Below are 129,261 nucleotides of genomic sequence, written 5' to 3' on the forward strand. Positions count from 1 at the left end.
GCAGATCCCTGGCATTATCGTTTTTTCACAAAACGGTCCAATCAACGTACTTGTAATATGGCAGTCAGACCACTGGTGCAGCGGTCCCTGATTGCCACCACAGCACTGTGCCTCTTACCCGAGGCCTTCGAGCCCGAAGACTGGTGACGACTCCCGGAGCTATGATGACTCCGACCCCGCTACCAGTCCGATGGCCTGCCAAACTCTTAATCAGGGCCTTCGTTATCAGGTGGTCTTAGTAATGTTGCCTGTTTCTAAGCTATAAACATACATGCCTAGGATCGCACCATTTGATCAAGTGGCCTGCAAGCATTGGATTGCATGTGTCTCCGTTACGAAGCAGGTAGTTCCATTGCTATACCACACCCCCAGTTGGCGGGGCTGGGCCTTCTACCCTGTGTTTAGTCCAGTGGAATGCGTGATGTGAGGGAGTTGCTTTCACAGACCTGCCAACTCACACAGTGACACACTATATCAATTGGGGGGAGGGAAAACCAGCATTGGCATAGCCAATCGGTCTCACTTTTGGGACCTTATAGGTGTCTAGCCACGCAGCCCATTTTCCTGGGTGTTGTGCCGCAAGGGATTAAATTGCTATACAATGTTGTTGCAAACCAGTCTGGAGCGAAGCGAAGATGGCTCGAGCAACTGAATGGTCATGAATACCAAACAATGAGCTAATGTGTCTTTGATGAAAAAGAAGCTACAACTGGTGCCCCGGAAAAAACAGACATGAAATAGTTGATTTTTAGGTAAATAAAAAGTAATTTAGCCTGGCAGGTATGTAATTTATTATTGTGAAATCAACCACGAATCCCAATGGCAAATAACTATTTCTAAAGTTTCGTTTTTTTTTTTTTTTTTAAATGCTATGAACCCGCGAGCACTTGTGCAGTGTCACAGAGCTTTCTGTTTTTAAATTTATTTAAAGTGGGATGAGGTGGGCGAGACAGGCAAGCAAGGACAGAGGAGGTGGGTGTATGCAGAGATAGTGATAGAATGCAGGGGAGAAAGAGAGACACCACAGGCAGTGAAGTGAGACATGAGAGGCTGAGACAGAGACAACAGATATATTATTTATTTATTTATTTGAAAGTTTTATATAGCGCGAACAAGATCTTTGCAGATATCGGAGCGCTTTACAATGCAGGGGATACCAACAAGAGAATGAATAACAGGTCATTAAGGAGTAAAGTAGCAGCGATACAACAATAAAGCAAATATTACAGATAAATGTGTGCACAGATAGTCAGGTAAGCCAATAGTACAGGTAAAACACATAGTCATAGGAATCGAACAGAATAATAAAAATCGGTACAGAATCTTTACAGCTCAACATTAATAGGTCAAGTGTATTTGGCCATGAGGATAGCTTTTACTTCTTTCTTAAAAAGTGTGAAGGAAGAGATGAGCCTGGTTTCAGGAGGGAGTGGAGTCCTCTGAGAGGGATAGGTACAGAAAGGCAGGGTAGAGCTGCAGAGATGAGTGAGGGAGATATCTGGCAAGTTGAGTTAAGAGAGAAAGGCACTTCAAGGAAGAGAGGGGGTAGGAGACCAAACCAGTGTGGCACTGCAAGAGTGAGCCATGCGCGGGGCTGGTGCTTGGCAAACTTAGACTGGAGAGAAAGATACGTCCAGGAAGATATTGAGAGGTTATGGAGACAGAAAAAATGCAGGGGGACAAGTGAAGCAGCAGGCTGAGACAGGAGAGAGCGTGGAACTGAGACAGTGCGGGGAAGAAAGCGAGAGAGGCTGCAGACCGTTGGCAGGTTGAGACGGTAAAGAAAGACCTTGAACAGGAGAGGGTGGGATATAGAGACCGTCAACGGGGGGAAGAGCGAGAGATGGGATACCTGACAAAGAAGAGAAAGGTACCTCATGGAAGAGAGAGCAGGGTGCAGAGCCAGTCTTCAGGGGAAGAAGGTGAGAGAGATGTGCTACCTGCCAAGAGAAAAACGCCATACGTAGGAGTGGGTGGGCTCCAGAGATAGGGGAGAAGGCAAGAGAGAGATGGATATCTGGCAGACTAAGACAGAAGAGACTAACACCTCACCAAAAAGATGGTGGGATATAGAGACCGCAGCGGAGAGAACAAGCAAGATATCACAAGCAGGGATGGGCAATATAGCAGGTTGAGGTAGAAGAGTTGGCTAAAGAGGCATTCCAGGGAAGAGTAGGGAAGGACAAAAATGGTGTGGGAAAACAAGAGAAAATATAGATAACGAGAGATGGGGAAGAAGCGAAACGTCCTGAGTGGGCTTGCACCCCTTAGGTCTGAAGTAAAAATTGACTATTTTATTTTTTCACTTTCACAGGGGCCCATACGTTCATTAGGAAATGCTGCACCTCTAACTCTTACGGTGGAATGTAAATATCGGTTTCCTCACTTTTTATAAGAGTATGGCGTGCATACCGGAGTGTGTTTCCTTCTATGAGACCAAATAAAACGAGAAGGTTCCCTTGATTATATTCACTGTGAATTTATCATACAACTGCCTTTTCTACAGTTCTCCTAATATTCTCATAAGTTCTCAATTAGAAATTGTCGTCACTCAAAATCTCATTTACTCAGAACCCACCCTCATAAGTGAAACCACAAAAGCACTACAATCTAAAAATGTATATTACGTTGCCAAGGCGTATGTGTGTCATCAAGATTTTTATTTTTATTTTAAAAAAGATATTAAAAACATTTGCAAATACCCATCAGGTGTGCATATACTTCTTGTAAAGGTATGTTATACAAATTCATATATCATGAAACAGATTACTAAAACAAATTATTAAAAACAAATTATTAAAAACAATCAAGTTAATCCAAGTCGACGCGTTTCGGTGGATCCTGCTGTGCGCACCATCTTCCTCAGGACAATTACAACACAAAATTCTTAGCATCCACCACCATTCACCCTGGTTTTTACTGTGGAGGTACTAGCGGTCAGCTTTTCATCTTTATCTCTAAAATCAGGGTACGTCAAATAGAATAACTCTGAAAGAAACAGGTTAGTATTAGATTCCTTACCTTAGAATATCCCCAGGCGTCAGACTGGATCCGGAAACTTTTGCGTAGCAGTACCCATGCGCATCGGTAGATGTCGTCTGCGGCTCCGCGTCAGTCGTCGACGTCGTTGGTGCTGGGATGACGTCTCTGGAGTACTTAAATGCCGCCCTCGCGCGTGACCTCAGTTCTTCTTTTTTCCGCGCCAGCAAGCGCAGATCTGGAAAAAGTGGTTCCCTTAGTCAATTTTTGACTAACTTTTTCGATCCTTTTTGATCATTTTTCGAAGTCTCTCGACTCTGACGGGGCCGGTAGGGATGCCCGGGTTCAAACCCTGCGTAGACTGCAACCGACTGATGTCAGTTACTGACCCCCATCGCCGGTGCCTTCACAGTCTGGGCCCTGACCACGACGACAAGTCCTGCTCCGACTGCCGGGTCCTGACGTCCAAAGCTAGACGGGAGCGGTCCCGCAAGCAACTCGAGCTCTGGCAGTCGGCGCTGTGCCGCTCGAGGTCCCGGTTCGTGAGGAGATTGAGGGACCGGTCACGGGGTCGGAGTCATCATAGCTCCGGGAGTCATCACCAGCCTTCGGGCTCGAAGTCCTCAGGTAAGAGGCACAAGAAGTCGAAGAGGCGTCATCGCTCTTCCGACTCCCCCGCGACACTCGCGCGACGTGGCCGGGGGTTCGGGCGATACTGCCCCCGCGGCTCTAATGGTGCCGCAGGCATCGCAGCCTGCACCATACCCGCCGATCCCTGGGCAGAACGCGATGCAGGAGGAGATCGAGGCGTTCCTCTTGGCCATGAGGTCACTCACTCCTCTGTCTGGTTCCGCGACGCCTTCGGGCCAAGCAGCCCCGACTGGTCCCCACGCAGGCCGGGTGCTTCGGCTACGGCGCCGCCGGGTGCTTCGGCCCCGGCGCCTGTCGGGTGCTTCGGCCCGACGCCGTCGGCGACTTCGGTCCCGATGCCGCAGAGCCCTGCCGGATCCAGCTCTGGATCTGGGTCGTCGCTGGTCGACCTCACGACCTCGCCGGCGCCAGCCCCCACGGTGTTGCCTCCGGCGCCGTCCCAGGACGACGTTGTCCCTGGTCCTACCCTCGATTCGGGTCTGTCGTCGGAGTGGCGCCGCTTGGTGCCGTATCAGACGCTGCTCGGCGCCGTATCCGACACCGCTCGGAGATTTCTATTTCTATGACCCGGCCCCATCCTTTGACACGGAGTATCAGGAGATGGCTGGCGAGGAGGATTGGGAGGGGTCCGAGGACCCTCTGGCATGTGAGTGTCAGTCTTCTCAGGACTGGACAGGTGAGCTAGGGGATGCCAGTGGTCTGGACACTTCGCCCGACACTGGTTTTGTCTCCCCTTCTACCATGGCTATGGAGGATGGAGCTGCCTATAGCGTGGTGCTGACGCGGGCTGCCAAGGCCTTGGGACTTGAGCTCCCCGTCACAGCAGTGAGGACTACCCTCCTCACTGAGGTCCTTACACCGCAGGCCAGCTCAGCTGAGCCTCTGCTGCCGTTTAATGAGGCCTTGTCAGACGTTCTTCTGGGCACTTGGTCCAAGCCCGCTACAAGTCCGCCAGTAGATAGGAACGTGGCCAGGCGCCACCGCCCGGCTCCGGGCGACCCTTGCTTCCTGTCCACCCACCCCACCCCGGAGAGCCTGGTCATCCAGGCCTCTAACTCCCAGACCGCATTCCCGATGGCTCCCTCCGATTGGGTATCCAAGAGGTAAGAGCAATACGGAAAGAAGGTATTCTCCTCCCTGAGTTTGGAGTTGCGGTCCATCAACACCGCGTGCCTCTTGGGCCGTTACACCCACTCTCTGTGGGACACGGTCGTGGACGTGCTGCCATAATGTCCGGAGGGGGTCCGGACTAAACTCGCCCAAGCCCTTGCGGAGGGTCGAGATGCGGCGCGGTATTCCATCCGGTGTGGGCTGGATACCACGGACTCAATGGGCAGAGCGATGGCAACTCGTCGCCACGCCTGGTTGAGGTCCGCCAACTTTTTGGCTGATGTCCGCCAACTTTTTGGCTGCTGTCCAAAATACCCTTATGGACATGTCGTTTGATGGCCGTCTCCTCTTCGGCGACAAGGCAGACCATGCGCTTGAGCGCTTTAGGGACTCCAGGCCTACCGCCAAGTCCTTGGGCCTCTCGGCCCCGCGCCAGAAAACGGCTGCCTTTTGCTACTTTCGTGGACAAGTAAGGGGCCCCCCCACACGTCCGGCCAGCCACGGGCCGCAAACTACCATCCAGCGCGGTGGGGGAAGTGGAAACTGCTGTGGCGGCGGTCTGGGACAATGGTGAGGCCAGTCCACACCTGCCCGTGCAGCATCCGCCGCAAAACCCTCCTAGTCCGTGCTTTCAGGCCAATGTGACGCCAGTGGGGGGGCAGGGTTCGCCATCACCACCTCCACTGGCGCACTGTCACATCAGACAGGTGGGTGCTGCAAATCGTCCGAAGGGGCTACTCCCTCCCCTTCGAGGTACCCCTCCAGCCATGCCACCGCAGTACCACCGCGTGTCGGGGGGGGGGAGGGATCACTTGAAACTTCTACAAGAGGAAGTTACGGCCCTCTTGGCCAAGAGGGCCATCGAGTGCGTTCCTGGGCCAGAAGTAGGGTGTGGTTGTTACTCCCACTACTTTCTGGTTCCCAAGAAGGGCAAAGGTGGCCTACGCCCTATCTTGGACCTGCGGAACGTCAACGGCTTCCTACGGAAGGAGAAGTTCAAGATGCTGACACTGGCTCAGGTCTTAGCCGCCCTGGACCAAGGAGACTGGATGGTAGTGTTGGACTTGCGGTTCACTGTAGGCCACGAGCAGTTTACCGTGCTCCCCTTCGGCCTTACCAGCGCCCCACGGGTGTTCACGAAAGTGATTGCGGTGGTCGCAGCACATCTGTGCAGGTTAGGGGTTTCAGTCTTCCCCTACCTCGATGACTGGTATTTGAAGGCAGGCTCGCCCCATACAGTCGTTAGCCACCTCCAGACTACGGCCGACCTCCTACACCTGCTGGGGTTCTCCATCAATGTGCCGAAGTCACACCTGTGTCCCTCTCAGAAGCTCCTCTTCATCGGAGCAGTTCTAGACTCAGCGCAGTTTCAGGTTTATCCTCCCGAACAGCGGGTTTGGGATTTTCAGGCTCCGATTCCGATCTTTCAGCCGTTATCCCGAGTCTCGGTCAGGTTGACGCTGCGGCTTCTAGGGCTGATGGCCTCCTGCATCCTTCTGGTGCATCACGCCAGGTGGCGGATGCGGGCTCTGCAGTGGGACCTGAAGTTTCAGTGGGCCCAGCATCAGGGCAACTTGTCCGACCATGTCTTGATCTCTGAGGGTACTGCAAGACAGTTGCAGTGGTGGCTCACGGACCGTGATTGGGTCAGCGGCAGATCCCTCTCCCTACCCCAACCGGAGCACTTGGTTGTGAAGGACGCGTCCCTCCAGGGCTGGGGGGGGCCACATGGGAGAGGGGGAGATCAGAGGCCTCTGGTGTCCGGCGGAGTCCCGGCTCCACATTAACCTTCTGGAGCTGCGGGCGATCTGGCTTGCACTGAAGGCATTCCTCCCCTCTGTCTGGGGGAGTGTAGTGCAGGTGTTCACGGACAACACCACCGCCATGTGGTACTGCAACAAACAGGGCGGGGTGGGGTCGTGGACCTTATGCCAGGAGGCTCTGCGCCTCTGGCAGTGGCTGGAACATCAGGGCGCGACCCTGGTGGTTCAACACCTGGCAGGTTCCCTGAATGCCAGGGCGGACAAACTCAGCCGTCAGTGCATGATGGATCACGAATGGCGTCTGAACTCGGACGTGGAGCAAGGCCTCTTTCAGCAGTGGGGAGAGCCTTGGTTAGATCTATTCGCCACAGAAGAGAACGCGCAATGTCATCAGTTCTGCGCGTTGGAATTTCCAATGCGGCACTCGCTCTGAGACACTTTTCGTCGCCAGTGGAGCTGCGGTCTGTTGTATGCCTTTCAGCATATACCACTTCTGCCCAGATTGCTGAAGAAGATCAGGCGCGACCGGGCCCAAATTATCCTTGTGGCTCCGGACTGGGCACGAAGATACTGGTATCCCGAGCTACTCGGCATGTCTGTCTATCCCCCGATTCGTCTGCCTCTTCAGGAGGACCTTCTGTCGCAGCAGCCGGGGACTGTCCTCCACCCGAACCTGTCCAGTCTCCACCTCCATGCTTGGAGATTGAGCGGCGACAGTTGAGGCCATTTGACTTGCATCCTGAAGTTTGTAATGTGATTCTGGCAGCCAGGCGTCCCTCCACAAAGTTGGTATACGCCTGCAGGTGGAACACATTTGTGGAATGGTGCACAGCAAAGTCTGTGGATCCACTCTCTGCCCCCCTTTCTGAGGTTATCCTCTTCCTTCTTTCTCTTGCCCAGCAGGACTCTGCTCGGGGCACTATCAAGGACTACCTTGCTGCCCTTTCTGCCTTCTTAAGGCTACCTGATAGCCTTCTTTGTTCAAGTCCCGATTGTAAATAGGTTCTTGAAGGGCATCACTCGTATGTTTCCCCCTGTTCCTTTCGTGATGCCCCAGTGGGACTTGAACCTGGTTCTGACTTACCTGATGTGCGCTCCTTTTGAGCCGCTTCATAACTGTCCTCTCCGTCTTCTTACGCTTAAGACTGCTTTCCTGGTTGCCATCACCTCTGCCAGGAGAGTGAGTGAGCTCCAGGCTCTTTCCTCTAAATCTCCTTTCCGTCCATCCGGACAAAGTTGTGTTGCGGACAAGACCCTCTTTCCTGCCCAAGTTAGTCACAGCCTTCCACATCGTGCAGTCCATAACCTTGCCCACCTTCTTTCTTCCTCTGCATCCCTTTAAAGAGGAAGAGCGGCTCCACTGTCTGGACCCAAAACGAGCGCTCTCATACTGTCTGGATTGCACACGCCAGTTCCGGGTGGATGACCAACTCTTTGTTGGTTACGTGGGCGCTAAGAAGGGATGGGCGGTGCACAAACGGACCATCTCTCAGTGGGTCGTGTTGTGCAACAAAGCATGCTACTCTTTGGCTAAGAAGGAGCCTCCTGTTGGGCTGAGGGCCCATTCCACTCGGGCCACGGCGGCTACTACTGCCCTGGGCCGGGGAGTCCCCTTGCAGGACATCTATCAGGCACCTACGTGGGCCTCGCTGCACACGTTCGCAAGACACTACTTCCTGGACAGCCAAGTCCGGAGGGATTGCTTTTTTGACCGTTCCGTCCTCCAGGACTTTCTGGTGGGATTATTGGTTCGCAGATCCACCACCGGGGTTGGCATTGCTGGGGTATCTATTCTGAGGTAAGGATTCTAATACTAACCTATTTCTTTCAGATGCACAAGTTACTTACCTTCGGTAACGATATATCTGTGAGAAACAGTAGTTAGAATTAGATTCTTTACCGCCCCACCCATCCTCCCTGTTCTGTGAGCCGATATCTAGGGTTAAGGTCATCCCCTTTCTGGGCCCTAGTTTCATGGCACCAGTGTTGGTTTTCTATCATGGCTCTGCGTTTCTGGTGCGGAAAAGCTGTGTATAAGAACTGATGTCAGCGTGTGAGGGCGGCGTCTAAGCACTCCGGCGACGTCATCCCGGTGCCATTGATGCCGACGATGGATGCGGAGCCGCAGACGATGCCTACCGATGCGCAAGGGTACTGCTACGCAAAAGTTTGCGGATACAGTCTGATGCCTGGGGATATTCTAAGGTAAGGAATCTAATACGAACTACTGTTTCTTACAGATATATCGTTACCGAAGGTAAGTAACTTGTGCTTCTTTCTTCCCACTTCTGCACACTATTTATTCTGCGTAGTAGACGTCCCTTTGTAGTTTGTTAGTATACGTCGTGGCACTGGTCTCTGTTTAGTATTAGTTCTTCATATTTGCACGTAAACACTAGAAGATCAATCTTCTTTCTTTTCTGTGTCCGGGATTTTATCAATTATCCCGGTCGAAGAGTTCTCATGTGTCCTTGTACACTGTGCCAAGACAGGACTTTTACTCCTCCTATGAGACTGCATCTGTAAAAAGCATGCAGCCTGAGAATTTCAGGGGAAAATGTAAGCAAAATCGTGTGCTATGAACTGTACACTTGACATGAACAGCAGTACTACAGGTGTCATCTTTATATCCAGAGGTGAGGTGTAACAGAAGTCGAGTGGAACTAAGATCAGCGGGGTTTGGGTGGGTCTGGGGCACATGAAAGCTCTGGGCTTGAGATGGAGCTATGGGTGGTCTGAATAATTTATATCACTTCCAGCTCACAAGAAAAGTAAGTACAATGTTATTATTAAAATAAAAACTGGTGTTTTAGCAGCGAAAAAACGGCTGCAATAAGAGCGATGTGTTTGATTTTCTAGCTCCCAACAGCAGGAACAACCTCCAGAGACCCAACACAGGCACCTCTTGGCAGGTCAGAACTCCCAGCAAGGAAATTCAGGGCAGCTGGTGCTGAAGTCTTTGTGTACTTGAGACTTCAGAACAGGAGGAAAGCTCTACTCAAGCCCTTGGAGATCTTCCTCAAGCAGGGAGACACAGCAGAGTCCTTCTCTCCTTGGCAGAAACAGCTACTACATGCCAACCCCAGACTGCACACAGCAAAGGGGCAGTACTTCTCAGTTTCTCCAGCTATTCTCCTTGGCAAAGGTTCCTCTTGAAACCAGTAGTAGTCTAAAGTTCAAGGATTCAGGTCTAATACTTATTCCCCAAAATGTCTTTGTTCTCTTTATGCAAGTGTCTCTGAGCCCAGTCCAAACCAGTTCTGTCCACTCTGTGCAGCTGCCCGGCAGGAGGTGGAGACAGGATTCTGTAAGGCAGATAGACAGGCCCTATTAAGATGCAAGGGAAATCTCCTTCCACCACTCTAAATGCAGACCAGGCCTATTCAGGTGCTAGTGAGAACTCCTCCCCCTACTCTGAATGCAGCCCAGGTCTGTTCAGCCCATCCCTGACTCTTTCAGGAAAGGTAGAAAACACATCACCCCCTGCACCCCCCCCCCCCCGTGGCTGTCGGAGAGAATGCACCTGTCCAGCCCCGGTCACTCCAAAACCAGACAGTCAATACACAAACATGCATTGGCACACAGACTGGTTAAACAAGAAAATGCCTACTTTCTAAAAGTGGCATTTTCAAACACAAAATGTAAAACCAGCTTTACTAAAAGATGTGTTATTAAATTCTGAGTTCAGAGAGCCTCAACTTTATTTCTCTATCTTGTCCCAATGTGAAGTTATATTTATAAGAAGTTATAAATAAACTCCCATTCTATCATAAGGGGCAAGATAGCCTTTCAATAGTGAAAAATGAAATTGCCAGTATTTCACTATTTGGACATGTCAGACACACCAGTACATGTCCTACTTTTCACATACACTGCACCCTGCCCAGGGGGGTGCCGTAGGCCTACCATGGGGTGCCTTACATGTAAGAAAAGGGAAGGTTAGGGCCTGGAAAGTGGGTGCAAGCACAAACAATAGCAACAATAGGCTATGTCCCCGTAAAATGCCAATACTGTGTAAAACATTTTTTTTTTATTTTTTTTTACTTTTTACAAAAGTCTGTTGGTCCCTAAAAGCTGGGAAGATATTTCAGGACCATAAACCCTTTGTTGATACCATTTGCAGGGAATAAAACAGACGTTTTCTTCTGTAGCACTGCCCCCCCCCCTTTTTTACACCCAAAAAACAAACTTTTGCTGTATTTTGGCTAATTTCTGGGTCTCCTCCGGGGGAATAAACAAACCCTGGGTACCTTTAAAATCCCCATGTTGCTGGAAAAAAAGGGCGCAACTTTGGCGTGGATCCCTTATGTGGTCAAAAAGTTACAGGGGTCTAAGCACAATCTACCCCAAATAGTCAAAAAAGGCTCAGCACGGGGGAGGCCTAGCAGTGAAGGGGTTAATTGGGGTTGCAACTCTTTCTTCCAAGAAGGTAGCTTCTGTGGCGTCCTATTTCATCATTCAGATTCAAGCCAATTGATCATCACTAAGGAAAAGGGCTGGCGAAAGGGGGTAGATGAATCCTCCAATGAGGGCAAGCACAGCTCTTGTCATGTAGCCAAGGAGGATTTTGGGATGTAGGAATAGCTAAAAACAACTGACATTTTGAAACTTTATAGTTTAACTATACTATTACTTTTTATAATACATTTTTTGTCTGTAATGACAGCCATGCATAGCGATCAGATGACTGTTTACTTCTCAACATAATGTTATTACTTTTCTAATCATGAACCTTCTATAAAGAGTTGGTCTTCTTATTCCGATGTGAGGTCGAAATTGATGCGATAAATTCAAGATTTACAGGCCTGTTTACAGAAAATGGAGTGCTTCAAGAGCTGGGATCTAAAAGCAAAGAATGGTGTGAGTATAAAGATACAGTAAAATACAGGTGCTGAAGCTGAAAACGCACCTACAGTGGAACACGAACAGAAAAGAAAAAATAGTCCCCCAAACGAACAGATAAACTACCCAAGTGTAAAGATATACTTGGTCCCGGCTCCATGGGAGGAAACAAAAGACAAAAAAGGAGGGACAAAGCGGAAGGATTGACCACTAGCAAGCAAGGATTTTTAAAGGTCACTGAACAAAACCATGGGAGGAAGCAAAAGACAAAAAAGGAGGGACAAAGCAGAAGGATTGACCACTAGCAAGCAAGGATTTTTAAAGGTCACTGAACAAAACCATGGGAGGAAGCAAAAGACAAAAAAGGAGGGACAAAGCAGAAGGATTGACCACTAGCAAGCAAGGATTTTTAAAGGACACTGAAACAAACAAATGAGAAGCAGTGGGTGGGCTATAAGCCCACAAAGAAGTGTATGCGAAAGTATATACAACCGGTCTCAAAAGCTCCATCTAAAGAAGAAAATGTGAACTACCATGAAGCTAACAAATGATAAGCCTATGGGCAGACTAGGGTATAATGAAGACCTCAAGATGTGGTCCTTTAACTGATGGTGGTGCTCCCCGATATCCCTGGTACAGTGTAATGTTACAGTGAATTCTGGTTGTTCCCCGCAATCTGCGGAATCTTGTGAGGCATATACAGATCTTACAGTAAACATACCTTTGCTGCTGAAGTACACAATGCCACTTTTCTTTGAGGATAATTTAGTAGGGATATTCTCTGAGTGTAAAGTGAAGACATGAGGCCTCATTCTTAGAGATTTCAGAATCTTAGACGTATAGTTAAGGTAGTTCGATGTGTTGTGCATTTGCTGGAGAGATCTTTTTGCTACTTACATGCCACAAGTTCAACTTCTGATAGGTTTGTCTAGATTTAGCACTATTTTCCCCAGTTCATTGAATAAGCGAGGAGCAATAAGACTTTGTTCTACCGGTATTATGCGTCAAATCAAATTCCTCCAGTACACCCGATGCAAACTTCTTCTGCAATACATCCTGCCAGGAAATCCTGTTATGTCTGTCAGCGGACAAAAGCAGCAACAATGTTGTACCATTATTTGATATTAGTACTTGACACTGTTTATAGATTAAATTGCCAGCTCTGTATCAATTTTGGCCCAAGAACTCAGATCAGCTAGGTTTACACCTCACAGTTGTGGTTAGTGTGGCAAAAAAACAGTTGGGGAGAATCCCTTTTTCACCCCAGAAAAACGTGATTAAAAGCTTATCAGACAACCAGCTAGCTACCCAGTGAAAGTACAATATGCACCAGTGACTGAAACAAACACAACTGTCTTCCCCTATAGACTTTTCTGTAAACACAGGGCAAGAGGCCATTTACACACTCTCTTTCCTAAGTCTGGAAACCATTGGGGAGGGGGTGAGACTTACCTCAAGAGCAGAGCAGGATGAGTACGGGGGCACAGGCCATCCAGCTCCTGCATCAGCTGCAGGTGATCCCTCTCCTCTGCATCTCTCCTCCTCCAGCCGGGGCATCCAAGGTTTCAGCAGAGACTGAGGCTTCGGTGGCTGCCAAAGAGGTAGCGGCAGCAGCGGCAGCAGTCCGGCCGGTGCCAAGATCTGAACCTTCAAGACTTAGGGGCCGCTTCCAGGCTGCTCTCCTCCCTGATGGTTTCTCTATTCCGAACTTTACTGTGCGGCAGTGATATGATGTCGCCTTCTTTCTGTGGATTTCCTGTGTGAGGAGTTTTGCTGCTGCTGGGAAATGTCTCCTCCTTGCCACACCGCCCTGGCCCTCGACATGCATCTGCCTCAGCAACCGCTTGCGCTTCTGTAAAAGGTTTCGTGAAAACATTTGGGTGGAAGGGGCAGGCTACTGTGGTGGCTGGATACATGCACTGGGAATAGGCAGGTGGCACCGGCAGAGTGAGGGAGACGGGCAAGAGTCACACACTGCCATCTATCTTCCATAGCCCATTAAACTCTTCATGCAACATTTACTACATTGTGTAAACTATATACTGGTGTAGTGAATTCAGCGCCAACTCTTGCATGGACTGACCAGAGTGGAAACATTAGCAGCGGTCTATTGGTGCAACCACAATGCAAATAAATAAAATGGAATGATGCAATTGCAGTGGGCAGTAATAAATTGCTGTTCACATGTGATACACGAATTTGCTCTCAGCTGTAGCTTAAGCAGTGTTTGGAATATGTTGGAACATTCTTTCTCCACAGCCAAGCCTGTGACTTGAAGTAGATGTTTAGGAGGAAGGGGAGTGGTGAGTGTGCTTCAAAATCTTAGGATTTTAAAGAACATTATGTAGTTTAGTGTCTTTGCCTTTAGTGCTTGGAAATTGAGAACAAATGGCTCATTTTGAAGCGTTAACCTTTAATATGCTTTTGCAAAATATGATGGGATGTAAATACAACTTTACAAGGGGTTTGGTAAAAACTGAATCGAATCTAAATTAGGTGAGTTTCGAAGGCGACAAGCAACGCAGTGGGAGGTGCGGGAAGGATGGAGGGGGAATTGCTATAAAATGTGGCTGCCGAAGTGGAACTCGCACCCACAGTGTAAAATGAGCAGGAAAGAAATAAAAAAATAGTCTCCCCAAACAAACAGATAAACAATCTAAGCATAAAGGTCTAGTACTTGGTTCCTGCTCAGTGGGAGGAAACAAAAGACAAAAAGGAGGGACAAAGAGGAAGAAATGACCACTAGCAAGCAAGGATTTTTTAAGGACACTGAAAGAAACAAATGAAAAGCAGTGGGCGGGCTTTAGGTCCACAATGACATATATACTAAAGTATATCCAACACGTCTGGAAAGCTCAATCTAACGAGCTGAAAGCCGTTGTATATAGTGAATTTCCTGCTCTTTTTCCAAGGCTTTGAACTGCTGACATCTAGTAAGGGTGTGAAAATACCCCAGGACATTGGCACCAGCTGTACAAGCTTTTTTTTTTGGGGGGTGGGAGCGGGTTTGGGGGCAAAAGTGCCTCTTAGCACGAGGCCCTGCCCCCTCCAATGCCCGCCTCTTCCTCATGGTGAGATTTTTGTTCAAGTTGGCAGGTATACTTTCAGTTACAGGTGCGCTGGGATTTTTAGGTTATTTTCTTCCTCCCGCTCTTAAAGGCATTCGAAATAATGTTGTGATAAGTGTTCAGTGGAAAATAAGTCAAGCAGAACTTGGAGCTCAGTGACCATGCCAAGGGCGATAGCACATGCGCAGGTTTTGCCCTGCGTGGACTCCCACTTATCAAGAGATCTAGCCTGAAGGTTTGTTTGTATCCTTATTGCCCCCACTACAGCACGTCTCAATTCCACCTGGTTAGACATTGGAGGGGGTAATCCATCCGGGCCCATTGCTTTCCCGTCTTCTTCAAAGGCCTCCTCCTCGGTTCACGTGGCTCATGCCTGCCTGGTGTCAGAGACAATAAAGCAATAAGAACACATTTATATTCAAGAAAATTAAAGAGTAAGGTAGTACCCAGAAAAGGGAGGGTACACTTTACACTTGTTCAGAGAGCAGAGGCAAATAAACCAATAAAAACAATATAGCCGGGAAAGATTCAGGATAAGGGAGTCCTCAGAAAAGGGAGGGTATGACATAATGTCAGGACAGATAAGTCGAAAACAATCAAATAGCAGGCGAGCAGTCGTCTGACCAAACTAGAAGGTCATGATCAGACTCCTGACCCCATCACCATGAAAGTGTGTACGGAGACTGTACTTTTTAGTTGCCAAAGTTATGTGTAGTCCTCATGAATGAACAACAATGTGAGAAGTGATGCATGCAAAGTAGCAGGAAACAGGAGGTCTGTCTGGCCAGTTTCCAGATAGTCTCTCCCTATCTATCCTTTTCCCTTCCACCAAATGAAAACTACCTCAGGGCTTTAAGTGGAATGAAAAAACTGGGGGGGGGGGGGGGTCTCTCATAGGGGTGTGGCTACTAAAATGAAGGCATGGCTTAAAACACTTAGGTTAAAAATCTGTGCTTGGCATAGTGCGCCGCCTGACTGGTATTTTGCTGCTTCTGTCCATTCATCCAGATATATAACACAACAAGTAACATTACACCTACAACAAGCCAGGACTAGTGGCGTTGTCAATGGTTTAAGTTGGATAAGATAAATAAGTAACAACTATGACTGTTGTATATATGTTGAAAATGCTACTCACTCGTGTGGGTGAGGTTGTGGCGTAAGGCTACCGCTGCCAACTTTCAAGCTGAGAAAGCAGGTTTGAGGCCCACGTCCTGTGATTCAAAACATGAATATGTCATTGTGCAATGTAACTGGTGCTCATGTAAAGCGCTACAAGTTTGCACCTATATAAAACTGAAAAACGAGTCTCTTTGATGTTACATCAAAGGTAGTGATGGGATGTACTATTTCAGAGTTGAGGTTATATTTTTTCTTTCACCCTGAGGTTAAAAATGGAGAGCCCGATAGGGACCCGTCTCGGCACCTGCTTTTAAAAACTGCTGGTGCTGAGCACCGCAGGACCCGGCCCGCTTAAAGCCCTGCACAACCTACAAGAAACATCTCTGGACATGGCCCTTACAAAATGATGTCAACGATAGACAGGGCTCGCTCACTGAACATTTGGTTAATGTGAAATACCAAACATTGTGTTCTTGGTGCTTTTGGACTAATCTGCATTCAGTGCTTGCAAATGTAAACACGAGCGAAAAGAGCAGTTGCCAGAACGCTGCTGTTACGAATAAAGGGGCAGATTTACAAGAAACGGACGCTTCTATAAAGATGTGTCAGTTTCCCTGCGCCAGCCAGCGATACCCTTTCTCTACCATGGATGCGCCGTATTTACAATGCGGCGCACCATGGTGCAAGGATTGACAGATGCGTCAGAAATTCTGACGCATCTGTTGGTGCAAAAGTCACGCATTGCTGGGGTCGTGTCGCAAGCACAACGCAACTCCAACAATGCATGGTGAGGCCTATTCTCACTACACTGCGTCACTCCTTATGTCTGCTTCAAGCAGGCATAAGGTTTTGACGCAGTGGCGTCGTAGAAGTGGTGCAGTGAAATCTTGTAGATTTTATTGCATCCATTTTATGAGGCTTTCCTGCATGGGAACACCTACCCTGCATACATTATACCTGACGCAGCAATAATGTGATGCAGGGCTTTACAACGTCACGCATCTCCCTAGATGTATCACGTTGTAAATTGGCTGCATTCTTTATGCCGCCGCTGCGTCACAAAAGTGACACAACGGTGGCACAAAAGTGTTGCATGGGGCTTGTAAATCTGCCCCAAAGTGTTTGGATCTGCGACTAAAGTATTGACACACTTGCATCCGAGGCCAGTTTATTTGATGTGTGAGTCTGCTAGGTTTTCAGTTCGAGTTCCTCAAATGTGACTGGCAATTGCTTCAAAAAGGCCTCCAAGGTACCTCCTGGCACGAGTCTCTGCCCCCTTCAAGGCCCTTCCCCCTCCTCACACTGTGAGATTGTTGTACAAGTTGGCAGTTATGGGGGTATCATTGAATGATATAGCAATGCAGTGGCAGAGGCGAGTGTATCAAGCACCAGCAATGCCAAAACCAAACAGTCCGGGAACAAAGGCGAGACCTATTGGCTTTGCCATTGCTTGATTTTTAAAAGGATGTAGAGTTGCTCACCAGCAGTCACCTGCAGAAAGCCCTCACTCATGGCCACGCCCCCTCAGAAGCACTTTCATGGCTGGGGAGGTAATGGACACAAGGCTCCGCCCCTCCCCAGGCTCCGCCCCTCGTGGTTCCCTCCTCTCACACGTTTTGGAGGTTGGCAGGTCTGCAGTCAGTGACTGACAGCTCTGTGGGTTAGTTTTGAAAAGGGAAAACTGAAAAGACTAATGAAAGGATGTAGCTAAAGTATCTGACATTTCCAGAATGTCAGTTCACACGGATGTTTTTAAATCTTTTTTCAGCAAGGTTCTTTGAAAAGTGTTACATCCTTTTAGAATGTTTTCCCACCGAAAGAGTGAGCTATGAATCCATGTATGGGGATGGCGCTCCCTCTAGTGGCCAGTACGTGAAGTTGTTGAAGTAATACACCTTCCTTCACATCTTGTTACTGTTTGAAAGGTGCCTTTATAAGTAGACTTATTAAGTTTAGGTAGAACCACTGGAATTATGCGATTCTGTGGCTGCAATTTTTAGGTCTCGCCCTGGAATTCGCATCCGAAGGATGCGTCCAGGGCGGAGACTTATAGTCGGCTGACACGGGGGAATGAGGGACACAAAACTGTGACGAGCGTGGATTGAGCTGCGTGCACGCGCGTCAACATTCACGCATGCGCACATCACAGCCACACGCATACACAGCACTCACGCATGCGCACATACACACGCATACACAGGCACACCCCCGTCACCTACACGCATACACAGAGACCCCTCCACACACACCAGCCCCTCTCCTCTCGGCTCCACACACACGCACACGCATTTACACTTACACAGACACGCAGGCACCCAGACAGGCAACCCCCCCCCCCGTCACACACACGCATACACACAGACTCCAGGACACATACACATACACACACACATGCACGCTCACACACATACACAGTCCGCCGCCGCGCGCGCGCACACAGATGCCCCCCCCCCCCCCCCCCCCCCAACAAGGCGACGCCCCACTCACCGGCATCCTCAGTGCAGCGGCTCCCACCGGCAGCAAGACTCTTCTTCCCTTCTTCGGCACCGGGGCGCAGGGTAGGCTCCTGCCTGCTCCGGTGCGCCAAACAATCGCGGCTCTTCCGTGGGAGGCGGGGTAGGCTCCCGCCCTCCTACTTCCGGTTGTCCCGCCCGGCCTGCCTGACTTCCTGTTCGCAGGCCGGCGGAAAACGAAAGCGGGAGTCCGCCGTAATTGCTTACCTTAGGGCAAAGGAGCGTGTGTGCGCGGCGGTTTCCTTTGCCGCGCGCGTTGATTGGTGAATGCGCAGTGAGTATTTTTTATAAAACTGTAAAATACTTGAATCAAATGCGCATCACGACGTCTGCGCATGTCCGTGACTTGGTATGATACAAGGAGGCAGGAGAGGAGAGTGTGCGAGCGGCCGGTTTCCTTTGCCGTGCATGTTGTTTTGCCAAGCGTGTTGTTCGTTGAGGGTGGAATGCGCAGTGAGTTTTTTATGAGAAAATTATTAGGTACAATTGCACGGACTTGATTCCTGGAGTACACCCTGTCCACGCACAGAGGACTCCTGAGCCGTGGATGGATCTGGTTTCCCAGGCGACCGATGGCCGGGTTGTGTGCCTGGCCCTCTCCATCAAGTCTTCGTCTGATCTGTTTTGATAAGGACGGGTCGGGTGGGTTCGTTGTTATGGGTGATTGATTTTTTTTTTTTGTAAGTACATTCCTCCAAGATACAGTGAAACGTTTAGTACTTTGGTATTGCGGGTACATTTTGTCTCTTACCTCGTAGCTTCTAATCTACGGCCTTGTGCTGTTGCAGGAACATATCATTTTGCCATTTTGTTCAGACATTGACCAAGCTTAGCTCCTCTGACATAAACCAGTGCACGCAGAAGAGGTACCCGTTTTATGCCACAAAAGGAACAGTAATGATGAGTGCAGAGTGAGTGCAGAGTGACAGTGAGTGCAGAGTGCATGCAGTGAGTGCAGAGTGACAGTGAGTGCAGAGTGCATGCAGAGTGACAGTGAGTGCAGAGTGACAGTGAGTGCAGAGTGACAGTGAGTGCAGAGTGAGTGCAGAGTGACAGTGAGTGCAGAGTGCATGCAGTGAGTGCAGAGTGACAGTGAGTGCAGAGTGCATGCAGAGTGACAGTGAGTGCAGAGTGCGTGCAGAGTGACAGTGAGTGCAGAGTGAGTGCAGAGTGACAGTGAGTGCAGAGTGACAGTGAGTGCAGAGTGACAGTGAGTGCGGAGTGACAGTGAGTGCAGAGTGACAGTGAGTGCAGAGTGACAGTGAGTGCAGAGTGACAGTGAGTGCAGAGTGACAGTGAGTGCGGAGTGACAGTGAGTGCGAAGTGACAGTGAGTGCGAAGTGACAGTGAGTGCAGAATGACAGTGAGTGCAGAGTGCAGAGTGACAGTGAGTGCAGAGTGACAGTGAGTGCAGAGTGACAGTGAGTGCGGAGTGACAGTGAGTGCGGAGTGACAGTGAGTGCAGAGTGACAGTGAGTGCAGAGTGACAGTGAGTGCAGAGTGACAGTGAGTGCAGAGTGACAGTGAGTGCAGAGTGACAGTGAGTGCAGAGTGCAGAGTGACAGTGAGTGCAGAGTGACAGTGAGTGCAGAGTGACAGTGAGTGCAGAGTGACAGTGAGTGCAGAGTGCGTGCAGAGTGACAGTGAGTGCAGAGTGACAGTGAGTGCAGAGTGACAGTGAGTGCAGAGTGACAGTGAGTGCAGAGTGAGTGCAGAGTGACAGTGAGTGCAGAGTGAGTGCAGAGTGACAGTGAGTGCAGAGTGACAGTGAGTGCAGTGACAGTGAGTGCAGAGTGCGTGCAGAGTGACAGTGAGTGCAGAGTGACAGTGAGTGCAGAGTGACAGTGAGTGCAGAGTGACAGTGAGTGCAGAGTGACAGTGAGTGCAGAGTGACAGTGAGTGCAGAGTGACAGTGAGTGCAGAGTGAGTGCAGAGTGACAGTGAGTGCAGAGTGAGTGCAGAGTGACAGTGAGTGCAGAGTGACAGTGAGTGCAGAGTGACAGTGAGTGCAGAGTGACAGTGAGTGCAGAGTGACAGTGAGTGCAGAGTGACAGTGAGTGCAGAGTGCGTGCAGAGTGACAGTGCGTGCAGAGTGACAGTGCGTGCAGAGTGACAGTGCGTGCAGAGTGACAGTGCGTGCAGAGTGACAGTGCGTGCAGAGTGACAGTGCGTGCAGAGTGACAGTGAGTGCAGAGTGACAGTGAGTACAGTCACTCAGCACCACCACATTATCAGTCAGAACCACCACAGCATCACTCAGAACCACCACAGCACCACTCAGCACCACCACAGCATCACTCAGCATCACTCAGCACCACCACAGCACCACCATAGCACCACTCAGCACCACCACTGCATCACTCAGCATCACCACAGCCCCATTCAGCACCACCACAGCATCACTCAGCACCACCACAGCACAAATATGTTCTCTCAATGTTTCAAGCTTTATTACAAATGTCACAAAAAGATGTTAATATTTCACTTCTGTTCTTGGATTTTGTTACAATAAAATACACTGAACATAATCTTCACAAAAGTTATTTACAAAAGTTTAAGCTATTGCCATTATAAATTACAATCACTTTTATTAAGTATTAAAAAAAATTAAAAGCCATTGTTATTTGTAATATCAATACATCTAAGTCACGTAAATACAAATGTTGCATTACAAATGCTATAGGTGTCACATTTGCGAAAGTTATAACTATTGGCATTGTAAATGACAAAGCTATTAATTTAGCTATTTTCAAAACCAACACATAAATGAACGTTTGGTGAATTTCCATTAAAATATTTGACTTTTTTACTAAGATATTATTATACTGTTTTATGCAAACAAAATTTAGATACTGCATAAATAACTTTAATAAAACATATTTTATATGAAGCTTTTTATGTAAAAAAAAAAATATAGCATAAAGCAAAAAACAATTGCCATTTACAATGCTAATAGCTCAAACTTAAATAATGCGAGACCTATTGCATTGCAAATGCTTGTTTGCATAGTTATGGATCTGCCACAGTTGCCACATAATCCATCATCTACTGCAGAGTCTGCAGATTTAAAATGTTTGATTCTACCTCAAACGGATCAAAAGTTACTAACAAGCACTGGCGTTGCCAATAGGTCTCGCATTAGGAAAGTTTGAGCTATTGGTATTGTAAATGACAAATCTTTTATTTATGTGTTGGTTTTGAAAATAGCGAAATTAATAGCTTTGTCATTTACAATGCCAATAGCTCAAACTTTCCTAATGCGAGACCTATTGGCAACGCCAGTGCTTGTTTGTTTAGTTACATGACAAAACGTAGGTGGTTATCATGGTATTCATTTAGAATGAAATTAGTCTCGCAGTAGGAAAGTTGGAGCTATTACAATTGCAAATAACAATGCCTTTTATTTTTGTTTTCATTTTAAAAACATAAAGGGCTTTGTCATTTACAAAACCAATAGCTCCAACTTTCCTACTGCGAGACCTATTGTGCACTGCACAGTGTGGGTGAAAGTGGCACTGCGTGGGTGTGAGTGCCTTTGAGTGAGTGGCGTTGCGTGGGTGAGTGGCGTTGCATGTGTGATTGTTGTTGCGTGGGTGAGTGGCATTGCGTGGGTGAGTGGTGTTGCGTGGGTGAGTGGCGTTGCGTGTGTGAGTTGCGTTGCGTGTGTGAGTGGCATTGCATGGGTGAGTGTGGCGTTGCGTGTGTGAGAGTGGGCTTGCGTGGGTGTGAGTGGCGTTGTGTGTCTGAAAGTGGTGCTGTGTGGGTAAAAGTGGCACTGCATGGGTGTGAGTGTATTTGCGTGAGTGAGTGGCGTTGCGTGGGTGAGTGAGGTTGCGTGGGTGAGTGGCGTTGCATGTGTGAGTGGCGTTGCATGTGTGAGTGGCGTTGCATGTGTGAGTGGCGTTGCATGTGTGAGCGGCATTGCATGTGTGAGCGGTGTTGCATGTGTGAGTGGCGTTGAATGTGTGAGTGGCATTGCATGTGTGAGTGGCGTTGCATGTGTGAGTGGCGTTGCATGTGTGAGTGGCCTTGCATGTGTGAGTGGTGTTGCATGTGTGAGTGGCGTTGCATGTGCGAGTGGTGTTGCATGCGCGAGTGGCGTTGCATGTGCGAGTGGTGTTGCGTGGATGAGTGGTGTTGCGTGGATGAGTGGCGTTGTGTGTGTGAGTGGCGTTGCGTGAGTGAGGGGCGATGCATGTGTGAGTGGCGTTGCATGTGAGAGTGGCGTTGCATGTGTGAGTGGCGTTGCATGTGTGAGTGGCGTTGCATGTGTGAGTGGTGTTGCGTGGGTGAGTGGCATTGCATGTGTGAGTGGCGTTGCATGTGTGAGTGGCGTTGCATGTGTGAGTGGCATTGCATGTGTGAGTGGTGTTGCGTGGGTGAGTGGCGTTGCATGTGTGAGTGGTAATGCGTGGGTGAGTGGCGTTGCATGTGTGAGTGGCGTTGCGTGGATGAGTGGGGTTGCGTGGATGAGTTGCGTTGCGTGTGTGAGTGGCGTTGCGTGTCTGAGTGGCGTTGCGTGTTTGAGTGGCGTTGCATGTCTGAGTGGCGTTGCGTGTCTGAATGGCGTTGTGTGTCTGAGTGGCGTTGCGTGTCTGAGTGGCGTTGCGTGTGCTGCCTTTATTGAAAGGGATAATCTAACTCCTGAAATTTTCTTGATTATATAACCCAAGATCAAACAAAAACTAATTAACTATTGGAAGAAAAGCACGAGACCTTTAAAAAACACTTTCCTCCTTCACTAAAACATGAAGGTATACACCAAGTTCAATAAACTGGGTTCTAGAATATTAATTTAATGTAAATATAACTGGTGTGGCTCTGATTTTATACTTTGCTTATACTTTTTGTTAAACAACTGTGTAAACTAAGTGTTCTGGCATCTAGATGCGACGGACCACACTGTAGAAAACCTCAAATCCAAAACCGTGGCATAATGTAAAGAACAGGAATTATTACCACGATAGCCCATTTTATTGGCTTTATAGCTAAAACAAGCAACTGTTAGATCAGTAAAAGCTAAAAACACATTGGGATTTTGACGAGAACAAAACATTAAGTGCCCACATTTTGAAAATCACTGGGATTGTTCTCGCTATACTAATGTTTTAGAGGAAAAAAGGTCAATGAAACTCAACTGCGTGTACCAGAGATGAGGAAGAAGAACTGTTAAACTAAAGTGAGGTAAATAATTACAAGGGAGGACGGGTGACGAGACGCACGGAGAGCAGCAGCCTTTGATGTGCTGGCCGGCTGTGCAGTGAATAATTAGGGGAGGAGAAATGCTGGCATGAGGCCGAGCGCACGCTGGGATTTTAGGAAAAAAACAAAGGAGGTGGGCTTAGGATACGTGAAAGGAGAGACTGAGGTGGAGTGGACTGGAGGGGAAGGAGAGGCAGAGGGCAGAGAAAGGGCAAATGGAGGCAGAGCAAAGATGGAACGGCGAAAAGAGGAGGGGTGAGGTTACGTTGGGGATGGAGAACCCAGAACGGCGAAAGGCGAGGAGGAGCCTTTATGTAATATGGACTGCAGAGTGCGTTTGCTCCAATTTATATAACATAAGCAGCTAAGGGGTGCAAACAAGCATGTGCGCTATTTTTTGCACCAGTGCCAAATGTATGTGATCTGGCCCGGAAGTTGCTTAAAGAGACACGTGGCTACACTACTATAACAAGGGAGGATACCTGGAGGAAAAAAACGGCAAGCTCGAGGGACAGACAACACGGCATTTTAGGACAAGTAAAGCACTCCAATTACGTTGGTCGAGTTTGCGCTTATTATTCTTAGAATTAAGCGAAAAGAAACGATCTGCATAGCAGAATGATAGTGGGGAGGAGGGGGGGGGGGAATGCGAAACACAGCCTGGTGACCGTGAGAAGTGTGAAGTAGGGGGCGGGGGGAGTGGATGCCTAAAGTGAAGCTGCTGGCGGCACCACGCTGGGGAAACAACAGATGGCTGGCTTTGATGTGGTGATGCAATGGGGAAGCCTGTGGGGAAATGGGCTGGCTGGGCTCGTTCACGAGAGGCTTGTGGTCACGTGATTCTCCCGCTTTTCACATGCACTGTGAAGAAACTGCAGTCGAAACTGCAGTGGTTTGACTAGTGGATCGAGCACTTGAATTCTCGCCATTTTCCAATGGAAAAGGCGAGACCTAAAAACGAGACAACGTAGATTCGCTCGCAGTGTGAGGCCCTTTGCAAAGGTTAACTGGTCATTTCAATTACTTTTTTCTATAATTGGTTCACAAACGGGTACTAATGAGGTGAAATCTTTACCCATACATTATTACCATGTGAAAAAACTAATGAATACTATAAAAAAAAATGTGCAACATTGGGCCACATAATTTGCCTTTTCATGCCGCATAATTTAGTCAACCCTCCCTCTTAATTCCAGTGGCCCTGAGTATGGCTGATGATGCGACTGCTGACATAACTGCCAGTGGTTGTCCTGTGCTACTTACCGACTCTAGATGGCAAACACCACTTGGATGCGGTAATAAACAATATATATATATATCGATGCTGCGGACACAGGGACAGGTGCCGTTTGTTGCAAGGGAGAATGCCAGCGTGGATTTGATCTTTTGACACCGCCACCCACTGGGGGAGAATTATGGTTAACATTGGTGTGTTATACGACGACTCACTGAAGGAGGAGAGAAGTTGGCACTACAAGTACCAGAAGGCCCGTGCAGAGCCACACCCACTGGGGCGAGATACTATTGGGGATAAATTGGTGTCCAAAAAACTGCTGTATGACACATCCTACTTCCGCTGCCTTTGAAAAAGTTAAGAAAACGAAACGCGTCGGCAATGGCGGACTAAATCAGTGATGCATAGGACCTTTCTGACCGAATATATATATATATATATATATATATATATATATATATCATCAAAGCTCACTATCCGTCTGCTCTTCTTCACTCGCGGCCGGGTGCTTTCGATGGCGGGAGACGGTACCACGCCAGTCACTACCAGACAAAGCTCAGATGCAAGAAGCACGCAGCACTCAAGGGGGACTGTTCTAATATAGTTTATTGGACAAACACTCTCACAAGACGCGTTTCGGCCACCGCCTTTCTCAATTAGAGACCGGCGCCACCCTTAGGCAAGGTTTAAATACAGCCAATCAACAAAATAAAGAAAGGACATGTATAGTGCATTCTTACCACCATTTCTAAGTGGTGTTTTCAGTTGAACCACTGACAAAATTGCGCCCTGGATGGGCAATGAACACACAAATAATAATTATTTCGCAAATTAAACCCTGAATGGGCATTCCACAAGAATACATATATATATATATATATATATATATATATATATATATATATATATATATACATCCTTGCTCGCTGCTCCAAGGTACGGGGCACTCTAACGGCGGGTGCAAATTCCAAGCGCGTCGGAGCCTCGCGCTTCAAATGTGAAAGCTCTACCCCTCCCGGTCCCGGGTGGGAATAAGGACAGTGTGCAAGTAAAAGGTTGCTTCTAACTGAGAATTCCCGTGTGTGCTGTCCTTATTCCCACCCGGGACCGGGAGGGGTAGAGCTTTCATATATATATATATATATATATATATATATATATATATATATATAAATACAAACAACTCACAAATTTAAACATAAGAAAATCATCAACAATGCAGAAAAATCAATGTGAGACTCATAAATGGACCGCTAACTCCTCCCCAGGCCGCCCGGTTTCTTGGTCTGATTCTCAATAATATGGCGAGACTCTAGCCTGCGTAGCTGAAGCAGCCTATTTCCTCCCCTTATGTCTGCCGGTACTTGGTTCATGCAGTAGAAGCTAAGGAGTTCTCGGTTGCTTTGGTGAGACACTTCAAAGTGCCTCGCCATGGATAAGTGGGATCTTTATTTTGTATGGCCCGCAAGTGTTCTAAGATCCTGATTTTCGTTGGGTGAGTGGTACTCCCAATATAACACAGGCCACACGGACATACAAGACAGTACACCGTGTGGCTTGTGTTACAATTCACTAAGCTAGTGATCTTTTTGGGCTCCTTCATCCCTGGTATTTGGTAACTAGTCACCTTTCTGCTGTTTTTACATGCCTTGCATTTAAGGCAAGGATAAAATCCTTTCACTTTCCCAAACGGTGGAGGTTTTTCCTCTCTCTTACAGTGGCTTTGTACAATGTTTGATCCAATGACCTAGCTCTCCTGAACGTTATTAATGGGGACTTAGGTAAGTCCTTACCGATGACCGGATCAGATTTAAGTATGTGCCAATTCTTCACACACTTTTTTCTTATGTCCTGGGCATCTATAGAATAGTTCAGGATCATCCTCATACTATTCTGATTACTGTCCTGTCTCTTCGGTGACATTGAACTGTCCTTTGAGATTAAATCAGATCTCAATTTCTTATCAGCTTTCAATTTGGCCTCCTGTAGTACCTCCCTGGTGTATCCTCTGATTCTGAACCTCGACAAACTCACACTGGCCGCCTTCTCAAAATCGTCTTGTCGTGTACAGTTCCTCTTAATTCCCAAAAGTTCACCATAGGGTATACTAGATATAGTTTTCCCCGAATGGCAACTTGTTGCGTGGAGCACAGAATTGCCAGCTGTCTGTTTTCGATGCAATGCGGTACAGATTTTTCCCTCAGCTATGAACACTTTAAGGTCCAAAAAATTTACGTTTTCTGTGCTAATCTCCCCACTAAATCTGAGATTAAGGTTATTCTCATTTGGTACCTTGACATACTCCTTGGCACATTCAACAGAACCTTTAAAGACGATAAACAGATCGTCTATGTATCTGTACCAGGATACTACCCTCTCTGTCCATGCGGCGTTATTAGCTGCCCAGGCCACCTGCTCCTCCCACCAGCCGACGAAAAGATTTGCGTAGCTGGGGGCGGAGCAGGTGCCCATTGCGGTACCACAGATCTGTTTGTAGAATTGATCCTGGAACAGAAAAATATTATTACTTAGGCAGAATGATATACATTCAAGTAACATTTGGTTATGTGCCGTTAAGTTTATGGGCCGTGTCTCCTTTAACAGCCTCTGCCCCTTGGAGATGATTAATACTGGTATAGAGGCTCGAGATATCGAGTGTCATCATTACCAAATCGCTAGTCCAGTTTAAATTGTCGATTTTGCGGAGAAAGTCAGTTGTGTCCTTCAAATATGATCTTAACATTTTCACAAAATCGTAAAGAAAGTAGTCCACGAACCTCGACAAATGCTCCGTCAGGTTCCCCACAGACCGCCCACTGTGGTGATTTATTTGAACAATTTTGTGGCAAATGCATGGCTTCTCACTGAAGTAATACAAGAGCACTACGAATACCATCAGGCCACGGTTGTGGCCACACCCACTGGGCGGAGGTTCGTTATCAGGTGTGATGCTCTTAAAAATGCTGTGCTGCTGCCTCTTCAGTTTGTCTGCCTCTGAAGAAGTGGAAACATCCTCGAAACGCGTCAGGCGGGACTTTCATTTTATTTTGTGAAGGCATTGCTGGTGTTTCCTCGCTCTGAAACCTTCCAATAAAGAAATCTTGGGCAAATACAATCTTGTTGTGAGGCGCCTCCCTTGACAGGCAACTTTGTGTGCGATATATATATATATATATATATATATATATATAGATATATATATATATATATATTTGTTAGAAGGGTTTCCCCACGCAGTAAAGTCCCGGGAAACACAGAAGACTCGCACTCCAGGGTCCGTGTTCAAAAAAGCATTTATTGGCGATGCGTTTCGACCAGGCGGTCTTCTTCGTTAGCCAGCCACATAAACACACAGTCACCATTTTAAAGTGCACTAGAGGAGTAGTGGAAACTGACATAGGACCACAACCCAATTAGAACTACAATAGTCGTAAAGACTACAAATGAAGTGAAAGAAAGCCTCAGTGGTGCAAAGGCTTGCAAAACATTAGTGCTTGAAAAATAAATGTAAGTGACATTGTGATGTTTAAATAAATAAACAAGCAATTGTAAATTAAATATTTACACTAAACAAATAAATTCAATTGCGTTACCGCCAAGTGGCCAAATTCTAAGCACTAGATCAGGTGCCTACATATTTGCACCACATCGAGTCCAAATTTACAAAAACATCAAAAACATCAAACTTGGAGGCCAAGTGGCCGTTTGTTGTCTCTTGGCATGGAGAATCTATAACATATCTGACATTTGGTCAGTACATTTAATCATGAGAAAGGTGGAAAAGGAAATTGAGTTTACACAAAGGACAAATTCTAAGTCACGGCCAAGTGGCCAATCTTTCTATATAACTGTTAACAAACTGCCAAGAGAATATATCCAAATTTGTATGTCCTATGGGATGGGGCTAGGTCATAGAGAGTGAGGGGGTAGCCCGGCTTAAAAAGCCAATCCAGGGAAATGGCTAGATGTAAACAAAAGGTGCTAAAATCAATCTTTTAGCACTTTGAATCGTGCAGGAGGTGAACCCTATACTCTCTGTTGAGAGCCTAACAGGACCTACAACAAAGGTATAAATTTGGGTGTGAGTGTGCAGTTAAAACGTGGGTTAAGGTAGTGTGCAAACGAGGGAATAAGGGAAATTTTAACCAAAGTGACGTAGTGATGGGTTGCTCATCAGGTGTGAGCTACCCCGTGTGCTTGACCTTGTGGGTCGTGATGAGGTCGTCTAGTCAAAGCTCTAATGTGAAGCTCCAAACTCCACATCTATCGACAGAGAGAGCCCTCTCTGAAGGAAAGTGTGAGTTGGACGTTGCAAATACAACAACTGGAAAAAGGGGGGTAGAGATGAGGGTCAGGTGCAAGGGTTAGGTAAACTGTATATATAGAGCTTCACACGTGCGTGTAATGAAAGTCAGGGACCGGGGCAGCAGCGACCTGAAATGACATTGAATTAACTTACAGTGCACTGAATCCCTGTAAAAACGTAGGCACTATCTAAACAGAATGAGTAAGTATGCTGCTGGACATGTTTATCAGCAGTGATATATTATTAAAATGATGCCCTCTGCACTCACACCACATACAAAATGTCATACATGCATACAAAATCAAACAGAAGTAAAAATTAAAAAAAGCTGGGTTCATTATCTGACGCGTGGCTTGTAAAATACAGTAAAGGCCGGGCAAGTCACAGGAGGAGACGGCAGCGATCTGCCCACCAGAGCCAGTAGCTGTCCCCCCCAAATCCTGAACGAATGGGCGCTGTTTTATCTGTAAAAGACGACCGCTCTCGAGAAATATCACACTGCAGCGTCTAAGGAGGCTGGCGAGAGGGGGGCTGACAGGGATGACTGATGGAGTGAAGGGGAAGCGAGGCGGTAATTAATTATAGCCCCCTTCCCAGACCCCCCAGGATATAGCGGCATGGATTAGCAAATTTAGCTGCACAAAAATGTAAATTTAGCGGCACAAATATGGAAATTTTGCGGCAAATTTGCGGCATTTTATGTGGCCATTTTTCCTACAACAAACACAGATATCTTAGTTTTTTTAGTTATTTAACAACATCAAGCTATATATATTTGGTTTATTTACAATGTAGACACTTTGTTTCCCTCGAGCGTGTATAAGGTGCGGCACCGGACTTTGGGGCTCCTCAGTTGACCAACCAAGAAGACCTACAGGAATTTAAACATATACACGTCACCGATATGTCACTACCTTGTGCCAGTTAGTAAGATATTACACACAACAGTTACCTGAAGAAAGGTAACCACAAACAATATAAAAATGTGGTTAAATACCGATTGGACCATAATGTGTTTTGTATAATGGCTTTTACGGTATTGAATTGCTTGGTGCCGGTGTATCTACTTTGGAAGGATGAAGAGCTCAATTGAATCAGCCATCCGTTTTAAATGCTGACAGAAGGTTTATTGTAAATGAGCATTGTAAAGTGTGGTTCTCGAAAATGGTCTTTTTAGGAAGGATAGTAAACTACGGAAGGCAGACCCCCCAGGATATAGCGGCTTTTGCAAAAATGCCGCTCGATTTCTACAAAAGTGCCTATTTCGCAGGCACTTTTGTAAAAATCGCGGCATTTTTACAAAAGTGCCGATTTCGCGGCAAACCGCGAAATCGCGATATCCTGGAGGGTCTGATATATATATATTTTGTTTTTTTCAAAAAAACAAGGGAACCCAAAGGTATGTCACTAGGGACCTTGGGCAGTAACGTATTTCTACGTGCTTTGATACTGCGCACCGGCCCCTGGAAACAGACAATGTCTGGACCACAATACTGGCCACAAAAACTTTCAAGACAAGCATATTAACTCTTTGTCCTGAAGATGATGCCATTTATTTCTGTATAGGCATCGAAACGTCGTCGACATAATAGCGTCATATGTATAATGAAAATAGAAATTGTATACAATGATGCTTTGAAGTATACTTTTGTCTGTCCACTGAACTACTAGTACAGACTGCCCTTGCTTGCGTTAACTTTACCCCCCTGTTTTGTCTTGTCCCCTGTAGGTTACTGGATGTACCCACTCTGTAAAAAATTCCTTTTTATGTTTTCAATTCTCTTTAATTAAAAATCCTGTCCGGCTGGACAAAGGTCATACTTACTATTGAGCATATGTCTATTACTTTGCCAAAATCCCTTAACTACTAGGGACCACTGTCCTTTGAAATATATATATATTTAGAGCAAAAGCACAACAACAAAACCCAGAGGAAGACAGGGTGATGGCAACAGCACTCTAGGGGAGAGGACATGATAGTGAGAACAACAAAGAGCGAGACAACCAGACGAAAGAGCAGGACTTAAGAGCAACACTGAGTTGCGAGGTGGTGCAACCAGTGTTTGAGAACACAAGGAAGAGAGCTGGAAAACACATGCACTCAACTTTGTGGAGTGTTTAAGCAAAAGAAAGAAAGTAGAGCACCAATAAAGAGGATATGTTCCAGGTGAGGAACCAACACAAAATGGACAATTCAAGCCTTTGAATAAGTAACACGCAAGTGAGATGGATGGTAAAGTGGACCAATGGTAAGCATAGGACGGGCTGTAAGTGCTTGGTAATCTCACAATATATCTTTTTCAAGCAGACAGCTGTGCTGTCTGGCAGATTTGACCTAAAGATGCAGAAGTCTCATGTTTTTTTATGTGGCGGGGCATACAATTCACTCATTTCTTTTAATATCTATATATACTTTGCATATGCTTCTCTTCCCACAACCCTTTCTGTTCTATTTCTTTACTGCAAGCGTAATCGATTAGTCACCTTTAAATGATGTGTGGTCTCTTGTAACCAGACAAACTATTTGAAAGTATTGGAATCCCCAGTAACCATATTAACACAGTTTTTAACTTTCACTGTTATGTTCCCCCAATAATAACCCTTTCTTGACTCTCTCCTACTCTACCCCTCCTTGCTTCATCTGACACCTCTTTTACTATACTGATACGCCAAAACAAACCTTTCTAAACTCTTCCCTCTGACTCTTCCCCCCCAAAACCCTTTTTCTCATCCAAAAGCCTCCTCTTACTGCTCTGACCTAAAAAAAGAAATCCTTCACTCTTCTATTCCCCCACTATCCTTTTCAATCACAATAACTGAATAGCATGTTCACTTCTCTAATTCTATATTCCACTATACTAATTCACCACTAATCCTTTATGGGTTCCAGAGTAGCGTGCTACTCGCCAACAAAGCGTTTCAACACCTCATCAGCGTTACAAGCACTATATAAATGCAAACCTTTTCTTCCTTTTAACCTCTCCCCAAACCTTCTCAATCTAAATAACTGACTAACACACCCACCACTCAAATTACTTCATATTTCACTATACTAATTTTCAACACTAATCCTTTATGGGTTTCGGAGTAGCCTGCTACTTGCCATGAAAGTGCTTCAACACCTCATATGGGGTAACAGGCGCTATATGAATGCAAACCTTTCTTTCCCCTCTATCTCTCCGCGATCCTTCTAACTCCAAATAACTGACATATATCCACCACTTAAAATTTACTTGCATGTTTCACTATACTAATTCAACACTAATCCTCTATGGGTCCCGGAGAAGCATGCTACTCGCCAAAAAAGCGCTTCAACGTCTCATCAGGGGTAGTAAGCGCTATAGAAATGCAATTACAATACAATCTTTCAAACACCCTTTCTGTAGTTTTGAGCAATCAACAGCACGTTCTACCTATTTTAGTTGTATATTCTTTCCAGGATTGGTTTTAGCTGTACATTCACCATAATACCAAAGTGGGTTGTGGTGTCCAATCTGGTCTGGGTATATAATGCTTGAGTGCACACTCGTGTTGCAAACGTTGACATTCATTGCTGTGATAGTGCAGCAATAAAAGCTACTGATTTTATTTTGGTGAAATCTATTCATGAATATCTCACATTAAAAAAAAGAATTGTTTTGAATCTAAATTGCAGTTTTTAACGATCCCATTTAAAACCCTTGCTTTTTAGGTCGCGTAGCGAAAACAGCGCGTAAGCGCTGTGTCTCGCCAGAGATCTTTTGTCACTGACTGTGCTTCCCAGGAGACAGTACCTGGCCGCGCGCATTGCCTGTTGAAGGAGGCGTTTTCAGCTGGCCACGCGCTCGCGAACGCGCTCAGCTGCTGTCTCCTGGGAAGCTCCAAACACGCATGCGCATACACACAGACACACATCCCCACCAATACGGGAGCCGCCTGCCCCCCCCCCCCCGACAGATGCGCACCTCTTAAAAACTCTCCAGCAAACGGGCCCCTTATGCCGTTGCTACTCCGGTGATCAACCATTTTCATGTCCCTTCCGCAGCAGCCCTGCTCAGCGCTCGCTATGCCACCCCACTCTTCACCTCGCTGATGTTCCTCAATTGCCCACTATCCCGGCACTTTCGCCCCCCCCTTCGCATGCCGCCCAGTGCCTCGTCCGCTCTCTCCTCTGCCCACTATACTGCACCCACCCCAGACCCACCCCTCCCCCACCTCGCCTCACACTCTACGCCGCACCTCTTCTCCTGACAATTCCCCTGAGCGCCCATGCACGCACATACATAGACACACACCCCCGGACACACACACACACGCGCACAAACACACACACGCGCGCACACACACGTGCACCAAGGCCCCCCATCGCACACATACATACACACACAAAAGCGCACCCCCCCCTGCTGCCCCCCTACAAGTAAGGGCACTTACCGTCACTCCGGAGATCTGCAGCCTCCGCGGGGCTATCCCTCGGGCATGGGAGCACCGCGTCACCACGGCTCCTCGGGCCAGGCACTCGTGGGTGCGGGCTTCGCGCACAAGACGGAAGTCCAGCCCCCACCATAGCTTTCGTTTTCAGGAGTGCGCGCGCCGTAGCGTCCTCCTCCGTATCAGCAACTCGGGGCTTCTCCCGTCTCGTTCCGCCGTCCTCTCTGTCCAGATACAGATGCAAACTCAGAACAGCTTGTGGCCCGATCCAAGCCACACCCTTTGTTAGGCTCGGATCTCCCTGCTAAGTTGTTGGGTTGCCCACCTCTACTTTCAGGAGCACGTGCGGTAGAACTTCAGACTGTCCCTACTCTTAACTTTAACAGGATTTGGTAGGTGGCGCCAGAGAGCTTAACTGGCCGATGAGGAGCTCTGCGAGTCCAGCTGAGAGCGAACAATGGTAAGACTTTCAGTCTGAGACAGCCCATCATAGGAGGGTCACGCAGAAGGGGGCATGCTTTGTGCTTCCTCCACAGCCCCGCAGAGGAAATAAACACGGGGCAAAGTGGGACAGGAAGAGACAACCCTCCAGGAAGCCTCACGGGTCAAGTAGAATGTTTTCGTGCACAGCTCCCCCTCCCTGAGTAAACCTCGTCTGTGAGCGCTTGGACCGCAGCTGTCCCCTTGAAGGAGAGAAACTTCCTCCCGGTCCCAGATGTGCTCGTCCACCTCAGCGGGCGCCCATTGATGCTCATTCAAGGCTAAGCTCTCCAGAAGGCGAGTCCACAATGCCTCTTCGGAGGGGCCCACAGGGGCGTGCGACCCTCTACCTGCTCCTCCTGCTAGCCGCTGCCCCCCGGAGCCCTGCTCAACAGAAGGCGCCCGCAACCGAGGAGAACCCCGAGGGGGCGTCCACCCTGGCCTTCGTCTTTGACGTGACGGGCTCCATGTACGACGACCTGGTCCAGGTGATCCACGGCGCCTCCAAGATCCTGGAGACGTCGCTGAAGAGACCCAAGAAGCCGCTCTACAACTTCGCTCTGGTTCCCTTCCACGACTCAGGTAAGGGAGCGCCCAGAGGTGACTTAGCTCGTAGTGTGGCGTTAGGAGAGAACTTCTGACTCGCCCCACATGTTGTTGGCACGCGTCAGGGGGTTGTGTGCTCTCAGCAATGTGTGAAAAAGAGAGGCCGCACAGTGTGGGGGAAGATAAGAGCATCTAACTGGAGCTAGATTTGGGGGTCAGTTAATACAAAAAAATGCATTTGATGTAGAAATTAATTCTGGAGGTTGCCTTCTTTAAGTTTCTTTCCTAGCTTTCAAACGCCAGAAAGGGAAATAAGGCAGAGGGCAACAAAGTGGTTTGCCCAGGATCACACTGTTGGTTCGAATAGGGACGCTTTTATCGAGACCAGTGCAAAATGGTTATTCCACTTGGAGAATTCAACAGAATGAATAATTCTGCACATACATCATTGTCATTTTGAGCCCCTGGTGACATTTTCTGGCCAAAAGTCAGACGGGCTTAATAATAACAGCTGTAAGCCCGTGCCTGAGGTGCATCATCAGAGCTTTGTGAATAATAACTGCGTCAGCCCCGTGCGTGAGGTGCATCATTAGAGCTGTGTGAATAATAACAGATGTGAACCCGTCCATAAGGTGCATCATCAGAGCTTTGTGAATAATAACTGCGTCAGCCCCGTGCGTGAGGTGCATCATTAGAGCTGTGTTAATAATAACAGCTGTGAGCCCGTGCCTAAGGTGCATCATCAGAGCTGTGTGAATAATGACAGCTGCGAGCCCGTGCCGGAGGTGCATCATGTAACGACCTGAACGTCTCAGGATCGTAAACAGACACGAAATGAGGACGCAACCACTTGTGTACGTTTCAGTTATTTAATAAAGGTAAAATAATACAAATAAGGAAACGAAAGTTAGTTTTACTGGAATCCTCCAGTCTTTCTACTTTACCAACCCACAGCTCAGTTGTTCCTAACCGTCCTCTGCAATTACGCCGGTCCCGGCGTAAGCCAACAGAGGGCAGAGACGAATTGGCCGAAAATGCCAATCGGAATGCTGTGAGGGGTAAGCAGAGGGATGTAGTGCAGAGGAGACAGGGAAACACCCAGCCGGGGTCTCTACCTGAAGGGAGCAGCCGCTCGACCTCTTCCTCGTATGCACCGGGATCGAGAGCAGCCGCTCGATCGATCCTCTGGACTTTCTCTACCGGAACGCGGAAAACACCTCCTGGTGTGCGTTACAGGTAGTAGTCCTGGATTACTGTTCGTGCTGGGAGCAACGGCTCCAACCAACACACAGATCAAGACACCTAGACTCAGCCGAGTCAGGGCTATGCTCAATGGTATCCGGTAGAGCTTCCTGGACAAGAACAGGGTAAACCAGGCAAGACACGGCCAGGGAGCAACGACTCAACCTACCTCGGATCAAGCCTGACGGGATCACCTCTTCGGGACGCTGCTCTCCACGAAGCAGGTACGTCGGTGTAAACACAATATCCGACAGTGTTCTTCTGTTGAGTTCCTCCTTTTATAGGGCGTGTTCACTGGAAGTTATGTAACGGGACTTTTGTTTACATAACCTTTCCCGCTAAGCCCCCTGGGACTTGTAGTCCGTATCTTCCCGATGCCGGATACCTTTTCCGACGGGAATTCTTGACAGTACATCCTCCCTCTCTCAGCGGCTCCCCACGGGGCCAGCGCTGGAAGGAAACCGTCGATGAAACAAGGTGACCAGGCGTGGGGCGTGGACTCCTGCAGCTGGCTCCCACGATTGTTCCTCCGGGCCATAGCCTTTCCAAGCCACCAGGTACCATAGCTTGTCTCTGCGCCATTTGGATGCTAGAATACCCGATACTTCGTATTCTACTTCCGATTCCACACCTATCGGCCTAGGCGCCTCAGCTTGCTTGGAGGTTGCCGGTTTGATTAAGGAAACATGAAAGACCAGGTGTATCCTCAACGACTGGGGTAAACACACCTTCACATTTACTGGACCGATGCATTTGGTAATACGATACGGCCCCATGAATTTGGGATGGAACACACTGTTCTTCCGAAATCGCATGTTCCTCGTGGATATCCAGACGTAGTCCCCAGTACGGTACAGTGGCCCAGGCCTTCTCTTCTTATCAGCTGAGTCTTTGTACCTTTTCTTGGCCTCAGTTAGGACAGCTTTTGAGCGCATCAGGGCATCCTTAATGCGTGCTACCCTTTCCGCTGTGGCGGGAATCCTGCTTTCTTTGAGGGGATGGAGAAAAGGCAAGAACCTGGGATGTTGGCCATAGTTGCTGTAGAAAGGAGATGTCTGGGTGGAGCTGTGAGTGGCATTGTTGTAAGCTATCTCCGCTACCCATAGCAAGCCAACCCATTCCTCCTTACCCTGGTCCACAAAGTATCGTAGGTACTGCTTGAGCGTTTGATTCAGGCGCTCAGTCTGTCCATCCGTTTGAGGGTGGTAGCTGGTAGACAGGGCAGTTTTGACGTGGTGCAGTGCCTTGCACCAAGTTTTCCAAAACTGCACCGTAAATTGCGACCCCCGGTCTGACACTATAACCCCGGGCAATCCATGCAAACGTACCACATTCTTCAGGAGTAGTGTCGCCAATTCGCCTGCTGTAGGGACTCTCTTGCAGGGGATGAAGTGTCCCATCTTCGTTAGATAGTCCACAACCACCAGGATCGCTGTCATCCCTTGGTCCGTCGGTAGCCCCACCACGAAGTCAAGCGATATATTATCCCATGGCCTATCTGGGGTTGGAAGTGGACGGAGGAGCCCCTTGGGTCTGCCGTGATCGGACTTCATGGTAGCACACGTAGGACATGCCTGACATCCGCTCTCATGGAGGGCCATCAGAAATGCCGTCCCATGCTAGCCATCGTCTTTTCAAAACCCAAATGTCCTGCACATGGAGAGTCATGGCACCAGACGAATGCTTGTTTCCGTAACCTCGGCGTGGGTATCAGCAGGCACCTGCCTTTCAGAGGTATCCCATCCTTCACCTGCCATTCCTTGTGACTGAGGAGCCACCTTCGCCAAGCGAATGACTGGATCCCTATCTGGATTCCCCTCAGGAACGTATCAGGCTGGATAACCCCCAACACCATCTGAGGGGGGATGATGGAATGTTCGGAAACCGGCATCGGTTCTTTAACCGCGGATTGGCGCGACAGGGCGTCTGCCTTCCTGTTTTCCGTACCCGGCCGAAACGTGATGTGGAAATTGAACCCAGCAAAGAATATCATCCACCTCAACTGCTGGGGCGAAAGGTGTCTTGCCGCTGTCATGAACTGCAGGTTCCGATGGTCTGTATACACCGTCACCACATGCCTGGCCCCCATCAACCAATGTCGCCATTCGGTGAATGCATCCTTAATGGCAAGGAGTTCTTTCTCCGCTATGTGGTAATTGCGTTCGGCGTCATTGAGTTTTCGTGACATGTACGCCACTGGATGAAGCAACCCACTGTCTCGATTTCGTTGGGAAAGGATGGCCCCCAGTGCCACATCCGAAGCGTCGGCTTCCACCACGTAGGGCAGCTCCGGATCAGGGTGAGCCAAGACCGGTGCCTTACCAAAGGCGTTCTTCAGGGCCTCAAAGGCAGCATTAGCTTCTTGGGACCAGACGAAGTCCTTGGGCTTCCGCAGCAGCTGCGTGATCGGGGCCACCAACCCGGAAAAGCCATCTATAAACCGCCTGTAAAAGTTGGCGAAGCCAATGAAACTCTGGACATCCTTTACACCTTGCGGCACCGGCCACTCCTTCACCGCCTTGATCTTGCGTTCCGCCATCTCCTGGCCGTCCGGACTCAGCATGACCCCGAGGAATTCCACTGAAGTGATGTGGAAGTCACACTTGCTGAGTTTGCAAAACAGCATATTCTCCCTCAGTTTTTGGAGTACCGTAGTGACATGTTGAATGTGTTCCTCCTCGTTGGATGAATAGATGAGGATATCGTCGATATAGACTACCACATAGATATCCAGCACATCCCTAAACACCTCATTCAGAAAGTACTGAAAGGCCGCAGGGGCGTTGCAAAGGCCGAATGGCATGACGAGGTACTCAAACAGACCGAACCTGGTCTTAAAAGCGGCCTTCCACTCGTCCCCGTCTCTCATGCGCACGAGATGGTACGCCCCCTTTAGATCCAACTTGGTGTAGATGCGAGCTTTCTTGACCTGCTCCAAAAGAACGCTGATGAGTGGCAAAGGGTACCGGTTTTTAATGGTGATGGCGTTTAACGCCCTAAAGTCCACGCAGGCTCTCAGCTCACCATTGGTCTTCGGGATGAAAAAGAGGGGTGAGGCCGCCGGGGATTTCGATGGACGGATGAATCCTAGCTTGAGGAGTTTATCCAGGTACCCCCTGAGATGTACGTTTTCTGGTTCCGTCAGGGCATACAGCCTGCCACTGGGAACGCTTGCTCCGGGCACCAGGTCGATCTGGCAGTCAAACAGTCTATGCGGCGGGAGTACCTCGGCCTTGACTTCATCGAAGACATCCTCGAAACTTCGATAGTGCTGAGGGAGAGCCACGTCTTTCTCAGCAGCTGTAGCCACCGTCTGGCTCCCGGTTATTTCTACTGCCGGGGATTCGGGGCGCATTCCACAATGCAGGACGCAAAATGGGGACGTCATTTCTATGCGATGTGTCGGCCAATCCACCGAGGGGTTGTGTTTCTGTAGCCACGGTAATCCCAAGATGACACCATATTGGGGGGCTCGGATGATGTTGAAGTCTATTTGTTCCATATGGTTCTTTCCATATCTCACTGGGACACCCCCCGTGTGTTGCCCAATGGGCCCCGTCACCAATCGTCTTCCGTCTACAGCATAAACGTCTTCGGGCACATCTTTGGGAAGTAGCACCAGTCCTAGACGACTTGCTTCGTTGTAGTCCATAAAAAGGCCCGTAGCCCCTGAATCCACCATGGCCACAACGGGTATCCACTGGTCGTGCACTCCCACGTGCACCGTAATAAACAGATGTCGCTGTCCTCTCGTGACAGAGTTGGATAGGGAAGGGATGGATGCGTGACTCCGAGATGCCCCTTCGTTGGTCTGGGAGTCCTCTAGTTTTCCGCCGGTACATCTACCACGGCCGTGACAGAACGGTTGGGTCTGTAACGTGAGTTTTTAGGTTTGGCAGGGCATTCACGCACGTAGTGGCCTTTTTTGCCACAATATAGGCACAACCCTTGTTTACGGCGAGACTCTTTCTCTGTGGCAGTGAGACTAGCAGGTATCGCGCTAATATCCATGGGTTCTCCTTTGGACGTGGCAGAGGTTTTGGGGCTTCCTACAGTCACATAAGAAGGAAGGGCCTTTCCCTTTTTCCCATGATCCCCCTTTCTCTCATTCAGCCTATGTTCCAACCGTAAGACTAGGTTGATGAGTCCTTCGCACGTCTTAGGTTGGGGATCGATATGAGCCACGGCATCTTTGAGCTCATCGCACAGCCCTTGATGAAAGAGCGCCGTTTGTTTGGCGAGAGCCCACTTGGTTTCCGCAACCAATCTTCGGAATGCGTTGAGATACTGTACCAAATCGTTGGATCCCTGTCTCAACTCGAGCATTTCACGGTCCGCCGTATACGAGTCGGCCCTTCGATCAAATACTTTCAGAAATTCTTCGCGGAAAGCCCCCCAGTCACATAGTATGGGGTCGTCTCTGCTCACTAGCGGTACGGCCCTCTGTGCCGCATTTCCAGCCAAGTAGGAAATAAGGAAGGCCACCCGTGCCTGACTGGTGGGAAATGCCTTGGGCTTGCACGATAGATGTAGTGCCACTTGTGTGAGGAAAACCTGTACCGTGTTGGGGTCCCCACTGTATCTCTCCGGAGTTGCCAATGGTATGGCAACCGGCATCTCCACGACTACCGCCGGGTTTTGATTTGTGAGTGTGGCGCTGGGTGTGAGCGGGTCCAATTGCATGGCATCCAGTCTGGCCTTTACATCGGCTGTTTCTTGCCTGGAGGCTGCCAATTCAATTTGCACCGCAGATAGGGCAGCAAGTACGTCATCAAGTGTTGCCATGTCTGTATCTCGACCAGGAGACAGTTAATGTTATTAAGGTCGGATATTTTGTAACGTCCTGATCGTCTCAGGATCGTAAACAGACACGAAATGAGGACGCAACCACTTGTGTACGTTTCAGTTATTTAATAAAGGTAAAATAATACAAATAAGGAAACGAAAGTTAGTTTTACTGGAATCCTCCAGTCTTTCTACTTTACCAACCCACAGCTCAGTTGTTCCTAACCGTCCTCTGCAATTACGCCGGTCCCGGCGTAAGCCAACAGAGGACAGAGACGAATTGGCCGAAAATGCCAATCGGAATGCTGTGAGGGGTAAGCAGAGGGGTGTAGTGCAGAGGAGACAGGGAAACACCCAGCCGGGGTCTCTACCTGAAGGGAGCAGCCGCTCGACCTCTTCCTCGTATGCACCGGGATCGAGAGCAGCCGCTCGATCGATCCTCTGGACTTTCTCTACCGGAACGCTTAAAACACCTCCTGGTGTGCGTTACAGGTCGTAGTCCTGGATTACTGTTCGTGCTGGGAGCAACGGCTCCAACCAACACACAGATCAAGACACCTAGACTCAGCCGAGTCAGGGCTATGCTCAATGGTATCCGGTAGAGCTTCCTGGACAAGAACAGGGTAAACCAGGCAAGACACGGCCAGGGAGTAACGACTCAACCTACCTCCGATCAAGCCTGACGGGATCACCTCTTCGGGACGCTGCTCTCCACGAAGCAGGTACGTCGGTGTAAACACAATATCCGACAGTGTTCTTCTGTTGAGTTCCTCCTTTTATAGGGTGTGTTCACTGGAAGTTATGTAACGGGACTTTTGTTTACATAACCTTTCCCGCTAAGCCCCCTGGGACTTGTAGTCCGTATCTTCCCGATGCCGGATTCCTTTTCCGACAGGAATTCTTGACACATCATCAGAGCTGTGTGAATAATAACAGCTGTGAGCCCGTGCCTGAGGTGCATCATCAGAGCTGTGTGAATAATAACTGCGTCAGCCCTGTGCGTGAGGTACATCATCAGACCTGGGTGAATAATAACAGCTGTGAGCCCGTGCCTGAGGTGCATCATCAGAGCTTTGTGAATAATAACTATGTCAGCCCTGTGGTGAGGTGCATCATTAGAGCTGTGTGAATAATAACAGCTGTGAGCAACAGCATACTCTTGCACACACTCAAACTGCTCACCAATTCAAAGTTTGCTAAAAATGTTATGCAACGCATTGTCATACACAATGCCAATAACTCAAACTTTAATGCTGCGAGACCTATTGCATTACAAATGCTTGTTTAACAAGTAGTTTGCTTTTTCCAAGGAGTTTTGTAAGATTTCTGCCGGTATTTTTATAGTATTTATGTAACACACATAACAAGGTGAAATCTTACTTGGTACTTGCATTGTCATATTGCCCAGCTGTCCTCGAGTTATGAAGTTTAAGCTTTTCACATCATGGGACGCAAGTCTCAGACCTCTTGATTACAAAGTGATCTCTCGAATTACCCGAGAACAGGGCGTTATTTTGCTTTCAAACAAGTGGTGTTTCACAAGCTAACCCCGGATCTTTAACCAACATGTCATTTCTAGATAATCTTGGGCGGTTGGCTGTCCTGTATTCTTTCCATTCTTGTCTCTTCTGCCGTTGCTGTGCCTGGAGAACCTCTCGTGTGATTAGCGTGCTATACAAATCACACTGGAAGACCTGGGATAGTTAGCTGTTGGACAAGGGGACAGCAGTGGTACCCGGAAGGTATACAAGGAGGCGTTCCTGTACAGCGAGCCAAGGGACCCCATGCCAGGGCATCCAGGAGGCGGGTGGTCCCTCAGAGGTACAGAGAGCTCCCCCTTAACCTGGCCCATGGCATCCCCTTAGCTGGGCAACCTGGGCTGACCAGGACCTTGGAGAGGGTGGCCAACCACTTCTATTGGCCCAGATGTCTGGGGTAAAGGGATTTTGTCACTCCTGTCTCAGCTGCCAAGCCAGGGAGCAAACCAAAGGCTCCCCTGATACCACTACCTGTGGCGGGGACTCCCTTTAAGGTGGTGGGGATTGATAATGCTGGTACCCTGATATTGACTCTCTCCTGGGTTTCCACAGGAGCAAGTCCCAACTTTCACTCACCACCAAGATCCTCAAAGCTAATCAAAGTGGAATGGGTGAAAGGGGGATGTGACGAGAAAAACACAGGTGCCACTGAGTCAGAGCAGGATGGTACAAGGTGCCCAGATATTCTCTATATATCTCCTGTATGTAAAGAAGAGAACTGCGGAAACTGGGTCTGTGTCAGTCCCCATATATACCATACAAGTATTCTAATATGAATACGCACCTAGATAAATACCTGTATAAATCCTCTCTCCCGTTTTGATTTTTTTAGTTGAGTGACTGTATACACGGGAGTGATATACAATCTATGAAAATAAAGGGAGGGTATAGGTTGAGGAGGAAGACAGGATATCTATAGAACAATTACTCTTATGTACAAGCATGTGGTTATATGCATACCTAAAAGCTTTCCTGCAGCAAGTGACAATTACGGCCCAATTGCAGACTAGAGCTGCAGCAAATGTAGAATATCCAAACCTGGAGAAAATATTTTTATACCATGTCCTCTTGTATTTTCGATTCTAGTAAAAATTGTCAAAAACTAAAAAATAGCAAAATGTGTAGAGCCTTTTTGTAATTCTAGTACAATGAACTGACGTTTCTTTCTTTTATCGAGTCTTACAGAATGGTATCACTGTTGCACAAGCGGGATCTTTACAAACAAGAAGAGCATGTTGGATAGCATATGCACATATATAGTTGAAATCAATGGCACAGTTACGGTCATTGTTCTTTGAAGCCTTTTGATCCTTTAAATGTTTTTCCTTGTACGAACACGGTGAAAGATCATATAGGCTACTAAAAACAGTAAGAAACTGGAAAATACCAGAGCAAATCAAAAATTGTGTTCCGTGATAACATACCACAAATAATTGATAAATGTGGACTAAGCCCACACAAAGGATAACTAATTTTGGGAGTAGTTACGTCAAAGATAGACGCTAATCATACTTTGTTTAGATGTCCTGAAGAAGCTCGGAACAGGGCGAAACACGTTGGCCAAGCGAAGTCTTTTTTCCTTGTCTACATAATGAAATTCAAATAAAGAACAGTACTAATCAAGGACAACACCTCTCGACTCATCTCTTTACAAATACTAATTGCAATTGGTATATATTGTTTTGTCTTAGGATTGCCTCTCAATTGTGCGTTTTAAAAACTTTATATAATTTATGGTTCAAATTGGTGGCGAACCATTTTTGAGGTGGGCAACACCTGATGAGTGCATTGTAAACCAAGTTAACATACGTGGCTTGTGCGACAAATGGGCCCTCTAGCTACCATGGTATTTTTATTCATTCAAACCTAATTAATGAAAGAACCTTTGGTAGGGATGGAATTGCTTGTTTCAAGGAGCTGCGTTTGTCTTGCCTTATGACCTGCAGCTGACTGGGCTAGAGTACAGTGCATTGGAGCAGATAGAGAACAAGATGCCTAACTCCATAAATGACCTGACAAAGCAAAACAGAAACACAATGTTTAATTTTACACAGTGCATCAAAGATACTTGTGTTATAATCCCCCATGCTGTTTCATAGGCTCAGTGCACAACCCATCTGCAGGAGAGTCACAGCAATCAGTCCTTGGCCCTCCTAGACACAAGTGTGGGAAGAGGGTCTCTGATGGTTCCTGCAGCGGTCCCCTCGTTCCACAACCAATGTTTAGGTGTTAACACCTCCCTGGACGGGTGACATCTAGTCCAGCATTGTTCGTTACTTCTAAGCAGTAAACATTGTCCAGGTTTACTGTTTGGTTCTTAGAATCACCCATGACAGGCAAGGCCTGTTCAGTTATTTGCCTCTTCTTTGATAGGTGATGTCTGGTGCACGCATGCAGTTGGCTTCTCAGCACCTCCCAGGAGAAGTGACGTCTGGCACAGGCTTCCCGGCTGCTCTTTTTGCTTCCTCCTCTTTTTGAAATCCAGAACAGCAGATGGACCTCCCAGGTGGGTAGAGAGCACAACACCGCAGCATCTCCTGGATAACTGCTTCACACTTGCTTTCTACATACTTGTTGGCTGAAATTTGGAGAAAAGCAAACATAAATAAAACTTGATATTAAAGGAGAAAGCTACTGCAAAGACGGTTCCACCATTTTGAACAGACATATGAAGTAACTAGTAATGAACCAATTACTAGGCACTGACAGAAGTTACCAGCTTACCCATCAGTCACGGAGCACACACAAAGCAGTTCTCCACATACTATAGCCACTTTCTGAGGCATGTGGTATAATCTGCAGCTGTAGAAGCCCCCCACACACAGCTGGCAGACTGGTATATTACTGCTACTGGTCTTCGCGGTTATCTGGAAAACAGGCAAAGGAGACAGGGCAAGCCGACGGAACAGTTGTGCTCCTGGGATACCCTCCTGCCGGACACCAGTTCTAGTTTATATATTATATAAACTTGTTTATGTTCTCCCATAATATTGGGAGTATTCTCCACACGTGACGAGAGGGGCCAGGATCTAATTAGACCGGCTCGTGTTTTGTGGCATACCAACCGACGTACGGTGGGGCCAGAGGTGGTACTGGGAGAGACATCAGTCCTGAAGAAGACCGGGGTGACCTTTTGAGGCACAGTAAGTCCGTCGAAACATGTTGACACTAGCAGTACCAGGAGGGGAGTCTTGAGAAGCCTCATCTTCTCTTCTAGACACTACCCATCCTTTCTTTCCTTTTTAATCCTGGTGGGGGAACCTTGAAAAAAAGTTTTGGTTGGGATCCTCAAACCAGTTTTAAATCACATCCTTATCAACTGCACTTTTTGTTGCATCACTAGTTCCAGTCACTTGGTAATATGCACTGTTCTATCACTTTGTATGTTACGTGTATTAAGTGTTGAGTTTTGTGGTCTTACGTTTTGTTGCGTTTGATTTATTATTTTACCCCCTCCCTTATGCTCCGCCCTGAGTGTGGCTACACCAGGGCGTTTTGTAAGCAGGCCCAATGATGAAGCATGTCACATACTTCGGTATGTGAGTGAGGGCAGTTTTTTCAAACAGATGAGTTTTTCTGTTTTCGTTATATGTGTTGTTTTGTGCTCTCCACCCCTTATTGTATGTTTTATATTACTGCTACTTGCATAGTGTGCCACCAGTGGAGCCTTGTAGCGCTGTTTACGGAAATCTATCATGGATTCTGAGGCTTCCATTGCATACCAGGGTCCGAGCCGTCCTTACATTATATGTATTGGGTGTTTCATTTTGGCTTGATTTTGGGCTCAGAGAGGTGTGGCCTTCGGACTGTACTAAATCTCCAGGGGGCAGAAACATTTTGAATGAGCTGTAGCGGTCGCTGTGGCCTAATTCTGCAATGTTACATGTGTGTTGTAGTCAGTCTAATGTGTCTTTGTGCTTGTGATGCAGTTACCAATGTAGTTCAGACAGCTAGTTCCCCCCTTACCCCCCAACCCCACTTTTTTGGAGGTTGGAGGGTACAGCAATTGCAATTTGCTACCAAGTGACTCTTTTCTTTTTAATGGTGCATTCGTGCACCACTCTTTTCTTTTTAACCCCTTATCTGCTGATGACGGAACCGCTCCGTCATCAGCTGCGGTGGCGCTGTGCTGATGATGGAGCGGTTCCGTCATGGCCCGCTCGCTGCTCATGCGCGGCGCGAATTCCGCGCCTGCGCTGAGCGTTCTATTGAGCGGGGCGGGCCGTGACGGAACCGCTCCGTCATAAGCACAGCGCCACCGACGCTGGTGACGGAGCGGTTCCGTCACCAGCATGCGGTCGCCCCGCGGCCACCCCGCCCCCTTAGCACTGCGGCGGAATAGCCGCCGCAGTGAAGGGGTTAATTGTGCTTTCACGCATCATTTGTGGGTTAAAACTTACTAGACAATGTGGGCATCCACACACTTTGAATAATCAATTTTAAAAAGGCAAAATTGCCACTGTATCATTTGACATATGTGTATGCACACATACTGCAGCAACATTTTGCCACTATTTGGTAATGCTTGTCAGCCTCAGCAAAGGCAAGAGGTCAGCTAGCACCTTTGAATGGTTAAACCTGTTGGCTTTTCCAGGGCTTATCTTAACATTGGACCACCTGAAATTAAGGATGTATATGGATGTCAGTACTTGGGTGCAAACCTGGCCTTAACATGGCAAGTTTATTGGCTTTTCTATTTTGTAGACCTGACATCTTAACCCCACCTGCCTGCCCAGAAGTCTTGCAAAATAAACAAAACATGGCCCAACATTTCAAGGCTTCAGTCGACCACCTTGGACTCAGGCTATACCAGTGTCACAGAGAAAACACACCAGAAGCCAGGCCTTGTCGCACATCCACACAGAACAGCCTGTATCCAGCAATACTGCGACTAACATGGGTGGAACAGAGTTACAGTGCTACAATGCAACCACTGGCGCAGAGTGACTGCCTGAGTACATAGTTCAGATCTACTGAAAGCACAAGAATGAGAAAATGTAATGGCATAAAAAGTGAGTAGCAAGTTAACCTGAAGTAACAAATACAGAAGCAAAGGGTAAAGGTCTGCTGAAAGTCAAAGGAAATATGCTAGGAACTTAAGGTAACTATCAAAATACTGCCTTCTGTGATTTTTAATGCAATGACAACCTAAAACATCTAAACTTGCGGAGCAACAGATTACAAGGTGAACCTGACTAAGTTTTATTTTTATCTTAACCTAGTATACCTAATGTAAGCAAACCCAATGAGGACATTTTTACATATATGACAAGAAATGACGCAGAAATTTTCACTTAAAGTTTTTGACAGAAAACCACTAGACTCAGTAAATAGGTAGCGACAGATATTGCGTGAAGGATGTGGCCTAATGGGCTATGGCGGTCAATTTAAAATCTGGGGAACAGGGTTCGAGTCTCTGCAATGACGCAAAACATCCTGTGATTCTGGGCAAACCACAAAAATGGAAGTGTCCATGTATAATGTAACTGGTGCTTATGTAAAGCGCTCCGATATCTGAAACCTTTGTGTCAAGTTCGCTCTATATAATACTCTGGGGGGGAAAAAACACATAGCACCCTCACGAACAGCAGCTACGAGCTGCCTTGTCTTCCCTGTGTTACTTGTATATAGTAAACCATACGTACATGTGAGATATAGAACATGTGTTAGTAAATCATATGGATCTGGCTTTAATGTGCATACACCAACACATTAAAGTGAGACCTATTGTCTCTGACAGTGCTTGTTGATATTTGTATGTGGTCTATCTTGATGGCAAATGTTAAGAGCACTGCAATATCTGAATATCCATGCTATGTCGGATGTATGATAGGTAATCTGTCTCATGTGTTCCGTTCGATACTGGGCTGTCTGGCTGGGAATACTACAGACAATTCAAACTCTTTCAATTATTGCGGTGTCTGGCGGCGCTGCTCTATTTATTTCCTTATGTGGGGTTGTAAGCTTTTTACTTCATTCATTAGAATGTATACATACAAGTGTGTAAAAGTCTCCATAAATAAGCAGTGGAGCACAGTCCTAGAGCACAGGACACCCAGTGGTGGCTAACAGGAGACTGCCTCAGGCTGCTCCCCAAATTCAAGAGGTTATAAGATCTGTGTGGGATATCGTTCTAGATCCAGAAGAAAGCCTCACATCCTGTTGTCTCCTTTCCACCTCTCATTTCCTACAAAGTGATGTTGCTACTGTGGTTGTCCTAGCCCACCAGAGGTCTTGCTTGTCGAGTGGGCTACTCCAGGTTATCACATTGCAAGTGACGCAGCTGAGGATGATGTGGGCCTGGCGAGAGAGCCTGTGGAGCACTTCGAGTGGAAGAATGTTAACCTTCTCCAAACCTTTGATGACACAGTATCCCGCAAGAAGGGCTCTTTTCAGGGGACAAAGTGGGACTCTGGGATGCCTGTTCGTAGGACGTTGTACCCATTCAGACGTGAAAAGACCAAGGATTGAGTATTGATTCTGAAAGGACTCTGTTGTGCCAGGACAGCTAGAGCCAGGCAGCTTGAAATATTTTTGTAATGTGACGTTTAAAATGGAGGCTGGCGGGGGGCGTGGCTAGCGTTCAGCCAAGATGGCCGCAGCCAGTGCAGCTCTGTGACCGAAAGCCCTCTTCCTAACAATCCGATCATTTATCCGCCTAACTGCAGCTAAGACACCGCAGCATCTGAAACGGTACACCCTCCGGTGCACATCCCACAAAACCGTTTCTCCGTACCTTCAATATTAGAAAAACGACACCGAAGAGAAGATTGCGGCCTGTTTTCGTGCCGAGAGCCGGGGACTGAAGTACAGGCGGGGCCGTTGGGCTCGAAGTCCGGCGAGGCGGTCGCCGTGCTGACGAAGACAGGCACCAACGGTGAAGCGTGGCTCTGGGACGTGGACGCGCAAATGCAAAGATCCGGCAGGCACAGAGAGGATCCCCGAGAAGCGAAAGGACGAGGGACGACAGAATACCCTGGTACGAGTGTAGAACGGAAGACCCCGCTGGGCGGGAGACCCGAGTTAGTAGCGCCGAGCCCAGAGACAGACCGCGGATATCTAAAGCGCGGTCCTGCAGACCCCTGCTGGTCCAAGTGCAATTAATAATACTAAACACCACAGCACCCAGGAATCACTGGGAGACAAAGGGATCCCTCACAGACGACGACGGCTGGCAGGAGGCACATACCGTATCGGTGAGGGCAAACAAGACGTCCGTGATCTGGCTCGCTGAGAGTTAGGTGCTTTAAGAATACCATACTAATCGGTACCACCATAGCTGCATGTGCACGGCCCACCCGACTGCAGAGCCTCCCACAACACCACACTATAAGCAGAAAAAGTGCAGAATATAACGAGAAAACGGTGCAGCTACTCCCCACCGCTTTGAAATTTACCTAACACACCATACCTTGTAACAGCTATAATGAGTGGCAGGGGACTGAAAGGGCAACAGGCACCCAGATTGGAAAAATTTGCATTTCGCAAGGACCCTCCGGAAGAAGTGAGAGGGGAAACACCACAAACACCACCTCAGCCGAACAGTGAGTCAAATAACGCTGAAAAAGTTACTCTGCATGATGTAATGGCAGCACTAAAGACGATGCATACTTCCATGGGTACGATATCAACAGACATCTCCCTGATGAGAGCAGACTTTGCAAAAATGTCGGACCGACTCCTGGAAGTGGAAAAAACAAAGACGGGGCTCCTGGGAGACACTAGGGACCTACAGCGTAAAGTGCAAAAGCTAGAAGACGATAACGCCATGCTGAAAGCCAAACTGGACGACCAAGAAGGCCGTTCACGGCGCAACAATGTGCGCCTTGTAGGTGTACCAGAATCAGCAGGAGGTCCAGCCCTCGACCTATATGTAGAAGACCTTATCCATAAGCGGCTCCAGCCAAAAGGACTCTCAAATTATTTCTCGGTAGAACGGGCTCATCGAGTGCCAGGAGGAAAACCTAAACCAGGAGCACCACCACGCCCCATTCTAGCACGAATCTTTAACTTCAGGGATCGAGACGCTATTTTACAGGCTGCGCGCATCCACCCACCGATAAGAATCGACAACTCAGAAATCAATTTCTATCCTGACTACACTGCGGCAGTGGCCGAACAACGACGAAGCTTCATAGATATAAAGAAAGAACTCAGAGTTCGAGAACTAAAGTACTCAATGATTTTCCCTGCGAAACTAAGAGTTGAATCGGAAGGAAAAACGTGTTTTTATGATTCACCGAAGGAGGCACAGGAGTGGCTGGACGGCTGGAGACCGGCTAGAGGACCCAAGAACCGGGGCACGCAGCAACACAACGGAGGTGGAAGCACACAAACACACAATGAGACCGAATAGAACCGCGCCTTGGACTACGGACAATATGGATTGACCCTGTAACATGGAGCCAGGACTGCGGCGCTGAGCTAAGCGACATCATCCATGACCGGGGCCCGAGATAGACTGCGACCAGTTGGGCAAGGGGAAAGTTACTAACCCACAGCCACGGATGATCAGCCGAGGTGGGATGCAGATCGGGGGAAAGAGACTCCAGAAGGTAGGACATGCTGATCTGAGCGGCACTGTACAGACAGTCTTGGAAGGGGGGACTTGAGGACGGACACAGAAGTCTCACCCCCATGAACAATACACTTGAGTTGGGACACCAAGCACTCTGCTCAGTTGGGGAGGTGGAATGTTCTTAGTCCGCCGGGAAGGGAGGCAGGGAGGGGTGTATGGGTTTTGTACGCATTGAGTTTCCTTAATTTTTGTTCTGTGTTGGGGTGGTGGAAGTTTCCAGATCCACCGGACAAAGGGGCAGGGAGGGGGGTAAGGGATTTAGGGACCAGAAGTTTGGTATGGTTCTGGTTTCTGTTGTTTGTTCTTGACTTTCTCCATAGTCACTCAGACTGGACACATTGGACATTACCTCTGCGAACGCACACACTATCGACGATATCCCGGCCTTTGCTTAAATACTCATTGATCACTACATGGTTCATTGTTCCGCTTATAATTCATTTACTCGACCCGCGACCTTGCCCCATCCACAGAGGCAGAGGGACAAGCTGGCTTCCTTTGACCAATTTGATGGTGGGGATACACTCACACGTAAGGCATTATGGCAGATGATAACTCACAAGGCACCAATCCCCAGTCGCCACGACTGATCTCCCCCCTCCCCTCACGCTCATCTCCTGGAATGTAAATGGCTTAGGACACAAAATTAAGAGAGGACTAGTCCTACAGTACTTGAAACGGCGGAACCCTACAGTGGTCATGCTCCAAGAAACACACTTAATGGGGACAGCCTGCAAAGCTTTGAACCGATGGGGATTTAAAATGGCCGTGCGTGTATCAAGAGGGAGAGAGAGGACCAGATAGCTAGTCCGGATCCCCGGTTTATATGTCAATTAATCAAAAAGAGACTAGCTAAGAATGGGGTTGGCATGATATTTATATTATAAGAATCATGGTGACTCAGTATTGTTTTGTCAATTGGTGGTGGCACCTGCTGGGTGTCTTTTGAAAGCCCTCACCCACCAACTTAGTTGGTGGCATGCTTCATCATCGGGCCCACCCAGTGACACCTAGCGTGTCCCGGGTGTGCTACGACGCCTGATTACAGCGGAGCAGGTATGTCACTGTGTGTGCGGTGAAGGGTGATAAGTTTGTGAGTTTAAAACGGCTTGGCGGGGGTCGCAGTACCCTGAGGGTAAAGACACTTTATTAACTGGGCCTCCGTCAGCGGTTAAAAATAAGGCTGTGGGACGTTAGAGGCGAGTTACGACCTCCCACGTCCTTTGGTGTGTCAACATGTTTCAGCCAGTGCCTTATCAATATGCTGGCTTTCTTCAGGACAGATAAAAAGGTGTGTGTGATTAAAACTAGTGGGTGTGTAGTGCAGGCTATGTGTCTACACGCCCTAAAGTGTATTTAACTGTGAGAGGGGGGATTCCCTTCTCAAGATCACCTGTACATATAACATAAAGGGACAAGGACAAAACATACAGGGGAGAAAAGAGTCACTAGGAGATATTTATCATAGGTTATGACAGCCGGCTTAATAGCGATGGGGTGCAGGCTATAAGCGGCTCAAGTGTAATGGTACTGGTGGTACCATTATGGTGAAAGGTCGCACTAGAACTTCGTTGGTGAAGTGGTTTAAAAAAACGATATTTACAACAGTGGTGAGAAAGGTGAAAAAAATGAGGCGTAAGGTCTATTTCTTACGCTAGTTTTAGGTTGTTTTCGCTTCAAGGTTATTGAAGTGGCAAGGGGTTGGCCCTATATGGAAGACAAAGGACCAATGGGGTTAGGAGACCTGTTGGGAGAAAGGAGTGGTGGCGCTTACCCATAGTAGAGTTGGTAGTTCAGCATACTCACAGGATTTCTGGCCAGCGCCGGCGTTGGACCTGTTGTGCCTCCTTCGCAGAACCGGTAAGTAATGGCTTGTGCTGCTGGTTTATATACTGGAGCTGATTGGTTGAGCGAGGGCACCTGGAAGGTGGAAGGAATGGTGGAAAGACTCGAATTGTCGAGTCATGATCGCGCTCAGGTGTGTGCCGTTTGCCTCGCGCTGGTGCGCGGTGTAGTGGGCAATGTCCGCACATGCGCGATGCGGTTGAATCATCGGGCGCATGCGCGGTGGATTAGGTCTGCCGCGCATGCGTATAATGGGAGCGCTGCCTATGAGGTCCTGACGGCATGCGCTGGTAACTAGCGCATGTGTTGTGTTTACACGTGCTAGCGCTTCAGTTATGTAAACACGTGCTAGCTCTTAGGCATGCGCCCGTGGGGTAAAGCGCACGTGGTGCCGGTGGGTGGCCAGTGTGGGGTAATTACGCTAAAGGGCAAAAGTGACCCTCTATGGTATATTTAACAAATATTAAAATATCAGGAGGGGAAGCCGGGCTTTATCGAGAAGGCTGATTATACCATGGGGACACAGTTATGATGACATATAGGGGCAAAACGACCCAATATTCAAGAATTAAAGGCTCAGGGGGTTACTCAATTAGCAGGGAACAGGTAGTTGAGCCCTGGGATCACAAGTTGGTCAAAGAGTTCCAGGGGATGGCATCGTTCAGACCATGTGTAGCTGTAGAAAGACGGTATATCCATCTCTGCTCTTTGCTAAGTAGTTTCTTGTCATTATTGATGGGGCTTTCAGGGATTTGCTCAATGACTGTCCAGGTAAAGTCATTGGGTGTATGGTAGTGGGTGATGAAATGATTAGTCAATTTACTGATGTTCTTCTTGCATCGCATCGTGCTACGATGCTCGGTTATCCTGGTTCTGACTTTACGTGTAGTCATTCCCACATATCTGAGGCCACACGTGCACGTGAGTAAGTAAATCACATTCCGTGAGTTACAATTGGTATGGCTCCTTTGGGACCTGATTTTGTTGGGTTCGAGGTTCAAAGTTTCTCAAAGAATGATTTTAATTTCAGTTTTCTGAAAAATTGTGCTAAATGTGCCATTCTTTGAGAAATCAACCCCCGACACTACACAAACTGACGACAACCCCAACACCACGGGTCTTAGAGTCAAATCTACCTTCGTCCCACCACCCTCCACCATCCCTGCAGAGATCACCACATTTGAACAGGCAGTATACCATGACATTGAGAATCTCAACCCAACCAAACACTTCAACAACCTGTCATGGAAGGACAGACAAACCATACAACGCCTTCAAAACAACCCCACGCTAATAATAAAACCAGCAGACAAAGGAGGAGGCATCGTACTTCTTGACAAAACAGACTATGACACGGAATGTCGCAGACTACTCAGCGACAACAGGAATTACCGCAGGCTTGAACATGATCCAACAGAACAGTTGCGAACCACTATTCATACCCTTGTCAAAAGGGCTGCAGACGCGGAACATATCTCCAAGCAGGAGGCCGAATACCTTTGCCCTGATCATACCAGAACGCCATACTTCTATACGGTACCCAAAGTACACAAAGGGGTGACCCCACCCCCTGGTAGACCAATTGTATCGGGCATTAACTCTGTACTAGAACCACTCTCTAGATATTGTGACTTCTATCTGAATCCCCTGGTACAAAAGACCCCCACCTACATAAAGGATACCAAACATCTGTTGCAGGTAATCAACAACATTGCCTTTGACCCCGACACCCAATTACTGGTAGGGCTTGATGTGGAAAGCCTGTACACCAGTCTCCCACAAGATGCCACCCTGCAGGTACTGCATGACATCCTGGAAGAATCACCCTGGCCTTACCACACCCCGAGGAGCTTCGTACTGGCTTGTGCAACCCTCGCCCTCAAAGAAAATTATTTTGAGTACGATGGCACCTTTTACCTGCAAACAAACGGAACATCCATGGGCAGTGTTTTCGCGCCGAGTGTGGCTGGATTATATGTACATCACTTCGAAAGCACCAATATCGCTGTGGAATCCAACCCGTTCAGACATCATATCCTGAAATGGCACAGGTATATTGATGATATACTGGTCATCTGGCAAGGCTCACAGCATGAGCTGGATAGCTTCTTAAACTGGCTTAACAGCAGAGACCCATATTTGAACTTCACAAGCACAGCTAGCAACCACCAACTCCCTTTCCTAGACCTGGAAATAACAGCTAAGGATGGAACCCTAGTCACCACCAATTACAAACCCACAGCGAGGAACTCATTGCTTCACTACACCAGTTTCCAGCCTCGCCCTCTCAAAGAAAATTTACCATTTGGCCAGTTTCTCCGGATCAGAAGAAACTGCACGAATGTGAGTGATTATAAATCACAATCAACAGATCTAGCCACCAAACTGGAAAACCGCGGTTACCCAAAGGCCATCATTAAGAAAACTCAGAAGAGGGCCAGAAACCAAAACCGTGAAGCACTGCTTGAAGACATCACCAAAGAAGATGAGGAACAAATAACAACCTGTGTCACCACTTACAACACTGCCTCCAATGAGGTTGCAAAAATCATCAAGAAACATTGGAGAATCATCAATTCAGGACAGAGGAATTGGGAACTACCAAGGTTTGCTTACAAGAGGTGGCACAACCTGCGAGACCAACTAGTCAGCACCCGACCGAAACCACCACCAAAACCAGCAGAGAACACAATACTCAATGTATGGGGCATGCCCAGAGTAACAGGACATTACCCCTGCAACGACTGCAGTGTGTGCCATCTCACATCTCACACGAAAACTTTGAACCTCGAACCCAACAAAATCTGGTCCCAAAGGAGCCATACCAATTGTAACTCACGGAATGTGATTTACTTACTCACGTGCACGTGTGGCCTCAGATATGTGGGAATGACTACACGTAAAGTCAGAACCAGGATAACCGAGCATCATAGCACGATGCAATGCAAGAAGAACATCAGTAAATTGACTAATCATTTCATCACCCACTACCACACACCCAATGACTTTACCTGGACAGTCATTGAGCAAATCCCTGAAAGCCCCATCAATAATGTCAAGAAACTACTTAGCAAAGAGCAGAGATGGATATACCGTCTTTCTACAGCTACACATGGTCTGAACGATGCCATCCCCTGGAACTCTTTGACCAACTTGTGATCCCAGGGCTCAACTACCTGTTCCCTGCTAATTGAGTAACCCCCTGAGCCTTTAATTCTTGAATATTGGGTCGTTTTGCCCCTATATGTCATCATAACTGTGTCCCCATGGTATAATCAGCCTTCTCGATAAAGCCCGGCTTCCCCTCCTGATATTTTAATATTTGTTAAATATACCATAGAGGGTCACTTTTGCCCTTTAGCGTAATTACCCCACACTGGCCACCCACCGGCACCACGTGCGCTTTACCCCACGGGCGCATGCCTAAGAGCTAGCACGTGTATACATAACTGAAGCGCTAGCACGTGTAAACACAACACATGCGCTAGTTACCAGCGCATGCCGTCAGGACCTCATATATTACGAAAAACAGAGGTCCGTAGGATTAGGTTATCACAAAGACAGATGCACATATAGACTCCAATCAGTACTATATTGATTCTTGTTTTCAGTACCCAGCCGGGCCTGAAATTTCATTTCAAATATAAACAAGTTTAAAAGACCATCAGAGAGGTCTAATGCAAACGTTGATAGGGTACAAGCCTGTACCTATCCAAAAGTACACTCCAAAAGGATTGAAAAAATAGGTAAGAAAAGCAAGGAAAAGAGGGTAAAGAATATCAGGCAAAAAGAACATGGGAGCCAATTGTCCCTTGCATCAATAGCATATTTGCATAGCAAGTTCAGACAGCAAATTCATGTAACAGTTTCAACACGATGGTAAAGTTACAGAATTTGGCAAAGTGTCGACGACGTTTCGATCCCCGGCTCCTAGTGAACTGGGATCATCATCAGGACATAAACAATGTTTTGCCTGTATGTGCTTTTTTTCTGATAAAGGTAACATTGAACAAGAATTGGAGAAAAGAGGAAAAAAGGAAATATGTTTAAATATGGCACTAATTAAAGTTGTTCTTTACAGGTAAAATGCACAAGGTATACATTTATATCATGCCATTGTGACGTTGATTTTGAACAAACTGTCTTCCAGTGTGCCAATCTCAAGCTATACGGAATGGTGAGAGCAGTTTGGCCTGAACCTGATTCGGTTTATAGCACCGTGAGTATTTAGGCGCTAACGTGGTTGTGACTACTGGTGTCGCTTTTGACCAGTTGTGCCGTGGTGAAGGATCATGTGAGATTATAGCAATTCAGGGCATGCCAGTAGGAGTGCTTTAAAAGGATTCCGGACATTTTAGGGCTATGGTCAGGGTAACAAAAGACATCCTATAAGTGTCGAAATCATGCATTGTGTGGGCGTGACGAAATTCACTCTGTGCCTCTAGAAATTTAATATTGTAAAAGGTGAATTGCACACCTCTGCAGACGATCCTCGCGGGTCTCATATAATGCTGGGAGAGATTGTGGGGTAGAGGCTGGTGCCTAAAAGAGAGGGAATGGAATGAGTCTCAAGACTTAATATAGTGCGCTTGTGAATTGTGGCGGGTGGGAGCAGAATGTTACCTCGGGGTCCTGTTATAATACGTATAACATGGTGGCCATTGGTTCCTTATCCAGCTATTGAGGTTCCGCTGGAATGGGCCGGTATATTAAAGTTAGACCACTTGAAGGTCTGCGTTTTGAAATTAGTTCTGAAATTGAACAATGGATAGTTAGGGTTGAGGGGGAAGGCACGAAGGGCTCGTGGCAGGCAGAGCGAGCGCGATGACCGGAACCCTTACCTTCAACGTAGAGTCAGTGCTCCTTCACTCGCGATCCGAGCAAAGAACGGGCGGTGTGCTCAATGGCAATCCGCCGGCTTCCCGATAATGCGGAAGTAAGCGTCAACGCAGAGACGCGTGAAATAAACATTGTCGGCCATCGAGGAGGCAGTGGGAGTGGCAGGCCAGGCTTATGTAAAGGACACCATTCTAAGATGGTCGCTGCCTGGACACCCTTGCCACTCGCCTTCCCCCCTCTATGCTTATTTCTCGCGTTGATAATGCAATGTAAATATGTGCCGAATGTTATTGCCCTTTGAAGCAAATTATGGTGTATTATGGAATCACATGGGAAACAGCATGCTCACCCCGTTCACGTAAATGACACCACTCTAAGATGGCCGCCACCGGGGGACCCCCCTCGCCACTCCCGCCTCCCGCCACTCCCACTGCCTCCTCGATGGCCGACAATGTTTATTTCACGCGTCTCTGTGTTGACGCTTACTTCCGCATTATCGGGAAGCCGGCGGATTGCCATTGAGCACACCGCCCGTTCTTTGCTCGGATCGCGAGTGAAGGAGCACTGACTCTACGTTGAAGGTAAGGGTTCCGGTCATCGCGCTTGCTCTGCCTGCCACGAGCCCTTCGTGCCTTCCCCCTCAACCCTAACTATCCATTGTTCAATTTCAGAACTAATTTCAAAACGCAGACCTTCAAGTGGTCTAACTTTAATATACCGGCCCATTCCAGCGGAACCTCAATAGCTGGATAAGGAACCAATGGCCACCATGTTATACGTATTATAACAGGACCCCGAGGTAACATTCTGCTCCCACCCGCCACAATTCACAAGCGCACTATATTAAGTCTTGAGACTCATTCCATTCCCTCTCTTCTAGGCACCAGCCTCTACCCCACAATCTCTCCCAGCATTATATGAGACCCGCGAGGATCGTCTGCAGAGGTGTGCAATTCACCTTTTACAATATTAAATTTCTAGAGGCACAGAGTGAATTTCGTCACGCCCACACAATGCATGATTTCGACACTTATAGGATGTCTTTTGTTACCCTGACCATAGCCCTAAAATGTCCGGAATCCTTTTAAAGCACTCCTACTGGCATGCCCTGAATTGCTATAATCTCACATGATCCTTCACCACGGCACAACTGGTCAAAAGCGACACCAGTAGTCACAACCACGTTAGCGCCTAAATACTCACGGTGCTATAAACCGAATCAGGATCAGGCCAAACTGCTCTCACCATTCCGTATAGCATGAGATTGGCACACTGGAAGACAGTTTGTTCAAAATCAACGTCACAATGGCATGATATAAATGTATACCTTGTGCATTTTACCTGTAAAGAACAACTTTAATTAGTGCCATATTTAAACATATTTCCTTTTTTCCTCTTTTCTCCCATTCTTGTTCAATGTTACCTTTATCAGAAAAAAAGCACATACAGGCAAAACATTGTTTATGTCCTGATGATGATCCCAGTTCACTAGGAGCCGGGGATCGAAACGTCGTCGACACTTTGCCAAATTCTGTAACTTTACCATCGTGTTGAAACTGTTACATGAATTTGCTGTCTGAACTTGCTATGCAAATATGCTATTGATGCAAGGGACAATTGGCTCCCATGTTCTTTTTGCCTGATATTCTTTACCCTCTTTTCCTTGCTTTTCTTACCTATTTTTTCAATCCTTTTGGAGTGTACTTTTGGATAGGTACAGGCTTGTACCCTATCAACGTTTGCATTAGACCTCTCTGATGGTCTTTTAAACTTGTTTATATTTGAAATGAAATTTCAGGCCCGGCTGGGTACTGAAAACAAGAATCAATATAGTACTGATTGGAGTCTATATGTGCATCTGTCTTTGTGATAACCTAATCCTACGGACCTCTGTTTTTCGTAATAAATGATTGCCCAAGGTCCTTAGGTACTTATTTGGGTCCCCCTTGTTTGTGGAAAAATAGTCAGGACCTCATAGGCAGCGCTCCCATCATACGCATGCGCGGCAGACCTAATCCACCGCGCATGCGCCCGATGATTCAACCGCATCGCGCATGTGCGGACATTGCCCACTACACCGCGCACCAGCGCGAGGTAACCGGCACACACCTGAGCGCGATCATGGCTCGACAATTCGAGTCTTTCCACCATTCCTTCCACCTTCCAGGTGCCCTCGCTCAACCAATCAGCTCCAGTATATAAACCGGCAGCACAAGCCATTACTTACCGGTTCTGCGAAGGAGGCACAACAGGTCCAACGCCGGCGCTGGCCAGAAATCCTGTGAGTATGCTGAACTACCAACTCTACTATGGGTAAGCGCCACCACTCCTTTCTCCCAACAGGTCTCCTAACCCCAGTGGTCCTTTGTCTTCCATATAGGGCCAACCCCTTGCCACTTCAATAACCTTGAAGCGAAAACAACCTAAAACTAGCGTAAGAAATAGACCTTACGCCTCATTTTTTTCACCTTTCTCACCACTGTTGTAAATATCGTTTTTTTAAACCACTTCACCAACGAAGTTCTAGTGCGACCTTTCACCATAATGGTACCACCAGTACCATTACACTTGAGCCGCTTATAGCCTGCACCCCATCGCTATTAAGCCGGCTGTCATAACCTATGATAAATATCTCCTAGTGACTCTTTTCTCCCCTGTATGTTTTGTCCTTGTCCCTTTATGTTATATGTACAGGTGATCTTGAAAAGGGAATCCCCCCTCTCACAGTTAGATACACTTTAGGGCGTGTAGACACATAGCCTGCACTACACACCCACTAGTTTTAATCACACACACACCTTTTTATCTGTCCTGAAGAAAGCCAGCATATTGATAAGGCACTGGCTGAAACATGTTGACACACCAAAGGACGTGGGAGGTCGTAACTCGCCTCTAACGTCCCACAGCCTTATTTTTAACCGCTGACGGAGGCCCAGTTAATAAAGTGTCTTTACCCTCAGGGTACTGGGACCCCCGCCAAGCCGTTTTAAACTCACAAACTTATCACTCTTCACCGCACACACAGTGACATACCTGCTCCGCTGTAATCAGGCGTCGTAGCACACCCGGGACACGCTATGTGTCACTGGGTGGGCCCGATGATGAAGCATGCCACCAACTAGGTTGGTGGGTGAGGGCTTTCAAAAGACACCCAGCAGGTGCCACCACCAATTGACAAAACAATACTGAGTCACCATGATCCTTATAATATAAATATCATGCCAACCCCATTCTTAGCTAGTCTCTTTTTGATTAATTGATTTAAAAGGGCCACCTGTTAGACCTGGCACCTTGACGTGAGTTTCCCTTCCACTTTTTGCTGATGTGCCTCAGATGGTGTCCGCTGCTCAGGGCACTGCGCCACAGTCAATCCGTGCCGCAGTGCAAGTGCTCCCAATATAAAATGTATATGTGATTGATTTCCATGATTGGCTCATTGGATTTACTGTCAGTCCCCAGTAAAGCGCACCAGGAGTACCATGGCTTGTAAATGCCAATACTGCTAGTGGGCCTGCAGCGCTGGTTGCGCCACCCACAGAAGCAGCCTTTTAAAATGTGTCTAGGTCTGCCATTGCAGAACCTGCATGCAGTCTGGTACTGGCTGGGCAAGTGCACACACTTGCCAGCCTCAAAACTTTCCCTTCGCTTCCTATTAGTCACCCCTATGGTAGGCCCCAAGGCAGGGTGCATTGTAAGTGTAAGGTAGGACAAGCCCTGATGTGTGTTGCATGTCCTAATAGTGAATTACAGCCAATTTCGTTTTTCCCTATTGTAAGGCTACCTGTTCTCTTAGGCCAAGATGGGCTGCTGGAATTATTACACCCTATAATCCCAGCAGGCTCAGGGAACATGGTAGAAAGTCAAGTTTAGTATGCCTGAACTCAGAATAATAAAATACTTCTTTTAGTAAAGTTTATTTTAATATCCTGTGTTTGCAAATGCTACTTTTAGAAAGCTAGCATTTGCTTGCCTAACCATTTCAGCCCGCCTCTGCTAGGGTGTGTATCTGCTGTCTGGGTTGTGTGAGTGACAAGGCTGGGGGATGACAGGTGGTGAATGCAAGGATTACACCTTAGTGGGAGGTGGGAGTGCCCCTGGACTCTGAATAGGGGTGTGCTCTGCCACCACAATGCTGGCTCCACCTCCTGGGGAGCGACTGATGACTCAGCCCGACACCTGGGCCAGGAAGAGGGAGGACTCTCAACAGAGTACTCCTGGCTGCCCCTGTCATCACAATGCCAGCTCCACCTCCTGCGGAGCATCTGATGTGCCTGCCCCTCACACTGAAAGGAAAAGCCAGGAACAGCACAACAGAGTGCTTCAAAACTGAATTAGGCTATGCAAAGGCCCCCCTGGCCTGAAAGAACAAGAAACTGAGTATAAGTGTAGCAGAAACTAGATCCTGTTTCCCACAACAAAACTCTGCCCAACTAGAAGGAGAAGAAGAAGCTGGAAGGACTGGCCTGCTGTCTGCCATGATGAGGAAGGAGAGGAGAAGACTTATTGAAAAGACTTTTCTGACTGGTGCTTGAAACTTTCTCCAAGGGCTTGATTGAGCTTGCCCCCTGATCTGAAGCCCAGGACTAGTGGGTTCTCTGTGTCTTGGCTCATCTGCAACGGAGCTGTGAATTCCTCCCGCCGGAGGCAAGACTGCGCCCCCCTCGCCCTCTCCTAGAGTTGTGGCACTCGGGAGCGGCCCGCCCTTTTACCCGTTGAGAGCCTAGCTCTGCCCAAGAGCCGCTCTCTGCCCCTCGGGTAAGGCCGCCTGCTCCTCTGCCCCTTCTCATTATTGGAGTGCCTGGAGTGCTTGTCTTCCCCCCTCCCGCCGGAATCCTGGTCTCTACGAGCGCACTCCCAAGCCTGGACGGCCGCCCGTGCTTTGTGATCGCACCCGGTACCCCGCTGTGCCCTCTGACCTGTGGAGAGGCCATCTCCACAGGTGCCATTGCAGAACCTGCGTGCAGTCTGGTACTGTCATGCTGGCTGGGGAAGTGCACACACTTGCCAGCCTCAAAACCTTCCCTTTGCTTCATATAAGTCACCCCTATGGTAGGCCCCAGGGCAGGGTGCATAGTAAGTGTAAGGTAGGACAAGCCCTGAAGTGTGTGGCATGTCATAATAGTGAATTACAGCCACTTTAGTTTTTCACTATTGTACGGCTATGTGACACAGAGCATAGGGAGGATGTAGGGACCCCAAACGAATGGTGGGTCACTGAAAATGCTTCCAATCCTTCCCCTCAGGACAAGTGGACACCGTGGACAGCCGAATCGGACTCCGATAGGAACGAGGACTGTTCCTTTAACTGGCCGCCGTCAGGAGAAGAAAGTACACCCATCCGTGACGATTGGTGAAAAGCCCGGAAAAACAAGGAATGGCGTGTGACATCACCCCGGGAGAAGGAGAAGGTGGACACCGGAGAGACGAGGAGGACGAGAGCGGAGAGACAAACGAGGAGCAGCGTTCCAGTAGCGAGGAAGGAGAGCCAAGAGGCCAACGTTCCGTGAATCTCCGTGCCACACTCCGAAGGGAGGAGTGTGGTTAAAGCAAGTACGGGAGCGGTTAACGGGCTGGGTCAGGAGGTGGGGACCAACTTAGCACTTAACCGACATCCCCTTAACACAACCGGGGGTAGTTGCATTCCCACTCCTTGCCTCCTGCTTGCCAAACCTCCCACGTGTACCTACATAACCCCGAACACGAGCATGTTTATTCTTTGAGCACGAGTAGCGGTGACCTCACCCCCTGGGTGCTAGGTGTTTAAGCGAATAGTACCAAGTCCTTAAGTCCCTTTCTCTTCTTTTTCTGCCCCTAAACCTGGGAGTACCACGGAACATCCGACAACGTGGAGACCGAAGAAGAAGAGAGTGAGCCATCTGCATGGATACAACTGAGATTGCACCCATAAGACTTTCTTCACGTGCCCGAAAAGTTGTAAAGGAAATAAATCCCTATCCAAAGCTAAAGAGTGTCCGGTCTCTCACTCGCCCCACGCCACAGGCTACCTGTTCTCTTAGGCCAAGATGGGCTGCTGGAAATATTACACCCTATAATTCCAGCAGGCTCAGGGAATATGGTAGAAAGTCAGGTTTAGTATGCCTGAACTCAGAATAATAAAATACTTCTTTTAGTAAAGTTTATTTTAATATCCTGTGTTTGCAAATGCTAATTTTAGAAAGCTAGCATTTACTTGCCTAACCATTTCAGCCAGCCTCTGCTAGGATGTGTATCTGCTCTCTGGGTTCTGTGAGTGACAGGGCTGGGGGATGACAGGTGGTGAATGCAAGGATTACACCTTAGTGGGAGGTGGGAGTGCCCCTGGACTCTGAATAGGGCTGTGCTCTGCCACCACAGTGCTGGCTCCACCTCCTGGAGAGCGACTGATGACTCAGCCCGACACCTGGGCAAGGAAGAGGGAGGACTGTCAACAGAGTACTCATGGCTGCCCCTGTCATCACAATGCTGGCTCCACCTCCTGCGGAGCGTCTGATGTGCCTGCCCCTCACACTGAAAGGAAAAGCCAGGAACAGCACAACAGAGTCCTCCAAAACTGAATTAGGCTATGCAAAGGCCAACATATAGAAAGGGAGTTAGAGGATTGTAAGCTAGGCTCGTCCTCCAAGATATAAGTCAAACAAAAAAGGTTTCTGTTTCCAGATACCCAAGAGCCTTGCTCAAAAAAGTAGTACAGTCAACACACACTGGGGTTGACCGTGAGACATATGTTAATGTGTGTAAAAAGGGAGAATTGCTCCTTTTTTAGGTGTCCCCTCACTCACCGGGGTTGCCCCACGGTGACATGCTTCATCATTGGGGCCATCCCAGTCCTCTACGGGCTGGGGCGTGCTACGACTTGCGGAGTTACGTAGGAGCACTTTTAAGGACTATGTGTGGTGCATGTGTAATTGTGGGGAGTGGACTATGTGATGTAAATTAAAAATACCTGCCCAGTAGGTTTTCAATAAACTTTATTCTGGCCTCTAGGTGGTAATATTAAAAACGGGGTGGGGAGATAGGCTACCCTAAACTTAATGTGTTCACATGTTCCTATCAACTCCTATAGTCGACATGTTTCGTGCATACCCCAAGCACTTCTTCGGAACTACACAGGGACCAGCCCTGTGTTCGCCACTCCTTAACTCTTCAATGAGAATTTATCAAAATTACTTTTTAAATGCAGCAAACTATGTTAAGTGCATGCAAACAATACCTACGTATTTTGTTCCAAAAAACACGTGGTTCCTGAAAGATAAAAAACAACTTAAAAAATCACGGGGTGAATACCCCCAAATCTTATCACACATAGTTGGCAGGCAGAAAATGTGGTGATTTTCTGTGATCTAGAAACGGACATATTGACCGTGGTTGTTTTCATGCACAAAAAAGTGATTTATTTCGTGCATAATAACGTGATATAAAACACACCACTCTCAGTGACACACCCAAGCATTCACCAGCACACTCACTCATACATACTTTTCAAGAGACCTAACTGGGCCCCATGGAGTCGGAGGTTTTTGTAAATAACCACAGGTCCGCGCCGGATGGCGATATTAACCACATCCTTTCTCGGGCCCCATTGCCCCGTCCTTACTTACTTGTGCACTGGATACCGCCCGTATTTAGGCACCTACTTGTGTCCCTCCGGTCCGGATGTTATCGGACTGGGGGTTACGGTGTTGTATTTGAAGGAGTGCCGTTCGCAGTTCACGCTCCACGTGTAGCCGCCCTTGCGTAAACTAGAGCGTAACGTGTATCGAGACCCCTCCGACTCCATGGGGCCCAGTTAGGTCTCTTGAAAAGTATGTATGAGTGAGTGTGACTGGTGAATGCTTGGGTGTGTCACTGAGAGTGGTGTGTTTTATATCACGTTATTATGCACGAAATAAATCACTTTTTTGTGCATGAAAACAACCACGGTCAATATGTCCGTTTCTAGATCACAGAAAATCACCACATTTTCTGCCTGCCAACTATGTGTGATAAGATTTGGGGGTATTCACCCCGTGATTTTTTAAGTTGTTTTTTATCTTTCAGGAACCACGTGTTTTTTGGAACAAAATACGTAGGTATTGTTTGCATGCACTTAACATAGTTTGCTGCATTTAAAAAGTAATTTTGATAAATTCTCATTGAAGAGTTAAGGAGTGGCGAACACAGGGCTGGTCCCTGTGTAGTCCCGAAGAAGTGCTTGGGGTATGCACGAAACATGTCGACTATAGGAGTTGATAGGAACATCTGAACACATTAAGTTTAGGGTAGCCTATCTCCCCACCCCGTTTTTAATATTACCACCTAGAGGCCAGAATAAAGTTTATTGAAAACCTACTGGGCAGGTATTTTTAATTTACATCACATAGTCCACTCCCCACAATTACACATGCACCACACATAGTCCTTAAAAGTGCTCCTACGTAACTCCGCAAGTCGTAGCACGCCCCAGCCCGTAGAGGACTGGGATGGCCCCAATGATGAAGCATGTCACCGTGGGGCAACCCCGGTGAGTGAGGGGACACCTAAAAAAGGAGCAATTCTCCCTTTTTACACACATTAACATATGTCTCACGGTCAACCCCAGTGTGTGTTGACTGTACTACTTTTTTGAGCAAGGCTCTTGGGTATCTGGAAACAGAAACCTTTTTTGTTTGGCTATGCAAAGGCCCCCATGGCCTGAAAGAACAAAATAAAATGAGTATAAGTATAGGAGCCCTGCTCCTAAGAAACTAGATCCTGTTTCCCACAACGAACTTCTGCCCTACTAGAAGGAGTAGAAGAAGCTGGAAGGACTGGCCTGCTGTCTGCCTTGCTGAGGAAGGAGAGAAGACTTATTGAAAAGACTTTGCTGACTTGTGCTTGAACCTTTCTCCAAGGGCTCGATTGAGCTTGCCCCCTGATCTGAACCCCAGGACTAGTGGGTTCTCTGTGTCTTGGCTCATCTGAAACGGAGAAAAAATACGTTCCCCGAGGTCCTGTGCTGACTCGTTGGGTGCCCTTGTTGTTTTTTGATATATCATCTGAAACAGAGCCGTGAGTTCCTCCCGCCGGAGGCAAGACTGCGCCCCCCTCGCCCCCTCCTAGAGTTGTGGCACTTGGGAGCGGCCCGCCCTTTTACCCGTTGAGAGCCTCGCTCTGCCCAAGAGCCGCTCTCTGCCCCTCGGGTCAGGCCGCCTGCTCCTCGGCCCCTTCTCATTATTGGAGTGCCTGGAATGCTTGTCTTTCCCCCTCCCGCCGGAATCCTGGTCTCTACGAGCGCACTCCCAAGCCTGGACGGCCGCCTGTGCGTTGTGATCGCACCCGGCCGCCCCGCTGTGCCCTCTGACCTGTGGAGAGGCCGCGCCGCACATCGAGGAAATCCGCCCCCGTACGGACCGTACCGGAGGCCCCTCGTGCCGTGCCCGCCTTTGTGAACCCGCCTGCTGCCTTTGCAGACCCCAAGGTACGTCCCGTGATTGAAGCGCACCAACCCGTCTGCCTGCCTGGTAGACCAAGTCAAGCGTGGACGTCGCGCACCAGCACGAACCAGCACACCGCGGGCTCGGGACCCGCAACGTTTTATTTCCCAGTTATCCCTGTGCGCCTCTGCCGTGCCCAGTACGCTGTCCGCTGTCCGCCGCACCGCGGACAGCCTACGGCGCGTACCCGGCCCGGACGTCTCCCCCTTCGCATCCGAGTGCGAGTCACATCAGAGCTGTACGAGTCGTACCCTGCCGGGGGGATCAGCAGAACCGTACGCAGCGCACCGCGAGAAGCGTGGGAGTCGCCAGGACTCCGCTTCTCTACCTGTACGATGCATAGGGAAGCGCTACAAAGCGCACAGCCAGCCCGACCCGAGCCACAGTGCTGGAAAGTGTGCTCAAAGAAATAACAGAACTATTTTTAAGTGAGAGAGATTAGAAGGAAGCAGCTTACAATCCAAAAGAGAACTTGCCATGTTTTTATAACTTGTGGCTTAGCTAAAAACGTTATATTGGTCTTGTGATAAATTCCTACCTGCATAGGTATATTTTTACATAAAGAAGACGTATTTATACATAACCTAAGCCTGGTGTCCATTTGTGGGGGGATTGGTATATTTACTGTGTGTGTGATTACAAATGCTTAACCCAATAACGCCTGAAGATTAGCCTTGGCTGCTCGCGCCACGCACCTAGAGGGTGAGCAAGGGTAATTCTAAAGTGGTCATCCTTCGCCCTGACTTAGAGGAGAGGGTCCCTGCTTGTCACAAGTGAATACTTGCACCCATGCAGAACTCTCTTTAGGGTCCCGCGGGGTAGGCATCCTGATACACAAAAGCTCACTTTTAATACTCAAACGCACATGGACAGACGATTAGGGGCGCTTCACTGCGATTGCTTGTCAGTGAGAGGGTCGTAATTACAATATAGTATTGGTGTATATACCCCCAGCACTTCATCAGGGAGCTTTCCAAGACCTGGGAAAACTACTACTTGAGCTCCCGGAGGGAGAATTATTTATAGGGGGAGACTTTAATGTGGTAAATGATGCAACCATAGATCGCAATCCTCCCAGAGAACCGACCAGACCCAATCAAATCTTCAAGGAGTTTCTAGAGGCCATCGGCCTTACAGATGCATGGAGGCTCAAACACCCAGGGGACCGCCACTATACATTTCACTCAGGAGCGCACAACAGTCTCTCACGTATAGACTACATATTGACACAATCAATAACCCCAGAGAAGATAACGGCCGTAGACCATTTGCCATGGGGAATCTCTGACCACTACCCGATACAACTCATTTACACCACACATCTCCATCGGAGGCGAAGGATATACCCTATATACCCAGACTATTTGCAGATTCCTACAGTAGCAAAAGCATTGCAGACTTCCACGGATCTCTATTTTGAGGAAAGTCTAGCCTCGGTAACTTCACCTTCCATTCTTTGGGAGGCCTACAAAACAGTAATTAGGGGGCAAGCTACATTCACAATCACTAGGCACAAGAGGAACAGAGAGAACACAGTGATTCGTTTGAGGGTGCAGTACACGAGGCAGAGATGGCCCACACATGAGACCCCTCTGCCAACACAGCACATACTCCAAGACTGACAACCCAAGAATACAAGGCGTACGCTGAAGAGGAGGCAAGGACAAGACACATGGGCACATTACATAGGATCTATGAATTGAGGGATAAAACGGGGAAAATGCTAGCCTGGATAGAGAGGAAGGAAAGGGCGGAGAGATGGATAGCTCAGATCACATGGGAAGACGGTTCCACCTTCACAGAACCCCCTGACATAGTAGATGACCTGGCCACGTATTATGAGAAAATATACACTTCACGTGACACGGTGACAGAGGAGGACTGACAGCAATTCCTCGACAATATACCATTGACCACACTCTCAGTAGAAGACGCCCAAGCGCTAGAGGACGGCTTAACGGTAGCAGAAATTGGGAAAGCAGTAATGGCCCTCAACTCCGGGAAGGCGCTTGGTCCAAACGGCCTACCGGTAGAACTCTATAAAAAACTAACCCAAAAACTTGCCCAGCATATGCTCCCCATGTCTAATGAATGTATGACGCAAGGCACACTGTCCCAAGACCAAAGATTGGCCACTATTGTGGCAATCCATAAACCGGGTAAACCCCCAGATCAGGTGTCTTCCTACCGCCCGATATCTTAATAAATGCAGACACGAAAGTATTGGCGAAACTGCTGGCCCTCCGTTTACAACCCCACCTCACAACGCTGGTCTATCCGGACCAGTCCGGTTTCATGCCAGGACGCAACATCTCCCTTAATCTTCGGCGTCTGCATGGGATGCTCCACCGCATCCCGCTATTGCAGGAAGACGCAGCCATACTTTCTTTGGACGCCACTATGGCAATCGACCTCGTAGAATGGCCTTTTCTCTTTGCGGTGCTCCAGAAAATGGGTTTCGGACCCAAATTTTGCGTTTGGATTAGTCTTTTATACACAGCACCTGTTGCCCAATTAGTAGCTAATGGCCATATCTCTAGGGGGTTCGCATTGGGGAGCGGGACCCGACAGGGATGCCCCTTGTCCCCGCTTCTCTTTGCGCTTATCCTAGAGCCACTGGCTGCGAAAGTACGGCCGGATTCGTTAATCCGCGGAATTACATGGGTGGAAGGGATGGGAGGACCGCATTTCATTATATGCGGATGACGTACTCATATGTCTAATGTCCCCTGAAGACTTATTAGCGGCACTGATGAACGTGCTCCTGTCGTACGGCGACTACTCAGGCTACACCATAAACTGGGCGAAATCACTACTATATGTATTACATGGTCAAACGCCACCTCTCCCCCAAGGACAGCGTCCAGAGGATTTAAATACTTGGGCATCTACGTCACCCCACAGGAATCGGAATTCATGAAAGAAAACTTAATGAAACCCCTACAGAGGCTCCGATCGGATGTCTCACACTGGAGGTCCCTCCCACTGACGCTTTTGGGCAGGGCGGCGCTCTTTAAAATGCTCGCCCTCCCAAGGTTCCTCTATGCACTCCATAATACCCCCTTCCCGGTCCCACTCTCCTACTTTAAAGCGATTGATGCAGAAGTCTCCTCCCTGCTGTGGGACGGAAAACCAGCTCGAATAGCGCACACCAAACTGATCCGTAGATGGTACGATGGGGGTATTGCTCTACCAAGTATTAAACTGTACTATTGGGCGGCACAACTGATGACAGTGAATCAATGGCTTCACACCCCACACCATGAACCAGCCGACAGACTTGACAGACAGATACTGCCAGTGGAAAATCTGATGAAGGCCCTCTACACAAATAAACAGCGTCACACCCTCTACGGACCTACGGTACACAGGGTCAAAATCTGGCACGCAGCGCAGAGGGCCCTTGGATGGGAGGGAGTACTGACATTGGCCACCCCACTCTGGGACACACGCCGCTTGGGTACCCTGGTTAACACCAAGGGGTTCCCGCAATGGGACCTAATTGGCATCACAAAGATAGGGGACCTGTGGGTTAGAGGAGAAATAATATCATTTGCAGCCCTGCAGGATAAGTACGGCATGGCTGACACAGAGAGATACTGTTACATGCAAATTAAGCACGTACTGCAGAGTGCAAATCCAGCAGGCACTACACTTGCTGAATCATCCCCCCTAGAGGACAGACTTCTTACGGATTACCTGGAAAAGAAGGCTATCTCGCAAACGTATTGTAAACTTGTAAATAATTTCCCAGACCCTACAGTGGTGCTCCGCAGCAAGTGGGAGGCGGAAATAGGAGATATAGAAGACTATGATTGGTTGAATGCTCTGGCGTCCCCCAGGGAGGCAGCCATCCCGTCAAGACTAAAATTAATCCAACTTAAAGTATTACACCGCGTATATTATCCACGCACTATGCTACACAAACTGGGTCATACACCTGATCCAATCTGCTTACGGGGATGTGGTCAAAGGGGAACATACTTCCACTTCATTTGGGAATGTCCTAACATACGAACATACTGGGTGCGGGTGTTGACTGAGATCTCAGAGGTGGGTGAAGCAGAACTAATGCTAGACCCTGGATGCTGCCTGTTGAACATCTGGAGGCCGACAGACCTCAACCGAGCGTTACAGACATGGGCCACACTAGGATTAGCAATAGCAAAAAGGAATATCGCAAGAAACTGGGGGTCAGGAACAGCTCCCACGAAAACACAGTGGGAAAATGATATGGACACGGCAATGGTGGCAGAAAGAGCAGTCTATATACATAGGGGGTGCCCCAAGAAATGGTCGAGGATATGGGGGAAATGGAACGAATCACGTGGAAATATTTGTGAGCCACCACAATCTACCACAGACCCTGCCACTAGCCCATAAACTCATACAGTATGCTTATGACTCACATATGGCACCTAGGAGAGTGAAGTTTGGGGCAGAGGCTTCTAGGTGAAGGAAGGCCCAGTACTACCTGAATGTAAACATTAATTATAGATTGCAATCTTGACAGTTCTGTACAATTTTCCTATATGATTGCTTAGCACTGGCCAGATCGCCTTTCAACGCAGATGACAGGCAGGGAGGGGGTGGGACGGTGGGATGGGAAAGGACGAACTGAAGCCACAAAGCTACAATACAAGGATAGAATGTGAATGTGAATAACCAACCTTATCAATGATGTTCTCTATGGAGAAGTTGTTGTTTATAATTATTTCATGGCATGCTGACTTTAACATCCTGATGAACTTTTATTAAAGGATAATAAAAAAGAAAATAAATACATAATTAAAATGGAGGCTGGCATTGAAATGTAATGTCAGGAATGTGACGCTGTCGATGAGCTGTCTAAAGAAGTCTACATTGGATGCAGAGACCCAACCATCTAGTTGTTCGTGTTTGCAGTTGCAAAAAGCTTCTTTCAAGTAGAGCTTGGTGTCGTTTGAATATTGATGAATCTTACGGTTCTTGTCCGGGCTGCAGGAGCACTGTGAGCATCATATTAGTAGGCTGGAGATTTCTGGAGACAAAACTGAACTTTAATATATGCCAGAGGACGCAGGTTATTGATCTAAACTGGAAGACTTTATCTGAACACACTGGGATATGATGCTCAGACATTTGAGGAGACCGTAGTCAAAGCTTAGTCTCGAGAAGGTGTTAAGCCAGGCACCATGGATATTGATACTGAAGGCCGCAGAGAGGTGAAGCAGGATGAGGAGACAACAGTCAACACGGTCTGTGATTGTGTGTTATTGCTGCGGTTTCAGCGCTGCAGTTTGTCCTCAACCCTGATTGATAAGGTCGAAGTAGGGCTTTGCTGTTGATGTTAATGAGCTGTCTACAGTTTAGAGAAGAATACACAAGAATTAGGTCAGTCTTCTCGAGCCAATATGGTTAATCTTTGTTGAGCCCGTGATTCGGCCCTAAACCACATTCACTAAATATTTGACATCTAGATCACGTCTTTGCAAGTTACTTTTAAATTCATACTTATTTTTAGTCTTGCATATGTAAGCAGCAATGCTAGCACCCGCAACATATGTAGCATATTACTTATAGCTAAGGCTCGATGTGTGTTATTAGGCGTATCGTTTTTATGCTATTTTTTGCGTTTCACCCATCCTTTTTGTAGTACATTTTGGAACTCCTCATTCTTTGGACTGGGATGAAAGGATACACTATGAATATACGAAATTTTACTTCTCGCACCATAAGAGGAAGTGTTCATTTCTAGTTTGTAAGTGCCTCTCTCTAGCTTTTTCAGACCTTACAGCTTTTTGACCGCAGGGACACTGCACTGCCGTGTTTTACATCCCTCCCTGTTCCACACGAAGCAGTCAAGACTTCTAGCGAGAGGCCACTACATGAATGGTCTTCCTTTAATAATAATAATAATAATAATAAAGGGGTTGTTTGTAAAGCGCATGGTGACGCCATCCCGGCGTGTCCCCGCGCTGTGGAGAGAGAGGCAGAAGATAGTGAGAGGCTGGAAACTAGAGGGAAAACAGGTAGGTCTTTAATAGTTTCCTAAATTTAGTTTCAGTGTCCGCTAGCCTGATATTCATTGGAAGAGAGTTCCATTTGTTGGCTGCCAACACACGAAAGGAGCGGCCTCCCATTCTGGCTTTTTTTATCCGGGGGATTTTAAGTAGACCTGTTCCCCTAGAGCGTAGAGTTCTATTAGGCTCGTAGGTGATGGCTAGATCTGTCAAGTAAGGAGGGGCTTTGTGCGAGGTGATCCTATAGTACATTAAGAGCGCTTTGAATAAGATCCTCTTTCTTATTGGAAGCCAGTGTAGAGTGGCCAGGGTAGGTTTTGAAGCTGCTCTTTTGGGTAGTCTGAGGACTAGTCGTGCTGCCGTGTTTTGGAGCACCTGCAGTTTCCTGATGTTCTTTTCTCATCGATTTATTGCGACTGACAACCTTGGAATTATTTGAGATTAGATCACTCATTTACATACCTTGCATATATTCTCACACATGGGGTCACGCTTTTCTACTTGTCTAGAGAATCTATTCTGAAAACACAAAATTAAGGGATCTATTTATTGACCTTTTATTGCATGTCTACAACTGTTTACTAAACGTGGAACATATCTACGGCTTATTATTTTGGTATCTGTTTTTTAGGTCTCGCCTGCCAATGCGCTTGCGCATTGCTGGCGAGAGATATAGAGGGCCACCAGCAAATCCTACCAAGAGGTTTTGGAGTGCAGATTATGCCCAGTGCATGTGAGGCATTCAAGTGCGAAGCTTCGCCAGCGCACGCTCGGCCTCACTTCCTGCGCCCCCTCTTACTTTCGTTATCGCTCACACCCCATATGCTTGTTCCCTCCCCACCTTCAAAGGAACGCTGCTCCCCCGCCACGCATCACTTCCTGCTCCCCCTCTTACTTTCGTTATTGTTCACAGCCCATATGCTCGTTCCCTCCCACCCTTCCGACTTCAAAGGAACGCTGCTCCCCCGCCACGCAATGCCGAGCTTGTCCTTCTAAGTTTCTTGTTTCTCGTTTATCATCGTAATGCCCTCCTTATCCGCCCACTTTTCATCTGGCATAACTCGCCACCACCTCCTCTCTTTGATGTGGCTTTCAATAGTAGCCATTTTTTTCCTTCAACCACATTTCAACGGTAGGGCCCAGAGGCCCTTTCAAGGCCGAAAAAGCACTCTATAATTGACTCACGTTCTCTAGCTTTTTTTGTTCAAATTCTGTTGATTTCTTTCGCCCACACCCCGTCTCCATCCCTCCTTCATTAATTTACACCTCACACCCTCTGCTTCCCGACTCTTGCCTTCGCTCCCTCGCATTTTCTGTTGTTCTCTTCCTCCCTTCATTTCTACACTTTCTTCCCAATTTATCATCCAGCTTTTTTTGAGTTTTTTGCGGTTTTATTTAGTGCTAACTCGACCCGAGAAGGTGTTGGAGTTTCACACCTCCCCCACTTCTTTCCTCTCTAATGCACTGTCGCCTTCCACTGCCTCCTCTAAGACGTGTCTTCCTACTCCTCCACTACCGCCCTCGTGCCTTCTCCTGACTAGACACCCTCACTTCCATTTCATATGTTTCTCTCCCCGTCCTTTTATCTCCTGTACCCAGCTTGTATCCTTCCTCCCCTCCACAGTTCCCTTCCCTTCTCGTCACCTCCAACTCCACCCTTCGTCACTCAGGAACACCACCACATCACTCAGGGACACCACTACATCACTCAGGGGCACCACCACATCACTCAGGGGCACCACTCGGGAGCACCACCACATTACTCATGGACACCACCAAATCACTCGGGACACCACCAAATCACTCGGGGACACCACCACATCACTCGGGGACACCACCAGATCACTCTGGGGACACCACCAGATCACTCTGGGGACACCACCAGATCACTCTGGGACACCACCACATCACTCTGCAACACCACCACATCACTCTGGGACACCACCACATCACTCTTGGGACACCACCACATCACTCTTGGGACACCACCACATTACTCGGGGCCACCACCACATCACTCGGGGACACCACCACATCACTCTTGGGACACCACCACATCACTCTCGGGGACACCACCACACTACTCGGGGCACCACCACATCACTCGGGGACACCGCCACATCACTTTGGGGACACGAATACATCACTCTGGGACACCACATCACTCGGGGACACCACCACATCACTCTTGTGGCACCACCACATGACTCTTGGGACACCACCACATCACTCTTGGGACACCACCACATCACTCTTGGGACACCACCACATCACTCTTGGGACACCACCACATCACTCGGGGACACCACCCCATCACTCGGGGACACCACTACATCACTCGGGGACACCACCACATCACTCTGGGAACACCACCACATCACTCGGGGACACCATCATCGGGGACACCACCACATCACTCTGGGAACACCACCACATCACTCTGGGAACACCACCACATCCCTCTAGGACACCACCACATCACTCAGCCCAACAGTCAGCACCACAAAAGCACTGTCCTTGCTTGCTACCAACAAGCATTGCCATAGCCAATATGACTCGCATAAGGAAAGTGTAAGCTATTGGCTTTGTGAATAAAGATGCTATTAATTTATATATTTTCAAAGCCAACACATATTTAAAAAATGTGTCATTTACAATACCAATATTCACACTTTCCTAATGCAAGACCAATTACATTGCAAATGCTTGTTTAATTTGCTTTGGCCTTCTTCTCGACGTTCACTTCGAATTCTTGTCACAACTGGGACTCACCCGAATCTTTGTAATCTACTTCTTTGATTAAGCAGTTATCTGTTCCTCAATATATGTCTATTGCTATCATACAGCCTTGAATAAGTCACTGTGTAACGAAACACGTGTCGGCTGTTACCAATACCGAAAACTGAGCAGATGTAACCTGTTCATGAACATATTGAGTCTATTACCATTTCTTTGAAAACAGGATGGATATAACTTCCTTATCTATGTGCTGATCATTCAGGGAGAAAGAAATGAACCTGTGAAAAGAGACTTTAATTGTGAATCTTTCATTTGATGTATCATCTGTATTAAAGAAAATGTCTTGCGCCAAACACTTTCTTTTTTGGACAGTCATTACCTATTTTGTTCACACTTCAATGTGGAGTGCCAGGGTAGTATTCCTTTCTGGACACATTGGCACATTGGACTTTGTCTTGTGCGTACACACACCTTGGGTAGTAGGGTGTGGCATTACCCTTGTAGCACCATTTCTCTGACCAATTAATTGTACATATGTAGCGTGTACGATATGCGCACTAAATTGTTTTTCCTCCAATACAAGGTGCCATTTCTTTTCCACTACTACCCTCTCTCTTTTCTACCACATTGAATAATGCCAAGCAAACCCTGGATGCTGACCCCACCCCCAGATCAACTCTACTGATCCTGATAAACGCCAGATTACCCTGCAAACAGGCCACCGAAATCTGGGACACCATCGCCCCGACATGACTTTCATCAGAGAGACTTGGCTCACCCTCACATCGGCCCAAGACATCGCCACAGCAACTCCCCAAAACCTACGAGATGAAACACAGCGACTGCACCAACAGACACAGAGGAGGCATCGCCATCATACACAAAGAATCAATCACCTCTACACTGCTATCATACACTAAGAATCAATCACCTGCACTATCACCAACGACGACACCACGCCGATCATGGAATACATGAATTTCCAGCTTTGCGTTGATGCCAAAACCATCATCAAAAGAACCCTTGCATACCGACCGCTGGGACCACGAACCGGCCTTAGTGGCGCCATCACGAAATTCATCACACAACATCTTCTTGGGAGATCTCAATTTCCACCAGGAAGACTCCACTGACATAGACTTCACCGACCTCCTGGAAAGACCAGACAACACTGGCCTCAAGCAAATAGTCACTGAACCCACACACAAAGCAGGACACACGCTAGACCCCATCGTCACACCCAGCAACAGAATAGGGTACAGCAACACCTCAGAGCTCACCGGGGCGGAGCGCTCTATTGTACACTTCACAGTCACCGGACTTCCTCGCACTGCCCCCACCCGACACAGCGCTCCCTACGCAGCTGGACCAAGGTAACTCAGCAACAATGGACCGATGCCCTCAGCACTGAGCAGCCCAACTTCACTCCCAACCAAGACCAGACCGTAGAGAATTTCAACGCATGGATCACCAGCGCTGCCAACCAAGTCGCCCCCACCAAAGCAGCCAAAACGCACAGACCCACGAAACGGGCCAGCTGGTACACGCCAACTCAGCGCATCAAAATGCATTGTAAACAACTGGAAAGAAGGTGGCACACCAGTAGAAACCACACCAACCGAGCCGCTTACAAATCAGCCCCCGATGACTACCACCGCCAGCTAAAAGCCCCACCGCCAGCTAAAAGCCGCAAAAAAGGAGGCCCTGAGACACCAGATCAAGACCAGCAGCAACGAAACCAAGAAAATCTTAACTATTGTCAGGGAGTTCACTTGTCCGCCAGTAGAGAAAGCTTGATCCCTTCCTCACAGGAACTCTGCAACGCCCTGGACAACCACTTCCACAACAAGATAACAACCATCTACAGAAACTTCAATCCCCAACCCTCTGAACTCTTCAGCAACCCTTCAACCACAACCACCCGCTGTCCGCATGAGAACAACTTAGCACACCGAAAACAACCAACCTGATGAACTCCATCCAGGCAGGAGCACCCACCAATCCTTGCCTGCATCAACTCTTCAAACTCGGAAGCAACAAGATCAACCACCAGCTCACCAACATCCTCAACGCCTCCATAACTACAGCTACCTGTTGTGATGCATGGAAACATGCAGAAGTTAGACCACTCCTCAAGAAACCTTTGGCAGACCCGAGCGGGCTCCTGATCTACTGTCCCATCTCCCTTCTCCGGTTCCCCGCCAAAGTCCTGGAGAAGACCATCAACCTCCAACTCACCGATCATTTGGAAAGAAACAACCTGCTGCACCCTTCCCAAACGGGTTTCAGAGCCAACCACAGGTCCAAGACCCCCGATCGCTGCAACAGACAATATCCAAGCCCTACTCGACAGAGGAGAATCAGCCGCCCTCGTCCTCCTGGACCTCTCCGCATTTTTTGACACCGTCTCCCGCCAGACACTCATCGATTGACTACTCCAGATTGGAATCACAGACGATGTACTCAGATGGATGGCATCCATCCTCACGGGATGCACCCAAAGAATCTGCCTTCCTCGCTTCACCTCGCAACACAAGCACGCCAGCCACAGAGTACCCCGAAGGCTCATCCAAACCCTCTTCAATATCTACATGACACCACTCGCAGACATCGTCAGATCTCACATCAAAATCATCTCCTAAGCTGACACACAGCTTGTCCTCTCACTCTTAGGAGACCCCACCTCGACGAAGACCAACATCCACAAATGAACGTCATGACATGGATGAAAGACAACTGCCTGAAACTAAACACAGAAGTTCTGATCTCCGGCAGACACACCGCCCTTTGGAACGACTCCTGGTGGCCAGTGGAGCTTGGTCCTACCCCCACGTCGAAAGGCCATGCCCGCAGCCTCAGTATCTTACTCTCCATGAATCTTCATGTCAACACTGTCCCCTCAGCCTGCTTTGACACGATCTGCATACCCGGCAAAACATTCAGGTAGCTCCCCAGCGCACAAGGAAAACTGACGCAGGCCCTAATCACCAGCCAGCTTGACTATGGCTATGCACTCTATGCTGTCACCACCAACGAACTCATGCAAAGACTACAGACAATCCAGAACGCAGCAGCCAGACTCATCCTCAACCTGCCCAAGAGGACACACATCACCTAGCACCTAAAAGGCTTCCACTGGCTCCCTGTACAGAAGAGATGCAATTTCAAGCTTCTGACCCATGCCCACAAAGCCCTCCACAACTAAGGACCTGCCTACATGAACTACTGTCTGATCTTCGACCAGCCAATCAGAAAACTCCACTCCACACACCTCACCCTCACTCAGACACCACGTTATCGCAACAGCCGCACCGGAGGATACCCCTACTCCAACATCACATCAGAGCATGGAACACCTTCCCCCTCATCCCTGCACCCTCACTGACCCAGTTCAGGAAGGATTCAAGATCTGGCTCCTCAAATGAGACCTGCAGCACAGCACCTGGATAACCCCGGAGGAGATTATCTGCACTATACAAACACTACTTGATTGACTTGATTGAGGTGTCCTCTGGAATGGAATTGGGGTAGAGTAGCTAAAATGCAAGGGTTGTGGGGTCGGACCAGTCCAGGTGTATCAAAGAGTGGCAAGTGAGGCTGGGCATAGATCAGCATGTGAAGTCCAGGACGTTGCATCTGGAAGGGGTATCAGGGTGACAATCTTCCAGAAGACTGGCTTGAATGCTTCTTTTATACCTTGTGATGGCTTACGAAGGTGCCTTCATCATTAGCCCCCATCATGATGACTTTTCTTTAATCGCTTGTGAGCGGACAACAATTTTAATACTGATCGTGAAGTTGTGACTCGCTGATTTTTACTCAGCCCTTCTCGATACATATAGGCTTAGTTACTTACACGGCACCTGTGAATCTGTGTTTCGATGGAGGTAGTGATGCTGCACCTATGTAGGTGCTGTTAACTGTTCCAATGAGCATGACACTATCTGCGATCCTATAGTTTTTGTGATAGAAACGCCACCCTAGGAAGGGCTCTCCCGGTATTGTACATTGGCTGAATAGCCTTTTATATGACAATGGTTTCAAGTGCCACTGCCATTAAAATGCACCCCCAGCTGGATCCCATCAAACCTGTGTGAACATTAACATAATAAAGAAGCTACCTAGATAGAAGTGGGTATGCAGACCCATATATGTGCCTGTTTATCTCACATACACCATGTACTTCCACTGGACAATGACATATGATTTCAGATTTCTTGATCATGCATGTTGTCCATATTTCATTACCAGTTGGATTGGAAATAAATCGATAACACACATACCTTGTAAACATTTCTGTATGTTACACGCTTGCTTCTGACAAGGATCCTTCTGAGACATATCCAGGAGCCTGCAATGTGAACATCATGAATTATTTCATGTTAGCCCCATGCTGCAAACATAAATGGTAAAAAATAATGGTATTTCTATTGAGTGGCCATCTATGCAGTCCGAGAGGCACATTAGGGCTTGAGGCATCTAGAAAAAGCTCAATGACAGAAGCCAGACGTTGAGCTGAGCTTGTGGCATGCTGCAGCATATACAAGACTGTTGAGGCTGCAGAGGATTTGAAAGCGGTGAGGCACCTTGATGAAAGTGTGGCTACAGGGCCCACCCCCACACAGTATCCTAAGGAGCAAGAAGCTAACTAACAATAAGACAAGATGCAAGAGATATTGTCTTCATAAACTTGGGGGTTTGTAAGTATCTACTGCAGACACCCCACACTTTCATGCCTTAGTCCGCATGCTAGTTTTCAGAATTTGGTCCTGATGAAAGCCACACTAACCCTGAGAGGCACATGAAGAAGGCTGAAACATGTAGACCACATCTGGGATAAGTTGGAGCAATTTACTATCCCACGGTAATCCGACAGTTTTTAACACTGACTGAGAATCTCACAAATAAAATAACGACTTGTGAGACGGAATCTCAAGCCAGTTTTAAAATCATCACCTCACTCTGACACACAGTCACAAGATCACTCCCCAGAAAAAAACAAGCTCCATTGGAATAGGGCATCGCAGCACACCCTGGAAACACTCAGCAACCAGGGTGGGAACCCAATGAAGAAGCATGCCACCTACCATGTCGGTGAGTGAGGGTCCTTTTAAAACACTGTGTGGGTTCGAAGTCACTGACACTTTGGACGCTAGATAAAAAATGGTGTTTCGAGACACATAGGTAAAAATAAGTTGTTGAATAAGTTGAATGGCTGGGAAGGCGAACTGGTCTACGTTTCTCTCTCTCCTTTTGTTTCGCTATGCTGCAGCAATGACCAGGGCTAAAATGGAGACACTACTGCTCACACTACTGTAGTGACTATTGGTAGAAGTAACTAGATTGGAAAATATTAACCCACTTAATGCTGTAATGATCAGTGTAATGAGGGAACATTTTGAAACTCATAATTACAGTGACTAGGACTATACCAGAACACTTGGGCTCATGAGCAGGTGAGGGTTCACAGGTCATGAATGTTCCCCAACTATTTTCTTCCCACAGGGCTAAAGCTACCTTTATGAACCTGGTGTCTATCGAAATGCTTCTAGGTCTCTTTACAGATGGAAGCGCTATGACATTACTCAACTCCTGTGCCCAAGATGAAATAAATATCTGGCACTGCCTGAGTATACAAAGACAGGCCAGGCAATCTGATGAAGCAATATCAGGCTAAAGACGATACATTCTATAACTTTTAGGTTCTTGCAGGGTCCTCCTGAAGCCATTTCACAATCATAAACAGAGAGGCAACAATCTTAAAACAAGTTTAGACAATGACGATTCTTGGACCTTCAATGTTAAAGTTGGATCTTTCTTTATTGTCTCAGTTCAAGCAAGCGCAGCCAACGCGTTTCACCTTCAAAAAGTCCTGATTTGAGCCATATCAAGTCCCCATATCCTTATGCTCTTGAAATATAGTGTTCAAATTGATGGTGCCTCACTAAAATTAAACCTATTATCTCTAAGTTCTTAGAGTCTTTCCAGCTATTTGCTTGATAATAGAACATCTACCAACTTGGGTAAGTATCTGGGATATTAACCAGCACTCCTGGATACCAAATGCAAGGTACCTGCTTTACTGATTCCCTGAACATTCGGAAGTGACCTGCTGTATGCAGCCACTTATCCATATTCATGCTTTAAGTGGAAGGGAAGACACGGATTTCCTGTCCCAGTGCAGCCAATGATACTACTTTGAATGTGATGCTTTTTTTCGTGTGTGTCAGGATGATTGCCACAGTATTCACATAACTCATTATGTTATCTCCGTAGGATCCCTATTCAATGAATCAGTAGGTTTATAGAGCGCTACTTGTCACCTGTGAGAGTATCCATTTCGTTGTCGTGTATTCCGGCCTAGGTGCCTCGCTTTCAGTTTTTACACGGTGTAGACTATTACCAGGCCTAAGCTTGTGCACAATATTTGTAATACTACTTGAAGGCCGAGTGATGTCTTCAGCAATCTTATGAGAACAGTTGGTTTCCAAGGTATGGAGGTCACCCTCACAGGAAAACATTGTCTCCAAAGAGTGGAGAGGCAGTTGTAGATTGCATTGTGTTATTTCTGCATTCGCTTGGTTTACATTGTAGCATCCCATGTAAGGCTCTGCAACACTAGGGCCGTCTGTCTGGTGTACTAAAACCAAAACTAAAAACATGTGAATTATTTCAAAGAAAGAGCAACGGTCTTTGGGACAAAATAAATAGTTGATTTTACTAGATTAATTGCAATGTTGTGTTTTCTTTCTCGCTGGAGTTTGTACAAAATAGTTAGGGGGTCTTGTTGAAGTGGGGCGCTTGTGAATGAGGCCTGCTCTGCAGGGTGGGAGGGGGGCTTTGCTAGGGTCGCGTTGGAATGTCACGCAGCGCGGGAATATATCACGCATTATAATGCGGGAGCGCGCGTGCCACAGCCCGGGGCCTCTCTTCGGGCACCGGGGGGGGGGGTGACCCGCATTGAACCCCCCTTCCTTCTCTCACCCCACGCTCGGCGCCGCTCGGGCCCCCGGAGGCTCGAGGTGGGGGGTGGAGTGACCTCGGCTCTGCTTCCCAGGCCGTCAGAGCGGGAGGCGTCATCGGCAGTACGTCCCCGGCGTCAGACGTCACCGGAAGCGGAAGTGTCGTGAGCCGGCCGGCGCTAGAGCAGAGCGTGTCCTTGAGCGCGAGAGCAGCAGCTGCAGCGAGCGGAGCGGAGGGACCCGGAGGTGAGAGCCGGAGCCGGAGCCGAGCCAGGGGAGGAGAGCCGGGGGAGAGAGCCGAGCCAGGGGAGAGGGCCGAGCCAGGGGAGAGGGCCGAGGTCGAGCCAGGGGGAGAGCCTGGGGTGGGGGAGAGCCGAGGGTGGGGGACACCGGGCCCTGCCCCGGGGGAGCCGGGGTCCTGTCGAGGACACCAAAGGGGAGCCGGACCCTGCCCGGGGGTGGGAGGCGATAGGGAGCGGCGCGACACCGGGGCCTGTGGCTGATCCTCCCGGTGGGGGGGAGCCCGGACCCTGACGGCGGAGGGCGCTCCGTGGGGCCTCTGTAGGTGCGGGGAGCTGGTGCCCTCAGGAGGACCCCCCCCCCAGTCCACGCACCCCCGGTGTGTGCCCCCCCTCGGGGGTAGCCGGCTCAGGGGTTATCCCGGGGACGGACCCCGGTGTTTGACACCTGGAGACACGTCACTTCCACAAGGTCATAGTTTTGACCCCCCATGTTTGACCGGGGGGGGGCGGCAGGAGCGTCGGTTTCACTGCACTGCGGCCAGTTCCAGTCGGATCAGGAATGACTAATGCCCCCCCCGTAGAGAGGTGAGGGGGGCTCTCAGTGGCCGCACCGCCATAACCCCCCCGGGGGTGCCTCGTGGTCCGCAGCCCCCGGGACCCCGTGTCATAAAGGGCCGGGCTGACGTGCGCCGGCCGCAGCTGGACAGAGCGGGCACCGGCCGATAGACTCGAGGGGAGGCCCGCGGGAGCCGTGAGTACCCCGAGCGGGAAGGGGGGGGGGGGGGGGGGGCTGATGGACACAGGGTCGCCTCTCTTTATTTTTTTTTAATTTTTATATAGTTCTGGCTAGACCCAGAGGCGTCGGCGTTTTACATGATCAGGATAGTTTATGGCAAATATAGTATAAAAAAGCATGATAACAAAGTAAAAGAACAACGTAATTACAAAATCAAGGAGGAATGAAACAGGAGATGCAGCAATACAATACAGGTGATATAAGTAGAGAGGGGCACAGGAGGAGCGCCATATATTACTGAGACGGGTATGGTATGGTGAAAAGAGATCAGCAGTTTGGCACAGGTTAGGATCGCCAGTAGAGGATAAGGAGGTGGGTTTTGAGCTTTTTTTTTAAAGCTGGCGTACAAGGGGTTACAGCGCCGGTTTTTCGGGAGGGTATTCCAGATAGGGGCATTGCCAGAGAAGGAGCAAGATTGTGTGGTTCTCTTTTTATGCAGAGGTGGGATTAGGAGGCCGTTGGTGCTTCTCAGAGGACGAGTGGTACCAGTGATGAGTACTTTCTTGGAGAGGTACTGCGGAGTATTTTGGTGGAGGGCTTTATGAGTAATGCAGGCCTTTTTATAAGTTGATCTCCCTTCGATAGGGAGCCATTTAAGTGATTTGAGAGCTGGGGAGATATGGTCGAAGTGTTTGGAGTCTGTGATGAGCCTGGCTGCAAGGTTGAGCACAGCTTTAATTGGAGCAAGGTGGTCCTTGGGCATTCTGTTGAGGATGGCGATGCCATAGTCAATACGTGAAACAACCAGTCATTGAACTGCAAGTTTAAAATCATCGCTGGGTAAGAATGGCTTAATTTTCTTGAGGTGACAGAGTGAAGAGGGCTCCTTTGTCAGAGTTTTTGATGTGAACGTTAGGGGGAGGGTGTTGTCGTTAGTAATGCCAAGAGATTTGACGGAGTTGGACAGTATGAGTGAGCTGTTGGATGCGTTAAGGTCTGAAATCCATGATTGAACGGGGAGACAGTTCTTTTTAGGGGAGAAAAGGATGATTTCAGTTTTATTAGGTTTCAGTTTGAGGAGATTTCACTGGAACCAGGATTGAATCTTGTGAAGGGTTGTTCAGATGTAAGATGTCAGCATGAGTTTTAATCTTTTAATAGATTTGTGTCATCGGCATATAGGTGGTAGTTGATGTCTGCTTGTTTAAGAATGAGATTGAGGGGTTCCATAAACAGGTTAAAGAGGGAAGGAGAGCGCATAGATCCTTAGGGGACTCAAACGGAGGCAGGAAAGGGGTTAGAGAGACAATTTACAATTTTGATTTGCTGATGGCGGTGCCTTAAGGCCGAAACGGTTCCTAAGAACATAAAGTAAGGCTGAATGGTTGACTGTATCGAACGCTGCAGAGAGATCAAGGAGGATAAGAAGGCAGGTCTCACCATTATCAAGTCATTGATGGATGTTATCAATGACATTGAGCATTGCCGTTTCGGTGCTGCAGCCTTTCCTGAAGCCAGACTAGGTTGAAGTTTTTGATGTGTTTAAGGCAGGGCCCCCCCTGTGGCCTTGCCTTATGAAGGCCTCGTACACAAGGCCACCTCCGATGTAGCGCTCACAGACTGACCCATAACACGGCCCCTCCCCGGGCCTGCCTTATGAAGGGATCAGTGGATGTACACAAGGCCACCTCCGAAGGAGCGCTCAGACTGACCTACAACTCTGTCCCGTCCCCAGGAACCTGCCTTATGAAGGGATCAGTGGATGTACACAAGGTCACCTCTGATGGAGCGCTCACAGGCTGACCTACAGCACTGTCAAACCCCTCCCCCCCCCCTTTTTCCCCGGGGGCCTGCCATATGAAGGGATCTGTGGATGTACACTAGGTCACCTCTAATGAAGCTCCGTGACCTACAGCATTGCCTATAGAAAGGATCAGTGGATGTACACAAGGCCACCTCCGACGGAGCGCTCAGACTAACCTACAACATTGTCACCCCCCGCCCCCCTGCTTATGAAGGGATCCGTGCATGTACACAAGGTCACCCCTGATGGAGTTCAGGCTGGCCTACAACACTGCCTTATGAAGGGATCAGTGCATGTACACAAGGTCACCCCTGATGGGGGGGATCCGCTGCCCCACACGGGCTCCTCCCCTTCATCTGACACGTCCAGTGACTCCTGGAGTTACCAGCACCCCTGGCTGGCCCTGCGTGCACATCCCCCGGGGCGCGCTCACTCTCCCTGGAAGAACGGGCTTTGAAAGGCACAGACGACGTGCAGGCAGGCACCTCCGATGCCTGGCTAGGAGGCTCCGGCATGTCTCAGCCCCTCCCTCCCCCGCAATCATCCACAGGCCTGCTGGGGCAGCTGTCAGACCTTCACCTGCACACAGCCGAGGCCCCTGGGCGGCGTGGCCTGTTCTCATCCCACCCTCGCCTTACAAACGGCCATGCAGGGCTCCTTTTCATGGAGTTCCGGCCGATGAAGGGATTCCTTTCTGTGACGTTAAACACGGATTTTTCTGATCCCATCTAGTTGTTTTTTTCTGTTCCCTTAGCGAAATATTTTTATTAAACCTTGATACAGAAAGTCTTAGCACAGATCGTTATTAAACGTTGGTGACTTGCTGTCTGGGGCAGGTGAGCGTCTGCCATGTGAGATGTGCCCGACAGTAGCGGAGGGACTTCTGGGCACCTGCTCCGGCGTGAGCATACTGGACGTCCGGGAATGGTCTCGGATGGTAGGGGGTCGACCTGCCACAAAAAAAGGGGATTTGTGTGTTCTAGTCCTTTTTGTAAGGTTCCCTGCTCCAGTCCTGCAAACTCTGAAAGACAAAGCTTGGCAGAATGTTTTACTTTGCTCTTCTAATGCAGAACTCTGTGGCCCACTTTTATTTTCCTCTTCTCCGGGGTTTTAGTTAAGTACTTCCTTTTTTCTGGGCACTCCTAACTCCTCCTCATCTTAATGGTGAACACGGCTATCTCCGGTCTTGAAACTTCCGACCACACGCAGCCTGCCAGGCCAGCATTACCCTACCTTCCTGTCAGAGGAAGGCCTTCAGACTTCTCACTCTGGGCCATCCCTCCAGTGTCCCTTCGAGCACAGACTGGCCCTGTGTTTCCACCACAGTTTCTGCAATCTTCACCCTACGCCAAGGAGGAGGAATCCGTAGGGTGTTGTACCTGCCTCAGACTAGAGCGCTCTCACCACACTTCCCCACTGTGTCCAACACCTGTTTCTTGCACATCCCGGCCAGGGTCTCCTGCACCCACCGGCCCTTTCAAGTGTGGAATTAGAATGATGCTTCGATCCAGCATATGTGTTGCTCCGCTCCCACAAGGACCGAGATTATAGATTAAGGGCAGCAGAGAGAAACTGTTAAACCTAAGGGGTGCCTGCTGGCCCCAGGGCAGAGCTTGCATTGTTGGATACTTTTTTCCCCTCTTCTCCGCCTCCTGTCATGGTCTCCCAGGCTGACCTCCCATTAGTTCTCAACTAAACAATTTTCTCAGCGGTTCTAGTACTTGATATGTAGGGCTTGTGCTGCTACCTCTGGAATCAGGGGACCCATGTTCTAATTTTATCTCCCTGTGCTTACATGTCTGTAACATTTGTGTAATCTGCTTTTGATGTACACGTCGGTTTTCCAACCCTTCACACCATAATACATTACATTCATACGCAAACTGTTTACCTGAAGACCACACCTGAGCTATTTGCATGATTTGTTTGTTCAGAACAAGCCCGTTAAGTTCATCTGCCATTTAGAGAAATGCATCCGGATCCTCTGCCCACTGTGGTGTACATATTGGGACTGGCAGCACTTACTGTGCTTTACAAGGCCAAATTAACTGGAGATGTGCGTTTTGTAAGTTTTTCAAGTTCTTTTTAGTCTAAATTTGCTAATAACATCTTGGGGACATTCAGAAAGCTTCCCTGGGAATGCATTCCGCCCATTGCTTACCATTTTCTTTACGGATTGTAACTCGGGGTTGCTTTCTATTTGCTTCCCTCGCCCAGTATTCTTCCAACGGTATGATCTTCTTGTCTTATGTGCAGGGCATTCTTATAATAATAATAATCTTTATTGCGTGATTTAAAAATAAACCATTGCAAGTACAAAACATTTAAAAGGTTCAAGGTTGCATTTAGAATGTTAAATTCATTAAAAGTCAGTATGTATAGATGATACAAAATGAAACTTCCATTTAAAAAGGCATATTCATAAAAAGCCAGCAACAGCAAGTAAAATTTGGCAGCATTATTCCAATGTGCAGGGCATTCAAAGATGTCATCGGTCTGGCTCTATCTTCCAGGGAGCTTGGCGTTTACTTTTCTTTCTCTGACTGCAAAGTGAGAGGATTTAAGACCATCCTGCTGGGTTCTCTAGCATAAAGCACAATTTGAATGTCTGAATCAAATGTACATATATTTCAGAATATGGAAGGCACAGATGAAGTACATTATTTGATATTTTTGAAGTGTGGCGGAAACACATTTTAATACAGCTGAAGCGAATCAAGCTCAAGGTGATGACAGCCACACATTGTGCTCTGTATACTTTAATCAGTAAAACTGTCTGTACAAATGTAATGGTCATTTCCGTTAAAGAAGTGTTGTCTGTAATGGCAGTACACTACCACATCATGCATACTCCACTTTACCCCACCCTACTCTGCACCACTCAACAACACTGCACTCTACATTGCAACACTCCACACTATGCGTCCCTGCACTCTACTCTACTCTACACTGATAGTGCACTCTACCTCACACTACTCTTTTATGCATGCTGCTCCCTTTGTCACTATAATCTACAATGCACTCTACGACACTCTCTGCCACTGCATCTGTTTTGTTGCTGTCACTTTACCTCTAAGCCAATATTCTGCACCACTGTACTGTATGCCACTATACTCTGCAAAACTGAATACCTCTGCAACACTGAATATCTCTGCACCACTCTATTGCACTCTATGCCAACCCACTCTGTCACTCTAATCTACTGTGTACCACTGCACTCCATGCCACTTCACTCTCCACCTCTCTACTCTACACCACTAAACTCTGCCAGTGCACTCTACCCCACTCTTCTGTGCACCACTGCTCTCTATGCCACTCTATCCTATTGTACTCTGCACCGCTCTACTCTGCGCCACTTCACTATAGTCCACTCTTGACACCACACTCAATTCTGACTCTCTACTCCATTAAATTACTCTACGGCACTCTTCTCTACCATATGCTATGCCAGTCCACTGACACTACTCCACGACGCTCTATGCAATTCCTTTGTCCACTCTATTATAGGACACTACTCTGATGTATGCGTCGCTACTCTATGCCACTCAACTCTACACCACCATATGCGACACCCTCTACACCACTTCACTAAGCTCTACACCACTTTACACTCAGTACCACTCCACTTCACTCTTTGCCCATCCACTCCGACACTGCTCCCCCCACAACACTTCACAAAACTCTACTTCACAACACACTCCTTTACCCCACTAACCTTTAGCCATGCTGAACAACCACCACGCTGGGGTACAACATGGCTAAGACATATTGGCAACACCAAAAGCTCTTGCATAGACGAGACCTATTTGCTTTGCCAAGGCTTGTTTTAACACATCCCATCACAAACAAATGACTTTTGTGCCTTTTGGCCTGCCTAAACATCCAAGCAGTATTCTGCTGTAGACCCCTAATCTTGCTACACCTGTAGCATTATTCTGTTGTAAATCCCTGCCTTTACTACACGTGTGCGGTATTATGTTTTAGACCCATGGTCCTCCTACACCTGCATGCTGTAGTCTGTTGTTGACATCCGGTCTCTTTACTTGTGTGAGCATTATTCCATATGGCCCTGGTCCGGCTGCACCCATGAGTACTAGTTCGTTGTAGACCCCTTTCTTCCTACACCTTTGTAACCCATAGCTATTCTAGCCACCCTCTGATTCCACCTCACCATGTCACACACAATACTCCTGCATATTCGAGTTTTATCTAACATGAACTCGACCCGAAGATATCAGAGCACTTTACTTTACAGTTGCATTAGACTGGCACGTTCGTTTCTAGACCCGGGGCAATAGTGATTTTCCTAGAATCACAGGATGTTTGAGCATCTCCCCAGACTCAAATCGGGTTCCCCAGCTTCGAAGTGACCGCTCTGGTCATAGGGGCACATCAATTTGGATGTCTGTCTGCCAGCACATTCCAGCCTCCTGTAAGCCTTGCTCTGTGTATTGATTGTGAGATGGAGAAAATGTATGTTCCCTACATTAACAGACCATCATTTCACTGTCCGAATCAGATCACCTATGTAGCAGAGTAGGAGTGTGCTTTACCTTACCATGCCACCAGTGAGAAGGCTTCCTTGTGTGGCTGTGCACAACAAAGCCGCGTGGGCTTGCTGCAGCTCGGGGCAGCGTTCAGTGTTCCAAATCATCACTTGTTTCCATTACAGTTGGATATAGTTTTAAAGTGCTCTGTACTCAGACCAATCACGCTTCTCTCTGTGCTGCTTGAAAAGTAAGCTATTTATTTATTTATTTTCAAAGTTTTATATAGCGCGAACAAGATCTTTGCAGATATCAGAGCGCTTTACAGAAAACAAGGGCTAGGTGAAACAAGAGGGTGATTAAACAAACTATTGGGTACAATATAGTAGTCAGTAGTAAGTGAAAAGCCCAATAGGATAGCAATCAGATAAAAACATAATGCAAAAAGGATAGCAATCAGATAAAAACATAATACAAAGTAGGATAGCAGTCAAATAAAAACATAAAACAAAAAGATAATCAAAATAACCAGTAGTACAAAAAAACGGACCAAGGTCTTCGGTCCAGTAAATGTAGCGTTCAGGTGAATTTAGCCATCAGGATGGCTTTTACCTCTTTCTTAAAAAATGCTGTGGAGGAGATAAGTCTGGTTTCAGGAGGGAGTGCATTCCAGATCCTGGATGCCATTCCAGAGAAGGAGCGTTTGTATGTTTTTTCCTTCCGTAATCTTCGAGGTTTCAGGAGGAGATTTTTTTGTGCTTCTGTTGGATCTAGAACCTCCTGATATAGTCAGCTTTTGAGAGGTAGTCGGGTGACTTGTGGTGTACGGCCAGGTGTGTCATGCAGGCTATTTTCAGCTGTATTCTTGCTTCAAACGGCAGCCAGTTCAGTGATTTTAAGTCAGGGGATATATGCGAATGTTTCCTTGATCCGGTGATACGTCTTGCTGCAGCGTTCAAGGAGGCTCTTAGGGGTGCAGTTGTAGATAGGGGGAGTCCGCTGAGAGCAACTATTCCGTAGTTGATTCGTGGGATGACTAGGGCTTGTACAGCAGTTTAGAAATCCTTAGCTGGGAGGAAGGGTTTAAGTTTCCTCAAAGTGTGGTGAGTGGTTCCATGACTAGGTTGAACAAAGTGGGGGATAGGGAAGATCCTTGTGGAACGCCTAATGTTACAGGCACAGATGAGGACAACACGTTGCTGATCTTGAACTTCTGAGAATGGTTATGTAGGAAGGAAGTGAACCATTTGAGAACAGTTCCGGATACACCCATTCTGGTGTTTAACAGCTCCAGCAGATTCTCATGTTTGGCAGTGTCAAATGCTGAAGAGAGATCAAGTAGGATAAGGAGGCAGGAATCGTTGTGATCAAGGATTTGGGGGGCGTCATCAATTATGTGCGTCATGGCCGTTTCCATACTGTCTTGCTCTGAAGCCTGATTGAGGAGGTCAAACCGATCAATGTGTTTTGTCAGTTGGAGTTGTACGCATTTTTCCAGCAGTTTCGCCAGGGTGGGGATATTGGTGATAGGGCGGTAATTCTTTGGGTCAGCAGGGTCAGCTGTAGGTTTCTTGAGTATAGGCGTGACTTGCCCCACCTTGAGGGAGTCCGGGATGAGCCCTTGTTGCAGGGAACTGTTAATGATTTTTGTCCAGAGTGGGAGGAGCAGGGGGGTGAAGTCTTTTACAGCATTAGCAGGTAAGGGGTCCGTGAGGTGATTAGAGGGTTTCAGGGTGCTGGGCAGTTTGTTAATTTCTTCTTCAGAGTAGGTGTCGAAGGACGACCAGGCCGCGTTGTTTTTAGGTTGAGTGTTAGTTATGCTGATGGGGCTGCAGTATCGGCTTATATCATTGAGGAGATCACTTCTTATACTGTCAGTCTTTAGCTTAAAGAAAGCAGAAAAGTCTTCACAGGATGGTATAATGCTTGTTGTGCTGTTTGAATGTAGAGGTTGTTCCTTGGTTTGAGTTTTGACTAGTTCGAACAGTTTTCTTGGTCTGTTTTTTGCTTGATCGAGCTGGAGGCTGAAGTCGTCAGATTTCGAGCGCTTGATTTTCCTAAAGTAGGCATTTCTCTTATTCTTAAGAGTTTTAAGGTGCAGTGCTGAGGGGTCTGACCTCCAGGTGCGCTCTGCCATTCGCGTGCAGGGGGGGCTGCTTTGTTGATTATTGAGGTCATAGAGTCGAGGTAGTGGTCGGTCAGAGGTTGTACGTCAGAGGCGCCCGAGGGGGGAAGGAGGAGACTGCAGATGTGGGAAGGCAAGGATTTGGGGTTAAGTTTCTTCAGGTCCCTTTTCCAGATCTTGGATTTGGTGGGTTGAGCCGGGTTAAGTTTAACTTTTTCGTTGATGAAGAATGTGATAATGTGGTGGTCTGACCAGTCACAGCGTTGGATTACTCCCAGTTGGGTAGAGTCCTCTTTGGCGATGATGAGGTCGAGGATAGAGCCTTTGTCATGTGTTGGGCTGTTGCAGATTTGGGTGAGGTCAAGTGCATTAAGGAAAGTATTGAGACTGTTCACCACTGCGTCATTATGATCGTTCCAGTGGAGATTGAAATCACCCAGGTAGATTTGAGTGTTCTGCCGTCCGGCATTGGATGAAATCGTGTCCATGAGTTGTTGGGTGAAGGTGAGGTTGTCCCCGGGCGGGTGGTAGATGACATGTAAAGAGCATACAGGTTTGCCCTCGCTGGTGATATCGAGGCAGATGAGTTCACAGGAGGTGATGCCAGAGTAGATGAGCAGGGCGCCATCGCCTGCTGAAATTGCTATAGGTAGACACAGTTTATCAACGTACAGACTAAACCGGAGCATAGTCCAGTGTAGGCCTCTGGGAGGATCTGATGATATTAGTAGGTAATCGTGGGCTTTCTTCTTCACCAATGAAATAGTTGTCGTGCATATGTGAGGGTTTCCACCTTGTGTGTAAATCTCAGTCTCGTGAACTGCCGCCCTTTTTAAAATTTGTTTTGCAGACCTAGAACGTTTAAAAAAGGTGACTTTTACAATTGTTTTTACAGGCTTCAAAATGGGAGATGCTGAGAAGGGAAAGAAGATCTTCGTTCTGAAGTGTGCGCAGTGCCACACTGTTGACAAGGGGGATAAGCACAAGGTTGGCCCCAACCTCCACGGCTTGTTTGGGCGCAAGACGGGGCAGGCTCCGGGCTTTTCGTATACAGAGGCCAACAAAAACAAAGGTAAATGTTCAGTGTGAAGCGCTGTATGAACCTGTTCTCACCAGGCCCGGTTTATCACTATTCTGAAAAACCCTAGTGTCCTCAAGACAGTCTCGGAATGGCCAAAATTCCCTTTAACAAGAACGTCCAAGACGGTCAGATTCTTGTTTAGAGGATGACACAGGAAGGGTCTTGCAGTTAAACCGCAAACTATTATTATGATAGAGATCTTGTGCAGGAGTGTCGCCAACGGGCCTTGCTGGCCATAGATTGTTGTGGGCAGAACTGTTGTGGCTTGTATTTTACATGTAACATTTATACTTTCTGAACCCACACATTCACCCAGGAGGAGTATTTTGGAGCAGTAGACTAGTGAAGAACTTGGTGGATGTGGCGACCCAGGCAAATGCTGGACTGCCTTTTCCAAGAGTTGTTGTAGTTTTCTTGCATTACTTACATTTCACAGCTCTCTGCAGAGTGCCCGCACTACATGTTTATAATTGTCAATTGGAGAAGATCCTTGTGGTGTTTCAGTGATGGCTCCAGGAAGCCGAGTTGACAACTCTTTATCGTTAGCAGGCTAGAAGAGCATCCAAGAGGGCTCATGCATCCAAATTTAATGTTAGGCATCAAACGAAATGACCCAAAAGCACCACTCCCAATAATTGGGGTGTTGTGAGCCCCCAGCAACTCTGGACCCCAGTGCAACTTCACCTGCTGCACTAATGACAGTTGAGGCCCTACGTTTCGGCCTCTTACACCACTTCCCCCACCATGCCTAAGTACCACTCCAGCCATGAAACTGGCTCTGCCCCTCTCTTGAAAAAATGTACTACCACACGTTGTCTTCCTTCTTGCAGCAATGGTGCACTCAGCCCCAACAAACATAATGCGTCCCATTCACCCTTTCTAAAGTAAGACTCATAATTGTGATGCACTGGGCCCCTCCAATGAACTGTCTCCGTGCCTCTTCACCTGCTTCACTAATGATTGCTTCTGCCTTGTGAAGCAGGCTTTCTCCTCTGCTTTTTGTGGAAAACAATGGCTCCCATCTCCCGACCCCCATTTCCTTTCTGACCCCAGACTAAGCAGTGTCCACCCCCAACCCCCTGTCACCTTTCTGACTCCCAGACTCAGTATTCACCTTCCAGGGTCCACTGCTTTAAGGCCCAAAGCAACAGTGGCACAGGAAGTGGGCACTGTTCTTAGCAGGTTCAAATCTTATACCAGGCCAATAAAGCATTGCGCTACCAGGAACCATTATGCTTTAAGGAGAAGCTCAGTTGGAATATTCTTCGCTCTGGCTCTGCCATCAACTTGACAGTCCCCTCATTTAAGAGGACTACTTGGGGTGGCAAGAGCTTTTCAGGACCACTGCAGTGCTCTGGAACAGCCTACCTTTGACACTAAATGTCGCTCCCTCCACCTTTAGATTTGGATCTTCTGCAAGACTAGCAGACACCGAAGCCTAGCAAGTCGCCTCATTTCCAACAGATCTACACCCAGACCCGCCTTTGACAACTTCAAGATGCCTTCGAGCCTGAGTTTGCGCTCTACAAAGCACATTTACATTACGCTGAGAACTACCAGGTGTCCATTGCATCATAGCTGCGCATCTGAATGCAACCCTGCGTTCTCCTGCCTGCCACACCCTGGACTTGCCTTGCTAAAGAAGAAGGCAGCTCTGTAATGTTGAATTTCACTGGGAATGGTGCACGGTGGTATAGTATACAATAAAGAAAACATGATGTGCTGCAATGGAGGGCGCGTTTGCCCCTTGCAACTTTGTTGCCATTGCTTTGGAAGTGTTCAGCTAGTCCCCCTGACTAGTGAATTGTGAAAAAGTGGCACCTCATCTCCAGCTCCTCAGAACACATCTAGATGTGTGAAAGAACAAAATAGATAGAATATTGCTGTCTGTAGTGACCTGGACATGCTGTCATTTGGAAGTAGGACTAATAACTGGACATGATTGAGTCTGTGCTTTTAAGCTGACACTTTTGTGGACTTATTCCTTGAGGTAGACTTGTAGCCACTCGAGTTAACCCACTTTTATTACACATTCATTGTTACATGCAGTGTGAGAATACAATTTGGACACATTAGAATGCGTAGGAGTGTAAAAATTCAGTTTCAGAGAATATATCTGCTACATGGGTGGACAAATATTTATTTTTAACTCCTGCATTTAAATTTAGGAGTGTGCACATTGTTTTTAGGTCGAGCATTCAAGATCTCTTGTGTATACATTAGTATATACTTATGTGTATGTACTTTGTGAGCTCTGCCGGTCAGCCCTAGGACTTGTCTGCTTCCGCTTGTACTTTTTTCTGTTCAATTGCCTTTATTTAACTGTCTTGATAGAAAACGACTAATAGAGGTAAATAAAATACCAGAATAGCTTTCTGCTTTGGGATTTTCTTTTTTTAATTTTTTTGGCAACTGCCTCTATTTAACTTTCTTGATAGAAAACGACCAGCAGAGGTCAGTAAAATACCAGAATCACTTTAGCCTTCTCTAGATTCCAGTCCCTAGAAATTGTCTTCAACGAGCACCCGTCAACAATATTTTTTCAAATCTTGTATTTTCAGTGATATGAGCACCGAAGGCCATGATTTTATATTAAATCGGAGCTTTGGACTATACCATTTCCTGCTGAAAGGCAATCTTTCTCTCCATGTTCCAAAACCTGGAGTGTCACGTAGTTTGGTGCTTACTTTCCCTCCATGTTAAAGAACAGTAGATGTTTCAGCACCCAGGCTAATGTGCTGCATAGCTAGATATATATATATAGGTTCCCAAAGGCGAGACTGATTGCATTGCAAATGCTTGTTTTAATGTGTAAGCATACATACGTTTAAAGTGGGTGAGTGGCCCTTGGGGTTTTTTTTTTAAATTGTTTTTATTAATCATAATTAAACAGTTACAAAAAAAATACCATCATGCTATGGACATCTGCAATACAGTTTCGGCGAATTTGTGTTCCAGCAGTACAGAATAATGCAATATTATCAAAGCTGGGCTCAAGGTGCTTCAATGTCCTCACTTATTGGATCAGTTTTTGGTGATGTGCAGATATCTCCTCGGTAGGCATTCCAGACATCCATATCTTTCCCCATTTACGGGGCCTCCTTGGCCAAATACACAGCCCTCTCCCGAAACATACACCAATCCAGGTCATCCATCTATTTCCCGACCTGGGGTGCTCGGCAGGCACCCCATAGTTGTGCGATGTTTCGCTTGGCAATCATACAGGCACGTGTGACCCAGAGCTTGCCGTGACTCGTAAGGTCTGATGGTTGCCATACATTAAGCAGACAGCGACGTGCCTCCAACTCAATCTGCACACCCCACACTTCACTCATTTTCTCGTGGATCTTGGTCCAGTAGTTATGGATTTCTGGGCACTCCCACAAAACATGCATAAAGGTACCAGTCATACCACAACCCCTTCGGCGTTTGAGGCAAGCCCCATTCGGCACAACCCTGGGCCCGTGGTGTAGGAACGTTGAAGTATCCTAAGCTGCTCCAACCGAAGTTTCATGGAGATCGCCACCTCATGCGGGGAGGACACAACCTCCACCCAATCCTCATCTTCCAAGATCAAACCATCCGCGACCCATTGCCCCTGGACTCCTACCAGGGGATCTTCTGTGTGGTTGACCAATTTCTTGTAAACCAGAGAGATCGCTCTGGTGGGAAGATACCCATCCAGGATTCGATCTTCTAACGGGGAGGCCTCCGGCGGCGTCACGTCCCGAGGGATAGCCGCCGCCAAAGCATGTTTAATTTGCAAATAGTGGAATCGCTCACTCTCATTCAGACGGTGTCTAGACTGAAATTCCTCAAACGTCAATATCTCGTTCTTGCCCCATATATCTCGGACCTGGGAGATACCAATCAAGTCCCAACGATCGAAATCCTTAGACTTCCACAGGCTGCCCAGGGCTTCAGAGTTCCATAATGGCGTGGCCATAGTTATCTTACCCTCCCATCTAAGCACGATTGGCATCGTGCCACGATCGCGCCGAAGCAGACGCAGGACCCAACAAAGGGAACCTGTCTCGCTTGGCGTACAGTATCCGGGTATACTCACCCCCGGCAACTGACCACGATCCATTGCAAACCCGGGGTCGGCCGGGGAGCCATAGATCGCATGATTAATAGGGGCCAGTTGGGAAGCCCAATAGTATTTCCTAATGCTGGGTAGCCCGATCCTGCCGTCTTACCTGGGTAACATCAGTTTAGATTCGCGGCCTCCCAACCGAAAGAAGTTAACGCAGTAGTGGTTCTAACTCGTTAAAATAGGAGGGAGGCACGGGATCAAAGAAGTTCTGTAGTGCATATAAAAATTGCGGTAGCGCCATCATTTTAAACGGAACCGCCCGACCCAGTAGGGAGAGCGGCAGTTCCTTCCATTTTGCAATGTCTTGGTGGAGTCTAGCCAGGGAGGGAACCAAGTTAGCCTCAAAGCGCGTTTTAGGATCCCGGGAAATGTAGATACCAAGGTAGCGAAAACCCTCCCTGTTCCACCTTTACCGGACAGCTCTCTGGTACTCTGGCAGGGTCCCCGCTCAAAACAAATAGGACCGATTTCTTCCAATTTATGGCAAACCCTGAGTATCTACCGTATATCGCCAAAATATCCATGAAAACAATGAGGGACTGCCGGGTGGGGGGAGGGATAGGAGGGGGGGGTCAAGTACATAAGGATATCGTCCGCGTATAGCAAAATTTTGTCCTCTCACTCCGGAGTCCAACGTATCCCTTTGATCGATCTATCCCATTGTACCCAAGCCGCGAGCGGCTCCAATGCCAGGGCAAACAAAAGTGGCGAGAGGGGACATATTTGTCGGGTGCCCCTCCCAAGCTGAAAGTCGCGGGACTTATGGTTGTTCACCACTACCCGGACCAGCGGAGCAGAATACAGAAGACGGATCAATCGTATAAATTCCGGGCCGAACCCGAATTTCTCCAGCACCGCAAATAGATAGGGCCATTCCACTCTGTCGAACGCCATAGTGGCGTCCAACGACAAGAGCACTGCTGACTCATGAATGCGAGTTGACCCCGCTACCACCCCGTGGAGTCTACGAAGATTAAGCGTGGTGTTGCGGCGCGGCATGAAGCTGGACTGGTCCGGTTGTATAAGCTCAGTTATGATTTTCACCAGCCGATTCGCAAGCAGCTTAGCTAGAATGTTGGGCTCTGCGTTTCAGAGAGAAATTGGGCGGTAGGAGGAACTGTCCAAACGAGGCTTACCGTCCTTATAAATGACAACGATATTGGCAATACGTTGGTCATAAGGAAGTACGCCATTTTCCCTGCTCTCGAAAAACATGGCCTTCATGAACGGAGCCAGGCGGTCTGCGTGGTGTTTATAGAGCTCGACTGGAATACCGTTCGGGCCCGAGGCTTTCCCGGAGCGTACCCCCCAGATAGCCATCGCAACCTCATCGTTTGTTATAACGGAATCCATAAATTCCCGATTCTCGGACGATAAAACAGGCATTGGGATGTCTCGGATGACCTCCGCATTCTCTTCCACTGTGGTAAGCCCCTCTGAGGTGTAAACCTCCTCATAATAACGGGCAAACTCGTCTACTATGAGCTGTGGATCCGTCGTGACCCCCGAGCTGCGATCTGCAGCTCCGGGACCAGACGCGACCCCCAGTCACCCTTCTCCAGCCACGCTATGAGTTTCCCGGCCTTGTCTCCGTGTTCGTAAATTCTGTTAGCGTGTTGTTTCTTCGCCCCCTCTCGCGCAAAGTGTTTGAACTCGTCGCGAAGAAGACCGAGGCGGTGTACATCCCTCGGGTCCCCAGTAGTGGAGACCTCGCTCTCCGCGGCCAATAGCTCCGCCTCAAGCCTGTCAAGTTTTGTAGGCCTCCCAGAGAGAGCAGTCAGTCGACTGTCCCTGCGTTCTCGCTGAGGTAGTTATCAGTGGCATGCACCAGCTCTTTTTTTGGTAGCGGGGTCTCTCAATCGCGAAGCGCTAATTGGGGCAACCCTGGCCACATTCTCCGGTCCAATTTTCAACTGCAGCCAGATCGGAGAGTGATCGGACACTCCCCTGGCCAAATGACGCACTTCCGGAAAGAGGCAATAACACATAATCAATTCTGGAGAAAGAGTGGTGCGCTGCGGACGCATGTGTACTCCAGATCACCAGGGTGCCGGAGCCTCCACCATACCTGTCCCATTAACAAAATCCGACAACCATCGACTAGAGGGCAGCAGCACACAGGAGGGGTACCTATCCAGTTCTCCATCCATGACCGCATTAAAATCGCCCCCTATTACCATGATACCAATGGGTAGCGACAAAAACACCCTACTCAGATCCCAACAGGTGTCTGTCTGCAATGTGGGGGGGGAACATATATTGAAAGGAATGTGATTGTTCTGCCCTCCCAAAGCCCCGAGTTACCGACATATCGGCCACGATTATCAGACCAGGTAGCCTGTATGGTGAGCGGGAAGGAATTTTTAACCAGTATCCCCACCCCTCTAGAGCCCGAGGTAAACCCGGCATGTGCGACCAGCTTATACCCTCCCCTGTGTAGCGCCATACATCTTTCCCATAAGGCGAGTCTCTTGGAGTAAGACCACATCTGGTGACCTACGTCTGATCAACTGTCCACTTTTGCACGTTTGATCTTGTCTCCCAAGCCGTTCACGTTCCAACTGAGGACAGCCACACCCAGGCCCCGTCTAGCTGAAGCCATATTCGTCCCCATAGAATTCCAAAGCGTTACGCGACATCCATTGCAAGCATTGGTCCTAAACAAAACACAAATCAACAAACATAAGCCCCCACAACCCAGTCTCCCAGCCCCCCACCCTGCACCCCTGCATGCAACTTTTGCACATCCCCAACTAGCAGTGTGCCTGTCACCCCAGAACTAACTACAATATCTAAACGTAGAAAACGGAGGAGGACCTTACTTACAACAGGCCACCATCCCAACCCGCATACAAACCACCATCAATACTAGAAAGCCCAAGATATTGACAATGACAGTGGGGATTAAGAGAGCGCCCCAATCAAACCAGCTCCTTTGCCACCATAGTCAACTGCTATGATCAACACTGAGTCATTGTTCCTCATTGTCCATCGGTGTGTCCCCCCTCGCTGTCAGGCCCCTGGACTCGAGCCAACCAGTCCGTCGCAGCATCTGGATGGTCAAAGAACCAAGCTTTGCCGTCGCGTTCTATCCGAAGGCCTGCAGGGAACAGCATAGAGTATTTGATTTCCGAGGCGCGCAGCCTTCTCTTGATGTTTATGAAACCCTGCCTTTGTTTCTGGACTGCCCGGGTAAAGTCGGGGGGGAAAAAAGCAAGGACGCGTTCTTGCAAGCCAACGGTCCAGAGGATCTTGCAGTCTGGAGAATAGTGTCTCGGTCCCGAAAGTTCAAAATGCGGACAATCATAGGGCGAGCGGGCGCCCCCGTCTTCGGGCGTCCACCAGGGACTCTGTGGGCCCTCTCCACGGTGAAAAGGTTACTGAGCCCCATGGGTTTTAGATGTTTCAGGATGAGATCCTCCACGAACAAATCTGGAGTCTGTCTCTCCGGTATGCCAAGGATGCGGACGTTATTGCGTCTCGCCTGTCCTTCGTACTCGTCCAGCTTACGGGCAAATTGGGACCGAGATGCCTTCAAGTCCCTCACTTGTCGCTGGAGGTCTGACACCTCGTCCGTGGGATCTTGATGTTTTGATCTCAATTGATTTGACCTTTTCGGAGGTTTTAGTCAGGTCCGCTCGGAATGAGCCCACCTCGATGGTCAGTGTCCAGCTTCGAGTCCATTTTACCAAGGGACGACTGAATCCCAGTGATCGCTGCCATCAAGTCTTTCAGTGTCGGGTCCGCCCCGGACGGGCTATCCTCATGGCCACTCACCTGAGCGCGTTTCTCGTCCCCTGGGGACCCCTTGGTGAAGCTATACTTTTCCAGTCTGTTGGATTGGACCGGTCTGGTGTTCCTCAATGTTTTCGGGGCAGCTTCTCGGGATCTCCTTGCGCCGCCATTTTCAACTTCTGTATGGTCACCAACTCCACCAACCAAGCAAACCTCTATTTCGCACGGGCAATCTGTGCAGCCTCAGGTTGCTCCGTATTGGCGGGGGTGCGCTGAGTCAAATGGCTTGAGATGGGGACCGAGAGCCCCTCAGGATGGACACTACTTCCGTGGATCGAGTGCCACCGCGCACTTCCGGTTCCACTCGGCGCTGTTGTCGAACTCCAGAGCGGTCAGTGCCACACGCAGGGTCCCGGTGGCGCTCCCTTAAGGCCCAAAAAGTTCCAGACAATGGATTTAGGTCATCCGAGCACCCAAATCATTCGGAATTTCGCCCAGTGGCTCAGGAGCCGATCCCCCACCAGATGGTAGGGACGGGGCTCAGGATAATGTGCCGGATGGCAAGTCAGGATGTATCGGCCGGCGGAGCCGGTGCTCAAGCGGCCATCTTGGTCGCTGGCGCGGCTCCTCCTGCCCTTGGTTTTTAATGTTGTGCACGTACTCAATAAATTCCTCTTACCAAACTGATAAATCTTTTTTAGTACTTAAGTAACATGTTCATTTCTAGTGGATGGGGCTATATTGCCTGAACAGGTAATAAATGGAGGTATCTGTCCGTAGAAGGATAGACTAGCGCCCATTTACACAGAGGGAAGTTTTTGAGGAGCACATCGTCGAAATAGCTCCAGGGGTTTCTACTTGTGAATACTTCATTGCCAGATACCAATTAGTAAGATGCACCATCAGGGACAGTCCTTAGTTTCATATGTCTATACATCTGTCTCTAAGTAAAGCATCCCTCGCTTGACCAGACCCCCCCCCCCCCCCCCCCACGCCCAACCTCCCCCACGCCCCCTCCCCCAACAAACACACACACCTTCCCAAAATGGAGTTTGCTATTTTGTCTGGAGAAACTTGAATCATATGAAACACAAAGACTATGTTGTTTGGCAAAATATTTTACTCCTGCAGAGAAGACCTATAGCTTAAAAAGCATGGAGAAGCTCCACCCGACCCACCCCCTCCCCCAACCCCGGCTCGCACACGGTAACTGAGTTACTCTTCAAGAAGCTACATGGAAAGTATTTTAATTCACCCCATAGAAATTGCAACTGCACCTTTTTATAAATGGAAGTTTAGTGAACAGTTCCCCACTTTATTAGAAATTATCTTTTTGAAAAGTTTCTGTAGCTTCCTTTTGCATACCTTCCCTTAGCACTTTTCTTTTCCAATCTCTGTGCACAGCTATGTGTTTTGTTGAAGTTTAAATCTTTCTAATTGCGGTTTGGTCTCTCTTTGGAAGTGCTTTATACGAAATGTTCTATTATGTTGATTTGCATAGCTCACTAGTCACATAAGAAGGTTTCCAGGTGCTTGGGCAGGTGTGTGGTCCTCATGTGTGTTGTTGGGTCCCCACTTTGTAATGTGCATGTGTTCCTTAATGTTCCTACTTTTTCTCTTCCTAGGCATTACCTGGGGTGAAGATACGCTGATGGAATACTTGGAGAATCCCAAGAAGTACATCCCAGGAACAAAGATGATCTTCGCTGGCATTAGGAATGAAAAGGAGAGGCGTAATTTGATCGCTTACCTGAAGCAGGCGACCTCATAAGAGATCTGGTTCTTAGTCATTGTGGACTGTCCGGCAGAGGCACTTTTAAAACTGTACATTTTTGTCCTTTGTAATGTATTATTTCACCACTGATCCATGTATCATTCGTACACTGAATTTCCGTTGGGTATTTTGAGTTTAGATGTGTCCATTATTCATTGACTCTGCCAGTTGAACACAGCGCCGGCATTTTGTGCTCCATATCGTTGCTGCAGGTGCTTTTATGTAAAGAATGCCTAAATTAAATATAACCTGCCTATGGAGAGAGCACAATCATGTCTGTTCGTTGTATGTTTGTAAAGTACTTGTGTTGACATTGGCATCCTTGACAAAGCTTGTGGCTATGTGATGTTGGGGCTGTTTATAGCGCCACACAAGGTGATGGATGGGATGCTCTCAAATGAACCAAACCACTGGCACCCCCTCTGGGTAGCAACCTATTGATTGCCTCTGGAACCAAGCCTCGCTCTACTGATGACCAAAAAAATGTCAGAACCAGTCTGAGGTTGCTATTGGGAATGGACATGCCCTGGCAGATGTTGCTGGACTGTAGGTTCTGAGGGAAGAAAGATCACATAATCTTCAACTGTAATCGAAACATGAACCGGCTGCTATGCTGCCAGTGTAAAAACTAGAACACACAAGGTAAATGCCCAGGTTACAGGTGCGGCTAATAGAAAAGCTCAGTTTAAGTAGTATTCAATGTCTTGCAGGTAGGCTTTTTGCCACAGTGGAAGAAGTCTGCATGGTGTGGGACCTCTTTTAAAAATCAGTTTGGTGATGTCCGCATACCTGAAAACCAGGCTCCCTGTGACTTGTGAAATGGGCCTGTGGTTACATAAAAGGAGAAAAGTGTCAACCGCATGGATCAGTGCAGTTGAGAGGTTTGGGTTTAGGCGTGAATGCATGAAATGTCATTGATGCAATTTGGTCAAGAATGAGATCAGCCAAATGAGCTTTGATCCTTTGATCCCTGCACTTGCAAGCATGGCATGATCGATGTCGAAGGCATCTTTGAGGCACGAGGTATTGTGACTTCTCCACAACACATATGGGTGAGGGAGACGTAAGCCACCATGTGCCCTCCTAAGAAGATACAACCAACAAAATTGGGTACAGCAGCTATAGGCAGAATATAAGTTACAATATTACTACCCTGAAACCAGACATGCAGATGTTAGGTGAATACAGAAAGGAAACTAATATATTGAGGTGAGTTCTACCTGAGGGGTCAACAAGATAGCCTATTGAGGAACAGGAAAGAGAATTTTTTTTTTGTATCAATCAGTTAGTTGAAGCGCAACTGCTCACCCCTAAGGGTCTCGTGGGGGTGGGGGGTGCAGGTTCCGGTCCCATCAAGGGGGAGGTCTGTCGAAGAGCCAGGTCTTGAGGTCTTACGAAGATGGGAAGCAATGTTGTCTGTCGGAGGTGGAGCGGAATGACGTTTCAGGCCTTGGCTGCTAGGAAGGCGAAGGAGCAGGCCTCCCGATCTGTTATTTCTGGTATGTGGGACCATGGCGTAGGAGAGCTAGACTAATCTTAGGGTCCTTTGGGGGTGTGTGGAATTTGAGTTGGCTGTTCAGGTATGCTGGTCCGGTGTCGGGGAGGGCTTTGCATGCATGGGTGAGCAACGTGGAGGTAAATCTAGCCTCTATAGGGAGCCAGTGGAGTGTGCGCAGGTGCTGGGAGATTTGGCAGGTTGATGACCATGTGGCTTGCGTGTGCCGTTTTTGTTGATTCCGGCCTAGTGTGTTGCCATAGTAGAGTCTGCTGGTGACCAGTGCATGCGTTGGTGAGTCTTTCTGTGTTCAAGGGAAGTCCATTTGAAGGTCTTGCGTAGGAGGCGGAGGGCATGGAAGCAGGGGGACGAGACTGAGTTGATCTAGCGGTCCATTTTGAGCTCCTGAGTCCAGGATGATTCCCAGGTTACATGCGTGGTCCGTGGAGGTTGACGAGGGGGCACTAGGTGTTCCAGGCATCATGGTTTGGGCCTGTGATTGTATTGTATATTGGATTTATCTAACATACTCCCTCGTTTTATTGGTGAACTGTGCACTATAATGTCAGGTGTGGCCCCGTGGCAGGCATCTACAGATGCCTGCCACGGGGTGCAGGTTAGGATCCTGCCACAGGATGCAGGGAGCAACAGGGGGGCACAATGGGTGTCATCTTCGTCCCCCAACAGGAGTCTCCACACCCAGGGGGCCCCATTGTGGGCCTACAAACATTTCTAACATGTAGTCCGCGTATGACACTGTTAAGTTCGTAGGTTTTGATGATGAGGACGACCGGAGCCATGTTGGCGTTTAAGAGAGTCAGGCTGATTAAGGTTCCCTGAGGGACTCCGCAGGTGGTTGGTGTAGGGTCGGAAAGAAGAGTCTGCCAGAGAGGAAGGAGCTGATCCATTCGAGATCATTGTCCTGGATCCCTGCGTCGTGAAGTCTGTGTATTAGTGTCTGGTGGGAGACTGTGTCGAACGTCCCTGAGAAGTTGAGGGCTACTGTTTCTCCTTTGTCCAGTTGGGTGCAGATGTCTGTTGTGGTGAGGAGGGCGGTTTCCATACTGTGGTTTTTCCTGAAGCTGGATTGGAAGGAGCCATGGGTGTTGTGCTCTTCGATGAATGTGGCAAGTTGGCTGTTGATGGCTTTCTCCATAAATTTCGCAGAGATTTCTGTAGTTTTCGAGATCGGTGGGGTCTGCCGAGAGAGCGGTGGCAGCTATTAAGTAGGGGGCGGGGAGCTGGATTGGGGGAGGGCCCGCGGTGGCAGCAGCGGTAGAGAAAAACGGGCAGGAAAAGGAAATAGAGGAAAAGGGAGAAAAGTAAGGGCGAATAAAGCAGAAATAGCTCATAAAATAGCAGAAGAAAACCAGAAAGGTGAAAAAAGAGAATGGGCAGAAATCTGAAAGAGACACATTAGTGATAGGTTCCTTACCTTAGAATATCCCCAGGCATCAGACTGGATCTGGAAAGTTTTTCGTCAGCAGTACCCCTGCGCGTCGGAAGGTGGCGTCGTGCTGCTATGTCCGTCGCTGGCGTCTTATGCACCGAGATGACGTCACGGATACTACTTGGGCCCCAAACATGTGCGCTGATGTCAGTTATTTCTTTTTCCGCGCCAGCAAGCGCAGATCTGGTTAGAGCACGTACCCTAGTCACTTTTTGACTAACTTTTGAGACTTTTGTCTACTTTTTTTGAGTCTGACTCCTGGTGCCACGTAGGGATACCTGGGTTTAAATCCTGTGGGCCTTTCTCTGTACGATGTCGGTGGCCAACCCCCATGGCACCTGTCTCTACTGTCTGGAGCACGACCATGGCCCTTTGGTCATGTTCCGACTGTCTGGCCATGGCTCCGAAGGCTTTGCAGTCCAGAAAGCTGCTGGAGGCCCGGCAGTCGTGTCCTCGCTGTGTGAGGTCCAGGCGTCGCTCGAGGGACTGACCCTGGAGCCATCACCATCGCTCCTCGAAGAAGCGTTTGCGCTCTCAGATGCCCCCCCCCCTCACCCGTCAGTCTCCGGGGGCCAGGGGTACCTCTTCTGCGGCTCTGTTGGAGCCGGAGTCTCACGGCCTACCCACCTTATCCGGGTCTGTCGGCGACTCCGGCCAAGGTGCAAGATTTTCTTGCTGCCATAGACCGCCTTTTCAGGCCCCGGGCTCCTGCCGCCGGGCCTTGCGGTCTCAGCTTAGGGCCCTTACTTGCCGCTGGCTCCGCTACTGGCGCTGCAGGGTCCTCCGGCGCCTCCGTTCCCAGTACTGCAATGGGTCCCGTTCTTCCCACCTCCGCCCTTTCCCGGTTTTCAGGCCAATTTTGCTCCGGGTTGGGACCCTAATTGGGACATGGTGCTGGATCGGCGCTGTTGGACCATTTGTATTTTCCGGTCCCTCCCCCGTCGCAGCAGCCTGTATCACGGGCAGTGGAGGAGGGGTGCGACTGGGAGGGGTCTTAGGACCCTCTTGCATGGCAGTGCAAGTCTGAACAGGAGTGGGTGGAGGAGTCTGAGGATGCAGGTGGCCTTGACCTCTCTGAGCCTGGTTTTCTGCCTCCTGCTGTCATGGATGAGGGCGCCACGTATACTGTGATGCTCTGTAGAGCAGCTGAGGCCCTTGACCTGTCACTCTCAAAAACCAACCTCCTCACGTGAGTTTTTCAGCCGGCGGCAAGCTCTATGGAGCCTCTGCTTAGGTTCAATGAGGCGTTAACAGGTGTTTTGAGGGCACCTGGTCTAGACCAGCCACAGGGGTTCCGGTGGATAAGAACGTGGCCAGGTGACATCGCCCGGCACCGGATGATCCTGCTTTTTTTTAACAAACCACCTGACTGGAGAGCCTGGTCATCCACGCCTCAATTTCCCAAAGCGCATTCCTTTCCGCCCCACTGGATAAGGAATCAGAAGCTGGAGCGGTTGGTGCGTGCGAATATGATAGAGAGTAGAGACTATATGCCCTGAGCTTGTAGCCCCCAGCATATTGTGGAGTGGTGCAAAATGTGCGGGTTCCTGAAGGAACTCCGGAATAATGGACTGCATTCCCTGTTGTAGTCGTACATATAAAAAAAATCTAATGGAGTGCTCTGTAAGTCGTGAAACAATTGATCAGTGGAGCAGAATATACCATTGCGAAAAAGATTCCCTACCCTCCCATTTAGTAATTTTTGTGTTCGCACAATCTGCGGAAACCTCTTGCTTGGAGTAAAGGTATCTGGGGGTGATAGGAGAGAGGCAGTTGTGGGGAGTATAAGAGTGGGGCCCGAGGCGGTTGCCTATACGATGCCATGCATCCACCGTGCCAGTTGTAGGCTCTGTATTACGGGTGCGAGGCAGTGCATGTATTATCCCGTCGAGGGGGATGGGGTTGGCTAGCCAGTGTTCTGTCGCAATCTGTGGCATGTATTTGGATGGGTTTATCCAATACTGAGCATAGTGCGCCTGCGCACATTCAAAGTACAGTTCAAAATCCGGGATATCAAACCCACCTTGTCCATAAGGCCTCATGAGCACTGCCCATTTTAGTGTGGGCTGTTCGCCCTCCCCCCAAAAATGTTATCAGTTCCGCACAGAGTGTTTTAAAAAGTGGCGCCCAGGGTTGTATGGGATAATCATAAAAAAATACAAGAATTGAGGGAGTATCATCATTTTTATCAGGGATGCCCTACCGGCCATTGATAGTGGCAGAGATCCATCGCGTGACATTACCAGATAGACGCTCAATAGCTGTCCCATAATTGAGGCGGATTATCTAATCTGTTTCCTCCAACCTGGACCCCTAGGTAACGCTGGTCAGTATCACACCATTCCAGCGAATAATCTAGAACAACTTGTGCGACCTCCGTCGTGAATGGGAATACTTGCGACTTTGTCCAGTTAATATGGACACCATAGAGGTGCTCCAATACTACAAATTCTCGCTGCAATGGATTAATATTGTTTTGAGGGTCTCATAGCATCATATCATCCACATATAGGGATATCGGGTTTTGTTGTAAGTTACACCTCAGCGCCTGCTCATGTTGGCGCAGTTTGCATGCCAGTGGCTCAATTGCGAGGGCAAATAGCAAGGGCGATAGTGGGCATCCTTGACTGGTGCCTCTTGAGATGGGGACTATTGCCGATTTGTGCCCAATTATGAGCACCCTAGCTGTGGGGAGTTGGTACAATAAGTGTATCTAGGACACGAATATAGTGGGAAATCCCATGCGCTGTGATATGCCTATGAGGTAGTCCCATTCTACTGAATCAAATGCCTTCGTGGCATCAAAGTGCAGCTGCCAGAGGAAGCTCTGGTGCAACATTCTGAAGGACTGAAAATAAGGTACGGAGATTGTGTGGTTGCGCGACCAGGTATAAATCCTGATTGATCAGGTAGTACAAGTTTGCCCATTAATAGGATTAATCTATTGGCTATGACCTTGGCCAGTATTTTTGTATCACAGTTTCAAAGTGACAGCGGCCTATATGAGTCGCAGAAGGTAGAGGTTTTGCCAGGCTTGAGCAGAGACTTGATCAATGCCTCCCTCATCGAAAGGGGAAGTATGCCACATTCTAAGGATTCTTCATACAATTCTTTCAGCACGGGGGAAGCTGGAGCAGATTTACAAGAAATTGTTTTCCTCTGCCAGCTTATGGCTGCGGTCGGTGAACACTGCATGCATCTTGGGCCGCTACTCGCACGCTGTGTGGGACACGGTGGTGCAGACACTGCCTCTGTCCGGAGGAGGTTCGGGCAGTACTTTCCCAAGCTGTTGCTGAGAGGCAAGACGCTGCAAAGTTCGCCATCCGGAGTGGGCTGGACACCCCAGACTCTCTAGGTAGTGAGATCTCCACAACAGTGACCCACCGTCGCCACGCCTGGTTGAGGTCCAAGGGTTTTTCAGGGGATCTTCAGAGTTCCCTCATAGCCATGCCCTTTGATGGTACTCGCCTGTTTGGCGATAAGGCAGACCGCTACGACCAAGTCCTTGGGCCTCTCCACCACGCGCCCAGCCACGTCTGCTTTTCGTTCCTTTCGTGGCCACGGAAGGGGTGCCCCAACACGTTTGTTCAGTCAGAAGCCTGCACAGAACCAACCTCAGCGTGGACGTGGTGGCTGCCGCGGTGGCACAGGGGGCCAGTGTGCGGGTCAGTCCACCCCCGCTCCTGCAGTATCCGCCTCAAAGCCTTTCTAGTCTGAGCTTTGGGGTGCACCCCACGCTGGTGGGGGGCAGTATTCAACATCACCCCCCTCACTTGTGTCCTGGCACCTCAGACAGGTGGATGCTGCTAATCATCCAAAGGGGCTAATCCCTCCCGTTTGAGTCTGCCCCCTCCCAGCCATGCCACCTCAGTTCCACCGCATGTCGGGAGATCACTTTGCGCTTCTCCAACAGGAAGTCACGGTCCTCTTGGCCAAGGGGGCCATCGAGCGCGTTCCTGGGCCAGAAGTTGGACCAAAACTGAGAAAGGAGGCCTCCGGAAGGAGAAGTTCAAGATGTTGACTCTGGCTCAGGTCTTTGCTGCCCTCGACCCTGGAGACTGGATGGTAGCGGTGGACTTGCAGGACGCATAGTTTCATATCCCCGTCCTGCTGGCCTGCCCGCGTTACCTGGGGTTCACAGTAGGCCACAAGCAATTTCAGTTTGTCGTGCTCCCATTCGGCCTTACCAGTGCCCCTCGATTGTTTACAAAAGTGATGGCGGTAGTTGCAGCTCATCTGCGCAGATCAGGGGTTTCAGTCTTCCCCTAGTTCGACGATTGGCTGTTGAAGGCGGGCTCGCCCCGGCAGTCGTCTCACACTACCAGACTATGGCCGACCTCCTGCATTTGCTGAGGTTCTCCATCAACTTGCCAAAGTCGCACCTGAGTCCCTCTCAGAAGCTTCCCTTCACTGGATTCAACGCGGTTTCGGGTTTATCCTCCTAAGCAGGGGATATTCAGGCTATGATTCTGATCTTACAGCCTCTATCCCGGGTTTTAGGGGACCCTCTAGCTCCTGGGACTCCTGCATCCTGCTAGTGCAACAGGCCAGATTGCATATGTGGGCTCTGCAGTGGGACCTGAAGTTCCAATGGGCACAGCATCAGGGCAACCTGTCCGATCATGTCCAGATCTCGGAGGGCACTGCATGACAATTGCAGTGGTGGCTCTCTAATCGCGATTGGGTCCATGGCAGATACTGCTCCCTTCCCCAACCGGAGCACACAGTGGTAATGGATGTGTCCCTCCTGGGATGGGGTGGCCACTTGGGAGAGACGGAGATCAGAGGCCTCTGGTCTCCGGCGGAGTCTCTGCTCCATATCAACCGTTTGGAGCTTTGGGCGATCCGACTTGCACTGAAATCATTCCTTCCGTCTGTCTAGTGAAGTGTAGTGCAGGTGTTCGTGGACAACACCACCGCCATGTGGTATTGACAAAAACATGGCGAGGTGGGGTCGTGGACCCTATGTCAGGAGGCTCTGCGCCTCTGGACATGGCTGGAACATCAAGGCATTACCTTGGTGGTTCAACACCTGACAGGTTCTCCGAACGCCTGGGCGGACAAACTCAGCCTGCCGGAGCATGATGGATCACAAATGGCATCTGAACTCTGACATGGTGCATGGTCTCTTTCTGCAGTGGGGAGAGCCTTGGTTAGATCTATTCGCCACCGAAGAGAACGCGCAATGTCATCAGTTCTACGCGTTGGAATTTCCAGGGCGGCACTCGTGGCTCCAGATTGGGCACAAAGATAGTGGTATCCTGAGCTACTAAGCATGGAGATCGATCCCCCGATCCGACTGCCTCTTCGGGAGGATCTTCTGTCACAGCAGCAGGGGACGGTCTTCCACCCGAACCTTTTCAGCCTCCACTGCCGTGCCTGGAGATTGAGCGGCGACAGTTGATCGCTTTCGATCTTTCTTTCGTAGTCTGTGATGTCATTCAGGCAGCCAGGCGTCCCTCCACTAAAACGGTTTACGCCTGCAGGTGGAACAAATTTGTGGCATGGTGCACAGCGAAGGTTTTTGATCCCTTTTCTGCCCCTCTTTCCAAGGTGCTTCGGTTACTTCTCTTTGGCTCAGCAGATCTCTGCTCTGGGCACTATCAAAGGTTATCTTTCGGCCATCTCCGCCTTTCTACTGCTTCCAGATCAGCCTTCCCTTTTTAAGTCCCCAGTTAATCGCTTCCTCAGATGCATTAAACACACGTTTCCTCCCGTGCCTTTCATAATGCCTCAGTGGGACTTAAATTTTGTCTTGACCTTTCTGATGTTCGCTCCCTTTGAGCTCTTTCATAAATGTCCATTACACATTCTCACTCTCAAGACTGCTTTCCTAGTAGCGATCACCTCTGCCAGAAGAGTGAGTGAGCTCCAGGCTCATTCTTCTAAACCTCCTTTCTGTTCATCCGGACAAGGTGGTTTATCACTAACGTGTCTCTTTCAGATGCACAAGTTACTACTTGTGTAACAATATCACTGTAAGAGACATTAGTTGGTGATAGATTCCTTACTGCCCCATCCATCCTCCCTGTTCTGCGAACTGATTTCTTGGGTTAAGGTCATCCTTTTCAGGGCCCTAATTTCATGGCACCAGTGGTCAGTTTCTTGCATGGCTCTGAGTTTCTGGTGCGGAAAGTCGTGTACAGAACTTACGTCTGTGTGCATGGTTGGCACCTAAGTAGTCTCTGTGATATCATCTTGGCACATACAACGCCATCGATGGATGTGGAGCCACCTTCCGACGTGCAGGGGTACTGCTGATAAAAAAACTTTCCTGATCCAGTCGGAAGCCTGGGGATATTCTAAGGTAAGGAATCTATTACTAACTAATGTCTCTTACAGATAGATCGTTACACAAGTGGTAACTTGTGCAACGAATGAAAAGCGGGGTGACAGGAAGGAGACTGAGTGAGAAGTTGGCCTGGCATATGCTGTCCTTGCACCAGTCCAAACAACCCTTATTGATAGGTTGAAGACCACCTTTATTGAAAGCTATCCTAGTGGTAGCTGTGGAAAGCAGCCTTCAGGCTAAGTCTTGGAGTGTAAAGCAGCTTGGTTTACCAGAATAAAACCTCTTGAATTACCAATTGAAAGGAGAACCACACAAGGTAAATATAAAATATGTGTTTATTACTGAACACTCTCTACGAGATTAGAGAACAAGATACACAATATCAACACGGACTGAAGGACTTAGATGCCCCCCAAGTTAGCACACAAGCTAATTCCAGCAGTGATGTTTAAAGATGATACCCTTTTGCTGTATAAATCCCCGATGGCATTCAGAGAATCCTTGGCGGGTTTCGTTTTGTAGACACAGGGGGCTGGAGATCAATATTCAAAAGACAAAATACATGGTCTTCAACCCCGCCAGCTGAACTTGCCCCAGCCCGCATTTGAATCATATTCAACTGCAGCGGGTATCTGTTTTTGATTGCCTCGTCTTACCTTAACTGAAAAAAATGGCCTGGGGGCCCAAACGGACAAGTCAAGTCTCAGGTTGGCCCAAAGTTTTATAGAAGCTCTATCCGCAAGCCTGTAGGCCCAGTCAGAGAGATTTACAAATCCCAACTAAGGAGTGCTGCTCTGTACAGGGCTGAACTCTGGGGACAGAGTCTCCCTAAGACCATCATCAAAACAGGGAACAGTTTCCTTAGACAGTTGTTCGGCCTACAAGTGAGCTCTACATTAGTTCCACTACGATTGGATCTTGGGGTTGAGACCCATTTCAGAGGAAATTGGCTGTAGACCCCTATTATTTTGGCGGTGATTATGGGTGACCCCTGAACTGGCCGAATATAGGTCTGAGCTTCAAGAACTATTGAGTCTCCCCGGTATAGGCAAACTGTTCTGGTTTGCGCACAAGGAAGGTCTCAGTAACATTGGCAGAGGCCACTTATGGAATATTCTGGAGTCTGCTTATGTGGCAATTGCACGCAAACAATTAGGCAGCATCTATAGGGGTGGGATCTTGCGCAACTATACAAAAACTCTGCCTCTTGCACTGTTAATTTTCCAGCATACAAGGATATGTACAGTCTAGAGCCTTGCTTGAATGAAATGCAACCACCTCTTGCTAGGAAACTATAGGTACAATTTAGGCATGGTTCCCTTCCCCTGCATGCATTTACTAATAAATGGTCTGGCAGCTCTGCTCTGGGGTGCCCAGCTTGCAGTAGTGGAGAGGAGACCGAACTTCATGTATTTTTTTTCTGCCCTGGTTACCAAAAGATCAGATGCAGATGGCTGGGTTAATTATGTAGGAACCTAGGCACACAACATTGTAAAGAAGCATTTAGGCTCCCTAAATACAACACTAAACTACCAATTGTCTATGCAGTATCCCGTTTTATGGCGGGCGTGAAAGCTCTTTTCTTGAACCTATAATGGTAGTTATACTGACTGATTATTAGGTCTCGTGGCGTTTACAGCACGAAGCGCTGTCTCGCCAGAGACCTATTGTCAGGGACTCAGCTTTCCAGGAGACAAGAGATGGCCACGCGCATCTTCAAAATCGGAGTGGGCCGCGCGCGTGTGAACGTGCACGCTATGGCCATCTCCTGGGAAGCGCCAACACACGCACAGCCACACCTCTCCCTGCACGCATGCGCACACACTCGAGTACACGCACACATACAGAGACCCCCCCCCCCGTCGTCGCACACATACGTGCGCACACACACACAGGGGTGCACAGAGCCCTCCTCTCTCCCCCTACAACTAAGGCCCACTTACCAGCACTCCGGACATCTACAGCCTCCGCGGGGCTCTCCCTCGGGCATGGGAGCCCCGCGTCACCACTGCTCCTCTAGGCACTCCGAGTCCCCCCTACAACTAAGCTCCACTCACCGCCACTCCGGACTTCTTCAGTCTCCTCTGCGGGGTGCGCTCCACGCGGGGCTCCCTCAGTTCACGGGAGACCTTGACTTCTGCGCACTCCATCCCCGCCCATGTCCCAGGCAAGGTGGCAGCACGCTTGCTCAGTGCGTAAGCGCGTGTGCACGAGCACCTTCCGTGACCCCGCTTGAGAAAGTTGTTCCTGCAACTCTCGCACATGCCGGCTTTTCCCACTGCAGGGGAACCCACACAGCACCACCAGCGGCATGGTGTCCTTAGCATCTCACCAGAGCGCACACGCAGCAAATGTTATCACCCGGAAGCATAACCACTATGGATGCCGGCATCGCTCATCCGCATCCTTGCAGAGGCCGGGATGTGCTGACTCTACCTCTCGAGGCTTCCTAAAGGCTCTTCATGAAGTTAAATCTTTATACGTTATCCCGACATCAGCTATAACGAATAGGGTAAAACTTAAAATATTTCGACTCTCTTGAAACTTGCGAGCGGAAACTTTACTTTACGAATTTTTAAAGTCTTTAAAGGGCCCTGTATGTTTTGAACGATGCCACCGGATAACGCAAAGTATTTGCTCCCTGCATAGCGCGTCTTCCTCCTCCCCCGCAGACAGCCCTTCAACCCCAGTCACCCCTGGCCCAGCCGTGGGTGTAGCGCTCACCAGTGCCTGGCAAAGCAACCCTCCACACTCCTCCACACTCCTCCACATTCCTTCAACCTGAGACCGAGGAGAAATGAGGATAGCGGGAGGAGGAAACCCAGATGTAATTGGAGTCCATGTGCTGTACGGAGGAGCGCTACCCCTAGTGCATGATGTGCAGAAGCACTTTTGATCACGGTGCACCCCTGACTCGACATCCGCGGCGCCCTTGCCCCCAAAGAGGTGCACACGTCCTTTGACTGAGGCGCTGGTAGCTGCGCTGCTCCACTGCGCTGCCCCCTCACGCGCTGCCCTTTCATCTCCTCTCTCTAACCACTATTGCGCTCCGTTTCCTGCCGGGCTGTGTCCCACCGCCTCGTGGGCACATTACTCGTGCCTTTGTCATAAATGCCGCCAACACACGCTTCCTGGAAACAATCCTTCCGACTTCAACTTCGGCTTATTACACTCTCCCTGCCGAGTGGGATCTTCACGCTATCGAGAGGCAGAGGTCTGTGATTACTATTCCCCAAGTGAACCTCCTAACTACCAAATTGTCATGCAGACATTCGTATCCCTGCTGTGTTGATCCATGCCTCCCGGGTGCCCGCCTGTCCCAGCCTTCGCACCTACCCTCCGTGTGCTCGGCCTCATCCCCTCTGCTGCTATTATTGTTGCCCTATTCCGACGCGTGCCACTGCCCCGCAAGACGCCGCCTCGTCCTTCCCTATATAGGATACATTTGCACAATTACTTGCAAACTCTGCGATGTCCTTGCCTGCGTGCGGCACAATATCTCTTGCCCCTAAGCCGCCCAGAAACGAACCCAAAACTAGCCCCAGCCTTATCCCCACCGACCCGAGCCAGTGAAGCCCGCACCAAGGACCCCAGCCGCTCCCCCCCCGTCCTCCGACGCCCCCCTGCACCGTCAATGGTCGGCTGAAATTGCGGGCAGTGACTAAACAACTTTCCTTTACCTTCCGCCATAGATAGCATTCTAGCCACGAGAGAATCCCGCAGACGGGCTCCTGCCTCCGTGCGACACCCGTATCCGCCCGATCCCCCCCCAGCGCCATACACTCCACCAGGGACCACATCCCAAGGACTCCGTGCATCGCCAGCCTTGCCCCACCCACCGCAGCAGGGGGGCGGGAGGCTGTGACCGCCATCCTGCATATCCTGGGACATTTGCGCACCCGGCTCCCCTGGCCACCCGCTAATAGGCAGTGTCCCGCATAGACCTCCATTATCTCTGATTGGCACCAAAGCCGCCCTCACCTAGCACTCGTTCCTGGCCCCTCTCGACCTGCATAGACAACCCCCCACAAGCCCTATTCTGCCACCCCGCAGGCCTCTTCCCCTCAGACAGCACTACGCTTCCAAACGGAACGAGCCCCGCAGCTGCCCGCTTATCTCCACCCCGCCGCCCAGAATCAGCGCCCCTCTAGTGCCTTGCCTGACAAACCACCGTCCCACGCAAGCAAACCGAGTACCCAGCAGACCCCCCACCCCCTTCCTCCACAGCACCCCTGTGGCGTCGACCGCTGATGTTGGGGGGGAGTGACCAACAAATCTTCATTCCCCCACCTCTGTAGCCTTGCCCTGTTTGTGCTATGCCATCTGCTCATTTTTAGATCTCGCTGGTGTTAGTAGCGCGTAGCGCTGCTCCAGCGAAAGACCTATTGTTGTGGGTTTCCTGGGAATGGCTGAGCGGGGGTGGTTACGCGCATTTCTTAGGCGATTTCATCTCTAGCACGCGCTTCAGCCTGCGCGCTAGCATCACGTGTTGAGACATTCCCGTGCGCTGCAGCTCTGGTGTAGAGAATGCGCCTAATGACTTCCGTGTTTGTTTAGATAACTTTTCTAGCACGTGCTTGAGCTGGCGCGTTAGCATCACGTGGACATTTTCGGGCGCTGCAGCTCTGGTGTAGTGAATGCGCTTAATGACTTGCATGTTTGTTTATATTTCATTCCTAACACGCGCTTCAGCTGGCACGTTGGCATAACGTTTTGAGACTCTGCCGGGTGCTGCAGCTGTGGTGTAGAGAACGCGCCTAATGCCGTGTGTCTTTAGTTTGTTGTTTGGGGCAAGCGTCAAGCGGCACGCCCACAGGAAAGTGAAAATCAGTTGAATAGCGTCACATGTAAAAGAAAAACACATATTGGACCCACAAAGAAGACCAATGCTGCATAAGGTAAGTATTTGTATAATAAACAGCGGCCCGCCTCACATGTAAAAACACATATTGGACCCACAAAGAAAAGCAATGCTTCATAAGAAAATAAGTATTTATAGAATTAACAGCAGCACGCGCACAGAAAACTACACTGCAATTGAATTAGTGTTAACATCGCGCACAGGGAACTAAACTGCAATTTAATTACATCAAATGTAAACACACATATTGGACCCACAAAGAAGACTAAAGCTTCATGAGTAGAGTGCCGGCACCCGATTAGCCAAGTTGCAGAGATGCCACGTGTCATCAAAAGGTGCCGGCAGGAGTACATGTATCTACCTACTTCCAATACTAAGCATCCCGTCTGTCGTGTCACTTGGCGAATTGGTACGAGGGATAGAGTTGGAAAATCAGAGTCGGTGAGCTAGGCAGACAAAGGAAATTTAGGGGAAAGCATGTCTTTTGGCTGCCACACGGTAATTAGTTCATCATCGGCATTTGTGAAGGGCTGCTAAACAACCGTGTGGGAACCCAGGCGCCATTTAAACAAAATAAGGGAAATACAGAGAAACATTTACTGTTTGGAAGGTTTTGCTTCCCCTACAACGCTCACTTGGCATGCCGTCATGCCTTATTTTGTCCAGTACTGAAAAGTGAGCAGTGTGAGTACTTGCACGCTGATGTGCCTGCTGCCACTGCAGTCTAGAAAAATAATAGCCCGAATCGGGTCTGTTTCGCGGCCCCGTTTCAAAACATTGCTGGTGCGCTGACCCGGTGAGACCCGGCCTACTTAAAGCCTTGATTACCAAGCAGGAGAATCTTCCTATGTTCAGGAAGGCTTTAGCAGTCTGATTGCCTAACAGATGTGCGCAGATGACGCTGCTACTGGACTCTTTCAAGGTGGCTTTGGTGTAATAGCTCGGATGGCGAATGCACCTTCAACAGAGATGCATTGATTTTCATTTGTTCGCGCACTAATGCACGTTTAACCCTCTTATGTCGATAGCAACAGTACCATTTGGTTGGGGGTGGGGGAGGGGTCAGTACAAGTTAGCGCATCGCTACTAAGCCACAGGAGGAAGTACGCAGTCGCTGCCTAATGGTTGTTTTTGTGCCATTAGCTGCAGGCAGGGTTTACCCCCTGATCCACGAGAACTTCCCGCAGTTCGCTTGAGCCTGGTACAATCTATAAATTAGAATATGGCACTGTCTGTTGTGAGGCGCCGAAGAAAACTGTTCGGAAACCGGCACATACTTTGTTCCTGGTGCATTACGCCGCTGAGCGTGCAGTGTTTGCTGGAGGTGGCTGTGCTGTTTTTCAGTGCTTAATATCATATAGATCATGAACCAGGAGGCCAGTTAGAGGCTTGTGTGCACCTTCGTGTTCCACAGGGGAGGGGCGGGGGTAGACCAGTCTTGAGTAATCAGTAGCGCTACGCATGCAGGGACGAGTAGGCCGGCACTTGTGACACAAGTGCAACTACAAGTCCCAGCATGCTTACAACTGCTAACTGAGATACAGGACCTTTGTGCCCTAACAACACTTAGTGGGCACCTGGATGTCTAGGCTTCCTAGTGCTAGACCATGCACCTGCCTTAGCAGTGCCAGTGAGGGTGACTACCTTAAACGGAGGTGACACACACGGTGCCAACACCCATAACAAGGTTTCCATGACCGCGCACCACATTAGCCAAGTTATGGAGATGCCACGTGATATCAAAAGGTGCCGACAGGAGTACATGTATCTACCTATTCTCAGGACTAAACAGCCCATTTGTCGTGTCACTTGTAAAGCCCTACAAATGTTAGAGGTTTCTGTGCAATATAATCTGTCTCCAAATATACTTGGCCTTCATATACAATTTATATGCCAATGCGGTTTACTTTGCTCTTCTCTCGTATTGCAATCTGTTTATTAGGCTTTGGCAGATGTCTTAAACAGCCTGACCTTTTCCACATTGGCGCCACTTTGCTTTCAGATATTGTAGGTCTGAATGTCCGATTTATTGGTGCTGGTGTTTACTTAGAGCGTCACATTTTGTTAATTGGGCTTTTGCACTCGCTGGGGCCCTGCCGTGTTCATCATTAGTTTCCTGCTTTGTGAGCAGCACAACAACATATTAACTCTGCAACACAACAGCATCACTCACCACCACAACATTTACATGCACTGTTCTGTTTATTAAGTCTTCTATTTCTATTACATATTAAATGCAATACAATGCATACATCTATAAGCAAATTACTCATCCAATAATTCTCGCTTTTTGTTCTACTTTTGCTAATTTGCTTTGTATGTTACAGTTGCTTTTTCTTACTTTTCAGGAGCTAGATAAACACATTTTTATTTGCACTTTCTGTTGCTCAAATGTGTCTCGATGCGAGACCTATTGCATTGCAAATGCTTGTTTAACCTTTGCTGGGGCATGTGTCTGCATTATCCACTCTGGAGAAGTGTGGCTCAATGATTAGAGCGGCAGACCCTGATGCAGAGGTCTAGCCCGGGACCAGGGTTCAATTCCCCGCCTCGGCGGGTCTTGGGCTCTAAATTCCATGGACCTGATAATTCTCCCCTCGGTGTCTATTCCAATCATGGAGTCCCACTCTGCAACTCTGGGCAATAGCTTGCTTAATCTCCACAACGGCCCCCACAACGCTAAGGATGCCTGGCCTCCACCTTGGGGGTGCCCAGGAGTGGACGCCTCACAGGGAAAGCCAGGATGGGTTCCACAGCGGTGTTCGTACAAGCGCCTTGAGACCCTTGCGGGTGAGCAGTGCGCTATACAAGTATCAATTTACATTTACTCTGTGCGCGGCCTGTTCCTCTACATATTCATCTGTCCGTTGCCAAGTAGGACCTATGCTGATCTAGAGGACGACCCTCCCCCCTCTCATTGTGCTGCCCCTCCGCACTCTTAGCCCGTAACCCACGCTCCGCCCTGCGCATCTCCCCACCTGCTCTCACCTTTATCCACTACCTCCAGCCCACCCTAGACACACAACCTTCCCCCCCACCTCACCTCACACTCTGTAGCCGCCGCTCTTCTGACAAAATTCACCGGAGAAAGAGGGCCTTGTGCCCACCCTTAAATAACCCTTATCTCCTTACCACATTCCTACCCTAGATTTATGGCTGAGCTGGCCCAGCCCAATTGCCTGGTGGGCCCGCTCTTTCTCCTTCCCTGCCTTTGCTTCCCTTAACTCCCGCCAATCCTTGGTGCTCGGGCTCTGCTTCCAGGGGGTGGCCTCCAGTGAGACCCCCGGTCCAGCCACTATCCCCCTCCCCCTGGGGAGTGGGGGGGCCGAACCAAGGGGCACCACCAGCGGCATGGTGTCCTTAGCGTCACAGTAGAGCGCACGGGCAGCAAATGTTATCACCCGGAAGCATAACAACTATGGATGCCGGCATCGCTCATCCGCATCCTTGCAGAGGCCGGGATGTGCTGACTCTACCTTTCGAGGCTTCTTAAAGGCTCTTCATAAAGTTAAATCTTTCTACGTTATCCCGACAGCAGCTATAACGAATAGGGTAAAACGTAAAATATTTCGACTCTCTTGAAACTTGCGAGCGGAAACTTTACTTTACGAATTTTTAAAGTCTTTAAAGGGCCCTGTATGTTTTGAACGATGCCACCGGATGTTCACCCATTCTTGTCATAGTTTTGGCTTCCGATGAAGATTCATTTATTTATGCATTTATATACAGCGCAAACTTTACCCAGAGGCGTGCCTGGACCTCTCCCGGGAGGACCCGGGAGTGGACCCGGTGTGGACCTACCTGATGACCCTGGTAGACCCGGGCCTTCAGAGGAAGAAGGCGGAGGAGGAGGCCAAGCACGGAGTGAGTGTCCGACACCGGGGGCCGTGGAGTGAGTGTATGGGATGGGATCTGTGAAGGTGATGAGAGGCAGCGGTTGTGGGCTGGGAGGGGGAAGTTTGAAAGGATGGGGGCAGCGGAAAGGGGTTGAGTGCTGGACAGTACAGGGGTGAGTAAGTGTGCTGAAGAGGGAGTGAATGTCCAAGTTTGGTGGCTAATGTGGGGATTTGGGAAAATGTATAGGGTGAAGGATTATGGTAATTCGGGGATGGGCAAGAGAATTGCTGCATGCCGGGAGTAATAGGCTGGGTGCTGCAGGCGGAGAGGAGGGTGAATAGGAGGTGCAGAGCTGGGGTGAGTGTTGGACGAGTGACATGGGGGCTGAAGGGACTAGGGGCGGTATGATGGACTCCGAGAGGGGTCGCCTGGGCACGGATCGTGTATGTGTGGACCGCAGTCTACTGTATGTCAGTCACTGGGTATGAGGAATCTCAAAGTTGCAGAATTGAGGCAGTAAGGGGTTTCCCTCTTCCTCACAGGTGAAAATCTAGGAGGGGTTTTCCCTCAGTGGTAAGATCAGAGGAGTAGGATGCTTGATCCTCATTGGAGAAAAATGTGAGGGGGTGGTGGTGGGGTGGGGTGACTCTTCTCCCTCGAAGGTGGTTCTGGTGCCTCTAAGGTGAAAGGAGGCTAGGTATTCTCTCGTCATAAGCGGAGGAGCTGATGGGGGCGAGAGGGGATTTGCCCATTATGGTTAAGTAATTCAAGGTACATTATTGGCCAAGTAACTCCATGAAATGTCAATGCTGATTCAATGCCACTAGCTCCCATTGGGCACTGAGGCCACTGCACATTTCTTACTACCTTTCAGGCACAAACACGTATTTATAAAAAATGCGCACTCTCTTCCAGTCTGGTGATCTCACTATGTGCTGCCTGGTGTCAACAATGAGACAGCATACATTCTCTCTCTCGCCAATAACGTCCTATAATTGTTCTTGTTCACTATAACAATCCTATCCAGGCCCTTACATGACCATCATAACATTAAACTTTAACCAAACAAATATACAATATTTACATATTTATTTACAAACAACAAAATAGGCACTTGCAAATCATCTTCATGCGCCAATACAGAGTTTGTAAAAAAAATCATGCAGCAAATTGTCATATACAATGCCAATAACTCAAACTTGAATGCTGCTAGACCTATTGCATTGCAAATGCTTGTTTTTAACTGTTTTACACCACCCAATCTTATTTTACCCGGATTTTGGCTTTTTTTTTAATCTGTTTTTAATCATTGTATATATCTGAGAATGTTCTTGTATAGTCCACGGACCGAAATCAGTTTTGACCCTGCTCCAATGGGAACAGTCCAGCCTGAACTGTCGGGCTAGGTCTTCCCTGAAGCAGAACAGAAGCATCCCGTGACTAGTTTCTTTAAATAAAAAAGATATATTTATTTAAGGTTATTGCATAGGATCATAAGATACATGTTTTTTGTTGTTTTTAAAAAAATGTGTTTATTAATTTCAGTCAAAACAATGACATCAAATAACGAGAGTTCTGTTACAGTAGAGCAATAGGAAACAAACCCCACCCTGTCGCTCCCCCGTCCTTCCCTTAGGCAGAATAAATAGAGGTCTAGTGCATTGAAGAAGTACATGTGGTTCCACAGTCACACATATGCAAAGTAATATCAGTGACGGCAATGTACGAGGTCCTCCAATAAAGCTACCAATAGGAGCAAACATTGAAAGTCCGCGGGCCGCAAGGGGACACCAACATTGTAACAACGATTAGGAAAGTGTGAGTCCGAACCTGAAAACAGCCGGTAAACATATTGGAAGAGTGCATTATTTATACAGGTTTACAGCAAGTCCGGTCTGGACAACAGATATGCAGTGAGTGGGGCCCATAAATCTTTGGGGTAAGAAGTCTCAGGTAACTCCTGGTAGGTCAATAGCAGTCTCTTATAGTAAAGCAAATCTTCAAGCCATTTTCTCACCATTCTAGTGAGCACCTTGCACCAATCCAAACGACCCTTATGGTGATTGGTTGTAAGCCAACCTTATAGACCAGCTATCCTAGGGGTAGCATGGACAAAAGCAGTCTTAGGCTAAACTCAAGAGGGCATGTGAAGCCAGCTGTTTTACCATATGCAATCCTTTTAAATACCAAATGAAAGGACACCACACAAGTTATATATTACAAAATATATGTATTTATTTCTATAATAATCCCCTATACTCTTTATGAGCACAGAAGCACAAGCGTTAAACAAAGAACACAGTATAACATACAATAAGCTGCACAATTATGGATAGGCAGGGTGGCCACTCAAACCATATATTAAGAAAGTGGTATAAGTACCACCTCACGAACAATGAACAGGCCTAGGGCCTTGGGAATCGCTGGGCCTACACTGGACTAACGGAGGTTAGGACATTGGAGGCCCACAGGATGTGGGTGCAGTGTCTATAGGCAACCGCGTTTCCCGTACAAGTCATTGGTGCGTAAAAATCAGAAAGTGTTAGGTTTCGGGGACTTCCGACTGGACTAGAACTTAGCCACTTAAAACTAGGAACTAGAGGTGTACACCACTATAGGAGCACCGGAGATATATCGTTACCTCACCCACAGGAAGCGGGTGCATTGGTGCCGAAGTGTGTCGGGTTTCGTCGTGAAGTTCTATGGAGCCTGGAGGAAAAGATGCTGGAGGCGGCAGGAGAGAAGAGTCCGGTAGGATCCAAGGGTGGATCGAAGATGAAGAGTACCTGAAAGCAGAGGGGACAGAGTTTAGGTCACTAGCCAGTGAACAGGATGGAACTAGGACGAAACCAGGCAATATCGGGTTGCGATCAGGTGCTGTCAAGTAGTTTGTCTCTGCTGCCACGTGGACCAGGAAGGATCGAGGATGACCAGCTGGTGAACACGAGCTGTCCCACGAAGGCTCTTGCTGTCGGCGGTGTCTGTACTCGATTCGGAGTCACCAAGCCTTGGCAAAGGCAACCCACACAGGGCTCGAAGATGTCTTCTTGATCGAACCGGGAAGGTCAGATCGATGGCTCCTTTTCAGGGGAGCTGGGGCCAGTCTGGAGCAACCAGACCAGCAGTGTAGTTTTGATGATTCGTCGTCACAGAGGCCACTAGCCAACGGGCAAGCGACCGGACAACGCGTCGAGCAGGAAAAGTGCAAAAGGGCCCCACGCAGCACTCGGAGAGTGTGGAGAGATGATCTTTGGAGCACAGGCTACTCGGGGCTGGGGCTTCTCAAACCCCAAAGCACAGCGTCGAGGGAACCTCGGGAGCTGCACAGGAAGCACTTTGTCGACTTTTCAAGATGGCCGGTCCCACGTCTCACGTCGCCTCCACAGGTCTAAGCTTTGCTAGGACTGTGGATCGGGCTGTTGGAAGTCTGGGAGTCCAGGTCTTGTTGGTCTCTGTCGTTCGAGCTCCGGCTGGAGCAACGGCAAAGGAAGTCTTGTTGCGCTGATGGTGCGTGCTTGCACAGGGTGGCCACTCCTTGACCACAAGGGAGATTCTTCAGTCTTCTACTTTTAGTAGGATGTCGAAGGGTTCAGAGTTTCGTTTCAAAGTTTCAGTCAGGATGATCTAAGTTGCATTGGCACAGCTCCTACCTTTATTCCAAATCAAGGGGCTGGATCACCTGCTAGGTCCCTCCTATGGGTGGGACCCAGGAAGGGGCTGGTTACACCCCTTTCCCTTTGTCAGGATACCATTTGTCAAGGCCTCCCCTGCCGGAGTTTCGGTCAGCAGCTGGAGGCCAGACTTGTGTCGGTGGCAGCAGCATCCATTTTGTGATGCTGAGGCTCTGGTTAGATTTAAGCGCGTTTAAGCAAAGTTACATGTCTTCTCCCTCTAGAAGGGTGGAATGCTACCCCCGTCACCAGAACTGGCGAGGGGGTAGTATTCCAGAGCGTATGACACCTTACACGACGTGTTTTGATAAAGCCAATGCCAAAGTTAGCAAGTAACCGCGAGGATTATAATGCACTTAAGAGTATATGGTATGGCAATACCCCAGAACAGCTAAGGGAGTTGGTCCCGAAAGCTGCAGACAGGCTCAGCTCATGCTAGAGCACTATCTCACATAAAACCAAGCACTCTGCCTCCAGGATTGTTAAGTCCTGCCATAGGAGTGACTTATAAGTGTATATGTGTCCAGATATAGGTTTAGATATAGGTATACTATATCTAAGCAAGGGGTGATTACACCACCTTGCCCCAGCTGAGTGATCAGCCAGTTGTGTCAGATTGGATAGCCAGCCGGGGGTGGCAAAAGATATGCTGCAGCCCCTGGTAGGCCTTGGATGCGGTACACAGACAAAATATTGAGTTTTAAATTTCGATATACAATTATATCGAAGTTTAAATATCGATGGGACAAAATATCGAAGGTAAGTAATATCGACAGTCTTAATATCGATATTAGTATGATATCAGTAATATCGAAGTTTTGAATATCGATGTCAATAATATCGATATAAATAACTTTGATGTTACTAATATCAATTTTTAAATAAATTTAGTGTATATTATATTGTATTTATTATGTTTTATTATTTATTTTTAATGTAATTTAATTAAATATTGTCTTTTACTACTGTAGCGGGTTGTGGGTTTATAGGGGAATAGGGTGGGAAGTAATTTAATTATGTTAAATCAATTATTAATTAGTAGGAATTATTAATTAATTAATTGAGAATTAATTTTTAATTAATTTTAATAAATTGATTAATTGATAAATATGTTCTGTAGCGGGTTATGGGTTTATAGGGGAATAGGGTGGGAAGTAATTTAATAATAATTAATTAATTAATATCTGTTTGTACATATTTTAATTAATAATTAATTGGTAATTAATTTATATATATTAGTTAATTAATTAATATAATGTTGTACATCTTTTTAATTATTAATTAGTTGGTAATTAATTAATATTAATTAGTTAATTACATTAATTAGAGTAATTTTTTTATATATAATTTTGTGTTATTATTAATTAATTGGGAAAAATAATATTAATTATTAAATTACATTAATTACAGCTAATGTGCTAATATATTTACTTTATTGTTATTGTTAATTAATAATTAATTGGTAATTAAATAATATTAATTGATTTTGGGTAAAGGAGTATTTTTAGGGTTCAGGGTCAGTTTTCAGTTTTTGGGTAAAGGGGTATTTTTAGGGTTCAGGGTCAGTTTTCAGTTTTTGGGTAAAGGGGTATTTTTAGGGTTCAGGGTCGGTTTTCAGTTTTTGGGTAAAGGGGTATTTTTAGGGTTCAGGGTCAGTTTTCAGTTCTTGGGTAAAGGGGTATTTTTAGGGTTCAGGGTCAGTTTTCAGTTTTTGGGTAAAGGGGTATTTTTAGGGTTCAGGGTCAGTTTTCAGTTTTTGGGTAAAGGGGTATTTTTAGGGTTCAGGGTCAGTTTTCAGTTCTTGGGTAAAGGGGTATTTTTAGGGTTCAGGGTCAGTTTTCAGTTTTTGGGTAAAGGGGTATTTTTAGGGTTCAGGGTCAGTTTTCAGTTTTTGAGTAAAGGGGTATTTTTAGGGTTCAGGGTCAGTTTTGGGTTTTTGGGGTACAGGGATATTTTTAGGGTTCAGGGTCAGTTTTGGGTTTTTGGGGTACAGGGATATTTTTAGGGTTCAGGGTCAGTTTTGGGTTTTTGGGGTACAGGCGTACAGGGTAAAAATAATTTTTTTTTACATTAAATCAATTAAATGAAATTTAAAAAAAATTACATTAAATTATTAAGTGTTTTATTTATTTTAAATGTATATGTATTAGTTTTAATTTTGTTTTAATATTTTTATTTAATATTTGTAAAATTATATGTATTTTAAAATTATTTTTACATTATTATTAATACATTTAAAAAACCGATATTTTTAATTTCGATATTTTTGTACTACGATATTATTTTTTCGATATTTTTGTACTTACCTTTATGAAGATATGACTCCGATATTTTTGATGTCGAAATTTTTGTGCCGATATTTTTGTATTTCGATATTCTGTCTGTCGATATTATGTCAGACATTCCTTGGATGCACCTATGCCCTGGGTACCTATAGTACACTGTACAGGGGCTGATAAGGTGATCCAATGTCCAATTAGTTATGTACCTAAAGTACATGGTTGTGAATTTAGAGAGAGAACAGCAGGCTGTGGGTCTGATTAGCAGGCCCACAGCCACATTAAGTCGAAAACCAGTGAAGCAAAAAGCAAACAAGCATTTACAATGCAATGGTTTCGCCTTTGGAAAAGTTAGAGTTATTGGCATTGCTCATGACATTTCTTTTTTTTTTACTTATAAATAAATGGCATTGTTATTTATATTGCCAACAGCTCTCACGGCCCACACAGCTCTCTCAGCCCACACAGCCCACAGCCGACACAGCCCACACAGCTCTCAGCCCAACACAGCCCACACAGCTCTCAGCCCAACACAGCCCACACAGCTCTCAGCCCAACACAGCCCACACAGCTCTCCCTTTAAAAAAATCGATGCTCTGCATACATGTTAAACAATCGTCTTACTCCACCACCATTAAGAACAGGTAGCCCTTTCTCACCGTATCATATATCCATTACTGGATTTTTTTGATAAAGGTCGCATGATCATATCTATGGTCAGATATACTTTTATGTAAAGATATATAAAGAGAAAAGAGTTGTAATGTCGGTGCCCAAGCAACTGATAGCCTGCAGTCTGAATCAAGGGCCTTTGAAATTAAAACACTTATGAAAGTAAGTCCAATATTGCTCTGAGCAAAGTCAAAACTCACTTTGTGTATTTTGTAAAGAATGAGTAACAATGGGTCTTGCAGACAACTGAGCATTTGTGTGGCATGTCTAGAGTTGTTATTGCAAATAAGTGTTGCAAGTAGCAATTGATGTGCTTGCTCCTCTCTGGGTGATACCTAAGACAAGTCCCCGGTCAGTAAGCACCAACAGTAACTGACACACAATTGCAAAGGCATCCCTTGTTCAGCCACCCAAACTTGTGAAAATGATTGAATGGCCCACAGGATAGTGTAATCAACAGTAGAAGATGGGTTTTCCATCAGTAGCAAGCTTTGAAAAATCATAAAAACCTTACCAGACCTGCAGGTCTGATTACATGAATAATCTATTCAACCTAACTGTAATGCTCTTGGTCCATAAACTGGTCTCAAATTGTGTGATCTTGGGCAAATATCTTATTTTTACTGAGCCGCCTTGTTCTTCATAGCACATGAGAACACCTTCAAATATGTGCTTTCAATTCAATTCAATTCAAAAAAATCTTTATTTCGGTAAAAGTTTACCATAAAAGACAATTATATAAAAACAATGTGCTTTCAGAATTTCTCTTATTAGAGGCACTCTTTTTTCTTTGATTTAATAGACTACAATTATGTTCCATGTAAAATTTGTACCTAGCCCACCTACAGGGTACACATGACCCCCGACTCGCCTCTTACTTCACTAATTGAAATGTCATCAGGTCGGTGGCAGGAATGATTTTTCAATTTCTGTTTAAAAACTTCTCACTTTAAATAAATATATTACTAAAACACACAGTTTCCCACTGACATGCAGTCTTACAACGTGCTTTCCGAATAGCAGCGCTTCTGCTCCACATACCAGTCATGTGCGCAACTCACACATAGAGTCTTCATCTAGGCGACCAAGGCGGTTAGTGTTTGGGAGCGCACAGGCAGTTGGACTGTCCAAACTGGTTGGAGACAACTATTCAAACATGTTGTAATGGTCCTAGCGGGGCACCATCCGCTTGGCCATGCAGCTCTAGATTTGATGGAATGTTTGTGTGTTAAACAGCCGAGGTTGCAACCTCTATACAGTAAAATTCGAAACATCAAAAGCGAGCATACAAATACATTGCGACCAGCATTTAACAACAATGAGCTGGTAGTATCGAAGAGTTTTTCGCTTTTCTTGACAATGCGAATTTTTGAAGCGTGGTTGTAAAGTTTAAAAGTACAAACACGTGTATGTAAACGTGAATGTTTATCTTATTTTTAAACATTCCGAGATCCCACTTCTCCTGGTCCAACCCCGCTCTTTCGACCTCAATAAATGTGTATTAACTAAATCTGCGCTAATGCCCTGGGCTGCCCGTATTTCAGCTCTCCCAGTCCGCTGTAATTCCCTGTCTGATAGCCTGAAAGGCCCGCGCCGATTCCAATACACAAACCGCCCAGGGGCTATTACGGGTCCCCGGACTTTTTCCTGTTTGCATGACAAAGTCGGAACGGCACATCCTGCAATTGGGATAGATAATCGCCCCCGTGTCAAATGCTCGCAATCCACATCCTTTCTCTCTCTTCGGAGGGCTCGCTGTCTGTTTGCTCATTCATTTTACTTTACTGGCTCGGGCCTCCAAATCCGTGTTCTCAGTGGGGAAAGAGAAGCCGAATTTCTGTTTGAAAGGACACCATGCGGGGTCTTAAAATAAGTCATGTGTATCCCCCATGCCCCCCTCCTCCGACAGACAGAAACGTAGATTTTAGCCTTTGAAACATACAGGGGAGGCAAACAAGGCAGGTAAACAAAGCAGGGAAGTGAGCCTTCGGCGTACACCGCCGTCTGGAGGGTCAAAAGGAGGGCTGGTGTGTGTGTGTCTGGGGCACGACACCGGAGCCTGTGAGGAGCACATGTGCACCTCTGTGAAGGAGACACAAAAGGCAATCAGCATACGAAAGAGCGTCTCACGGAGGCCCGTCTGTGCTGATCCAGTAACAGGGACATTGCTATATTGTTCTGAAGGGAAATCTGGATGGACATTTCCGTGCCCACTCGCCCTGTGTAGCTGTAGCCATAATATAAGAATTTCAACAAGTTAGATTTTATATTTACAGCAGTATCTGCTAATTAACCCACAGATTCTAATGAAGGCCTCTGCAGATATAAAAAACAATATCTATACTAATACTTCACGTACCTTCCCTCATCCCCCGGGTCTGCAGGCTCAGGCTCGCTCCCGCCCGCCCTCGGCAAG

The 129,261-nt window shown here is 48.1% G+C and overlaps 2 protein-coding genes across 3 annotated transcripts; one reads left to right on the forward strand and one right to left on the reverse strand.

Annotated features, from left to right (window-relative positions):
• Window positions 1–43,815: 43,815 nt before the first annotated feature.
• Window positions 43,816–82,351, reverse strand: CMC4 (C-X9-C motif containing 4). Of its 2 annotated transcripts, none has more exons than XM_086942241.1 (3): window positions 82,231–82,351; window positions 79,530–79,597; window positions 43,816–44,369 (listed from the first exon to the last, which is right to left on the reverse strand). In XM_086942241.1, exons 2-3 carry the CDS (start codon window positions 79,585–79,587, stop codon window positions 44,197–44,199), a joined length of 231 nt encoding a protein of 76 aa, XP_086798367.1. In that variant the 5' UTR covers window positions 79,588–79,597; window positions 82,231–82,351; the 3' UTR covers window positions 43,816–44,196. The 2 variants fall into 2 exon arrangements, with proteins under 2 accessions (XP_086798367.1, XP_086798368.1); XM_086942242.1 differs by lacking the exon at window positions 82,231–82,351 and adding an exon at window positions 81,570–81,593.
• On the forward strand, window positions 82,316–102,558 carry CYCS (cytochrome c, somatic). Its single transcript, XM_086942240.1, has 3 exons — window positions 82,316–82,454; window positions 92,498–92,674; window positions 102,140–102,558. Exons 2-3 carry the CDS (start codon window positions 92,506–92,508, stop codon window positions 102,283–102,285), a joined length of 315 nt encoding a protein of 104 aa, XP_086798366.1. The 5' UTR covers window positions 82,316–82,454; window positions 92,498–92,505; the 3' UTR covers window positions 102,286–102,558.
• The last annotated feature ends 26,703 nt before the right edge of the window (window positions 102,559–129,261 follow it).

The sequence above is a fragment of the Lissotriton vulgaris genome, chromosome 10, assembly GCF_964263255.1.
Source record: "Lissotriton vulgaris chromosome 10, aLisVul1.2, whole genome shotgun sequence".
Lineage (NCBI taxonomy): Eukaryota > Metazoa > Chordata > Amphibia > Caudata > Salamandridae > Lissotriton > Lissotriton vulgaris.

Coding starts and splice junctions, on each gene's coding strand:
- CMC4 (XM_086942241.1), bottom strand. CDS start 79,587: ATGTCTCAGAAGGATCCTTGTCAGAAGCAAGCGTGTAACATACAGAAA. Junction 44,370..79,529: donor CATACAGAAATGTTTACAAG/GTATGTGTGTTA, acceptor TCCAAATTTCAG/CCAACAAGTATGTAGAAAGC.
- CYCS (XM_086942240.1), top strand. CDS start 92,506: ATGGGAGATGCTGAGAAGGGAAAGAAGATCTTCGTTCTGAAGTGTGCG. Junction 92,675..102,139: donor AGAGGCCAACAAAAACAAAG/GTAAATGTTCAG, acceptor TTCTCTTCCTAG/GCATTACCTGGGGTGAAGAT.